The 144,179-nt window shown below is 41.0% G+C and overlaps 1 protein-coding gene across 2 annotated transcripts; it reads left to right on the forward strand.

Annotated features, from left to right (window-relative positions):
• The first annotated feature begins 21,500 nt into the window (after positions 1–21,500).
• On the forward strand, positions 21,501–113,196 carry PDLIM4 (PDZ and LIM domain 4). 2 transcript variants are annotated; one of them, XM_089530686.1, is made up of 7 exons: positions 21,501–21,712; positions 45,885–46,036; positions 64,048–64,132; positions 97,555–97,700; positions 100,530–100,687; positions 110,847–110,967; positions 111,903–113,196. In XM_089530686.1, exons 1-7 carry the CDS (start codon positions 21,620–21,622, stop codon positions 112,105–112,107), a joined length of 960 nt encoding a protein of 319 aa, XP_089386812.1. In that variant the 5' UTR covers positions 21,501–21,619; the 3' UTR covers positions 112,108–113,196. The 2 variants fall into 2 exon arrangements, with proteins under 2 accessions (XP_089386812.1, XP_089386821.1); XM_089530695.1 differs by having other exon boundaries at positions 21,503–21,712; positions 97,555–97,733.
• Positions 113,197–144,179: the final 30,983 nt, after the last annotated feature.

Genomic DNA, 144,179 nt, shown 5'->3' on the forward strand with positions numbered 1-144,179 from the left:
CCTTGAGTTAATTCATTTCCTAATATTTCATTTCATATTTTTTTGAGGTCTTTAGTTGTAACTGATGGCAAATCTGGAAAGACAGATGTTGCCTCCTCTGTCAAATATGTGTCCAATATGTTTCTTACAGAACTTGGAAGTAACCTGTTTAGGTAACAAGCTATTACTTGCAACACGGGGTTATAGAACTTAAAAAGAAATAACATGTAACAGTGGAGAATGGTTTATAATTGTTACTTATTATCTAGGCTGGGTTGGGAGTGTTGCTTCCTATTTTCATCAAACACAAGGTGGGCCCAGTACAGACCACTGGTTTGTGGCGGCCTGGGGCCAATTCTAGGGTTCCGGAGGGCACAGTACCTGCACGCTCTGGAACCCTAGCACGTAAGGGCGGCACCATTGTTACACAGCGCGTGTGTCGATGATGTCATGCCCATGCCACATCCAAACAGTGGGGCACACACGTGACATCACCATGCCACCCCAAGGCACTTATGGTGGCTTGGCAGCATCATTGGAAAGAGCCCCCTTTCGGAGCTCCTTTTTGGGCTGGATTGTTGTCGTGGCTGTGCGGTGGTCACGGTCACGATCCAGAGAATATCTCTTCTCATCTGTAGCAGGCTGTGGCCAGAGCTGGTTCATCTCCTAGGGAATGGCTTACTTTAACTGACACACACTCTCTAGGTAGTGTGGTTGGCAGTCACTGTATTTACTGCATCATCATAAAATAATAAATAATAAAACTTTTATTTCTATCCCCCTTTTTGTTAAAACAATCAAAGCGGCTTACAGTATTAAAAAATACAATATAAACAAGATACCCCCTTAAAAAGAATTAAACAATTTAAGATTGAAATCACAATAAAACAATTAAAACAATACTGGTGAGCAGAGTCATCACATATGTGTGGGGGGGTTGTTACATGGCCAGGTAGTTTATTTTGGGGAGGCCTGCAGGAAGAGATCCGTCTTAGCGATTTTCTTAAAGCTATCTAGATTGGCAATTTGATGGATCTCATCCAGTATGCCATTCCACAGATTGGAAGCAGTTGCGGGAAAGGCCCTCTGGGAGGTCACAGTCAATCTGGTCTTTATAGGTCACAATAAATTCCTCCCTGAGGACCTGAGGGCACAGGGCGGATGGTATGGAAGTAGGTGATTCCCTTAGATAAGTTGGGCCCAAGCCATGTAGGGCTTTAAAGGTAATAAGCAACACCTTGTACTGTGCCCAAAAACCAATAGGTAGCCAGTGGAGTGGCTTTAATATTGGTGTTATGTGATCACGCCTCAATGTTCTGGTAATCAACCTGGCCGCCATATTCTGTACCAATTGCAGTTTTTGGACTAGGCACAAGGGTAGCCCCATGTAGAGTGCACTGCAAAAATCAAGTCTTGAGGTTACCAGTGTGTGTACTACAGTTTCAAAGTCCCCTGGTTCCAGGAAAGGGCGCAGTTGGCATATCAGCCGAAGCTGATAACAGGAGCTTTTGACTGTCACATTCACCTGATTTCTCATGTGAAGTGATGGATCAAGAAGCACCTCCAGACTGTGAAAACAGTCCTTTGAGGAGAGCGTGAACCCCTCTAGGATTTCAGGTTGCAATCCGATATCATGTCACTCTGATACTGATTATCTGGGATTGGAAGTAGGTCACAGGGTCTTGTGGGGTTGCACATCAGTGGGATCTACAAAGAGGCTTTTAAAATGGCTTTAAAACAGAACCACCACCACCCCCTTTAGCAATAGCATACATTTCTATACATTTCAGCCTGGCATCCTTCTGAGGTCTCTAAAATAAGTACCCAGCTTGTTGGGGGCAGTTAGTTTGCACATTGTAAACCACGTAGAGAGTACCTAAGTTCACTGATAAGTAGTATAGATATGTACTTGCTATTCCACTTCATAGTGAACTCAGCACTCTCTAAGCAGTTTACAATCTGTCAGCCAGTTTTCCCCAACAACCTGCTACTCATTTTACTTACCTATGAAAGGATGGAAGGCTGAGTCAACCTTGGAGCCCTAGGATCGAACTCACAACCTTGTGGCTGCAGTACCAGCATTTAACCACTGTTCCACCAGGGCTCCTTTAGCTGTCATATATGTCAATGAAAGTAAGAGATAACACTGGCCATCATGCCCCCCCCCCCCCCACAGTGTCTCCCAGGTGGCTGGTGTTACAATGACCAGAATGCTGTTGGTGGCATACACAGGTGTAAGCTGTGCTCCTTGTGTGGAGTGACTTTTCTGGACAATGAGGAAAAGACACATGATGATGGGAACTGAGTTCTGCATTGGAAACTAATGCAGATTTGCAATAATGCATCTTGCATTATGCAATGAGGTGACAGCTATGTCCATTCACTGTCTCTGATACACTGTGCTATTGGGGAATTCAGTATGGGGATGGTGTACTACTAGTGTAGCATAATTCCACCATTAATATTTAAGTTACACTGAGATGATGTAGGATCTGAGGCTTATTTATTTGTTTGTATGTTTGTTTCATTTTTATCCCCCCTGATTCTATGATTTTTCTATTGGTTCTTTCTCCCAGAACAGGAACCAGATTAGCTCAAAAGATAAAAACATTTTAAAAACTTATGGTAAGAGTTTAAAATAGCTAAAATCATCTAATTTTATAATTTTATACTGGTTTAAAATTAGTATTAAAATGTACAAAAAGTTAAAAATATAACTAAATATAAAATATAACTATTATATTATATTATAACTAATATATTATATAATATATAATATATATTATATTATATTATAACTAATATAAATATTAAAAATATAACTAAAAAACACACACCACAAATAAAACCACCCTATCGTGATTATTATGTTTAAAAGCCTGCCTAAATAAAAGTGTTTTGCTTGCCAGCAAAAGGCAAGCAGGAAGGTAGCCAGTCTACCTTCCTGTGGAAGGGAGTTTTAGAGGTTGGGATCAGTCACTGAGAAGGCTCTCTCTCATATCCTCACCAAACTAGCCTGGGATGGTGGTGGGACTGAGAGAAAACTTTCTCCTGAAGATCTTAAGGCTCTAGCAGGTTTGTATAGGGAAATGTGGTATCTCAAATAGTCTGGGCCTAAGCTTTATAGGTGATGACCAGCACTTTGAATTGTGCTTGGAAAGGAAATGGTAGCCAGTGACGCTGTTTCAACAAGGAATTAAATGCTCTTTATAACTGCCCCTGTCAGCATTCTAGCTGTAACATTTTGAACCCGTTGAAGTTTCTGAACCATTTCCAAATGCAGGGCCAACAGGGATATTCTCCCCCTGTCCAGTTGTCTGTGTAGGTCATCCATGAAAGCAACCAAAGCTGTCTCTGCCCCATAGCGAGGTCTAAAGCCAGATTGAAATGGATCTAGATAATCCATTTCATCCACAAATTCCTGGAGCTGGAAGGTCTCTACTTGCTCCAGAACCTTGCCTAAGAATAGGATATTAGAGACTGGACAATAATTATTCTGAATAGTGGGATCCAGGGAGCCTTTTTCAATAACAGCTTCACTACAGCCTCCTTTAAGCAAGATGGGAACCTTTCTTGCTGCAGTGAGGCATTCACCACTCCCCTTAGCCGCCAGTTCCCTTCTAGCTGCTTTCAGGAGTCAGGAAGGTTAAAGATCCAGTATGATGTGGTGACCCTCACTTCTCCAAAGATCCTGTCCATATCCTCAGGCTAAACAAATTGAAACTTATCCAATAACACATGACAAGCAGGTGCCAGAATCAACTACAGCATCCAAGTCAAAGCAGATCCCAGCGATTTTGTCTGCAAAGTGTCTTGCAAATTCTTCACAGCAAGCTGTTGAGTGGTCCATAAGTCTCCTGGGGTGGGTCATCTTATTTGCCTAAGTATTGCTCCCCCCCCCCCCCCACTTTCAGTAAGTAATGAAAAAACTTGAAGAGGAGGGAAATAGTGAGTAGCAGAATAATTTCATTTTCAAAGAAATATACTACATTCTAGTTTCTCATTCTAAATTTGAAATGCCTGAGGATGAGACTACCAGACTGTGCTGATGGTGGTCCTCTAACAATTACTTGTGCCTAAGAATAGCTGGAGGGGGGGAACTAAAATGGAAAAATACTTAAGTTTAGTCACATCATGAACAGAATTTGATGGCCTGCCTAGAGATTCCTTTTTATTTCTTTTGTTTTATTAATTGGAACTCCAGGAGAATGCAGAATAACAGCCTTTTGGGTACCAAGTGTCATATCCAGTGTGAGATGGTGGCTAAGGATTGCATGTGTGCATGTGTGCGCTCACAGCCTCCTGACACTCACTCTTCCTCCCACCTCATTGTGCAGAGTTGGGAAGAGGTTTCAAACCTCCCTTCCTTGCCCTCTAACATCTAGGGATTGGGGGGAGGACTAGAAATTAAAGTTTTGCCAAATTCTCTTCCAGGGATCACCACTGAGGCTCTTGTTTCTCTGCCACTACAAGCGAGAGGAAAATAGATATCTCGGAAGCCAAGGAACAGAAGGCAACAATGTGCCTTTAATACTGATATGCCTTATTTACTTATTGGAAGTCATCCATGAATAGTTCTCATCATTATTAAAAGTGTACCTGAAGCTTCTTGAGCTGAATAAAACAGTAAGTAAGCAGTTTCTGATATCGTTTTTGATTATTTCCATTGCAAGGCTTTAGAATGGCAGTTACTCCAGTCACACAACCATTTTGCAAAATGATCTAGTATGTGGAACTGTCAGGAGCACTATAGTAATTTTCCCAAGCTCTGCTTGTGTCAGCCTATTCTGTCGCTGCAACCTGTCCTACTGCTTGCAGTTGATGAATTACAGTATAAGAAATTCCAAAGTGGCAGAAAACTGTTTAGAATTATTTAACGTTTTACATGGCTGTTTGGCACTGGCTATATATCTTTCTTACATAAATTATGAAAAACATTTTATAAATGCTTTGAACACACAAATGGATACAATTTGAATCCGTGATTCCCAGTATGTGGGGTTGTTCCAAGAATCTTTCAAAAGGCAAAAAATATAAATAAAGCCAAGCCTATAAATTAAGTGATCTTTTTCAAACCCAAGGTACATTGTGCTTTAAGGCTCAGTCTTGCTTGGACATAGTCCAAAAAATGAGGGTTTAAAAAAAAAATTCCACAAACTCTTTTTCAAATATGCCATAATTTGAAATAATTATTGCCAAGTTGTTTCTCCTGGTTGAACTGTTGTGAAACTGCTGTGTTTGGGACTGGATCACTTAAAAATCTGGGTAGTATCTGCTGAAGAAGTTATTGTAAGGATAAGGATAAGGAAAATAATCTGGGGGAAAAGAAATCATGACTAACAAATAAATGGAAATGTGCCATTCAAAGAGAAGAAAGATGGTTCATCCTTGATTCAAAACAAAACTAAGCCAAACCAAAATCCTGGCATTTAAAAAAACTGAATTCTATTTGCTGATCAGTTAGCTGACTTTAGAACAATGGAATAAAATAGAGCAAATCCTATTGCCCTCCACTTGTCATTGGACTACAATTTTCAGCATTCTTCATGATTGGCTAGCCTAACTAAGGTTGATGACAATTGCAGCCTAACAAAACTAGAGAACTATTAGCACCCCTGTGCTACATTCAATGGAAGTCTTACCTAGAGTAGTTCTATTGGTATCAATGGCTTAAGTTAGCTGTAATAAACCAATTCCATTCATTTAACTAGATCTACTGTGAGTACTGTGAGTGTAGCTTGGTGATTTGAACACTGGGTTATGACCTTGGTGGCCAGGGTTCAAGTCCTTGCTCAACCATGAAAACCAACTGGGTGGCCTTGAATGAGTCACACATTGTCAGGCCCAGAAAACCCCATGATAGGTTCACCTTAGAGTTGCCAACAGTCAGAAATGATTTGAAGGCACACATCATTATCATCATCATCATCATCATCAACAACAACAACAACGTGTAGAACCACTGTTGGATTTAGCATCATCTCTTCCATTGCCTGGCTGGAAGTCCTTTTCTGAGGCTGTAATGTACTACTTTAACTGGCTCTTTTTATAAGCTGCCTAATTACAAAAGAAGCTTTAAATGAACATGGATATTATTGTCTATTCATCAAGAACAGTGAGCCTTGGGCTGAAACACACTTGAGAGATTTATGCAGGTCTTCCCATATAAAGACTAAGGGAGTGATACAGACAGGATGGTCATTTTCCTGTTCATTGTAGGGAAGAAACTGTACTTGTATTTGTTAATTGTGGGGAGGAAGTTGTACTTTTAAAAAACCCTCCAGGTGGAAACAGTCTCCCATGTGCTTGGATGTGTCGTAGCCCTAGAGAGTTCCCATGTTTATGATAAACAGAAGTAATGATGGCATGAGTGATATGCTATGGCAGCAACCAAGCCAAGCAGAAATTACAGTATCATTAAAAAGCAAGAGGCATGAGGTTAATAGGGAAAGGGTGACATAGAAGGAAAGTTGTTCCTTTTGCTCATCCTGTAATCTTTCATCCAAATTCTTTTCCCCATGGCAGAAGTGAGTCCAACCAGAGATGGAGAAATGACTGGAGGAAGGCTGTGGAGATGAAAGCTGTGGGAAAGAGGCGAGGTTCAGATTAGGGAGAGACTAACTCAGCAACTTGCATGCCATGTTTGCTTTGCATAGCTCATTTAGCAACCAGTTCTGTCACATTTCAGTTTCAATCTGTGGTTTTAAAAACAAGTGGACACACAAAACACTTTTCAATATAAATGTAAACATTTCTGAACTATTTTCTCTCAAAATGTGCATTATTATTACACATGTGTTTCATCTCAAAAAGCACATTTTAAAATGTATTTGGATATGCTTCTTGATTCAAGAATATCCTTAGAACATCCAAGTAAGTGTGAGATCTTATGGATAGGTGCATTCCAATGAGAACATTATTCTGAGATGCATAGATCAGGCTTTTTCATGTTCACAAATTAAACTTGTATTGCATCCTCCAGATCCACTCATCCATATAATCCTTTTATATTTAAAAACATCCATCTAAAAAAAAACAAGGAAATGGAAGGAAGGGAAGCAGATTCCCAGTGCTCCTTGAAATGCCACCCTCTCTGACAAATAATGGCGGGATACAGACGGGCAGGAGAAGACGTCTTGGAGGTGTATTCTGCTGAATACGGAGCCTCCAGACCGCCCGCCCAGGGGACGTGCTTCAGGTGTTGGGGCTTCCACACGGGGGGCAGTGAAAACGCCTCACCTGGGTCCGTTTCGGACCCGTAGCTTCTATACCGCCGCCTCAGAGGACGCCGCAAAGAAAGGGGCAGCTTCCGCACGGGCGGCCCAAACCGCGGCTTTTTTTTTTCCTTTGCCGGCTGGCGGATGCGCAGCTGCGGCAGAAAGCCTATGGGCACATTTAAAGCGCCCAAGCCCCTTTAAAACTTTTTCCCCCGCTCTGCCCAAGAACAAAGGTGGTCTCCTGCCAGCTGGTGATCAGCTGATGTTGGCATCCTTGTCCGCTTGCACTTTGCCAATGTCACCAGCATCATAGATGCCTCCTCTCCTTTGGTCCCCGCGCTCTTGCTGAATCTGCAATGCACAGCCACAGCTGTCGCCGCTGCCACCGCTGTCCCCCTGCCATCCCCCATCACCTCCCTTGTATATATGTAAATATTTACAGTTTTAGCGGTTTTTATTGTTAGGTGAAAATGGCACAGGAATGTGTGTAGGGGTTCACTTTAAAGTCCAAACTTTCCAAGCAGCGCATGCGTACATGTTGCTCTAGGGTTAGGGTTAGGGTTAGGGTTAGGAGTCTTAAAATGCGCTGCAGCTGTGCTGCAGCTTCCACACCTGCATGGCAGCGGATGCTGCAATTAAAGCCTGACTGCAAACTGCGCATGTTCCAAGACCCCAACTCATTATGCGACGCAGCTGACACGGAGCTTTTAAATGGGCAACTTAAATTAGTGGCGTAGCAATTCTGGCGTACCGGTGCAGCAGCTTACATACGGAGCTGCGCACGTACGCCGCAAATCAAAAAGAAGCGGAAAAAAGCAGCACCTTTTTAATGCCGCCTCTTCCCGTTTGGGGCGTGCGGGCGGCGTGTTCATGACGGCATTCAGGTAAGGGCCGTCTGAAGGCTCTACCTTCATGACGTCATGAATACACCCCTTTTTGCCCGTCTGTATCCCGCCAATAATAATAATAATAATAATAATAATAATAATGCGAAAAAGTAACAATCAAATCTTACTTAGCAGAAGTAGGGAATACATTATTTACAAATTACTGGCCTTTAAAAGGAATGGTAAAAACATATGACTAGGTGCTAGACATTAGGTGGCTCCATCTCATAATGGCTTCCTTTCCAGCAGATATGCTATGCAGAAGGAATACAAAGGAAGGGTAAGAAAAAGAAAATGCATTCACATATTAACAACTTAGTTGTAAAGTAACCGCCTTCATGTTGACTCCACCTGATGGTGACTGTATCATAAAATCTTCTTGGCAGGATATATTCAAGGAAGATTTGCTATTGCCTTTCTCTAAGGCTGACAGAGTGTGACTTGCCCAAGGTCAAGTGAGTTTCAAAGGTCGAGCAGGGATTTGAACCCTGGACTCTCAGTGCTGTAGTCCAGCAGTTGAGCCACTACCACTGGATCTCTGTTGATGACTACATATTCATATATGTGCACTGAAATGTTCTACCAGTGTCGGATGGTAGTGTTCATGACAATGGGACAATGAAGCTCTTTTGGGTTTTAGCCCACATCTTAAAGTAACCATCCAGTGTACTGATATCTACACAGTATATAAAATAAGACCAGAATATTGGACAGCTAATTTAAATGCGGAATAAAATCTGGAGTGGAATCCACTGCCATGGAAGTCCCTGCATCATGCTGACTAGGTAAAATGAGCCTTGTAGAAGATTTTCTGGGGAATCATGGCAGAGGAAGCTGGTTTCTTATTGTTACCCCAGGATAGGTGAGAAGGTTTTATTTACAATAAAATGCCAGCTTGACAGATAAAAGTTTACACACTATAACAATAGCTATGCTGAATTAATGCCATATATGTAAATATACTACTATGTTGTTAAGTATATGAACTGTATTGTATAACTATTGTATAAGAAGCAGCACAATGCAGTATATTGGAAATGCTACCACAAACTACATACAATGTATGTAAATGTTCATATGAGGTGTGCCAATTTCCTCAAAAGATGACATATCAGTTATGATGTCCTAAGGTTGTATAGGTTGATATGCCTTATCACTGCAGTATACTAACAAGTGCCATGTTCAATATACTACCAATGCCATGTGCCTTATAAGTGTGAGATGTGTCCCTTGTAGTAGATAGCATACATAATGTGCCAAGAAAATGACTTTAAAGGCATCTAACTTTAGAAGCACTTTAGAGTTTATCTGCACTACCCAAAAATAGCAGTTTGATGTCATCTTAACTGTGGCTGCATCTGATGGTATGATAAGATGGAAAGATTTCTTAGTAGTAGGATTGAAGTTTCCTTACCCTATACTTGTGACCTTATAAGCTTCTTTCATAGACATTACAGAGTGTATACTTATATTGCTTATCACAGACTTTACATAAATCTTATATAGCTTTAGACATTTCATTTTCTTTATCTCTTGATCAAGAGATGGTGATGTTGGTGTTAATGAGGATTATTTGTAATCAGGAGGAATATACATTTATGCCAAGTCTTTGAATCATGTCGCCCACCAGAAGTTATTCGACTGCAATTCCCAGCATTCTTCATCATTTGCCATGAGGGCTGGGATTTCAAGTTCTAACATTATTCCCTGCCCCATTATATGTTCTGGTGTAAGGGTGGGCACAGGGGTGGGCAACTGTGGAAGGCTAGGGGGCTGCATTAGCCCTCTAAGGTCTAGGAGACCTTGTTGGACCACACCTGTCTCTATCTATCTGTCTGTCTGTCTGTCTATCTATCCATCCCTCCCTCCCTTAAACACTTCTGGGGTATGAGTATGGGTAATATTTTCACCATACAGTGTGTTTTTCAAAAGAGGTCACCCCGGCCCTAAATTGACCCAGGACCCCCATAAAATGTGGTGAAGTATACCCTGCACTCCCAGTGGACATTTTGAAACATTTGGTGACCAAAAAAAGGAAAAAAAAGAAAAGGATTTTGGTAGAAAAATTGCAAAAAATTTCCTTTGACCCCTGTGTGGCCTGGGGGAGTGTAAATGTAGTAGAAATGCCCTCCTCACCCTCTCGAGTATATTCAGGGACATAAGACATATTGACCTCTGGGACCCACATGTGGCCCATGAGTCACACTTTGCCCATCTGTGTTGTAATGTATTGGGCATCTTAATTGACTAGATAGTGTTTTCAGCTACTCTGGGTCAGATTTTAATTGGGGCCGTTTGAATCAAATAGATAGCTTATTTTATTTAACACATTTCTTACCCATTTAGTGAAATCATCTAGTATATGAAAGTCAGCCTATGCTTTTGTTCCCATGGGACTCTGATATTGGAGAATACTTAAATGCAAGGAGTTTATTGCTATACTTTGAACACAAGTAAAGTAGTTTTCTGTTTTAGCTTGTTAAGGCTAAGGACTGAGTACAAAGAACCAAATTTGTTTTTAACTATAAAGTTCTGCAATATATTATTAATATTTTGAAAAGTAAAATATCAAATGATTGTTTTATTTCAATTGGAGTTAAGGATGCAAGCCTGGTAGTTTTAAAAGGGTTTGAAAAATGGGTTTTAGAGAGACGTTGTTTTCTTGGTAGCATGTGCAACACTCTTGATCTAGTTCTGTATGTTGGACAATCTTGCATATGTGTATCAACTAACGTTTCAATGTGTTACTCTTGAATGGAGCAAAAACATATCTACAATTCAAAAATGTCCAATAAATGGCCATGTTTCTGTTTTGGCTATTCCAATTACTTTTCACTCAAACATTTTCAGCTATGAACATTATGCCCTTATTTAAATACAAATTTTCCTAATTATGTTTGCCACAATAACTGCAGATACTCAAGATCTGCAGATCCAGTGGAGGAAGAAAAATCACTCTGTTGTGCCAATACACTGGCTTAAGGCAGGGGGCTGTAAAAATACCTCCCCGTTCCTTGTTTCCCTTTGGCTCACAAGCAGAGTGTTTTACTCTCAAGAGATAACATTAAATGGTGTTTCATGTTTGCCACATTACATCTGAGTGCAATAAGAGCTCTTTTAGAAAACTCATTCAGCTGGAACCAACTATAACAAATGCTGGTATAGCTCAATGTGTGTAACTTTAAAAGAAACTTTGCAGAGTACTGGGGGTAGGGTTGCCATAATTGTCCACTTTTACCAGGGACAAAATGTGGAACAAATTCAAGACCAAACTGTAGGACAACTGCAGGACAAAACTCAGCCCAAAATGTAGGACATTGAAGAAAAATGGTGGACCTTAAATGTCCTACATTTTGAGCTGAGTTTTGTCCTGCAGTTGCCCTACATTTTGTCCCTGGTAAAAGTGGACAATTATGGCAGCCCTAACTGGGGGGCATGTACTGTGTATATGTGTGCATGTTCTCATTAAAGACAATAGAAAATATGTCCCAGTCCCACTGCTTCAAACATATTATTGTCTGTTAGTGAAAGAATATACAATATAAAGAAAGATAATGGGAAGTATCTAGTGCTGGACACCCACTGGTAGAACAGCAGAATCTAACAAAAGTGGATAATCTCCCTTTCCCATTGCAATTCCCTGTGCTTGTATAAAATCTGCTCCCCAGGGGCTGGCACACACATACCTAGCCTGTTTTCTCCAAGAACTGAAGAAGGCAAAGAAGTTTCATCATGCTGGTGCTGCACTGTCAGTACCAATGATCTGACATGCCTAGGTCCTGAGTAATCCTCTACCAAACCCTAAAGAAAGTTTATATCAGGTTTTTTTGTGAGTTTTTCAGGCTATGTGGCCATGTTCTAGAAGAGTTTCTTCCTGACGTTTCGCTGGCATCTTCAGAGAATGCTTGCCTAGAAAAAGGTGGGAATATATATGTGAGCCTGGGAATGCAGGAGTGATTTGCATGTGTATTGTTCTGTGCTGATGGCAGTCCTCAGGCTGGGAGGCTAATGCAAACGAGGATTAATGTCTGCTAATTGGTGATCATTATCTGCTGGGAAAGCCCCTGACTCTGAGTGGTTTCCCATCTGCATTTGCGGAGTTCTTATTTTGCTATTCTTCGGGACTGGTAGCCAAATTTTGTTCACTTTAAGGGTTTCTTCTTTCTGGTTGAAATTGTCCAAATGTTTGTGGATTTCAATGGCTTCCCTGTGCATCTTGACCTGGTAGTGATTGGCATGGTCCTATCCAAGTCTATTTTATAGCAAGTCCTATTGAATTTAATTGGATCAACAACTTTAGTGTGCAGGGAATCTAACACAGCTAGCATATGAAATCAGTTCAAAAATTGCAAGCGACCTTGAGGCCTTGTCCAGGAAAGTGGCCACCAGCTGATAACAAGACCAAAATAATGAAGATACAAGCAAAATACCACAACACAGCGAATGTAATACAGCAAGTCTTGAACTTCAGACTTACAAAAGGGAAAGCAAAATGTAGAGTTCCAAAAACAAAGTCCATAGCTAGTCTGAGTTCAAGACAATGGGTCAAACAATCGGCATAGTCAAGCAGTCCAAAAGAGTCAAGGGTTCCAGCAAACAGAATGATCAGTACAAAGTCCAGAGATCCAATCCAGGAAGTCAACAAGAGAGTCCATGAACATGGTGCTTTTGCCAGGAGAATCAGTTAATCTCTGACAAAGGTTCTGGTGTTCCTCCCAAGCTTTTATCTCCAGCTCTCACTGGTGCAGCTGATCCCTAATTTCTTGGTGTCTCATACAAAGCCTTTGAGAGTGCCACAGCTCCACCCTTTCAGATCTCCTTTGGCTGTAAGAAGACACAGGTAAATTGGCCTCCTCCTCCTCCTCCATGCCGACATTACTAGGGGGCTCTGCTATCTGGATGCTGGACTCCTGACCAACTTGTTGGTCACCAGTCTCTACTGGCCCTGTCAGGGCAGAACTAGGGCCAGGCTCAGACTCCTCCACTTCTCCTTCCTCTTGTGAGTCCTCATCCAGGCTGGGCAGGGTGTTCATTCTTGCCCTGTAGTGTAGCTACACTGCAAAGTATCATAGGCAACCCACCATGAATAAATAATTCCACCATCCCATGCTTCTCTGCTCACTGCTCCTGCTTTTTTGAAAACTCTTTGACTTTTCAAAACTCAGCAAACTTCTTAGGCAACAGCCTTGCTGGAAGAACCAGCAATATCCAATGTACTGTGGAAGGTGAGGTTCCTTTGCTTACTTTTGAGCTCACACGCCGTCATTGGTTGGGGACAGATTTATAAGGTCAAGACTAATAATACCTGCAAGACATTTTTTAATTCCTCATACCACTGAGCTACATTTATGTGTACCAGATGATATAGCAACCATCTCCAAAACATTACAAAATCAGTTAATCTTGATTAATCTTAGAGTTTAGTGTGTTGCCTCACAGTTTGTGGCTGATTTCCAAGCCTATAAGGCTGATGAATGGACATTGTGAATATATGGAAGTGCCACTGGCAGGTCAATCAGTTCTTGTTTTTAAGAAGACAGCTGCCAGTTTGGACTGCTGTACTGAACCATTATCAACAGAGGAAATGGCTGAAATGCCAGTTAAAGAGTAATCATGAGCCCTTCACCTGGGAATAAGAAAACCTTTACTTCAACATGTGGGTGACACATGGAAACTGTGTGTCTTAAAAATAGAAAATGGAGTTGGTCTTTGTATTACACACAGTTTCATATGACCATATAAAGGATAAATGTGCTTTAAATGAAGGGTGAAATAGACCATTCAGATAAACAGGTGATGGTATTTTAAAATATAGGAGTCCAGGGAACAAAAAGGGGATCAAAGAGGAAGCCAGTGATAAAATACACATGAAAGGCAAGATAAATAGAATTTTAGTCAATGAATTGTGTTTTTTGTTATAGTGACAAATATGAAAAGCGGTGGCTGAGCATAGATATGTTTGAAGTTTTGACACCCAGACTAATGGGACTAAACTGGAAGCAAGTTGATTATATTTTTGTAAAATAAAAAATCTTTAAAAGCCTGTAATTTCATATGTTGTGACTTGTTTCTCAAAGAAAACAAGAGTCGTTTTTCAAAGGGGACCCAAACATTTATTACTTTTGCATTCTTTTAATGGATTGTATTCTCTTCATAAAAGATGCTATGGAGAAGGAAATACTACCATTAAGGAAATTATTCTACCCAAGCAGACTAAATGAGAACTGGTTTGTCTCCCTGCAGCCATGCCCTTTCTGCTCAGCATTCTCCAGTGAGAACTCACACAATGCTTGGAATATAGAATTACCACCACTTTCCTGTGTTTTATAGTACCTTTCCCTGTGTGAATTAGAGGTTTATTGCTGGTATCACCTCCCAGCTGCCACCACTGGAGGAATTTTTACTTTACCCTAAAATATATTCCTATGTAACTCTGTGGGTGCTGCAAAAGGGGTCCATTGTAATATCATGAGAATGGGCTTCATCAAAGCTATCCTAGACATGCAACAATATGTTCAATAGTGGCTGCTGGTTTCCATTATCTGTGGGTTAACGAATCTGCTTCAGGTTTTAGCCTACACATGAAAGGAGCTATCTAAGCAAAAGAGGCCGACCACTTTGGATATTTCAATTCACTCTGAAGTCCAAACTGAAACCCAGAACAGATTCACCATCCCACTGACAGCACCCAGCTGCCACATAATGTGTTTCATTTTCCTTGTATGTAATAGTATGTAATAGTGACAATTTTTATCATTCTTCTGAACTCAAGCAAGTAACTAGACCTTTGCCTGTGGTAGTAATTATGGGAATTTCCATATAAAAATATGCAGATTCCTGAAGGATTTTTATTCATTTCATACGCCACTGCCGCAAGGACAGGGATCTGTAATTAAATGGATTCTGTATGATTCCCTAAGTTGTTGGTCCATTTCCTTGGTTTTTAATTGCCTTAAAAATAAACACATCAACAAACTGGGATTTTTAAGGAAGTTATTGTGATGGATTACATTGGGAGTAATGTGTCAATGTTTGCCCAAGATGGAATATAATAGTTAGAAAACTATTAGTTGTCATTTGCTCTTAGGATAAGTTTGATTATAATTCCAGTGAATCCTTCAAATTATAATATCAGTGGAAAGAGACTTCAGGTTAACTGTCCCTTTGCCAAATCTCCATGGTTTTGATTTTATGTACAAAAGACTTTTAAATATTTTCTTCTTTGCTATTTTATTCTGGACAGACTAACAGCTCATTATACAGTACCTCATGTCAATGAGTGAGTTGCCTTCAAAACCACAGTAATGAAAGGTGGAATGGTTGCCAGTGAAAACAACTGGCTAAAAAAAAAAAAAGCTCCAGACACTGCAAATTTTATATATTACCATATTCCACAAACCACAAAACATAGACACTTCTTTACAAAACTGGCATCTTTCTCCAGACAGGAAAAAATGAATAGACTTGGGAATTGCAACTGAAATACCACTTTACCAACAAGCCCAACATATGAAGAGAAGATCTATTCTTCTTTCATTTCAGTGAAAAGTCAAGGACTACAGCTATCTGAGGTAACTGTCTGCTTATGATATTCATATTTAAAATAGATATGGATTAGATCTACAGATGGAAAAAAATATCATTCAAAATCATTAGTCTCATGGTTTTTATGTCAAATTTAATGGTTGGGGCTTTTGTTTTGTTTTTACAAAGTTGGTTAGGTTCCTATGAAATAAAAAGAACAAAGTCCTCCACCTTTTGCACTGGCTCAGTTCAACGGGGAGAGCTATTTCTAATGTGGGCAATATCTGCTTGCCATGCCTTTGTTTAAGATGAGATGCAGAAAAAAGAGAGATGGCAAACCCAATTCATCATTGCACATATGGGTCATCACTGTACATATTGACGTGGTGGCTCAGCAGCTAAGATGCTGATTCTGACAACTGCAAGATGTCGTGTGATGGAGTCAACTCCCGTCACTAGTCCCAGCTTCTGCCAACCTAGCAGTTCGAAACATGTAAAAGTGCAAGTAGATAAACAGGTACTACTTCAGTGGGAAGGTAACAGCATTCTGTGCAGTCACACTGGCCACATGATCACAGAGCCATCTTTGACAATGCTGGCTCTTTGGTTTAGTAAAGGAGATGAGCACCATCTCCTACAGTTGGATATGACCTGACAACCTTTTAAAAGGGAAAACCTTTACCTTTTTATGTGTGGTTAAATATACAAGCATCAGCAAACAAATATTTAGGAACTCACTTCAGGAGCCTTTTCAAAGCACAGTTGTAGTACTATCATTCCACTTTAACTGCCCTTGTTGTATCCTATTGAATTCTGCATTATTATTTTTTTGCAATTTAGGGAGAGGGGCATTTATAATTCTCAGCCAGAAATGTCTAGTAGCCCCAACTACAAATCTCAGGACTCTATAGGCTGTTGTTATTGTCATTAAAGTGGAATATTGTGCTCAAATTGTGTAAAGTGAAAGGGATCTGCTTGGCTGGTGAATCTGAGTTTTGGTTTCTCCCACGTTCATTTTTTTTCCAAATCTCAAACTCTTTCTCCCAAATATGACAAAATTAGCAAATTTTGAAAATTTCTTATTAAAAAGATCCCCTTATCTGGATTAAGATCATTGGATTCAATCAATGTGATAAATTAGTCATTACTTTAAATCCTAGAGTGCACTCAGGTGGGCCTTTATTGTGCAATCACTTTGCCTTTCTGTGGAATTTAACATGGTCTTCAAAACTGTGTTTCTCACCAGTTCACCCCCCCCCACACACACACACACTTTCTTACTACAATAAATATGTTAGAGGGGGGAAGAATGGATAGCTGCACATGCTTTTGATAGGCAGCCCCAGGAGCCTTCTGTCTGGAATCCTCCCTACTGATTTCAGAGGAAACTAAACTTGACTAATGTCTTTTATCTATGGGATTAAAATGGGAGGAAGTTCAGATGAAATTTCCATATGATATGGGTTCCTAAACTAATTCTGAGGCATCACAGTGGAATATGTAATATACATTTGGACTCTCTGCCAGATCATGTAACACCAAGTTGAAAATATTCAGATATTATGATAAAAATGAAACGGACAGATAAGAAGACAGACCCGGATAGCACACCTGTGTTTGAACAAATTCTCAGTAGCAAATGTTTTGGGAAATGGATTTCCCTCCTCCCTTGACTGTTTTAAACAAAGTCAGTTCAGTTTAGACTTCCTTACAAGGGTGACTTCCTGTCTCTGCCTTTACTGGAAAATAAGGGATTTTCCACTGCACAGCAATGCTAATGTATTTCCTTTTCATCATTTTCAGTGCAGGATACTTCCATAATTCCTCTTAATTACAGGTAAAAGTGCCAGGAGATTAGAGAACAATATAACTCACTAGAGTGGGTCAATGACCTTCTTGTGGTCAAAAACAATGACTCAAGAAGGTCATTGTGGCCTTTATTTTGGGGTGGGAAAGGTTCTTAACCCACATAAATTTATGTGTATAATATTACCTGTGTAACCTGTTTGTTTGTTTGTTTGTAGCCCACCTCTCTACTGATATAGGGACTCAAAGCAGCTACCAATACATTTTAAATAGTACAAAGCCACTGTCAGCAGCCTCTCTACACTGGCATCCTGGGCTGGGCCAGGAGCTGACTGAAACCACGCTTCAAAAAAGTTAACCTGGGTTCTTCTGTGGCCCCATCACCTCTGCTTACTTGAATCAGCTCCATCTGTGAGCTCACAGCAGTTTAGCTGTATGATGAGATAAAGACGAGATGAAAAGGTGGAGCTGAAGCAAGTGGAGAAAGTGAACCTGCCTGTGGACATGGAGTCTCCCACCTCAAGGGAGTGTGTGCAGATCACCCAGGCAAAAGCCTATTGTTTTGGCTGCACCTGCAATGATGAAAAATGATAAAGGGGAGTAAGCAAGAGGCAAAGCTGGATGTTTAGGAAGTGACTTTCAGTGTCTTACTATGATGCAAGTGCAGCCATCACACAGTCAAGCAAGAGGCAAGCCCAAAAACATGTACTGCTGCTTGCATGTGGGGATAATGCATTTCAGCTCTTTAGACTCTCAGCTAAACACTGTGGGTAAAAGGCAGAATCCAGTCTATTCAACTGAGTGCCTGCTTGCCTGCCTGCCTGCACCTGCCATGCCTGCCCACTGGGCCAGTCTAAGACCAGCTCTATACAGCCCAGTTAGGGAGCACTCTTCTCTCCCATCCCAGCACAAGATAATGGAGCAGCAACAATAAACTGCCAACTTCCTAAGTAAGAATCTTTAGGATCAGAACCATTTTACACCCTGTGTTAGGATGAGGAAAAATGCAAGTGATTTCACATTTAAAGCTTTTACCTTTGATTTCTTAATGATCATCATAAAGGGGTGGAAGCATGTGAGGAGTAAATTTCAAATTGTGAAATATTTTGAATGCAGAATTATTAATACTGTTACCCAAGGAACGGGGGCTGGGGGGTTCCTACCAACTGCCGGCATGACTTCTAATGTTGGGGAAATTCACTTTGCAAGAGGCTTAGGTAACCCTTGGACTGTGCGCACCAGTGAATATCATTACTAACAGGGAGGACTCCAGGTTTTGCATGAATTAAGAAGGTTCTGTTTAGAGAAATGCAGAGTGCAATCCCCCCCTTCAGCAGCCAAAAGATAGCAGTTCAAACAAACATAGCATACAGAGCTAACCAGAATGAAAATATGGAAACGGGACAGGGGAGTTTTCAGGGGTTTGCAGTTGGATTATAATCACCTATCTGATGAGAAGACCATGAAAAGCTATAGTAGCTCAGACTGGAAGGTCTGAGGACAACACAGAACATACACAGAGTGTGGGTGTATATGCCAGCTGTGTGTGCAGAGGTTAGGTTTATACCTTAAAACTAGCCCTGGACAAAACTAGCCCCAAGAATCGTCAATGGGATTCTGGACTGGTTGATGGCTTTAGCTTGAGTGAAACAAAAACAGTGATTGGATTGTGATATCCCCGAGATGGATGGATGGAGAAGTTTGGCTGAGATGACAACAGGGAGAAGTTGGCTTACTGCTTTGGGTGTGAAAAGATCCTTTGTCTCAAGTTTTGAGTGGAAATGCAGATTATTTGGGGGAACAAAGGATCACTTTAGATTTGATGGTTTTGTTTACCTGGATGTACACATGCCTTAGGGCAAACAGTTCTTTTTTTCCTAGGAACCTGAAAGATCATTGATGAAAAACATGCTATCTCCAACCAACCACAAATACTCTGTGGGTTATACAGGGATGCTTAACAGTACACACTGTAAGAGCTCATTGGGGTCACTCTTTTTTCTGCATGTTTGCTCAGAAGTAAACCCTGCTTATGTTTAGTACAATCATCTTCATGTTTACTCAGAAGTAAGCTCTACTGTTCTTACTGCCACATGGGATTACAATCTAAAATGCATCCCTAGAAAATCTCTGTAAATTTAATCTCCAAGGAGATAGTACAAGTATCCTATCTCTAGTTCACATCATATGATGCACAAAATAAGGAACCATGTAATCTATATGGATTGCCCAAGGTTACATCTTCATGGCTATATGGGGATTTTAGCCTGTGTCTCCCATGTCTTGTGTACACTAACTATACTGGTAACTGAGCAAACAGGCTCTTGGACTTTTCAATGAGCCTGTGGGAACAAACTGTATACGGCAGGTGGAGAACACTCTTTGGTATTGTATAACATTGTGGGCATGGGGCGATGGAGGAGGAGAGTGAAGTAATGATCCTTGATATTGGCAGTGGAGGCTTACATCTTACAAACATGTCCATGCCTTCCTCTCTGACATGTTGGAGGATATGGTTTAGGAATCCAGACAAACTGCAGGCAGTGACTAGCATTGCTACCTTTGACTTCTGGATTTAAGACTATTGCCAATGTATACTTTTGTTTTTATTGGAAAGTGACCTCATCTGGAGGGCACAGGAGCATGTGTTAGTCTACCTCAGGTGGCAACATGATTTTGGTTACCCTTGGAGTGTTATATAATAGAAGTTAAAAGCGGAGACATATATATGCACCCAATTACTCATGAAGACAGTTCACCTGGAGTTAAAGAGAGGAGGAGAAAGAAAATTAACATTAACACATAGAAGGAACAAAGATCTTATATACATGAACTTTTTGTCACACAAATAGAGAAACACTTTATGATCTTTCATCATAAATAAAACAAGATTAGCTAATGTTATGATTATTCAACACAAGATGGCAAGAGCAAACTGTGTTCGTATCAAACATTAATTACTGAAATTCTCCAGATAAAATTGGAATCTGTGTTGAACAGACAAATAACAAGAGTCCCAAAGAGTAACAAATTAGAACATGAAAATCCCTCCCTCCCTACATTTTACAGAGTGTGCGTACAGTGTTTTGGAGCAGTGCTGCCATGTTAACCCAGTGTTTTGTTTCCAAAAACAGAAGCACTGAGGGGCAAACATCCCAGGGAATTAGCTAGGCCTACAGTTTTAGGTTAAGTTGTTAGAAGTAAAGAGGCAAGACCTCCTTCCTTGGAGGCCTTTAAGCAGAGGCTGGATGGCCATCTGTCGGGGATGCTTTGATTTGGATTTCCTGCATGGCAGAATGGGGCTGGACTGGATGGCCCTTGCGGTCTCTTCCAACTCTATGATTCTATGAGTCTATGAAATGAAAAGTCCTCCACAGATGTTCAGGAATATCCTGATATCAATGTTGTCTCTTGCCAGCAGGAATGGATCATAGGATATCATGCACTCCCATGAAAATGAATCTGGCATCTCACCCTCAGCTTCCTCCTGTCCCTTCTGCTCTTCTCTTTGGGCCCAAGGGAGAGAGCCCTAAAAGGCACCTGGCATGGAGGAATAGGAGAGTGGGGTGGCCATTCGGCGGGCCTCTTTCTTCCCTGTGGGGCTGTCTTCAGAGCTCTCCCTCTCCAGGCAGATCCAGAGCATTCCTGGCCCTTCCTTCCCTGTGGGCTCAAATGTGGGAAGGGGATTATGGGGCACTAGCCCATGATGAAAGCCAGAAGCCCCCAGAGAAGGCGGCAGGTTGGGCTGAAACTGGGCAGTGAGGCTTTCCTCCCTGCAGCTCCAGCCCTGTTGTCGTTGGCTGCGCCTTCTGCTGATGGGGCCCAAGTGACTGCACAGGCTCTGCTGGGAGCCATGGCTTGGCCCTTCTGGCTGGGCCTGGCCCCCTCAGCCCCGCCGCCGGAGGAGGGGCAGGCAAGGGCTTTGCCTCGGAGGAAGGACGGAGAGCCGCCTTTCGTTCTGCCCAGGAGGAGGCTCAGGAGGACCGAGAGGCAGCAGCAGCAGCAGCAGCAGCCGCCCTTGGCCCGCCCTGAGAGCGCAGGGGCCCGCCTTCCTCCTCCTCCTCCTCCTCCTCCTCCTCCTCGGGGGAGCCCAGAGAGAGAGCGAGAGAGAGCCCGAGCGGAGCTTGCCAGGCGCTTGGAGGCAGAGGAGCCGCTCCCGCCTGGGGCTCCATCCTCCTCCTCCTCCTCGGTCGGACGAGGGCAGCCATGGCCCAGAGGGTGCTGCTGAGCGGGCCCTCGCCCTGGGGCTTCCGCCTGGTGGGCGGCAAGGACTTCAGCGCCCCGCTCACCATCTCCCGGGTAAGGAAGGGCCGGGAGAGCCAAACGCCAAGGACTTCACCTACATGGGACCCCCTCCTTGGAGGCCCTTAAGCAGAGGCTGGAGGGCCCTCTGTCCCGGGGGGGGGGGAGGGGGGCTTTGCCTGGGAGTTCCTGCAGGGCAGGATTGGCTCGGACTGGCTGGCCCTGGGCTGCCTCGAAATAGGACTCCTTAGTCCGGCTCAGGATGGAGGGCCTTTCTGGAGGTCCACCTGGACGGAAGGTTGAAATGTAGGACAGGTCCTGGAAAAGGAGGACCTCTGGCCCCCCGACAGGGAAACCCTCAGCAAGCCCCTCTGGGTCCATTTTGGACGCCTTGGGTCAAGCTGAGGGGATGCCTTTTTTGCCCTCTCTCTCTCTCACCATCTTTGTAAGCCTCTATCCCCCTGAGTTGCTTTCTCCTCAGAGTCAACCTGGGCGCCTGGCAAAGGATTCCAGGGCCACTGCTGCCCCTGGCTCCTGGACATCTCCTCTTCCTCTTTGTCTTCCACCCGCCGCCCAGGGCAGGGCACTTGTTGCACACCCTCAGTTCAGCTGTTGTTGTTGTTGTTAGCTATCCCTCATAGCATCCCTGTGGATGAGGCACCCCCAAGACCCCCTGTCCTCAACCTCAGTCTTGGAGAGTCAGGCCATGACCTCCCTGACTGAATCCAACCATCTGACTTGCATCCAAGCAATGATACCTTTAACATCCTTACCTTTGGATGTTATTGGATTTGGTATATGGCCAACACTTCTACCCCTAGAGGTCATCTGGCCTGCAGCCTTTCTTTCTCTTGCTTTCCTCTTCCCCTATCCTTACTGCATTAGAGCCTGTCATTGAAGCATTATTGCCTTATGGACATGGCAACCCTTCCTCGAGAGAGACCCATGATAGGGTTAGCCTTAGGGTATCCATAGGTCGGAAAGGACTTGAAGGCACCCAACAAGTCATGCCATCTCAGAATGTGGCCAAAGTACAAAAGCCTCCGTTTGGTCATCTTGGCTTCCAGGGAGAGTTCAGGCTTGATCTGTGCAAGGATGCCTTTGTTTGTCAGGGGCCGCAAACCTTGGGAGCTGCGGGAACAGAAGCGGGAAACTGTCCTCTGAAAAGGGCCAGAGGGGGTCCAGGATGCTGCCCACCAGCTACTGCACTTTCCAGGAGAGTTCAGAACTTGTTTGTCCGCCTCTTTTGCCTCTCTCCTCCTTGTCTCTTCCTTTTCTCAATTTGGAAGCCACAATGGGAGAAGCAGTGTGTTGGGCCTGCTGTACACGGGTTGGCTTGTGCTAGACTGGCTAGTTATTTTCTTGGAGCCCAGCCTGGAAAACCAGTACTCTATCTTTAAAAACAGAAGAAGGAGTTTGCTGAGTGCCTAGGAAAGATGGGGTTATAGTTTAACAGCACTCCTGTTTCTTTACTGGCATGCAGAGCCCTGTGAAATCCGTCCAGGGTGCTGGCGGCGGGGGGGGGGGGGGCATAAGAAGTTTGACTAAAAGGAGGAACTGCTGGTGAATTTGCCCACCATATAATGCCTTTATAGTGAGTGCCTCTGCCTTGCAGAGAATGCCCATTCTTCATCTTTTAGGCCTGTCTTCTTTTGAGTCAATTTCACTGCTTTGATCTCAGTATTGTGGAGAACTAGAGGAAGAAGGCAATTCATGGTCTGCAGGGCTTCCAGGAATGTCTCTCAAGAAACTAATGGAATTATAAAGGGACAGCTTGAAACTCATGAATAGGCTGAGACCATGCATATTTACTTGGAAGCACATTTTGCTGAAAGCAATGGCTTTTAATGTGTAAACTAAAAGTGCTGGGGTTGGGCTATGGGTCTAAACTTGCAGTCCTAAATATACTTACTAGAAACTGGTAATCCAAGCACAGGGGAATGCTGCATCCCACAGTGGCAGGATGAAGCACTCCTGCTGTTTGGATCACAGTTGTTGTTGTGTGCCTTCAAGTCGTTTCTGATTTATGGCAACATGACGGCAGTTCTTAGGGTTTTCTGGGGCTAAGGCTGTGTGACTTGTCTGAGCAAGGAACCAAACCCTGCTCTCCAGAATCGTAGTCCAATGCCCAAACCACTATTGCTGTGTTAATAGACAGTGCTGCAGAACACAGTGACTTCTGAAAAACACATCCCACCAGACTGTTATACATAATAATTACTGTGGAGTCATAGTAATTAAAAAACTGTATGAAATACCTGTGATAAATGAATAAGTAGTGTGCCTACTGTGTTGTCCCTGCATCATGTTTTATTTTTCTGAAAGGTTTCAGAGAATGCATGACTGGGTTATAGGGAAAGTGAAAACAAAAGCAGGTGATAATCCAGCCATTTGAATATTAACCATAGCTATTAAACTCCAATCACTTTTGCTGCCATGAACACTTCTCTCGTTTTGTACACATGACGCTTATTGGTCTTATATTCTGTTTGCCTGCCACAGAGCAAGGTTGGTACAATGGTTGGATATTTGTTTAGGACTGTGTTGTACTTCAGGGTTCATGCCCTAAAGAATTCCTATAACTTTGATAATGAAGGGTTTGTTTTGCTAGGTATGAGAGCTCAGGATTTACTTGCAGTGAAAATGGCACTGCTGTGTAAATAATGGAGAAATGTTCGGTGTATGGCACATGGTTTATCTCCAGTTCCTTAGATGTGGATACAGATACACTTGTGTTTCATTAAATAAGCGAACATGCCATAGGACCATACTTAGTGAAAGAACTGAGCCAGCTGCTTCCAGGAGGAGTCTGACAACTGGCAATATGTCTTTCTCTCTGGGAATTTTTGAAATGCTTACTTCAAAAGATGGAGTTTCCTGTAACAGAGAGCACATATTTAGATACTACAGAACATCTGTGAATGTTTTCATGAAATCACATCATAGCTTCAGCTTTATGCACACTTGGAAGTAGGTTCTTTTGAGCATTGTTAGACTTATTTCTAAGTAAACATGCTTAGGATATGAATGTAAGGATTTTATCACACCAGAGTGTTGTCTCACAGCAATTTCATTGTTTAAAGAAATGGAAACATACCTGTATGCCAACAATCACCATCACACCTCTCTGCATCTGCACAATGGTGCTGCTTTGGTGATGCACAAGAGTCGTATCAGTCTTCTGACTGCCTTGCTGTCTGCCCTACTTAGCTGGCATAGCTTTTGTTGTTGTTGTTATTTATTTATTATCATTAAAAAAATAGAGCCATCTCTGAAACACAGTACCCCTGTGGGACGGTAAGAATCAGTTTCATAAAACAATATTCTAACACTTGAAAGGTAGGGAGAGAGGGAGGGAAATGTAGGGAAAGGGCTGGAGAGAGCTGGAGAGACAATGGCAGCTGGAATGACATGCAAAGGTAAGGAAAGGCCTGCTGGCTGCACAGGCAGCCAAGACGCAAGGCTGGCCCAAAGGCGGCAAGGAAGGCACTCCTCAAAAAGTGTTAAAGCAACTCCTGAGGGGATGGCCCACAAGCCCCACCCTCCACTGTTATTGTAGCCACTGTCTGCCATGGACTCTATCCAAACCTGCAGATTTCCTCAGAAGTAAATCCCATGATGTTCAAGGGAGTTAGGCTCTCAGAAGCAGAGCTTGAGGAAAGTGACTTTTTGGAGGTCTGCAAATCCCAGAATCCTCCAGCCAGTTGTATTCCCCCCCCAAAATAATTTCCCTCAAGCTCTCCTGGGTAGCATTCTTAACGCTTCTTAGACCTCTGTGGCTGAGAGCCCTACTGACAGAGCAGATGAGTTTACAGTCAGGTTGTCCCTATGTTGCTGTAGTCTGCAGGAAAGGCTTTTCAGTCAGGATCTCACAGTGGATGGTTATATATCACCAGTCAAGACTTCAGCTAAACTGTTTATTGTAGCAGATGTATAGTTGTGATTGGAAAAGCCCCCTTTTCTCTATTTCACCCACTTTTATTTTTTCTCCTCTTCCACCATGTTGGAGGGTGAGTCAATTGGTATGCGGGCAGGAGGAATCTGCGCTTACTATCTCACCCCTCAATGACTGAATCAAGACTTCAATCCAAGCTTTCCTCTCTCCCCCCACAAGGTTAGCTGGAAGTCCCCCTTCCTTTATACTTCCCAAGATGGCTGGTATAGAGTTGTGTTTTAACTCAACGATTCTTGGTAATTAAAAAAACAGCATTACATTTTGCTTTTCAAATTAGTGTCCTGAAGCAATTTCATTGGTGGTTATGACCATTTACTGTTTAATAAAGATCGGGGAGCTTATCACACCACTTTAAAAAGCGACTTAGCGCTCCTGAATTGAATTCTAATTCAGGCTGCATCCTGGTCCTATTGCATGGCTTTTTTCTCCAAATTTGCCATCCGAGTACAGCGTATGTGGCTGCAGCTCACATTCCTTAACATGCTTTGGAGTCCATTTTTCAGAATCGGGAACTTTCTGACTTTGAAAAATGACAGCTGAAGCACATTAAGGGACACGGGCTGCAGCCAGGCTGTACTCGGATGACAGATTTGGAGAAAAAAGCCATGCAATAGGATCAGGATGTAGCCTAAATTAAAATTCAATTCAGGAGTGGTAAGTTGCTTTTTAAAGTGGTGCGATAAGCTCCCTAAGAACAATTATTTTTAAAGCTACTTTGAAACCACTTTGTGGTTGTAGATTTAGACACATTTTCATGGAAGCAAGTCCCATTACAGTCCATAGAGCTGATGTTTGAGTAGCTATATATATGGGCGCTGTGCCTAAAGTTATTTTCTTCTTTCAAGGAAGTATCATAGACACTGAGAACATTTAATCTTAAATTTTATTAAAACATATTTGTGAAAGTTCCCATGTTCGACTTTTCCATTCGGTATTAAAATAATATTTCAGAATCCATGCCTTTCTCCCAAACTGGACCCAAGACAGCTCATAAAAGATGCACAAACATAAACAATAAAAGAGTACAATTTTAAAACACAATGAAAGCACCACATTAATATAACAAGTCAAAAATGTAAAATGCTTTAAAATACTAAGTTAAAAATATAATTAATTAAAAACATACCAAAGCAAGGACCCTAATAATTTTAATGTTCAGATTAAAACCAGTCTTTTAGTCTCTTTTGGCATAAAATGCCAAACTTGGTACACTTACATGAATTGGCAAACATGATCCTGTTCTACTTAGATAATTCCATTTTGATTTATGTTATAAATCCGTTTCATGATTTGGTACAGTACAGATCTCCTTTGTCTTTTTTATAAGGCAAGTTTGTGAACTTTGGCCACTTCAATATCTTAAAAGGCCTGAGCCTTTCCCCCGTTCCTCTTTGAAGTTAACTAGACAACTTGCTTTGTTTATATTACTTTTGTAGCCATTTGTGTTTGAGATAGATATAAATTAATGGTTCATAAAGCTGTCACAGATATTGCAAGGAGAAACAGCTGTTAAAAGGTGTTTTCACATATGCAGCCTTTCTCTGTGCAGTGGAATTCATTGCAGTAAATGGGATTTACATCTGAAATTGTAAAAGAAAATGACAAAGACAGACAAGTTTGCAATTTCTTTACAGTATTATATTTTTAACATTTAGTTTGAATATATTTAGCTATGATGCTTTATAATATAGAATCAACATATTCTTAACTTGGTAAGCTTATTAAAAGCTCATTTTTTTAATGAGGGGATTAATATTCAGACACTATAATAGCAGGTAAGAAATATGAGACAAGGGACTGATGAAGAGTGAGTAAAATAATGCAGACATCCATAATAGATGTGCCAGGGAAAAGCAGCTGGTCTCTTGACACCAACGCATTCTGCTTACTTTATATCCATCTTTCCTCTTGCCACCCTTTGGTCTTGAGGGGCAGTATTTGCTGTAGAGAATCAGTTCAATCCTGCTATTGTTTACAGAGAACTAAATCTTTCAGTGTGCAGTGAGCCTTAAGTTCAGGTATGTGCACATAAGGATGCATCTCAAATTTATGCCATATGGTGGTAGTGGTGGTGGAATTTCCTATTGAGGAGGATTCATGGTAGAAGTTATCGTAGCTTGGGTAATTTTTATTAGTCTTTTTTGGGAGGTGCTTCAAGACTGTAGACTTCAAAATTAGTGTTGTTTTTTAGGTGTTCATTATAATTTTATTCTGATTAATCAAATGTAGAAGATAAGAAATGAAATGTTTTATTACAATTCAGATTTAGGTTTCAATTTCTGTAGAGTTAAAAAGTTAAGCCAGGACAAATGCTTTGTCTATGATTTAGTTTTCCTTCCTCCCATGAACAAATGATTTCATTATGATGGTTTTCGTTGTTAGGTGTGAGCTTGTGTGTGTCCGCCTTCAAGTCACTTGTCGATTTATGGTGATCCCATTTCTGTTTTCAACTAACCACAGTTCATTATAGCTTAATCTGGAATTTTGGTTGGTGTTAACAATGGTTTGAAGTAAATCAGGATTATTAACCATTGTTGGAATCTGGCTGGTTTAATCAAACTGTTGTTAACACTAGGCACAGTTTAGCTTAATTCAGACATAATGAGCTACCACTGGTGGTTGAAAATGGAAGCAGATATATCCAGTCTCCTCTTTCTGAAGACTGTCCGGGAATGCTGCCAGCAGGTACTTGACAGTAGCCGATAACAGAACCTTAGCACAGTGGAAGTGAAAGTAAAGCAGACCTTGCAAGGAATCAGTCTGGGAGCAGTCCGAGAAAACAAGCCGAGTTCAGAATTCCAGAAGTCCAAACGTTCCGAGAGTCAAGTCGAAGTCAGGATACCGAGAAACAACGTTGGTCAAACAGTCCAAGGTCAAACAGCCAAGAGATAACGAAGTCCGGTCCAAGGTCAAGGTAACAAAGAATCCAGATACTAGGAGCTAGTGCTAACAGCAATCACACCGAGAGATCATGCAATAAACTCTAGCAACCAGCATTAGTCTCTCTCCCACTTAAGTAAGGGAAACTCTCCCTCATGCCACCTGAGGCTGGTTGGCTAATTGCCTCTCGGCAATTCTCTGTGATCTGCGCCTGCAAGCACTCTCGGCTCTTCTCTCTTTGAAAGAAGGCACCTGCATGCAAGCTTCGTCCCCAGAGTCCCCACTAGGCAGTGGTACCATAAAAGGCCTCTCTTCAGCACTAGGACCTGGTTGAATCTCCTCCTCTGGGGCTGGAGGATCACAGCTGGGACCTGGCAGGGCAGGAACAGCACCTGGTGTTGCCTCAATCAGCCCTTGCTCTGGAGGAGGCTCATCCTCCTCCTCATCCTCCGAGAGCTGATCTTGGCTGGCCATGACAAAGACACAGAGGAGGAGGAGAGATAAGTGTGCACAAACGTAAGGCTTTTTCAACTGTTGCCAGCTGAATCATATTTATAGGTGTATCAGCATGGGCATATGTGTATCAATTACAGCATGAATGGCGCTTCTCATCATACTGTGTTAGTGGTTGTTATTTCCTCTGCATAAGAGCAATTGGTTCCTGACTTTTGGTGAAACAACTCTATGTGTACTTTCCGTTTAACTGGCTTCCGTTTTGTTAAATTTGTAGCAGTACGTTGGTCCTTAAATGGCAAGAATACCTTGTAAAATATCTTTACTTTTGGACTTTATTGCAAACTACTCTTTCCTTGAATATTTAATAGTACAGTCAGCCCTCCTTATCTAGATTTCTTTATCCACAGATTCAAGTATTCATGGCTTGAAAAAATTCCAAAAAAGTATAAATTCCAAATAGCTAACCTTGATTTTCTATTTTATATAAAGGATACCATTTTACTATGCCATTGATTTTAATGGGACCTGAGCATTCATGGATTTTGTTATCCATGGAAGACCCTAGAACCAAACCCCAGCAGATAACAAGGGCCCACTATATACTCTACCCCACTGAGAACTAGAGTAGTCTAGAGTTAGTATGTGAAATGAATTATTTCAATCAATTGGCTACCCTTATCATCCAGGATAGGAAATCATACAAAAGAAATTATTCATGGTGTCAATTTAACGTCCAACTGTGAAACTTAACAAAATAAACCTATTGGCACTCTAAACACTTTCAGTCTTTGCAAGTGTAGACACACACACACACACACACACACACACACACAAATAATGGAGGGGATTTACAGCACTTTTACTATGTTAGTATAATGATGTCAGTGTTGGAGCTATTGTTCTTCTGACACAGGTGCTCATAGTTACTATGGAAATGTATGTAAACATAAAGGTACATACTCTGAACCAAAAACATAAACCCTTCCATCTCCTTTTTAAAAGTTGATTGTTACTGATTTTACAGGACAAATTAAAGCGTTTTAATATACAAAGTCTGATCACAACATGGATGTTATTGTGGGAGTTTACTACAGGCTCCCCCCCCCCCCCACACACACACAAGGCAAATTGCGGGAATGGATGATGCTCTCAGAAAAGAGAGATGTAGTAGTGATGGGGTATTGCAACTATCCTGATATTTGCTGGGGGGTCAAACTCAGCCAAAAATTTAAGGTTCAGCAAATTCCTCACTTGCCTAGCAGACAGGATCATTGTCCAGAAGGTAGTAGAGACAACAAGCTAGTTTAGATCTGATCCTAACCAACAGGGATGACCTGGTTAATGGAATCAATTGGTGGGATCCTTAGGTGGGAGTAATGATATTCTCCTAGAGTTTGTTATACTGTGGAAAGGGGAAGCCAAGCATAAACCAAACACACATCCTAGACCAGTGGTCCCCAAACTTTTAGATGGCAACCCTAGCGCCCCTCCCCACAAATTTTTGGTAGGTTTACTGTTCTCTGTGTAGTCATGCTGGCCACAAGACCATGGAATCATCTCTGACAATTCTGGCTTTCCTGGCTTAGTAACCGAGATAACCACCATCCCCTACAGTTGGACACAACTAGACAATCTTCTCAAGGGAAAACCTTTACCATTACCCTTTTTATTGAAAATTCATGCTCCCTTTGCACCTAGACACCTTGGGAACAGCAAGCAAGCCGCTGGCTCAGCAGCAACCAAGGAGCTTCCTGCTTGTGCCAGCCTTGCAGCTAAGGCCAATGCAGACGAGAGGTTCTTAGTTGCTGTTCTCTTTGCTCTCTGTCATCCTGTTCCCTTTTCTCCCTTTACTCCATGTTGTCCAGAGAGCAGCAACTGAGTAGCTGGCTGAGCAGTGATCGAGAAGCCTCTTACCCATGCCAGCCTTGCAGCAAACATCAGTGCAGATGTGAGACCTCTTCGTTGCTGCTCAGGCAGCTGCTGAGTTGCTGCTGCCAGGGTGACCAGGTGCAAGGGAGAAGCTTCTCCCTAGAGAGGAGGGACTCTCAATCCTTCATCAGGGCAGAGAAGGACACAGCCGGTGTGTGTGTAGAGGGTTTATAGAATCCACATGCTCTGGTCTGGACACTGATGTGGGCCAGAAAGGGAAAGCTTTTAACTATAGGAGCTGCTCAAGGACAAAGGACTCTTTCCAAGAATCGAGTATAGGTACTCCTTCCCCAGAGAATGTCTCCCCCACACAGCTTCAAGTGTCTAGTCTCCCACAAAAGAATTCATTCTTCTGCTACCACTTCTCTCAGCCTGTCTGATGAAAGAAAGCAGGAACAGCAATGCAACTCCAACCTGCAAGACAAGTCCCAGGGAAGCTCACAAAACTTATGCAGGGACCCAAATTTGAAAGCTCCCTTTTGTTGCCACTTTTCCCTTATCACAATGTGCTCTAACTCTTTGCTCCAGTCTGTCTGAACCCAAAGGGTCCGCATCCAGGGCTTATCTGGAGAGAAGTGACTAAAGGTGTTCCACAGGGTTCTGTCCTGGGACCAGTGCTATTCAACATATTTATCAATGACTTGGATGAAGGAATAGAGGGCATGTTTATGAAATTTGCAGATGACACCAAATTAGGAAGGGTAGGAGTAGCTGGAGACAGGATCAAAATTCAACATGACCTTAATAGATTAGAAAGCTAACAAAATGAATTTCAGCAGGGAGAAATGTAAGGTACTACACTTAGGCAGAAAAAAATGAAATGCACAGATAAGAGGACGGGGGAAACCTGGCTTGACAACAGTCCATGTAGCTGCATCAATGGAAACATAATGTCTAGATCAAGGGATGTAATAGTATCACTCTATTCTGCTTTGGTCAGGCCTGGAATACTGTATCCATTTCTGGGCACCACAGTTCATGAAGGATAGTTATAAGCTGGAGCATGTCCAGAAAAGAGCAACTAATGTGATGAAAGGTGAGGAAAATATGCCTTGAGGAATGACAAAAAGTCAACATGGGTTTCTCAAAAACAAGTCATGCCAGACTAATCTGATTTTTGTTTGTTTGTTTGTTTTTTGATATAATTACCAGCTTGATAGATGAAGGAAATGCTGTGATATAGCATATCTTGATTTCAGTAAGGCATTTGTCAGGGTCCCCAATGATATTCTTGCAAGGAAACTGGTAAAATGTAGGCTAAAAAATGTAACTGTTAGGTGGATTTGTAATAGGCTGACTGGCCAAACCCAAAGGTTGCTCAGCAATGGCTCCTCTTCACCCTGGAGAGAAGTGACCAGTGGGGTCCCACAGGGTTCTGTCCTGGGCCCAGTGCTATTCAACATCTTTATCAATGACTTGGATGACAGAATTGGGGGCATGCTTATCAAATTTGCAGATGACACCAAAGTAGGAGGAATAGCTAATACCCCAGAGAAGAGGATTAAAATTCAAAATGATCAGAAAGCTGGGCCAAAGCTAACAAAGTCAGTTTCAGCAGGGAGAAATGTGAACTACTGCACTTAGGCAGAAAAAAGGAAATGCATAGATATAGGATGGGGGACACCTAGCTTAGCAAGACTACATGTGAAAGGGATCTAGGAGTCTTAGTAGACCACAGGTTGAACATGAGTCAACAATGTGATGCAGCAGCTAAAAAGGCCAACGTAATTCTAGGCTGCATCAATAGAAGTATAGTCTCTAGATTGTGAGAAGCAATAGTGCCCATCTATTCTGCTTTGATTAGGCCTCAACTGGAATACTGTGTCCGGTTATGACCACCACAATTCAAAAAGGATGTGGACAAGCTGGACCTTGTCCAGAGAAAGGCATCTAAAATGATGAAGGGCCTAGAAACCATGCCTTATGAGGAGAGACTTACTGTATGGAGCTGGGAATGTTTAGCCTGGCGAAGAGATGGTTAAGAGGTGATACGATAACCCTATAGAAGTATTTGAAGGGGTGTCGTATTGAGGATGGAGCAAGCTCGTTTTCTGCTGCTCCAGGGAATAGGACCTGAAGCAATGGATTAAAACTACAGGAAAAGAGATGCCACTTCAATCTTAGTAGGAACTTCCTGACAGTGAGAGCTGTTCAACAGTGGGACACACTCCCTTGGAGTGTAGTGAAGTCTCCTTCTTTGGAAGTTTTTAAACAGAAGCTGGATGGCCATCTGTCAGGGATGCTTTGATTGTGGGTTCTTGCATTCTGGGAGTTGGACTGGACGGCCCTTGGCATCTCTTCCATTTCTATGTTTCTGTGATTCTTTGAATCTATGGCTTAGGGAGTGAGTATGTTTAGCCTGGAGAAAAGAAGGTTAAAAGGTGATATGATAGCCCTGTTTAAATATTCGATAGGCTGTCCTACTGAAGATAGAGCAAGTTTGTTGTATGCAGCTTCAGAGATTAGGACCCAGAAATGGATTTGAACTACATGAAAGAGATTCTACCTCAACATTTGGAAGAATTTCCTGATAGTAAGAGCTGTTTGGAGTAAGAACTGCCTTAGAATTTGGTGAAAACTCCTTCTCTGGAAGTTTTTAACCAGAGGCTGGATGACTATCTGTCAGGGGTGCTTTTACTGTGTATTCCTGCTTGGCAGGGGGTGGACTGGATGGCCCTTAAGAACTCTATGATTCTATTATTCAGTAGGGCTAATATCTTGTCTCTGGCATAAAATGGCAACAGGATCAGGTTGTCAGTCCATCACATCCATATTTGGTAAGTCAGAATTGTGTTTAGAATAAGTAAATTTAATAGCCTGGTAATCAGATTGGTTCTGCTGTTGTGCATATAGTTATGTAAAAGAAACAAAACAGTTGAAAAAAGGATCACTGCCATATTAACCTTTTTGTTGTGCAAAGAGTAAGAGGGGAAATTAATTGTGCAAGTGGCACTAATACAAGATTAACATAGCACTTAACTACCCAGTGTAAAATACCTAGGGAATGTCAACATTCTTATATTGTTGGGACACATCTGAGTATGTTTGATGAAAGTTCCTGGTGATGTAAAGGTCCTTTTGTTGATTAAGAAATGCAGCATGAGATTCGATTAGATACAGACATAAAAGAAATTTACTTTTAGCTTTGTTTATTGGAGTAGAAGGCATATTTCAGTCTTTCTGCATTTAAGTGCTTTCCTTGTATCCAATAAAATGAAGAGTCATTTAAAAATACATTGAGTGAATAAATAAACTTAGCAATATCCAACACTCATTGCAGTCATGATCAAAGACAGCACTTACTGATGACTGACTTTGGCTCCTTCTGAAAAACAGCAACAAAATAGCTCTTTGATCAGCATTCTTTCCTCACAGAATGATATTATATCAGGAAGTTTGTGAAACATTAAAATGGTGGGTCTAGGCCACCCTGTGCCAAACTAAATAGTGCTATTGCTGGTAGGCAACACAGGATTTCACTATTATAGGAAGTGGTCACTTTTCTAATGAATCCTCAAACCAAGAGTTGGTCCTGGCTACTGGACAAAAGTTGACCAGAGCTTGAGAAATTTACTTTATCAGACTACAACTCCTGGAATCCTCCAGCCAGTTTGTACCTTTTCCATGTTCTCAGCTTGACATGGAAGTTGTGTAGATGCTACCAACTCCTGTGTCTCCTTGTCTTTCTCTCTCTGCCCTTCTCTCCCACCAAATCTTGGTCCCAAAATATGCATTATAATTTTACTATGCTAAGAGTTTCTCAGGCCAGGTTTGATAGCCTGTTTCAAGGGTTGGGAAGAGTAAATATGTTTTGTACGGTACTATTCATTGTTACTCAAGAGGAGAAGAAAAGGATACATGGTGTTGCTACTCTTAGGGTAGCCACATAATTCCTGTGATCAATACCAGAATGAGGAACTACCTGATCCTGATCAGAAAAGAAAAAGGCTTCTCTTTCTTCCATCAGTCCAAGACCAAAGTGAGCCAACTGAGACAAAAAGAAGCCAAATGAACTGGTGGAAGAGAAACAGTTGGATCATTAGTGGGTGACATGGATGAGTAAATTCAGCACTGTGTTATTTTTTCTGTCTTTTGTCTTCATTCATGATAGAATTCAACTCTTCACTGGCAACAGATATACATAATTAAGAGCATATATTTTAGCAACAGGCACTTGCATTTTCCAGAGTGAAAAAAACATGCGAGTCCCCCATCCATGGGATGGAGCTGAGTGATCCACACATCAGGAGCTGGATGATCACAAAGACATTTGTTGGTTTTGTTTTCCTAGGCTTTATGCTGTAACAGATGCCATACATAGTAGTTCCCAGAAGGTTGGACAAGCCATGGGAATTAAAGACAAGTCATATCTATCCCAGCTCTCACTTTATCTTAATTGACTAGCTTAATTCATTGGAAATGTTCATTGTTAATTCTTGTGGCTGTTATAGATAACACAAGAACACACACACACATATACACACAATATTATTATTCAAGGCTTCATTCTGCATTTTGTACGGTGTTTTTTTTTAAATCAAATGAATTATTTTGCAGTCCAATACAATGGATCATAAGATTATTGTACTTGGCTGATTTAAATGAACATGAATAGTTACTAGGAAAAGTAGAAAATAAAATTAGAGGAGAAGTTGGAATGTTGGAAGTGTGTGTAAATAGAGAAAATTATAAAGACAGAGAAAGATGATTTAGTTGTTGCTGTTTTTGCAATAGAGTAATGAACATTATTTTATGAACTGATCCTTCATGGTTCAGCTTTGTTGGCTGCTAATACTGGCCTGATTTGCCTATTACAATTTGTTTGTCACATGACACTAAGTTGTATTGCAAATTAACATGCACACAACTGGGTATGGTAAGTAGCTGGATCTCCAATGTGAAGTAGAAGGCTTTCATGGCCAGCATCCATAGTTTTTTGTGGGTTTTTCTGTCAAGCCCAGAAAAACCCAGAGGAGTGAAGACAAGCAGCCACCCAAAGGGAAGGTATTTCCACCAAACGCAGTGTGCAAACAAGAATCAAGGAACATGAGAGACACTGCAGACTGGGCCAGCCAGAAAAATCAGCAGTAGCTGAACATGCCACAAACCATCCTGGGCATGAAATACTGTTTGAAAACACTGCAATTCTGGACCATGCCAACCACTACCATGCCAGGATGCACAGGGAAGCCACTGAACTCCACAAACACCTGGACAATTGCAACAGGAAAGAGGCAACCCTTAAAGTAAACAAGGTTTGGTTACCAGTCCTGAAAGATAGCAAGATAAAGACTCAACAAATGCAAATGAGAAATCTCCCAGGGTCAGGGGTTTCCCAGCAGACAATGAGCACTAATCAAGCAGACACTAATCCTCTTTTGCAGACCCTCACACCCTGACGACTGCAATTAGCAACAAACAATATACATGCAAATCACTCCTGCCTTTCCAGGTCACACAATATATATAGTCAAGTCCTTTCCAGGCAAACATTCTCTGAAGATGCCAGCCACAGATGCTGGCGAAACGTCAGGAAGAAACTCTGCTAGAACATGGCCACATAGCCCAAAAAACCCACAAAAAACTATAGCTTGATCTCCCTTTCTGCTCTATACTCCCTTGGCTCAGTTACAAGCCACATCATGTCCATTAACATTTCATCCATTTCACCAGTTGTGAATGGGAGAGAACGTACACTCATCCCTCCATATTTGCAGCTTTGATATTTACGGATTTGATTATTCACGGATTTGATTAATATGTTCTCTCTAGAAATATCTAGGTCCTCCAGTGCAATTCTGTGGTCAACTTTAAAAGTTGCACTGAAAGACCTAGAGATTCCTAGAGAGAATACTCTACTAGGGATTTGTAGCTCCTCCAGCGCAGTTCTATGTTGGACGTTGATCACAGAGTTGAACTGGAGAACCTAGAGATTCCTAGAGAGGTGTCCTCTCAAGTAAAAACATTGTGTTTTTGTTATTTGCAGTTTTTCCATATTCACAGGGTTCTTGTGCTCCTAACCCTAGCGAATCTGGAGGGAAAAGTGTACTTTGCTTTCATTTGATCCCTTGTTTGTGTGTTTGCTATGCTATCAATTCCTGCTGCAACAGGCACTTGGAATGAGGCAATGGTTCACCATCTTGTTATTGTTTGCTTTCAAGTCATTTCCAACTTATGGCAACCCTAACATGAATCTATCACGGGTTTCTTGGCAAAATGTGTTCAGAGTGTGGTTTGCCTTTGCCTTCCTCTGAGGCTGAGAGTGCTCAAGGTCATCCAGTGAATTGCTCAAAGTCATCCATTGAGTTTCCATGGCTGAATGGGGATTCAAACTTTTGTCTCCAGAGTCATAGTCCAATGCTCAAACTGCTATGCAATGCTGGCTCTCAACCTACCTCATCTACCACTTACTATTTACTCCTCTGGGAAAACCACACTTTTGAGCATGGTTGTGATGGGGACTAATAATGCCTTTTCCTAATAATGCCTTTTCCAAGGGACCCAAGGTGGTTTCATGACCTTGATTTTAGGTTTGTCCAGAAGAAGGGTAAATCATTGTATTTAATAGGAATAGAGGGCATGCCTATCAAATTTGCAGGTAACACTAAATTAGGAGGGGTTACTGGTACCACAGAGGACAGGATCAGAATTCAAAATGTCCGTAACAGTATAGAAAGCTGTGCTGAAAACTAATCAAATTAATTTCAACAGGGAGAAATGTAGACTGTAAAAATGAAATGCACAGATATAGGATGGGTGACAATATGCTTGATGGCAGTACATATGAAAGAGATCTAGGTGTCTTAATGGACTACAGGTTGGGCATGAGTCAGCAATGTGATGTGGCAGCTAAGAAAGCCAATGCAATTCTAGGCTGCATCAATAAGAGTATAGTATCCAGATTGAGAGAAGTAATAGTACCACTCTATTCTGCCTTGGTCAGACCTCATCTGGAATATTGTGTCCATTTCTAGTCACCACAATTCAAGAAGGATGTTGACAAGTTAGCATATGTCCAGAGGAGGGGAACAAAAACTGAAATGTTTGGAAACCCTGCCCTATGAGGAGTACCTTAGGGAGCTGCAGACAGGGACGTAGCCAGGATTTTAGGAAGGGGGGGGGGTCCAGACTAAGTGCCACCATTATAATGAGGCTTGGGTGGGGCAGCGCAGCAGCACACACCATTCATTTTTCTAATGGAAGGGGGGGTACGGACCCCAAGATCCCCCCCTTGGCTACGTCCCTGCTGCAGATGTTTAGGTTGAAGAAGAGAAGGTTAAGGGCTAACAAGATAGCCATGTTTAAATATTTGACTGCCCCGTGCCTAATCCCATTATGTATATGTTAATTAGATTACTCTATTGTAGATTATTTTAATATTGTTGATTATTAGGCATTGCATAATTGTCGCTTACTATTTGATGTTCTTTTGGTGCCTGTTTATCGAACCATTTCCTGTATTGCTATGTACTGTATATGTATTATCCTACTTGAGAGTATGTATTTTCCCTGGAAGAAGATTAACCATCCATTATGAAACCAAGCCCTCCCTCCAGCCCATCTGCCTTGGTCCAGGCCTCGGAGGTAGAGAGGAACTGCTGGACCTCTTACCCTTTTCCGCCACCGCTCCCTTCTCCTTCTGTGTCATGTCTTTTTAGATTGTAAGCCTGAGGGCAGGGAACCGTCTAATTAAAAAGATTGTATGTACAGCGCTGTGTAAACTTACAGCGCTTCATAAATAAAGGTTAATAACAATAACAATAACAATAATAATAATTTAGATCATTTTAATATTTCATTGTTTAATTCTGTTTTAGGGGAGGGAGGAAAGGGGTTTGGGGGATTTTGTGGCAGGATACAGACGGGCAGGGGAAGACGTCTTGGAGGTGTATTCTGCTGAATCCGGAGCCTCCAGACCTCCCGCCCCGGGGGCGTGGCTCAGGAGATGGGGCTTCCACATGGGGGGCAGTGAAGACGCCTCACCTGGGGCCGTTTCTGACCCGCAGTTTCCAAACCGCCGCCTCGGAGGACGCTGCAAAGAGAGAGGCAGCTTCCTCACGGGCGGCCAAAAACGGGGCTTTTTTTTTCTTTTGCCGGCTGGCGGATGCGCAGCTGCGCAGCTGCGGCACTCAGCAGCGGCGGCAGAAAGCTTATGTGCACATTTAAAGCGCCCAAGCCCCTTTAAAACTTTTTCCCTCGCCCTGCCCAAGAACAATGGTGGTCTCCTGCCAGCTGGTGATCAGCTGGTGTTGGCATCCTTGTCCGCTTGCACGTTGCCAATGTCACCAGCATCATGGATGCCTCCTCTCCTTTGGTCCCCGCGCTCTTGCTGAATCTGCAATGCACAGCCACAACTGTCGCCGCTGCCACCCCTGTCCCCCTGCCATCCCCCATCACCTCCCTTGTACATATGTAAATATTTAAAGTTTTAGGGGTTTTTATTGTTAGGTGAAAATGGCACAGGAATGTGTGTAGGGGTTCACTTTAAATTCCAAACTTTCCCCGATTCTAGCAGTGCATGCATACATGTTGCTCTAGGGTTAGGGTTAGGGTTAGGGTTAGGGTTAGGGTTAGGGTTAGGGTTAGGGTTACGAGTCTTAAAATGCGCTGCAGCTGTGCTGCAGCTTCCACACCTGCATGGCAGCTGACGCTGCAATTAAAGCCTGACTGCAAACTGCGCATGTTCCAGGACCTCGACTCATTATGCGATGCAGCAGACACGGAGCTTTTAAATGGGCAACTTAGATTAGCAGCGTAACAATTCTGGCGTACCTGTGCAGCAGCTTACAGACGGAGCTGCGCAGCTGCGCATCATACAGAAAAGAAGCGGGGGGAAAGCAGCACCTTTTTAATGCCGCTTCTTCCCGCTTGGGGCGTGCGGGCGGCGTGTTCATGGCGGCATTCAGGTAAGGGCCGTCTGAAGGTTCTACCTTCATGACGTCATGAACACACCCCTTTTTGCCCATCTGTATCCCGCCTGTATAAAGTTTTAATATGTAAGCCATCTTGATTATCTTTGATAGAGAGGCAGGATACAAATAAAATTATTATTATTATTATTATTATTATTATTATTTGAAGGGATGTCATACTGAGGATGGGGCAAGTTTGTTTTCTGCTGCTCCAGAGGCCAGGACACAGAGCAATGGATCTGAATGACAGGAAAAGAAATTTCACATAAACATTAGGAAGAACTTCCTAATCAGAGTAGTGGAGTCTCTTTTTTTGGAGGTTTTTTAAACAGAGGCTGGATGGCTGTTTATAGGTAGTGCTTTGATTGTGCCTTATGACATGGCTCTTCCAGTTGTATGACTGTTATTCTATGAAAGCTAACAGGGCTTAACAAACATCCTGCTAACCCCCATTATGTGGAACAAGCCTTTCTGGATTTCAAGCCAACCCCAATATTTGTGGCATTGCACATAAAGAAAAAGTTCCTCAAGTATGCAAGGGAAGTGACCAAATTGACAGCACAATTGGATGCCATGACTTAGAAGTATCTATATGCAATACAGTTGCTTAATTAGGGTGATTGAGGCAACAAGGCAGCACAAGCAGAGACCAAAATCTTTTGGACAGAAAACATGGGTTTGGCCCATGGGAGAAAAGTAAGGCCGGGAATGGATTATAAGAAACAAGCATCATGCCAGACAAACCTGAGAGATTTACAGGTAAACACAAAAGGGAATTATACCTTTGGTGATGCAACCAATATAAAAAGTAGAAAGTCAAGGGCTACATCTGCCCTGCAAAAATACTGCAGTTTTACACTGCTTTAACTCCCATGGCTCAGTTCTCTGGAATCCTCGGATTTGTAGCTTGTTGTGGCGCAAGGGGTCTCTGATAGAGAAGGCTAAATATCTCACAAAACTACAAACCCCAGAATTCCATAGCATTGAGCTGTGACAGTTAAAACAATGTCAAACTGCATTTTTTCCACAGTGTAGCTGCAGTCATGGACATTTCAGGAGTGCATGAAAAGAGCAGAAAATAATAACTATGCCCAGGTTGAGACTAAACAGAAGAGTCAATTGTCTGGCTGTGGGGATTGAACAGAAGGCGTTTGGCAGTTTTCTGGCCACCAAGAAAGGTTAGGTCGGTTGAAACATAGGACAGGGACTTCTTTGTGGCAGCAACTTTTGATCAAGAAGGAACTACTTTGGACACTAGTTTGGAACTAGTTTGGACACTGCCTGGTATCTCTTTCAGCCCTGAGGTCCTGTGATTAAAGTGAGGGTACCATATGTCTCTAAAATACTGCTGCTTTATTCATCTCTCTGCAAAACACAGTAGATAGCTTTGAAGACTGGAAGGTTTTCTAGTCTAGACATAATAAACAACTGGTTGGAGCACTCCTCACTTCATCCATTATTGTGTAAGAAGGCCAGCTTAAGTCTTCCTCTACAGGATTTAAGTAGTTTCTTTTTGCTCCCTAAGGGAGTTTGTTTTTGTTTTATTTATATACCGCTATTCCAAAGATCATAGCGGTGAACAGCAAGTAAGCTAATTTGCCCCCAACAGTCTGGGTCCTCATTTTAGCGACCTCGGAAGGATGCAAGCCTGAGTCGAGCTTGGGCCCTTTTGCTGGTCTTGAACTCGCAACCTTGTGGTTTTGAGTGAATGGCTGCAGTACAGGCATTTAACCACTGCGCCACCAGGGCAGTGGTTAACTTGCATGGGTGCCTAAACAGCTCATCTATTCTTTTCCGAAATAGCTAGCGATAGCTGGTCATGATTGTTTTATCCCCTGTGTTAAACAATTAAATTTGTATTGTTTTGATATAACCCAATTGCTTAATCTTGGTTAAATGCTATTTTATTTTGATATAATGAATACCTCCACCTTACCAAACTGCTGGAGCAATCTTGAGTTTAATGAATACTTTTTTATTGAACAGTTTTGGGTTTATGGAGCAGTTTTGTCTGATGCTTATTTTTTCCTGACACAACAACTATATAATTGTATTAAGTAACACTGAAAAGGAGTATGCCACATTGCAACGTTTTGTTAAAGGTCTTCCCTTTCCCATCAATATTTGACATTTTTTCCTCATATTACAGCAATCAGGACTAGCCTCTATGAATTACTAAGTGATATCTGAAGAAATCCTGTTTGTGTGCTATGATTTGGGGACAGAATTGTGATTCCTTCCCCATTTATGAATCTGAGGGAAATTATTTAGTAATCAATTAAAAATGGGGAGAGGAAGATCACTGCAGGTTTCCACTTAACATATGCTGATCCAGTTGGTTTTTTCTCAAAATTAAAGGGGGGGGGGCATGATTTTTCACATGTGGAAAGACAGTAGATCCCAAACCTCAGTTTGCATTGGCACAGTACAATGAGAACTACTGGGACTTCTTCGAAGGCTTGACACACAACCACAATATCCTAGGATGCAACTGCACTTAATCCGGTTGCAGAAAGGACAGCAGAATGTCTCCTTGGGTGATATTTCCAAGTTGTGGTTCTTTCTGTGTTGTCGTTTCTCTTCAAGACTCATTCGGCGTGAGTTTTCGAAAAAGGCTGCAGCATCTTGCATAGTACATCTCCATGCCTGCCGATGCAAGGCCAGGGCAGACCATTGTTGGTGATCAATTTGGCCAAGCCTGAGATGTTGTTTCAGGGAGTCCTTGTATCTCTTCAGTGAGGTGCCCAATGCTGACCCATGGGGTGCCCCTCGCTGACCCATGGCGAGTTCACCATAGAGTATTATTTTTGGGAGGCGATGGTCCTCCATCCTAGAAATGTGTCCTGCCCAGCGCAGCTGCGTCCTCAATAGCATGGCCTCAGTGCTGGTGATCCCTGCTTGCTCAAGGACAGCAACATTTGTCACATAGTCAGTCCAGTGTATATTTAGAATTGTGCATAAATAGCACTGATGAAAGTGTTCAAGGAGTCGTAGGTGTTGGCAATAGGTGACCCGTGTTTCAGACCCATAAAGAAGAATACATAGTAGATATGGTAAAGTAATAATAAATACACAGAATGTTGAAAGATTGGTCATTTGTGTTTCATATTAATCAGCATGTTCTTATTTATTTGTATGAAAAGAAATATCAGAGGAGATAATTAAAACTTATTTTAAAGAGACTGCTCGTCTCTTGAGAAATGGAATCATAGTCATTGCAACAAAAATTATCTTTTAAAGCAACAGATATGATTAACCAAAACATCAGAGAACTTTCTCATTAGATAACTCCATCCTAGTTTATCATTTCATGACAGTGTGTGGAAGCAAGTACAGATGCTATGAATAGATGTTGAGGAAACTAGATGGTAACGTTTGGGATTGAATTCTGCACGCGTTTCTTGGTGATTGATCTTCTTATATTACATCATTATAAATAAACCAGAGGGGGCCTGTGATTACAAGGAAACCTTTGTTTCATTTTGGAAAGTAGCATCTCTCTCTCTTTTAAGTCAAATTACAGATGTTACCAGGATGTGTCATTAGCTTCCCTCAAAGGGAGTTACAAGCTTTGCAAGATTCTTGGCATTAATACAAAAACAGTGGGGAGGAAAACTACAGGGATTTAATAAACAGTGTGATATTTCATGCATGACTAGGAAGTGACAGGTAATTTGAATAGCAGTCAGGGAAAGCTGCTAGGAAAGATAACACCCCTCCAGGAAGCTATTAGAACAATTGCTACAGTGTTGACTGCTTCTTTTAATTGCAGAAATAATTTTCATTTGCTGCTTGATTTCAAGGAACTCATCCCAACCATGTTATGAAACAGTGTAACTTGGAAATGAAACCTGCAGCTTTCCAAGGGCAAAGGGCATTTACAGTTGAACTTTAAGCTAAAGCACTGATTCTCAAACTTTGGCCCTCCACAAATCCCTACTCATTGGCTTAATTGATTATGGCTTTTGGGGGCTGAAATCTAAAATTTCCAGAGAACCAATGTTTGGGAACCACTGGGCTAAATATTTGGATTCATTTGATTTTGGAATGAATTTCAGCAGTCATAGTTACCAAGGACATCACTGTTAGGTCAGCAGTCTACAAATTGTTATCAAGAGCTGGAATGCCCAAAATACAAAAATTCTAAACATTTCCACAGTCTTAATCTGCCTGCTCGGCACACAGAATGAGAGAGAATGCTGTATCATCACTGTGCCAGCACATCTTAGTCCTAATATAAAGCAACTGGTTCTCAGAATTCTATGGTGGCTATTCAACAGACCATGGAATTGCATGTGGTCAAGAGTACAATTGCTACACTGGCGGAAGCTTGTCTGCCAAGTACCAGACACCGTAACCACTGAGGAATGGGGACACATTGTATGAATCTTAATCCTTTGGACTCCGCTGCCTGGGAAGAAAGAGACAGACTCACTCCCTACACTGTTGGGAAATTTCCCTGCACATTTGACAGGAAGGAAGGAGAAATGTGGGGTGAAAAACCTGATGAGCCACCCTGGGAGGGGGGAGTGCATTCTTCTATCTGTTCTCTTCTTTCTCCCTCCCATGAGTTTTCTGTGAGCTCAGTTTTAGCTCCAATTTTTCATAGGAATTTGAAATGATTGTACAGTATTCCTGTAGATAAGTCCTAAACCTCAAAATCAATATTTATTTGGAAAATACTATATCTGGCTATTGTAACCATGTGAGAGGCAGCAGGTGTAGTAGTTCAGGTGTTGAACTACGACCATGGAGACAGGGGTTTGATTCCTCGCTTAGTCATGGAAACCCACTGGGTGACCTTGGGTGAGTCGCACAGTGTCAAGCCCTGAAAACCCCACAATAGCATGCCTTAGATTCACCATTAGTCAGAAATTACTTGAAGACACACAATAGCAACAAATTGTAATCTTATACTCTGCTCCTGACTTAAGCGTGACTGGAATCTTTCAGTTCCATTCTGTAATTTGCTGGATTTCTGGCAGTCTTTGTTGGATTCTGCCTAAAATTCTACAAGACACCTAGATTTTGAGCACCAGAACGGTTTGATGCAACTATTTAAAGGAGGGGATGAAGAGAAAACAGAAATAAATGTAAAGACCACACTTTGCCGTTTTTGTTTTTGTTTTGTTTTTCTTCTCCGACAACACTATTTTCCTATTGTGAATTCCAGAAAGATTGCCTTTGGATGGTGAGAGTTCTTGTTTTTATTTACTTTTTATGCATGTGTTGCAAAGACAGATTTAAAGAAAAATCGACCTTATCTGGCTTACAACCTTTATCTCCAAACAATGGCCTGTTACAGACAGCCAAAATAAAGCTGCTTCGAGTCACAGTGGAGGTATGGTGTTTCAATGATGCATGCGTCCTAAGAGTCCAGAAGTCGCACCAAAGCCACGCTCCAGCCCTAAGGACTGGAGCGTGGGTTTGGTGTGGCTTCTGGACTCTTAGGACACATGATCATTGAAACACCATACCTCCACTGTGACTCGAAGCAGCTTTATTTTGGCTGTCTGTAACAGGCCAAAAGTAGTTTCTGACACTTTGAATTCTGCCCTGGTAAACAAATCCAATACTATGACACCTCCAAATCCAGAAGGAAATCCAGTAAATATCTCAGTACTTAAGTAGGTCACATTGAGAATCTAATTTCCAAACAATGGTATATAGGACTATGTACTAATTTCAAACTCACTGCACCTTCCAACCCCTCAAAAATGTAAGTGCAGCCCTAATCTATTGAACTGTTTAAGGGAAAGAGAGATATGATATTGTTCGTATTATCAGCTTTCAAAGAAAGAGATAAGCTCATGCACCTGAACCCTAAAACTTACAAGTTGGAGAGCAATCTAAATGGGCTAACAGTTTTCATGGTGAAAAGTGGAAGCAGACAATCTTAGTTACAAGTGATTGACTCACAGTTTGTTTTAATAATTACCATACTGTATTATCTCCCTTAAACTTGAAAATTATAATGGTAAATCCACTTCTTCCCGAAGTGCCTTTTTCCCCACAAGCAGATCCTGTGAGTGAAAAATCTTCAGTCAAAATACTATCCAGTAATTTTCTTTCTTCTTTCTTACTCTCTGTCATGCAGATTAATCCTGGAAGCAAAGCTGCTCTTGCCAACCTTTACCCAGGTGATGTCATTCTGGCAATTAATGGTGAGAGCACAGAAAACATGACACATTTAGAAGCACAAAACAAGATCAAGGCTTGTCTGGATCAGCTAACACTTTCTGTGAACAGGTAACTATTTTAATTTGCTTTTTCATGCTGAGATAATAGGTCTCTACACAGATTCACCAAACTGAGTATATTGGACATAGGATTGTCCAATATACAGTGACTGACAGGCATAAGCATGTTGCAAAAACTAATTCTCATATACATATACTGCAAAAATGAATAATCTTTGTAAGACTAATATTATCTTTAAAACACTGAATAGTTTCATTTCTACTGCTGATTTCCAGTCCAAGCTAAAATCTTATTATTGCATATACATATCTTATGAACATGTTTAGATTTTGAGAACTATTTGAAACCCAATTGATTGCTTTAGTGTGTGAGTGTGTGTGTGTGTGTGTGTGTGTGTGTGTATAAAACAATAACCCAGTTTACTAAGTCATTGACAGCAAAATTAAAATACAATAAATTCCAAACATTACATTATTGCTCATTGAATCCATATAGTGCCCTGTGCTGATTCCAAAGAAACAATAAGCATTTTAAAGAATATGAGACTCCTGTTTCTGCTTCAGAAGATGACTTGTGACTTAACCTTTCCCAGGTTACATTATAAAAGGATTTTTGAGAAGAGAGTGAAATTCTGGCATAATTTCATTTTGCATAAAGTCCAATAGAAGGCAAGAACCATCCATATGAGAAGCTTCATTGTATGTAAAAATTCCACAGAAATACATCAAAGCAGATGAGAGCTTTTGCTTTTCCATACATGGAATAGTAGCTTATGTGGAATCCCAAAGGGCCCCACTATATCCATTTATGTCAATCAGAAGCTTTTCGTCCACTTTCATGGTAGCTTAACATGCCATATACAGACTGTAACAGAAGATTTTACACAAAAAGATTTTATAATTAGCATTCCAACCAAAGTTGCTTAGTTGGCATAGAAGTGTTTGTAAGAAGCTGTCTTGACCTAAATAACATTTCATAAATCTGTAGCAGAGAACACATATGAAATGAAAAATTGTTGCTAAAGCATTTGCAGATATTATTATTAAGGATTTCATACATTTCCACCCCAGCAGTTCAAAACTGTTTGTGAAAACAAGTTTGGATCTTTTCCTTGCCACTGTTCTCTGACTTTCATAAACCACCCCATTGCTCCTGCTACTTATTTCTGCAACTTGTGTCACTGATATTTTACTATCTTTGTGTGCTTTCTGAAGCAACTGCCAACATTGTGGTTGTGAAGAAACTCCAGGAAAAGCACTGAAAGCAGGGAGGGTGAAAGAGAAGGACAGTTTACAGTAGAGTGTTTGTGTTTAAGCACCAAGGTATTTGGAATACAGATACTGTCCCTGTTCCCAGTGATAGTAACACAATGCTTTCAGTTCTTATTTAGCTTTTTCTCAAATAGCCCTGCAATTTAAGATGGGCTATGTTAGAGTAAAGGCATCCAGTTAATTTCAGAGTACCATTCAGTACATTTGTTCCTTATGTATATACATAATGGGGGAGTGGGGAGGAAAGTTTCTGCCTGCCCTTTGTAGTTAGTTAAAACATGTGTGTTACAATATCAGTATTAAAACTAAGCATTTAGGTTCCCACTAATGCAAAGTCATCCTGGAAGGAAAGTTTAACCCATCTTGCCCATTCTGTTTGCCCTTGCTACCAAAACTAAATAGCTAGAGGATTTCTGCTTGGCTTTGTGGAATGTCTGCTTTTTTGATCTTCCAAGGTTCTGTCTTATCCACATGGTATTTAATAACTGCATGAAACTACTGGGTAGGCTCACCCAGCATTTTAGAGGAGGCCTATAGCCAAAGACAAAGAAGGTATGGAGGTCCAACCATCTCTGAGTTCCCCTCATGGGGCAGAGGGGAGGGTTGACCAGCTGTCAATCTCACTGGACTGTCTTTGCCATGCCTATGAGCTTACTTATTTCCCCATGGAAGAATGGAATCTATTTAATATATTTACAAGCAACATGCCTTACCTACTTTTCATTTAATTATACTAGTATCAGTTCCTTGATACTAAGGCTAGTCCAGCTCAAATTTTCATGTTATAGGCCTGATTTAGAATATGGTATCAGTGCTATATATAAGCAGACAACCAGCTCTGTTTCTTTTCATCAATTCTGCATGAGCTCATGGAAGTACTAAATCAGTGTTTTTCTGTGGTGATGTAGTGGATGAAGGCCAATGAACAAGATGGGGCCATGATTGATGGTGATTCATATGAAAGGTGAATCTGTGTTCAGTTTTAGCAAGTTGTGTTCCTGCTCATAATTTGGGGACCTCATGGATCCATTTTGTCCACTAGAGACACAATAGATCCTGTGGCTCAAAGAACCAGTTCATCTCAGGTAACAATGTAAGTTATAATGCTTTCTGGACAGGGATGGCTTTGCTTCAGTCATTCACAGCCTAGTAACCTCCATTTTGCATTGCTGCAATACATTGTGCATTGGAGCTGCCTTTGAAAATAGTCTAGAAACGATTAGTACAAAGTATAGTTAGTATAGAATATAGTTACAAGATTAATAAATGAAACTAAAGTTTATGAATATAATACAGCAATACAGTTGTCATTCCCTGTTGTCATTCTAATCTGGTAGTCCATTTTCTCACCCAATTCAAAATCATGCTATGGCTTGGGACATCAGTGAAGGTCTGCTTGAAGGTAACTGCATCTTCTGAGATCTTCACTGAAGCTTTTCTTTGAGTGACATGCAGTTGGATAACAATGAATGAAAGGGAATTTTCAGCAGAGTTATTCCATAACTCTAGTTATGGAATGAATAACCACTTCAGAGGAATCCACTTGGGATATACTCTCATGTCTTTGGGGATAAGGAAAAAGAGATTTTTATTTCCCCAGGGGTCCTTTCACACTACAGATGGCCCTTCATATCCACAGGGGTTCTCTTCTGAATCCCGCCCCTGCAGATACCAAATTCTACAGGACTCAATCCTGTTGTCTTAAATGGTAGTGTGACATTGTGATGCAACCTCCTTTCTAAGCCTTGAGGTTACCTTTTACTTCTCACTTATAGAAGCCCCTCATCAGTGACACCTGCCCAGCATCCACCTTTTATACACTTTCCCTAAATGTATAAGGGCTAAGGTCCTAAATATTTTTCTCTTATAAGTTTAATATCTTAGGTAGTATATTTGTCTGTGCCTGTATGGTTTAGAATTCACTCAGGCAGAGGCTTCTGTTATAACAAATAAACATTAACTTTATTGAATAACATTTAGCAAAATGTAGTTTGTGTAGAATAGTTCAAATGTGATATGGTTACATTAATATAACCATTGTAGGCATTTCAGTTTCCTCTTTGCAATCTCCAATACACTTTCTCTCCCATTCAGTATCCTTCTCTGTATTGAGACCCTTTGCCTCTTTCTTCAGTTACTCTACTGTCTTGTCAAAATATCTCTCTGACTTTCTCTAGGCCCAGTCAGAGTCCCTATCTGACCCTCTCCCTAGAACTCTCACTCAAACCTCCCCTGAACGCAAACCTTCCCTCAACTCGATTCCTTTAATCTCCTTTCAACTCTCTTAAATCCCCCCTCAACTCAACCCACAGTCACTCACTCCTGCCCCTCTCTCACAGTCAGCCCAAAATGTAATTGACTGTTAGGAAACAAAGTCTGCCCAGTGACTCCATCACAAATATATGTGCAACTGCATTGACACAGGCATGTGCCTGTGCCACCATTGAGGAGAACAGGGCAGGGACTTCCATGGATGGCAAACCTACAGATGAGAAGTGTAGACTGTACACAATTATAATGCTATAATCTCATTTTAACTGCCACAGCAACATCCTATAGAATACCGGGATTGGCATTTTAGAGAGTGGGGCCTTTAGAGTCCTCAACCAGGGAGCTCCTCTGATGCCTCTAACCAAACTACAAATCCCAGGATTCTATAGGATGCAGCCAGTTCAAGGGAATCCATGGTGGTATAACCATGCCATGTGAAAGATGTTTGAAATCATGTTGAATGCTTTAACTCTATTTTGGTTTTGTTGATTTTTATTCTGGGTTGTTTTCTTCTTGACCTGGTTTTCTTTGAGAGCTGCATTTTTAAAATTACAATATTTATTGTACTGCAGGGTGAATATACGCTGTGAAGCCCCAAGGGCTACACCATCTTATTTTGACACCTTCTAGAAGTCCAACAGCCTGCACTGTGATGCCACAATTGCCATTTTAGGTGACAAGAAGTGACATCATGTCATTCCCATTTGCCTGTGGGCTGCTTGGGGAGGCTGTTTGTTTGGGGTGAGAGCCCTCTTAAACAGGAGCAAAACTCTGTGGGTTTTTTCAGCTTCAAATGGTGGAGGTAAAAATTCAGCAGAGGCCCAAAGGGGTACACTGTATCCATCAAAAGGCTACATGTGGCTCATAAGCCACACAGGTCCCACCCTTGCAATTTCATTTGTTTTTATTTGCTATTGCTATTTTTTCTTGTAAACTGCCAAGAGAAATTCTGTCATGGGAAAACCTGTAGATGACTACATAAATAGGAAAAACAAAGGAATGCTTTGCAACTGTGGCCAAAGATTAAGGTTTCAGAGAAAGGACCTAAATACATGTAGCAATATGAGCCCAGAAGATCTTGTGGCATTTCTGCTACAGCCAAATATACATTTACCTTGGGAAAATTCCAAATTGTCTCCAAATTGGAGACATGCCACAAAGGTGTAGACATTAATTGACAAAGAATAGTACAATAAAATATGTGAGTTCTAAGGACAATTTAGCAGCACAACATACTGTTTTAAAATTCAGACAGAATCATCATCTTTGCATCAATTGAGGTTCCCTTTCTAACAGTACTATATTCTTATGTTCTGAGAGAACTGTGTACACTGGTGATTGCACAGCATTTCTCAGATAGCTGCAATTTGACAAGATTGTATTCTTCAGAGACAACATGATGTCATGTTTTCAGCAGCACATGTGTTTTCACATATCTTTAATGAGCACATTTCTTCACCAAGATAAACTCTACTGTGGCCGAAGTAGATTTCTGCACTTTTGATGAAACTACACTGACCTGGGGGAATGAGTCAGCCTTCAACTGTGCCTTCCATTTTTGGCAGTTATATAGGAGATAATGAATAACAACTGGGCTCCAGGTGGGAACAATGTCACACAAATGCATTTGGACTTCAGAGTATATATCTGGGTGTAGGTGTTCTCATAACACTCTTTAGAGTGACAGACAATGTCCACTCCACTTTATTCTGAGTGGCATCCATACAAGAATGCCCAATGTGAGCTAGATTGGACTATCAGAGTAAGTATAATGTAATTTCATTTACCCTGACTTCAGTCAATGTGTAACCAAATTTGATTAGCTCTGTTGTCCTTTAGTGTTCATATGATACCCTTTTGTTATCTGAGCCAGGCATATTGCAGGAGAAAAAAGTCCTTTAAGGTTTAAAATGTGCCAAAGCAGTACAAGATTGTGGAGAAGAGTCCCCGTGAACAATCTGGAAAATGTCTTTCCTCAAACTTTGAAATAATTCATTTTTATTTCAGAAATGTGTGAGGGTAAAAACTCAGGGGTGACACAGATAGGCAGCTTGGAGAGTAATCTTATCTCTTTTTTGATGGAGTTACAAGCTTGGTAAATGAGGGGAATGCTGTTGATATAGCATATCATCATTTCAATAATGGATTCAAATTCCAGCTAAGCATCTGGAAGAACATTCTGACAGTAACAGCTGTTCTACGGTGGAGTACACTGCCTCAGAGTGTGTTGGAGGTTTTTAAAAAGACGCTAGATGGCCATCCATTGGGACTGTGTCTTCCTGCATGGCAGGGGGTTGAACTAGAGTTCTCTTCCAACTCTATATTTATGTGATTCTATAATTATAGGAGTTGAAGTCCAAATCATCTAGAGAACAAAAGGCTGGGAACCACTGCTCCAATGTTCTAAACTTTACCTGAGGCAAAGTACAACTGTTGGCCCTTTATTCCATGCACAGAAGCTGGCCAGATTGGCACAGTTGACTGTAACTTTCACACTTGTTAACAAGACTGTGTCCTTCACTGTATCTGAGGACAGTGGCATAGCTTAGAAAGTATACACACAGCTCAGTCCTCCAGTGCATTGTTGCCAGTCCTACCCTACATTCCCTGTTTGCCCTGAGTCAAGTGCCTCATTCTGCCTAACAGTAGGATCAGCATACTAATGAGCTGGGCTATATCTTCTTAAAATTTTGACTACTGTCCAGATTTTGACTGCTGGCCCATTCAGTTTAAGTTTATGAATGCTTACTTCCCTCCTAAAATAAACATCTCTGTACTATTTAAATCTGAAATATATCAGTGTCCACAATTTAACAACTTCTTCTTCTTTTTTCTTTTTTTTTAAAGCCAGGTCTCTCTAATGGGAAAAGTCAAGTTGTTTATTTTGTGCAGTAAGCAAAGCAGCTACAATAATAGTTCTGTTTTTAGCCTGGACCATATTAAACATCTGGGTTACATGGTTTTTATATTCTCAGCTTAGCCCGAAGCAATCGGTTGAGTTCCAAGTAATTTTGTCTGGCCAGTAAAAATTAGTCACTGCTCAAGCCAGATCCAGACCTATTTTGTCACTGAAAATGAGTCATCTTTTCACAGCATTACTTTTCAAAAGAAGAGTGAAGTCAATTTAATCAGGAAATTACCCTTATGATAATTAATCTAGACATCCCATATATATCCTTGTATAAACTCAGCATGCTTTACACCAACTTCTTAAATAAATTACCTGTAGATGTGTTTTATATTCCAGAAATTGCTGTGTAGTGGTGTTCAGCAATCAGAGACTTAAGATGTATTTTCTTTAATTGCCAGTTCTTAAGTCATTTTTCCCCATTATATAACATGGTGATTTTGTGTGAAGTCGAAGCCTTTCATGACCAACATCCATAGTTTTCCGTGGGTTTTTCAGGCTGTGTGGCCATATTCTGGAAGAATTTATTCCTGACGTTTCGCCTAAAACTGTGTCTGGCATCTTTAGAGGCTTTTGCCACAGTTGCAGGTGAAATGTCAGAAATAAATTCTTCCAAAACAGCCACACAACCAAAAAAACCCACTGAAGTCTATAGTGATTTTGCATTTTGACAGAACTGTGATTCATTTGTTCGATTCTTATGAGGCATAAAGACTATTGGTATAGGTACATGGTATGATGGTATGACTTAGTAACATTGTCAAAAATAACTGAAAGCCCAGTTTTCATAAAGGCTAACCAGCTCGCATAAAGCTGCTAAATTAAAATTAAAATTAAAAGTGAGGATTTAGTTCTGTCGTTAATATATTTGCTTGTACTGTGCAAATCTTGAGGGCTGATGAAGACATATCTCACAGCCTTTAGTGTTGTCTTTGGAGCATTCATTGTCATATAAATTCAGTGATCCAATGGTTTTAAAGGGCTGCTGCTTATGGTTCTGCATTGTAGCGCTATAAAACTTACTGGACATCCTTAAGAGATAGTACAACCCTGTTCTATCTCCTAATTTTTAACATTCTGTAATTTTGTTGGCAGCCTTTTAAATGCTGTCAGTTACATTTGAGACATTAAGAACTAATAAGACTTGGAAGCATGGGAGTACTCCGTTTAACTATTTATAACATGTTACTGATAATTTCTTTTTTAAAAAAAATCCCAAAAGTGTTTACAGTATTACAGTGTTCAAAATCAAAGGATGCAATAAAACAATAATAAAACAGTAGTAAAAGCAGGAAAGCATACATTGAAATAAGCAAACTCACCAGGATCAGAAGGATGCTGGGACAAAGAGATAAATCTTCATTTGAAGGCAAAAACATTATAGATTGAGAAGCATCTTGATCTCTATAAGGAATTTCTACATAGTGAACACTACAGCTGAGAAAGCCTTCATCTGCACAGTAACTGAACTTCACAAGGCCACAGTAGGGCCTTCTGCTTCAGAATGCAGAGAAAAGGGTAGGCTATATGGAGCAAGATTGTCTCTCAGATAACTTGGCCATGAGCTGTTTAGGGCCTCGGCTACATTTACACTGCAGAATTAATTCACCTTGACACTACTTTAACTGCCATGGCTCAGTGCTATGGCTTCCTAGAATCTGGAGTTTTGTGACATATTTACACTACTCTGTCAGAGAGCCCTGGTGCCATAACAAAGTACAAATTCCAGGATTCCATACGATGGAGTCATGACATTAATTCTGTAGTAGTAGATGCATCGCCTAAATCTGCTTCATCAGATGCAAATAGACTCACACCTCTCCCACACTCACTACTTTAACAACAAGTAGCTTCTTTATGATTTCAAGTTTTGATCTTCAGTTCCTGCATGTTTTGTTTTTTAAGGCCAGTACTGTAAGTCCAGCTCCCAGGTGGCATGTGTCAGTTTAGCTTGGATCATCCTAAGCTCTTTACTGTTTGCATATCTAGCCTTGTAGCTTGAATAAAAGCTAAACTTCTAAAATCATACATGGGGAAATGACAATTTTTCATAGCATGGACAAGTAGTTCCTGTAATTTTGAGACACTCTGTTTTTCACAAACATGCATTCCTATCAATAATAATGTGACTGCTTTCCTGTTTGTGTCCTTGGTGTGTTCTGTTTTGTTTTCTCTATATATCTTCCACCAGTCAGAAACGGAGGAAAGGAGAAGTGTAACAAAACTTTGAGTTTAAGGAAAGCAATTTACTTTCACTATTTTCCATTAACTGAGAGTTAAGAAAATGTGAGGGCAGGAACAGCTTCTGAAGGTTGATTGAAATAGTCAAGTTGTTTATGATTTTGTTTCTCTCCACATCTGATGAGTGAATCCCTATGGAATTTTGTGCTGCTCATACTTTGCCAAATAAGGTTCCATGGATACCCAGCTATGGCTATGTGATTAATGGTCATGACAAGAGACAGGACACATCTCAATGAACATCTTTCATCTGCTAGCATTTGTTTTTCCACCTACTATTCTTTATTCAATGAATTATTCCCATTATATTATGTAAGAACAGGTTTTTTGTTGTTGTTCTGTTTTTAGATTGTGTTCAGTGCCTGCCCTTTCCTTCTCCTTGGAAAGTTCAATTGGAAATATCACAGCGACAGACATTTTCCACATCACTATTAAAAGAAGGATTTGAGTATGAAAAGTGATTGCATTTGATACTAGAGTCATTGTTGTAATTTCAAAACTGTATTCTAGTTAACATTGTCATAGAGTTCTATAGAATGTCAATCTAACAAGGAATTTACAAAGACTCACAAAAATATGTTTTAAAATGTTCAAATAATTGGACTAAAGGAATGACCAGGACCAAGGCTACCAGTAGCAGCACATTAGATAGAAGGCCAATATAAAATAGATTTAAGAATAACAAATGTAAAATGACTGGGAGAAATAAAATGACCTGGCAGCAAAATGTATAGTAGTCAGTGAAAAGCAAGCTCACAGCGGAGGTGGGGGGTGGGTACACCACTTGCCTGGGACACAACTTTCTAAACCTTTGTCTCTAGTCACCATTTACCTTATATCTAGGATGGGTGGGAATGCAGAGAAGGGATTCTGGGGCAGACTGCCGCATAAGGGTAGCTATATGTGTGAAGCAAAACAATAACTCTTAAGCTTCCTGAGTCCCTTGTAGTAAGAAATTTAGGACTGTTGCTATTTGGATGTTATGTTAATTCATGCATGGAGTGGGAAACTGTAGGATGTAAGTGGGATATATTGGACCTTGGAAGGCAGCATCTCATGCTGCACCATCCCTTTAAAAAATACAGTTTTCCCTCCAATGACCTCTAGACACTCTGAGGCAATTTCACCAAGTTTTTGATACTCAGGAGATTCCTTTTGCCCAACAGGGAGTGACCCTCAAGTCAACGCCTCAGTCACCTCCTGTTGGGAAAAATGATCTCCCTTGGGCCTAATGTGGCAAACACACATGTAGATAAGCAAAAATCCATAGTTAACTTTTTTTTTGGTTAAAAATATATTGTACATACTCGTGTATAAGTCTATAAGTTTTAATGAAAAAATTGACCTCCCCCCCCAAAAAAAAATCTGAGTAGACATATCCACAAGTCAATGTAAGTACTGTACTAAATCTCATAAAAATAGAAAACATCCCCTGGTGAAAGGCAAGAGTGTGATCTATTCTGGAAGGACTGACCTTCCTCTTTTCTCTCATCCATCCACTCTTCAGTGTGAACACAAACAGTTATGCCTTCTACAATTTTGTAAGTTCTTTTGCATTGTTTTCCTTTGCTTCATCCTTTAGATCCTTTGTTACATGCCCTTAGGTTTTACCCTCGACTTATCCACAGGTCATATCATATCAAAATCCATAATTTCGCCACCAAAGCCTGCTCTCGACTTACACATGAATTCGACTTGTAGTCAAGTATATACAGTACTTGTCTGTCAGTTTTGTTCTTAAAAAAACTTGGAAGTGTTTTCCTCAGTAAGTAAAGAAAATCTTCCCAAGCCAGTGGAGAATGAATAATTTAATATACAGAACAGAAACAACATTGGTTTAGAAATTGGGACTCCAGGCTTCTAGAAGGTGAAATTGTCTAAGGTACTATCAGAAATATTTAGGACACCAACCTTCCCTAATTTGGCACCCTCTTATCAACCTGGTAATTTCTATATAGAAAATAGATTTCCCATGATCTCCAAAGCCAAATGGGAGTATGTGTCTGGTTGGGAAAGGCAATAGAATAACAACATCATGAAGTGTGCATAAAAGTAGCGCAGTGTTGAAAGGTGATGATTTATCATTGGATAAATGCCCTTACCAACACACAAATACTTTGGCAAAGTCAGGAGTCAGTTCCCTTTCATTACAATTTTTAGCAGGAATGCAGCCTCCCATAGGTCAAATTTTTTGGCCTCCCAAATGCCCTCTAGCCAGCATTGTGGCATTTTTGACATGTATTGCACTCTTGGGCCATTTTAGGCTCAGGAATGGCCTTTTTTAAAAAAAACCAGAGGTGACTTCTGAACACTTCTTTTGGGGGGAAAAAGCCTCTGCTGGAGCTAAAATTATCTGGTGAGGGCTAAAAAACATGGTGAAAACACCCTCCACATAGCACCTAGAGTTCCCAGCAAGGGTGCCAGTGAAAACAGGTTGATCACAAAGTTTGCTGTTGTTGCTCTCAGATATATCTTCCAGTTGTTGTTGGTTTTTTTTAAAGGATGCATCTGACAATCAAAGAAACATATATGTAGACTTCTGCCAAACATAGGTACTCATCAACGATTAGGATAAACAAAGATCATTAAATATCAAAGCTAGAATCATCTAGGCCATGTTATTTCCAGTTTTTATCTATAGTTTTGAAAAGTGAAGAAAGCTGATCGGAAGAAAATTAGCTCACTTGAAATGTAGTGCTGGAAAAGAGTTCTGTGGATACTATGGACTACTAAAAAGGCAAATGAATGGATCTTGGCCCAAATCAAGCCTGAACATACTATATGCACTTTGGATATATCAGCCAGAATCCTGTATGGAAGATATGAATATATAAGCCCAGTAGTTATAGTGCTATGCAATGTTATTATGCTAAATCCAAGAGGTTCTTTTAGCATCATGAGCAATACCTCACCTGTGGTAAAAGTTTAAAGTTTTATTGCTACTTTGCACAGAAAAGGATATATGGTAAGGATATAGAAAAAGCAGTTGGACAGTCTCACATTCTCCATTCAGATGCTGGGAGCCCCAGTACAGTAGCAGAGAGATCCCATCACTGGCCCACAAGTACACAGTTCCACCACACTCCAAGGTGTGTTGAAGCTCATTGGGCATAGCCCAAGGAATCTTACTTATACATGCCAAGCCCCTTGATCTACCTGTGAGTTTACACTTCTGTCCCAATTTGTGCACCTGTGTGTCTAGACCTTCTGACAGGTCATCCATAACATTTGTCTTTGAAGGTCATGTTCCCAGCTCTTATCAACTGTCCTTGGACATCTCCCCAGCTGCAGATGTTTATACTAACTGAAGCATGAGAAAACAAGGATTTCTCCCTAATTTCTCAGGCTTGTGCCATCCCAATAACTAACAATGCTTGCCAAGCAAGTTTAATGTGGTGAAGCAAACCAGGATGACATTGTGTGGGAAAGCTCTAACCCCCTCCCCCCCCCCCACACACACACACATATCCTGTTTTCTAGCAGTTCTGTTGGACACAAGGGCTGAGTTCGTTCTTCACAACTTGATTCTTACTGTTCTTTCTGGACCATTTCCCATCCTATTTTATCCTGGCCCACTTAGGCCTGCATAGGTTGAAGGCCGTATATGTGAACACATAGGTCTACATATTTGCCCATTGTTTTCTTGGGCTGCTAAAATGGGCAAACAGGATTCTGCCCATCATCTTGTTTCTGCTGATCTGCACTGTAGAATAGAATTAAGCTTAAGTAATGCATTTCTCTGGTGATTTGGATGAATCTGTTTAGAAGAATTGCCATGGTTGTTCTCCAGAGAGTGCCTCTTTGTGTGTGTTTTTCCATGCTGTTGTGAATTGGGAATGATTTACCAAGTGTTGTACGGTCAAGCTGAGATCAGGATTTGGCTCACTGCTGCTTATTTCAGACAGCTGTATGGTAATCTCTCTCTGAAGTGCTGTCCTCTTTCTCCATTGTACTTTTCTTTAGCCTCACTGAATCAGTTTGTTTTTTAGTGTTTCCAAGTAGAAATATTAATAGGGAGAAAGTAAGTCATCTAAAATCCAATAATACCTCAGTTCTCCTGGCTCTAAAACCAAATTCTAAAATCCTTTAGTTGAACTTTTCCTTGCTCAAAGTAGAACTTGCTTCCAAGCACAGAAAACCCAAGACTGTGGATGACTAAACAGGAGAGCGATTTCATGCAGCTGTGGAAGGATTTATTGGTTTGTATCAAGGCAGCTTTTAGAACAAAATGGTTTTCCCCTTCTGCTTGCTGACAACTTTTAAAGCATTGTTGTTGTTGTTTAGAAGTATATGCCTACCTCCATTTGATTGTGGTGTCAATAAGTTTGATTTCTTGACCTAAATCCAATTGTGAGTTCCAACTACAACAGACCTATTGAATGTAAAATATAAGTGTTAACATTAACCAAATAATTCAGCATGTCTACTCTAACTGATGTTAGCAAATGGATTTAGACCATTGTCTTTATACTGCATGTCAAAGATCCAAAGCTCAGTGCTAGGGAATTCTGAGAATTGTAGTTTATTGTGGCGCCAGAGCTCTCTGACAGAAAGGCTAAATGTCTTACAAATCTACAGTTCCCAGAATTCCCTAGCATTGTTCCAGGGCAGCTAAAGCGATCTCAAACTGGATTATTTCTGCAGTGTGATTTGGACCACAGTAACTGTTTTCATTTGTGTGTAACACTGAACTATGGTTTAGTATTGCGTATTTGAGTTTTGGTTTTGCTTGCTCCCTCTCCTCCTCCTCTCTTCCTCTAGCGCTTGAAGAGGCTGAAGGTTTTTGCCTCCCTTTCTAACTAAGCCCAGTTTATTATCATATCTGAACCTGGACAAACTGTGCTTAATCTTAACTAGGATGGAGTGGGGAAAGTATAGTTCAAAGGCAAAATACAGCTCCAGGTCCCTATGAAAAATGTTTTGGCTCTCAAATGCCCCCTAAATGGTTGTGTCTTAGTTTAGGCCTCCTGGTAGGGCTCAGAAATGGCCATTTTTCAATAGCAAAGCAGGACATGGCTGTGTACAGCCTTGACAGTGCAGCCCTTTAACTCTTGGTAAAACTCCCTTGTTTTAGAGAACTTTGAGCATTAGTTTTAAACCATCAGTTTTAAACCAGCTGGAAATGGAAAGTAAAAGCTCAAGATTCATGCACCCAATACTACACTGTAGCTTAGTGTTATTTCAGAACCAAGACCACTGTGTGAACTGTTTCAACTTTGTAAGGCGCTTTACAGACAGCCCCTTTCCGTGCCCCCAACCTAGCAGATCTGCAGTGCAAAAAGAAGCCGCAAAAAGCAGTCTTCTATTTGTGTTGCAGAAAGGGCGCCATAGCCGCTGGCGATGCAGCTTTTCATCACTCCTTTGGCACAGCAGGTGTACTGTGATGCCTCCCTCCATGCATCACGCTGGCATGGGAGCAGAGTCAGGATGCATGGGGTGCGGTCGCCACACCCCTACTCTGCCCCAATCCCTGCTGTCTGTTTTTACGCCGCCAGACTTTCGCATGGCATGGATGGTGTTCTGCTTTTGTTTAAAATAGTTTTAAATTTTAAATTTTAATCATGTAATGTTTTTAATTGTTTGAATTATTTAATTGTTTTTTAAACTTGTATTTTGCATGTTTTATAGTGTTTTAACCCGGACTGTTTTAGATTTGTAAGCCACCTTGCGTACTTCTACTGGGAAGAAGGTGGGATATAAAGAATCATAATTAATAATAAATAAATCAAATAGGAATAAAGTGCTCAAACTGTTTCTATTCAATAAATGAAAAAATTCAACATTTATTTATTTTTTTAAGCAGCAGGAGCCTACTTAGTGACAGTGGCATCATTAGGAGGATGCAGGGTGAGCGGACCACACCAGGTGACACCCCAGAAGAGGCACACCTCCCTGCCACCCACCTTATCACGCAGCAGGGAGGGAGAGGCCCGGGGCACCCCTTCCTCCCTGCCAGGCATGTCTTTACTTGCATGTAAAGCTGCAGCAAGCAGGGAAAGAGAGGCATCAAGCATCCCCTCCCCCCTGCTCCATGTGGCTTTACTCATTAGTAAAGCTGCACCAGACAGAGAGGTGAGAGTGTGCTCTTTTGGCTCCGCCACGAAGCCCTCCCATACACACACAGTAGGTGACACCTGGTGTGGGATGCCACTGCTTAGTGATTGCATTTACTTTTTTAGCCATGGTAAGCCTCTGTGTGATAATTGCCTATGAGAAATGTGTGCTTAAAATTTTGATGCTAAAACAAAATACATTCACTTTCAGAAACCTGTCCCCTTATGTCAAATGCTCTCCATTTTATAAATGCAAACAATTAAAAGAAATTCAATCAATCAAATTTTATTGCTTTTGACCAAAGGTCATTGCACAGCACAACAATACAACAATACATATAACAATATAACAGTATAAAAATACATGTAAAAGAAATTAAACTCTAGTATTTGGCAGACCAGGAGTAAAATCCAAATAAATAAACTGACTGAAAACAGTTAGCTGTACCTACTAAGAAGAAGAGTCACAGCATTTTTCCAAAATGACATGCATAAGTCTGAGAAGAATGGAAATTTCCATGCTGTGCATAGACAACTTTCAGTTCTTTCCTAAATTTACTTGCATGTCTAATATGAGTAATGCAGAATGTTAGTTACATTATAAAGTCTTAACTTCTACCCTTTGCAAGTTAAGACAGCTGAACTATTATCTTTGGAGAAAGCATATTGCTTCCCATAGTGATTATTTTAGTTTGAAATTGAAATTGAAGCTCTTCCAACTTGTGATGAAGAATAGTTATTTCATTTATTAATTAAATTAAAAAACAGTTATACCCATTTATTTTACAGGAAGTTCAAGATAATGCTATACAAAACCCATAAACTTCTCATATGCCTTCTCTTCCTCTAGGGTTGCCATATCTCGCCTGTGGGTGGGACTTTCCCGGTTTTGGGCGGGTCTGCACTGTCCCACCCCGGTTTGGCCCCGCCCCCGGGATTTCCCTGCCCCTGGGCTGAGGGGAGGATTCCCTCCCCGCTTGGGCTCCGCCGCCGCAGCAGCGAGGCCGGGGCCCAGGCTGGGAGGGAAAGCCTCCCTGAAGAGAGGATTCCCTCCCCGCTTGGGCTCCGCCGCCGCTGCCGCAGCGAGGCCAGGGCCCAGGCCGGGAGGGAAAGCCTCCCTGAAGGGAGGATTCCCTCTCCGCTTGGGCTCTGCCACCACAGCAGCGAGGCTGGGGCCCAGGCGTGGAGGGAAAGCCTCCCTGAAGGGAGGATTCCCTCCCCGCTTGGGCTCCGCCGCCGCTGCTGCAGCGAGGCCAGGGCCCAGGCCGGGAGGGAAAGCCTCCCCTCAGTGAGGCTTCTATTCAAATGTAGGACACAAAAAAATGTGTCCTACATTTGAAAATTTTGTCCTACATTTGTCCCAGTTTGGAGGTCCTGACGTATGGCAACCCTATCTTCCTCCCTTCTCCAACATGAATTGAACCCTTATCTTTCCCTGTTAGGTGTAACAAGTTTGGTATTCTACCGTAACCATAATATAACGAGATTCTTTAGCCATGGTTTAGAAACCCATTTTAAACCTGGATAAAATGGAAATTATCACTATGCTAAACGTGCAAGCAAAAGTAATCTGTCATTTGGGCATGTGGAAAGAGCCTCACATTCCCATGTCCCCATTAGCCTGGACAGATCCTGGTCCTATGTGATGGAACCAGCAACAGCTGTTTTGCTATACAGTGGGCCCTTGTTATCCACTGGGGTTTGGTTCCAGGACCCACTGTGGATACCAAAATCCATAGATGCTCAAGTCCCATTAAATCCTATGGTTAGGAAAATTGTGTCCCTTATATAAAATACGAAAATCAAGGTTTGCTATATGAAATTTATATATTTTTGGAATATTTTCAAGCCATGGATGCTTGAATCTGTGGATAAAAAATCTGTGATTATGGAGGGCTGACTGTAGTTATTAACCTGGCTTTTTATCTTGTGAATCAGAGACTAAAGCAGTTTGTGCATGGCTAGCTCTAGATGAGTTGTGCCTGCTCATTCCTTCCTGGTTTTCAGATGTTCACATGTCAGTACTCTCCTCTCTTCCTGCTTTACCAGGCATAAAGGTAGTGTATCCTGGGTGTCCCATTTGGCAGTGTTCCTTTAACTAGCCATTTGGGAAAATAGGGCATATAAAGGCAACCTGAGAATAGCTTCTGTTCTTTCACTTTCCTCCTTCAGGCCAGATTATGGGGGAGCAATGTAGCAGCTACACAGAGCCTCTGCCTTTGACCTTTAGTTTCTGTACTAGAAGTGAGCACATGGGAGGTAGTAATAAAAGTGCCTTTCCATCTAGTTTGCCTGTTCTGTTGACTCAATTTTCCCTTTTCTGTGCAATTTGGGTTGTTCCTGGAACAGAAGAATGTGGATCTAAAGGTGTGATTTGTGTCACTGTGCAGATCCTCTACCAAGCACTAAAACTGCTTTGCAAACATCAACTTGAAGTTAATTTTTCACAATTTCTCATTTAGCAATGGGCTGTTTCCTTTTTTTGTGAAAAAATACTGCTCTTTTGGGTTGCAGTGCAGAGGTCTTTTGAAAGAGAGGAAGATGTGTAGAAAACTAGACCTAACTGGCTCAGTTTATAGTGACCTTTTGGCTCTGCCTATTATGAATTCTTGGCACTGCCTATGGTGACCCTGCCCTCTGCCCCAACTGTGAGCACCAGCTGCTCCTACATGCCATGCTAGAAAAGGAAAGGCAAAAACACACCATCTTTTTGCAGTGTCTAAATCATTGTTAAAAGATTAGCAGCATTATGTCTACAAAGGACACTCTTTTAGACCTTGAACAACTACGGAAATGGCAGGGTGTCATACATATATTAGAAAAGCACTGTTAAGTGTTGTACTTAAGAGGGAAAATGTTCTACAGATATAATTACAATGAATATTATGTAACCTGATAGCAAAGCCTGCTTTGTAAAACTGAACAAAACAGCCCCTCTCCTCCTTCTGTCTCCAGAAAGGAAAGGCTGAAGGCTATCATTATTGTTTGCTAGTTCCTAGTAGTTTGCTTTTATGATTATTTGAGAAATATTTATGATTATTTGAGAAATATTTTTTAAAACGCTATACAAAATGAAATCAATTGAAAGTAAGGATATATGTTCATAGTCACATTTCTCTATGATATGAATATGCTCTGTGTTAAGTAATATTTCTCTGGTGTTCTTGTGCTTTTTTAAAAAAAAATTAACACTCTTAGGTTAGTTTTATATGTGTGTGTACCTCTCCTATGTACAGTTTTAAACCGAGGACAAGAAACAAACTACATGGTTGTACTGTACTATATATATTTACAGCTTTGGGTTTCTCATTGCAGGGCTGAAAACAAAGTTTGGTCCCCTAATATTTTAGAAGATGGAAAGGCACAAGCTTATCGGGTCAGTGTAGAACCAGAACCCCAGGTATGTACCATTCCTATCCTATACCATTTTTACCATTGTATAAGATAAGAAAGGAAATTCACCTCATTTTACAATGTAAAACATAAATTAACTAAAAAATGTAGGATACACAATGCCAGATTTTGAAAAACAGCTATATTTTAGTGTTTTTCAATGTACAAAGTGCTTTATTGTTTGGCATCAATTTCTTAGTTCTAACTAGAGTAAACCAGTTGAATCAATGAAGCTTACATGAGAGCTGATTTACTAAATTTTCACAGATTTAGTGGTCTGCTTTAGCTGAGAATGGCAGTTGGGTTTAGGTCTTTATCTTCAGTATAGCACTGTGATATAAATGTAATGCAGTTTTAGTTATTTATTTGTTCAAGAGTTTCTAGAAAAATGCATAGCCAATTGAAGATTTGAATTCTGGTCTTCTTCAGAATTCTATATCCGTTGTACCACTTTGGTGCTTGCTTTTAAATTGGGCTAATAACATCTCCCCAGCATACGTATGTAATTTGGGCCCTTTGTTATATCTTTAGGAATATTTTTAGAATTTGAAGAAACCAAGCAAACTTGTGAACTATGAACACATATTGACCCTCTTATATCAAGAATAATGTCTATTATCTGCTTGGGCAACTGTGCTTTGTGCTGATATGTCTAAGAACTGGTGTAAATGTTCAATGGCTGCTAATATCTTAAGGGGCTTCATGAGGATGATTACATCTATACTAGGTAACAGACCCTCTGCACAGTGACAGCAGTTTCACAATGTAAACTATTTGAGACACAACAGGAGCTAGATTACGTGTGGCATGATGCACTTGCCATTCAGAGTCAGTTTCATTTGGTTTTGTGCCAAATTCCTGTGGCTTAAGTGTATATCTTGGCAGTCCTGATAGAAAGCAGCATAGCATAAACACTGCAGCCAAGTCAGCAGAGGAGCAGGTAAGGATGCTCTATATCTACCTTCTTGCTGTTTGTTAGTTCATACATTAGGAGAGACTGACAGTGTCATCTGCCATGTTCCTGGGGTTGAGTTATCAGTCTTGTTAAGTAAGCATGGACAGTGATGCTGCAGGAAAGGTGGACATGGAATTGTGGAGTACTGGATTGGGTTATACTTCCTCTGAAGGAACAGATTCACAGCTTTGTCTCTGGACTGAACATTGCTCCTGCATGGTCTGGAGTCTGGTTGTTGTGTCTCTAATCTGTATTTTGATATAGGACTAGTAAACATGGATAGTGAGAGAGCTGTTGCAATGACTTGAAACTCCTATGCCTTGTTTTTGTGCCAGAAAATTGAGGGGGGGAGGCATGAAAACATGGTGGGATTAGTCTCATGATTGAAATATAGTGATGGAGGAGTAAATCCTATTCCAAAGGAATGGACTAAATAGGAAGAGAGGAGTAGCAGCATTGTATGTCAGGGATGTATACAACTGTGAGGAGAGATCCATGGAACACAGAAACCAGGTTGAGAGCATTTTGGTAAAAATTAGAGAAGTGGAAAACAACAATGACATCGTTGTGGGCATCTACTATCAGCTCCAAAGCCAGACTGAATATTTGGATGACGCTATCCTAAAACAAATGACTAGACATTCTGAAATGAGGGATATAGTCGTAATGGGAGATTCCAACTACCCTGCTATTTGTTGGAAGTCAAACTCTATCAAGAAGGTAAGGCCCAGAGAATTTCTCACCTACTTTGGAGACAATTTCATTGTCTAAAAAGTGGAGGAAGCAACAAGACTGTTCTATATTTGATACTAACAGAGCTGAATCAGACCATGTGATGGAAGTTGTTGGATCCTTGGGTAGGAGTAACTATGTCCTCTTGGGATTTGTTATACAGAGAAAAGGGGAAGCCAAACATAGACATGTACTCTGAACAAGAAGGCAGATTTCAGTAAGCTCAGGGAAATACTAGGTATTTCCCATGGCTAGAAATGCTCAAAAGACTGTGTGATAAATGGTGTTTCTTAAAGGTGAGATATTGAAGACACCGTTGTAAACAATTCAAATGAGGAAGAACACTCAGATTATCTGAGATTTAAAAGAGACCTGTATGAGAAATGGAAGAGGTAAATCACCAAAGGGGAATACAAATGAATAAGTATTTGTAGGGAAAATGTCATAAATGTGAAAGCTCAGAATGAGCTCAAGCTTGCTACCAAGTTTTAAAATAATGCAAAAGGGGTTCAGAGCTATGCTTGCAACAAGGAGAAAAGCAAGAAAAAGGGCAGTACTCAGAAGTTCACATCTTCACGTGCTAAGTCAACAGACTTAGGGGCTTGATAGACCGGCAGGAAAGGCCAGCCTGGGGTGGAGTCGGGGCGTGGCATTCACATAATGCACACTGCACACCGTTCCACATGGCACATGGCGTCACGGTGCTCTTCTGGTGCTGCGCCTACATGATGCAGCGCCAAAGGAGCACAGAAAAGCCGTGCGTCACCGGCTATAAAGGAGCTGCTTTTTGCGGCTCCTTTTTGCACCACGGAAAAGAGAGATTGGGGCCACAGCATGTAGTTGCTGCAGCCACAATCTTGTGCTAATAGGGGCAGCTGCAGACTGCCCCTTACATAATGAAACAATAACAATTAGAGCTATCTGCCATATGGACTGAAGACATCAACAGCATTCATCTTCTTCCAGTCCGCTGAGATCTCTCCTGAATTCTCCAAGAATTCTCAAAGATGATCAACAGTGGCTCTAAGGTTACATCTGTAAGTTCCTTCTGTATTTTTGGGTGCAGTTCGTCCATCCCTGAATACTTGAATTCGTTTATAATACTGTATCTACATATTCCATTACTACCTTTTTATCTATTCTGGGCTGCAGTCCCATTACTGCATCATTTGTTCTGTTTTCACTTGGTAGAGTTCTGTTTTGAGATAAGAGTGAGGCAAAGAAGGTATTGAATAGTTCCACCTTCTCTCTGTCCCTTGTTAGCATTTCACCATTTTATCTATGCAGTGGCCTCATCATTTCCATCTTTCAGCCTGCTTACACAATGAGCAAATAAAGCTGTAATGCCAGTTCAGTGCTGTAATTAACAACTAAAATCCATGGCAATATCTAAAAAAAAAAAAAAAAGATGCATAAGTAGTTTTTATTAGCCAAAACTGTACCATTTGACCTCAATGAAGAATCATTATTCTTACTGTTTTAAGATATATTTCCTTTCCTGGAAACGTTACAGACATCTGTTAGCTTTACATTTAGGAAGTGTTTTTGTTGAAAAGATTTGTATTACACAAAAGCTTCATGAAACTACAATTACCTATTAAACAGTGGCACGTTACACACACACTGAAAGTACGTGTTAGGGTTAGGAAGGGTTCTAGACACCCCTCAACCCTAGTATGGACTGGGTCTGTACAAAATGGTGGTGCCCTTCCACACAGGCGCTGCCATCTTGACGTCGTGGATGCCAAGAGTGCGCAACTAGCGCCTCGTAGCGCCACTTCTGGGGCACAGAAAGAAGCGCCATTTTCGGGCTTCTTTTTTGCTGCGTTCGGGAACCGTGCGGTTTGGCCGCTGCGGTTCCCGGATGCAGAAACCGGTGCACCGGCAGACCGCCGCTTTCAGGCGGTCTGTAATGCGCCAGTGTTTCTCTAGCCTGAACAATTCTGCAACCATAAGATCAAAGTCTAAGTGAAATCTGACAGTAATCTGAGGTAAGCAAGTAACTAATAAGAAATGTTCACTCAAGTTATATAGATTAATCACTATTAAGCAAACAATGAGATCACAAACACTATAACCTAGGCTAATAGACAGGTAATAGAAACTGCCTTGAAGTGTTATACATTTCCTCTAAACATCCAGCCAAATTGACATGTTATGTTAAAATGCTGGCCTTAGGTAGAAGGTTGTTTTGGCATGACCAAGGTATATTGTGTTCTAATGCAATTGTGGCAAATTAAGAATTAAAAGACATAATACCTAGTGGTCCTGTACCTGAAATATTCCAATGCCTACTTTTCTTGTATTCCTGCTCCTGAAGCAGCAGATACTACTCAACATAATACTGGTAGAATGTGAATTCTACACTACAGGTGACAGTGGAAGTGGGAATCGTGGAATCATAGAGTTAGAAGCATCATTTAGGCCAATCCCTTCCCATGAAAGAATATCAGTCTTCAGCTTGCTAAGTCATTCTTCACAGGGCTGGGTTTCCAACCCTTAAACATTATTTATTTATTTAATCATCTTGGTTGCCTTCCTCTAGAACATTCCAGATTGTAATAGCCTTCTTGAATTGTTGTGCCCAGAACCAGACACAGTATTTCTGTCTAAATATAGTACCTTACATCTGTCACTCGTGAAATGCATTTTGTTAGTTTTGGCCCAGGTCTCCAATCTGTCAAGGTCATTTTGAATTCTAATCATGTCCTCTACCTAATTTGGTGCCATCTGCAAGTTTAGTAAGCATGCCTTCTGTTCCATCATCTGAGTAATTTATAAAGAGGTTGAACAACACATGGCCCACGACAGAACCCTGAAGCATCCCACTAGCCATGTCCCTCCAGGATGAAGAGGAACCATTGGTGAAGAATCTTTGGGTTCTGTATCTCAGCCAATTACAAATACACCTACCAGTAGCACCGTCTAGCCTACATTTCACCAGTTTATCTGCAATAATATCGTGGAAGACATTGTCAAAAGTCTTACAGAAACCAAGATATACTGCATGCACAGCACTCCACTGATCTACTAACCAAAGAAAAAAAGAGATAAAATTGATTTGTCCTGTCATGTTTTTGAGAAAACCATACTAGCTCTTAGTGATCACAGTATTCCAGATGCTCACAGACCACCTTTTTAATTACATACTCTGGTACCTTTCCTGGTATGATTTTCAAACCGACAGGTCAGTAATTACCCAGTCCTCTTCTCCCTCTTTCAACATTTTACCACCTCCAGTCTTCAGGGGCTTTACCTGTTCTCCAAGAGTTGCACTTCATTTCAGTATGGAGATATAAATTCATTTAACTAGTTAGGTGTTCCAGTTTACTTATTTTGTGCTATGACCTCTGCACCTTTCCACTGTTAGTTATCCTTTTGAACATAAGCAAATAAGCACGTAACAATTCTCCATTTCAATGTTCTGAAGCACTATATAAATAATACTGTGATAATTCATTTTCTTAACTGTTTTATATGTTAACTTTTTAAAAAAATGTGACCATGCCAAAGTCATATTGTTGTAGTATAAACAATGCTACATGCTGCTAAAAACAGAATTCATTACTATAAATTCCCCCATGTTTTGTATCATATAGAATTTTAGTCAAAATACTACCATATGGTGTTAATGAAAGAACTGGATGTTTGCTTTCTTGACCATTTGCATACTGCCAGATTTGACAGCTTCCTGGCACAGCACATATTGGAAACTCATGTTTCAGACTGTGAGGTCAGACTCTGCTCTTGTTAATTGTCAGTAGTTGCAGATTCTTGATTATTAGGGAAGAGAAGAATAAAAGACTGGTGCAAACATGGCATTGGCAATTTCCTGAAACAGTTTGACAATACACTGTAAAACATTTCACAGTAAAGTTATTGGTCCATTTCCAGACATAGAATAATAGTTAGCAGAGCATTTTGGTGGTGAGGGGGGTTGTTTATTGATGAATTAGGGTTTCTGTGGTCAGAGGTCCATGATCATACATAGAGGAGGCTCTTGATTACAGCATTAGCAGGAGGCACTTAGAGCCCACCAGACAATGCCTGGAGCCTAAATCTCTTTCCATAAAGCCCACATCACTTTAAGTTCCTGTTGGAAAAACAGTGATCTTTTGTTGACTGGAATAACAGCCATGCCACCCACATAAACCATAAATTTAGAGTCTTTCATTTACCCTTTAGAAGTTGTACATGACAGTAATTATACCATTAGTATCATTCAATAGTCTTAACGTGTCATTTAACCATGCTTCTTTCCTACTGCACAAAATTTCCTTAATGGAAGCTCATGGAAATGTAAGTTGTTTTTAATCCATATCACACTCATGTTTTAGCATAACATAGAAAAGGGATAATTTTTAATTTTGATGTAACATTATATTATGCTTTCAAGCTTGGTATTCTTAAGGTGGAAGCTAAGAAATTAAAGATTTGTAAAGGAGCTGTGATGTTCTATAGGAGATGTGGGAAAACTGTTTTTAAAAACAAATTCCTGCTTCACTCATGAAAACCTAGCAAGCCCAATTATCCCTGAATTTCATATGAAAACAAGCACTTACAATGCTATATCAGGAGGTTTATTTACTCTAACATCTGTTTCATTCTGCTTTGCTGAGTGTAATTGGTTACATATGTAGTTAACATATTTTTAAAAGCAAAGCTTTAAATATACCATAGGTTTTAAAACATTCCTCATAAGTCCTTGAGGGCTGACCATCTGGAAACTTGGTGGGCACTTGAAATTATGATGTATATTGTGTTTCTTTCAGTACACCAGGATGAGTCTGTTCTGTGGAAGTTTTTTTCCACAGGATCACACATAGTTTCTGTCTATGCTGCTGAAAAATTATCCTATATATGGATAAAAAGTTGTAGAGTGCTAACAGGAGGCTCCTGTGCATGATGGTAACAGAACACAATCAACTTGTCATTGGCATCCTGATCATGGGAAATGTACGTGATTTCCATGTGACCATATGTCCGTGTGAATGGGCATTTGCTCAGGACTGCTTCCTCAGCTATTTTCCTTTTTGCTTCTCTTGGCCTCTAACCTAAGAACATATTCTTGTGATAATTAAGGCTTTTGTGATTCCATTAATTTGAAGTAGGGTTTCAGTTATCAATGAGCATTGATGCAGAAATGCAGAACCTTCCTGGAGGCATCTTATAGTAAGGATATGGAAAAGATGCTGCACAGAGAGCAACTCACGTAATATCCCACAGCATTTACACTAGGGAGGAAAAATTTGTTTGGTTTCCATTTCAATGCAGTTACCTAATTGCCATTTCATGTGAATATGTGAACCAAGCCCCCTCTCCACCAGCACAGTTACAGATTTAATTTGCATTTTCCTACATTTTCCAGTACAGTTCTCCAATCAAAAAAGGCATACACAAATGGGTATATTAGAGGAAATGTTATATGCAGAAATATATGATATTAATGGAAATGGCTTGCCAAAAAAATCACATGTTAGGAAGTTTGTACACAAAAATGCAGAGGTGTCATGAAAACATGTGGTGGATGTGGGCAGTACCAGGTGACACGCTAAGGGAGAATGATACCACAACTCCATAAACATCTGCCTTTTGTCAGAAATGGGTTGTGGTGTTTGCCTGCATCCCTTTAAAATGCTAAAGAGGTTGAATGAGGCTCAGTGGGAAGAGAAAGGAAAGGTCCCAGGTTAAAAAATTAAATTTTAAATTTTAAAAAATATTATTCTGTTTAAATTTACCTTAAAAACATCACATCTTAGCAATTTTTTTCTTTAACCACATGCAAAAACATACATATAAATACATTTAGGCTGTGTGTATGATATTGTCATTTAAAGGTATACTTTTAATTTTCCTAGTTGTTTATGTCACAACTATTGCCATTACATTTAGTGATATAGGAGAATTACGATTTATGAGTAACATTAGTACAACAAAAATTCTTAGGGAAGAATGTCAAGTGGGAGGGACACTATGAGTTACCACACCAGGTAACACCAACCCTAGTGATGCCATTGCAAAAATGTATGTTTTAGGGGAAATGCACATGTAAATGTAAACACATTTTCATAGGGGCTTTTAAAAATGTGCACAATGTGAAGAAATGTGACAGAACAAAATTATGTATGGCTTGGAAAAGATGATACTGAAGTCAGCTTGACAGATTTTCCCATCTCTAGCATCATTGTCAGGGAACTTAAGGCTAGATGTAAGGCCTGTTCACTTCCATGTGCTCTGCATGAATATTTGTAATGAAATAGGTATTGCAAATTCAGTGTAAATCTCAAGTGCTTCCTGTTTGAAAGGGAATACATTCTTTTAGCACTGCCCTTGAGCTTCCCATCAGTTTGGGAAATGGGAAATCATCTGTTTAAACTGAGATATATGGTAACAGTACTAGTCTTTCTGGACAGAGGGAACATGTTACAGCAAACTTTTTAAAAAACCAATGAACAGGTAGATCTTACGCATTTTTTAAAAATAGTTCAGAATTTATTGGCTGCTACTAGGATTCCAATTGCCAGAAACTGGAGAAATGATGTTATCTCTCACTTTCAAGTTGAGAGGGTTATAAACCTGAGCAATGGTAGATTTTTAAAACCTACCTGTCTAATGTCTGGTGCCCTTTTATTGAATTCTTCAGGGCTAGATATCACTTGGACATGAAAAAATAGAAAAAAATATTCTTGTTATAATTTGATCCCTTTGAATTTTTTTTGTCTTTTTGATTGCTAGTCTAACAAAATATTAATTAAGTAATTCTGTATTAAAGTTTGTTTAAAATGTTGATATTCTTCTTTATGTAAAAGTCATGTTTGTTTATAACATTAACTTTCCCCAAAAAACAAAGGAAACCCACCAGAAAAATATAAATTAAGGTTGAACACTCATGACATTAGAGACAAATCTTTATCAGAGCTATGAAGTATCTAGAAGGCAGCATTTGGTGCATAAAATACCTGAACTAAAATAACTGAAGTGCTTCAGAAATTCTTTATACTTCTGAGAAAACAAAGGGTGAGATAAGCACTCTGGCACAATTACCAGGAGCTGTGGGCTTGTTTGAGGACTGATTTAATTGTGGAAACATGAAGAAGCCTTACAGCTACTGTTATTCAAATTAGCTGTGAATGGAAGGAATTTGTACAGCATTTTTTTCTGCCCATCTTTCAAATGGCATTACTATTTTGGAAACACCTAATTCATACAGATCAAACTGTTGAGTAAAAAAATGTCCCTAAACACTTGATAGATTTTTGTTCTTTCTTAGAAATGATAAATCATAGAAACTATTTTGCTTATTGTGAAAACAAAGGAGATAATACAGGTTGACTATTTCTTATCTGAAATTCCAAAATCCAAAATACTCCAAAATCCAAATTTGAGCTATGTACCTGTAGTGTATTTGTGAGGCTGTAGGGAGAGGATATGAGAAATGACAGGAGGTTTTGATTTCTTTTCAAGCACTGTGCTTGGATTTTCACCCTTTCACAGATCCTCCGAATCTCTCTAGCCCAATTATGTATATGCAAATACTGGTATTCCAATATAAAAATAAAAATCCAAAATATGGAACACTTCTGATCCCAAGCATTTTGGATAAGGGAGATTCAACCTCCATAATAGTGTGTTGTGCATGCTGAGGGTAAAAAAAAATACAAAATGTATCCCACGGAAGTAAATGAACCCATTGGGATTACTGGAAAATTGTATTTGATGTTAATGATTCTTGCAGCAGACCTCATATATCATTATTTTGCTACACTATTACATTATTACCAGCATATGTCATAAATAGGTATGTAACTGAAATGGGATAGGTAAAGTATTCCCACAACAGATTCTATAATTTTCTTTTCAGTTTTGGGAGAAACCTGCTGAGAGTTCTTGGTAGACTACAGTAATACTCTGGAAAACTGGAGTGTATCTGCCTGTAGCCCAGAGGATGTGTCTACTTCTGCCAAGAAGTGAGAGAGAAAGCTCTTTTCTATGCTGTGGCCTTGGTGATATTGGCATGATTAGTAGCTATGATTCACAAGGTCTGCAAAGCAATTTTGTCGATGGTGTTTTTGATCTGCTATCACATCAACTTTCTAGGATCCTATTCAGGGAGAATGGGATAGTAAGTAAGTTATAGAAGGCATTCTCAGCCTGAAGAATCCTGATCTGTTTGGAAGATTTCCTGATTTTCATGAACCACATTATTTCCTGATCAACCCAGTGATATTTGACTATTCTTAATTACCAGCTGTTCAGTCCTTTTTAATCATAAGCTTAGTTTGAAGTGAGAATTGAAATGAAATAAGGTTGGGACAGCTGAATCTTGTGGAAACTGGGTTTTCAGTTATGAAACTATAATAACTGTGAATTTGCATTGTCCAGGTGTAAATTTACTAACTAAATTACAGTCATATACAGTAATATTTGATCAGCCAAGGTAATACTAATTAACTGCCATAGTTAAGAATAGTTAAATGGGGAAGTCCATATTTTAGCAAAATTGTCTTCTCATTTAGATTCTTTAACCTGATCACAGTATGTTTCAGTGCAAAAATACAAAATTGATAGACTAACATTTATGCATAGATTAGGTTCAAGAATTTATTGCATTTCCTTGAGGTGGCTGTTTCCTACCAGCTAGAGTGGAAATCATGCACACACCATCTTGTTGGACTGCCACTGCCAGATAACTTTACCTATGCTGGCTTGGTTGCTAGGATTTGCAGTTTGGCAACATCTGGAGAGTTGAATTATTCTCAGCCCTGCCTTACAGAATATTTAATAGTTGATCATAAACCAACTGTTGACTGTAACATTAATTGGTGCCAGATTCAAATACTGGTATAAAGATCAAAGCTCCTCCTGGTGAAGTTTTCTGTTCAACTCTCATACGTCAAGAGATCGTGGTACTGCCCCAAAGAGAAGCTAGGATAGCTTAATCATTTAAATATATAGATAAATAATCAGTGTTTTGTGCAACTGCATAATCAGAAGCTGTCATGCACTGTAATTTCTAAAACATGACATATGTCAAACTGAATGGTCTACTTAGGCCATTGTCTCTGACAATATCAGTATTTGCAGCAACAGAATATTTATGAAATTTCCACAAATTTCAAAAATGGCTATAAAAATGTTGAAAAGGCCAGGATGGTATTAATTTTTAATTATTGTGACAATAGCAATAGCAAGAACATTTCTATACCACTTATCAGTGCACTTAAGCACTCCCTAAGTGGTTTTCAAAGTGTAAGCTAAGTGCCCCCAACAATCTGGGTACTCATTTTAGCGACCTCAGAAGGATGCAAAGCTGAGTCGAGCTTGAGCCCTTTTGCTGGTCTTGAACTCACAACCTTATGGTTTGTGAGTGAGTGGCTGCAGTACAGGCGTTTAACCACTGCGCCACCAGGGCTCCTAAGTGTTTAACCCAGGGCTTCTTACATTTGTAAGTAAAGTTTGGAACAAGGATTTAAAACTACTAAACTCATGTAAAGTTCATGTAGGTTTTGGTTTTACTGTGCTTTACCTGTGTGGTCAAAGCTCAAAAGAGAGATGATCATGTTAATGTTTTTTTCCCCATGTAGTCATTTCCTGTGGGTAAATCACTCTGCAGTCATTTGTTACCATTTTAATATTGTTCCATCTGCAACCAGGCAACCAGTACTGTGGGTAAATAATCCTGATCACAGTGTAATTCTTTGCTTCCCCTTCAGGGAAAATGAATGATCAACATGTAATAAACAATCGCTTTTTATGTGGAACTTAATCATTTGGAAAATACAGTTAAGTGTGGAGATCTGTCTATTAGTAATGTGTGTGTATGTGCCTTCCCATTGCCTGTCAACTTAAGGCTATTCCATATAGAAGGATACTTTGTCCAGAGACCCAGATGAGAAAAACTGTTGCCATGGAACACTGTATAGACATGACCATCAAAATACTGGTTATGCATTTCTATAATACAGTGCTACCTCGGGTTACGAAATTAATTCGTTCCGCGGCGCCGTTCGTAACCCGATAAATTTCGCAACCCGAAAAGGCGCTGGAAAGCCGCTAGCCGCGCTTCCGATTTAAATTTCGCGCTGAAATTAATTTCGTAACCCGAAAAATCTTTCGTAACCTGGAACAGTTTTTTTAAATCTAACTTTTTCATAACCCGGAAATTTCGTAACGCGGTCAATTCTTATCCCGGGGTACCACTGTATTAAAAATAGTATCCAATACCTTAGGGTTACCATGTGCACACAGCTGCAATTAGAGTTGTATCTTCATTTATGTTAATGGATAAACATACAACCACCACAACAGCAACCTGCAATCAATTAGGATTTTTAATAAAACATTGTGTACTGTACCTCACAGAGCCAGGTAAATTCAGAGGAATATCCAGTGTAAACAGAGATTGTTTATTTTTGAAAAAAGACAAGTATCAAATTAATAAGTTATAATTTTATTTGTATCTTTAAATAATAGTATATGGTTGCTTGGAACATTTAACAGGGTCCTCATATTGCAATTGCTTTTTCACTCACAATATAAATACTGAGATTTTTCAAGGTTCTAGATTCACAGTTGCACTCTGAATTAAAATTATTGTGTATTTGCAGCATTCCATGCAAGCACAATAAAGACTCCATGCATTCATAATAAAGAAAAAGGTAGAAAAGAATATTAAAACAACTTCCTTTTTAGTACGATATAAAAAATACAGAGTTCAGTAAATTAATTACATTCAAGTCAGTGGGATCCCTACCCCTGGTGTCACCCAGTGCCACCCATAGGCTGCTGGGGGGGTAGCTGGCTGGGGTCAAAAGGGTATAATCGGGCCTCTCTTTCACTGCCATGGTGGACCCAGACAGGGAACACTCAGCCCTTCTCACCCCACAGAAGGAGAAGGGCCTTACCAGGTATCAACCCTCTTTTGGGGTGTCACCCGGTTCAGATCACAACCCTTGCACACTCTTATGATGCCACTGATTCAATGTGGTTACTGCATTTATTGTATCTTAAGAAGTACTCATCCATGAATGAAGCTTTCAGTCTGGACATTTCATTTAATAGGTTGCATCTGAATGCTTTTATGTAGGAAGTTTGAGGATCTGGGTAGAGAATAAAATAACACAGAATTCTGCATTTAAATATCTAGCTATTGGGCTTAAGTAAAATGGCACAGTGCTGTACAGAAATGGAATAGCAAAAGAATTCCTTACAAGGCTGAATACCAAATTATCTAAAATTAGACAGTGGAGAAAAGATACAGTACAATAGCTATCAGGAGATACACATCTGAAAGCTGAACCTGGACCCTAGAGAAATATCAGTTGCCAATGAAGAGGTGATAAAAGAAGAGGACATTGCCTATTGATATAAGACTTTGTCGCAGTCCATGTTAGGAAGGGAAGGAAGGACAGGTTACGAATCTTTCTCTCCACCTAAATCTGGCCTCCCATGAAATTAGCCCAAGTCAGCAAGTATAAACTATTGCCACTGTTTCTAGGCAGGAATAAGTTTCTGAAATTTCCTGGTGACATGAAAACTACCCACAAGATTAAAAAAAACTTCTGTTAGTAAATAGATGTTGAAAATACAGGAGTGGAACAGCTACTGTCTTGTTTTTGCTATTTGTCTTCGGTATGACTTGGCATGTCATGCTCCTGGAAACAATAACCAGACAACATCCAGGACAGTGCTTGCGAGGCATGCAAAATTTGGCAGAAGGCAATGCATTTGGAAGCATACAACTGCTGATTTGCCTGGATTCCATAATGCTGATCTGACATTGCGGCCTTCTGCTGTAGACATAAGAGATGCCTGCAGATGTGTAATCTAATGCTGGAGTTATTGGGGAAGTAACCGCCCTGTGCTTATGTATGAAAATGATAGGTTGCATGTATGATACTTTACATATTAAATATTTGCCTATTCGACCTTTTTGTGAAAACCTGACACTTTTTTGTATCCATAGGGTGGTGGTGGGAAACTGAATTTCGCGAATGGTACAAGCCAACTGTAGTAACAGTAAAAGCTACCTAAAATACAAAAAGATCAAAACATTTTAATGGCTCACCTAAATGAAGCTTGTCAGTCGAACCTCCCACCAAAGATAATTCCACAATTTGAGCACCACTCCAGAAAAGATCCTGTCCTCAGATCCCACCAAGTCTCTCTTAATGGTGCAACATACAGCAGAGTCTCTGATGTAAATCTTAAATTACGGGCAGATTCATATAAAAAATATCCTGGCCCCAAACTATTTTCTTTCAAGCAGCAACAAATCAGAAGCCAGTGCAGCTGGTCTAAGACTCTTGTAATATACTCAACAAAGCATATTACCATACCAGGGGGCAAACCAATCCATCCATCACATTTTGCACTAGCTGCAGTTTATCAGTCAAGTGCCTCTACTGTGCTAGATTGATTGGGAATGATGATCCTAATCAGTCCAAGAAGTGTATCAAGTTTGCTTAATTCAAGGGTGGAGAAATGTGGCAGTCCAGTTGTGGAACTACAGTTCCCATCATTCCTCACCATTGGCTATTGGCTAACTGGAGCTTGTGAGAATTGAAGTCTAACAAAGTCTGAAGGGTTTCCCAGTCCTGATTTAAAGGCTATCAGTCCCCTTAAGATTCAGACAATTTAGTTCATGAATGCCTGCTTTCCTTATGACAAGAGTGTTAGAAGCTATAGGCCAGGTAACAAATGATGCAGAAGATCTGTGAATAGGTGTTAGGTGGAACTAACAAGTGGATTTAACCCATCATTGTTCTCTAGAAATACACTTACCTTTCACAGTTACTGTTATTTCAAAAGAAATCTGACTAGTCCAATTACTAATTCTAACACAATGAAACTCATATAGTCCTTTTTAAGTAAATACTTACAAAACACATTAATTCAGTGGATCTACTTTAATTGGAACTAACAGCTGGATTTAGCCCATTGAACTCATGTCCCAAATGCTTTTTAAACATTTGAAGTTTAAAAAAATAACTCTCATGCCAGAAAAAAATAACTTTAGCTACGGGGACCTATAAAATGGTGAATAAATAAATATTTTTTTAAAAAAAAAATTGCCACAGCCTTCTTGCTAAAGACTGTATTACTGCTACTACAATGTGAAGTCGAAGGCTTTCATGGCCAGCATCCATGGGTTTTTGTGGGGTTTTGGGCTATGTGGCCATGTTCTAGAAATTTTCCTTCCTGACGTCAGGAAGGAAAATTTCTAGAACATGGCCACATAGCCCGAAAACCCACAAAAAAACCACTGCTAGTACAGTTTTAAACATTCCTAAGTTCTCTTTTAAGCTTGTGAAAACGTATTTTACTGACTTAAACGTATTTTACTGACTTACGTCACCAAATCCATTAAAGATTACAGTCACACAAGCACCCCTGAACTTAATGGTGATTGGGCAGGAATTTTAGTAGACAGTATCATAAATTGGAAGGTAATACTTATAATAAGAATTTGTGTAATAAAGTTATAAGAAGCACAGACCTGCTGTTAACAGAACATTATTATTTAAACACTGAAGAATGGCTTTTCTTTCTAGACTGTTCTTGCATTAGAGATGTGAGGGAGATTTGTCTAAACAAAGAACAAAGTACTGAATAAAGAACAAAACAGAAAAAAACTTTGTTATTAGTAGAACAAGACAAGTGCTTGCTGCTAAGTTCTTTTAAAAATGGAACCTATGGAAAGAAGAAATTACTATGCAGCTGTTCAACTTCATGAAAATAAAAAATGGAAGGTATATACTATTAATAATTTCAAAAACCAGAACTAGAAGAGCTCTTATAGTAGATTAGACTTTGAAATACCTTTATTATTTATTATTATTTTTATTATCTTATTCATTTTATTATTGAAGCATTTCGGGGGGGACAGAGCTTCTGAAACTATTAAGTTAATTGCATCGGGCTTGGGGAACCAGAACAGCACAGAATGGGGGAAATGCATATTATTGCATGGGAGAACGCTGCTGATGCCGCTGGGAATCCCCGATCCGTTCCTGATCCATCCCACAGCAACTGATTTTGAAGAACGATTCTGAAACTTACATATATTTTGCTGGATCAAACAGTTTCTTGAAAGCATTGCATGTCTTTGGCCTGCATTCAGCTTTCTTCAGATAGGGTGTTCCCAGCAAAAGTGAACCTAAATGCTCACTGTGGACTATGTTTTGGTTGTTTCAAAACATGCCATACTTTATTCTTCAAACACCCAAGGTGCCAACAGCGAGACATGAAAAAACTTGTTCCATTTTATGGTATTTTAACATTTGCTATGAATGTGCTCATCTAAAGAAGAACTTTTTAATTCCAAACAGTTGAAATGCTTTCAAAAATTAATAAGTGCAATAAACTTGTTTGGCAAAAAGTGTTATTGTAACAAACATTCCTTTTCTCTTTTCCATCTTAGGGCCTGAACAGACAGGCCAAAATAAAGCTGCTTCAGGCCACTTTGGAGATATGCTGTTTAAATGACACATGCATCTTAAGAGGCCAGAAGCTGGGCAAAAACTGCATTCCAGTCCTTAGGACTGGAGCATGGCTTTGGCACGGCTTTCGGCCTCTTAGGATGCATGCATCATTTAAACAGTATACCTCCAAAGTGACCCAAAGCAGCTTTATTTTGGCCTCTCTGTTCCGGGCCCATGATCCCAATTCACTCATATGCTGCTGCTTAGAATGTAAGCATTCATAGGAAGCACCATCTGTTTGAGTTCTACAAACTCATCATAGAAACTTGTTTGTATGCAGCCAGCATCAATCACATGGCTGGGTGCCTCATTGTGACCGCAGTGGGAGCAACCCGTGCCAGCAGGTGACACAATGGGATTCTGTATAAACAGCTGCACAGTGTTGCTCTGGAGTGTTCCAGATTTTCCTGGAAAATCCAGAGCAAACTGTTTTAAGGCTGGGATGGCCCAGATTCTATGCAGAAATGGCCTCATGTCATGAAGACAGTCTGCAGTCGAACTGGTACTTTGGTCCTGCATTGTGAAGACAGGTCATGGTGAGGTCAGGGGAAAACCAGTTTAAATAGCCCATGCGCTACATTCACATAGTTGTTTTTCCAGTAATCACTCATGCCATTGCTTATTGACAAGATAACATCCCCCTTTAGACATACTGTATATACTCATGTATAAGTCTAGAAATTTTAGTCAAAAAATTGACCCCAAAATCCTGACTTCCACAGGTCAATGTAAGTACTGTATTTTAACTCTTATTTTAAAAGGAACAATGCCCTGGTTAAAAAAAAAAAGCATAATCTGTCTTGGAAGCATTGACTCTATTCTCTTATCCATCCATCCTTTAGGATGAGCACAAACAGTTCTGCCTGCAGGAAATTTTTAAGTTGTTTGGCATTGTTTTCTTGCTTCATCCTTTAGATCCTTTGTCACATGTCCCTAAGTTTTACTCTCAACTTATACACAGGTCATATCCAAATTCATAATTTTGGCCCCAAAATCTACCTTCGACTTATACATGAGGTTGACTTATGGTCAAATATATACGGTAATTTGAAATGATGGTGTTCTGTTAACAAATTACAGTGAATTTAAGCAATCGCTTTTGGTTTGAAACTAAATACAGTTCTGCAAGATATCCAGACTCAGGGAACTGGGAGTTAGTTTGAACTGTTGAACAAGAAATGGGTTTCACTTGTTTGTTTGTTCTGATTATAATATAAACAAATTACAGTTCCTGCATTTCAGAAGCCACTAGTTTTAATTCAGAAGCCAATAATTCCATTTTGCCTTTAATACACAAAAGAGGCAGAATTTAGTAAACTAATATGAATTTTGTTTTCTGGGTTGCTGTTTTTTAAAGTATGATGGCCATGAGGTATTTAGAAATGTTTCATAGATGTAAAGTCAGCTCTGGTTTATAACAATTTTCCTATCAGAAAGTGCATATCGGGATGGTCTATAGCAGTGATGGTGAACCTTTTAGAGATGGAGTGCCCAAACTCAGTGGCGTTCCTGCACTCGGTATTACCCAGTGCTGGTGGGGGGGGGGGGGCTTCTGGGAGGCAGGGCTTCCCGGGGCGGGACTTCTGCCTTCTGGAGGTGGGATTTCTGGGGCAGAACCTCTGCTTTCCATGGGCAGGACATCCGGGGGTGGATTTCTAGGGGGGAAACCAAGGCACACTCTGTCAGCCTCAGGCTAGCAATAGTAAAACCCTCTCTGACAAAACTTCCCAAGAAAACTCTATGATAGTTTCACCTTAGGGTCGCCATAAGTCAGAAACAACTTGAAGACACCACATGCACAAGTGACTCTCTCAGAACATCAGAGGATGGCAATAGAAATCCTCCTCTGACGAATCTTGCCCCATGACAGCTTCAGCTTAGGGTTGCCAGGAACAACTTGAGGGCACACCCCCCATGGACACTCTCTCAGCCTCAGGTTAGCAATGGTAAAAACCCCTCTGATGAATCTTACCAAGAAAACTCCATGATGGTTTCACCTTAGGTTTGCCATAGGTCAGAAACGACTTGAAGGCACCACACACACAAGTCACGCTCTCTCAGCCTCAAGAGATGGCAAGGGCAATCCCCCTCCATCCCTTGCGTTGCCCTCCTGTGTCTTTAACTAGCTCTGGGAGCCAGTTAAAGGCACGGGACAGTGGGGGAAGGGGAGGAAAAGGCGCGCGCTGGCTCTTCCTCCACCCCCTCATTCATTTAACTACCTCCCCAAAGATGGGAGAGTGGGGGAAGAGGAGGAAAAGGTGTACGCCAGCTCTGGCGAGGCAGTTACAGGGATGGGAGGGCAGGGGAAGAGGAAGAGGAAGAATGTGTCGCATGCCCACAGAGAGAGCTCTGCATGCCAGAGAGGCCACACGTGCTATAGGTTTGCAATCACTGATCTATACAGACTGCTTTAATGCTAGGACTACTGTACAATTATCTGGAAATTCTCAGTTACTATAGGTGTATGGAGTATCATGTGGCATATGGAAGTTCAGCCCTGGCTGAGTTCCAGCTTCATCTTCCTGTGATCTTGCAGTCATATACATATATTTGCTGCATGCTGAATTCAATCCAGGTCAGTTTATACCATGCCACAAGGCACATTCCACTACATTTATTCATGCTGGATTCAGTGCATGGCTGCAAAATGATGTGATTGATTTTGCAGAAGCTACCATGAATAAATGCAGCATGGGCTCAGCTGTTCCCATAATTACCATGAGTATAATTAATTACCAGAACAAATAGTGTCATTTTTTTCCTAGAAGAAATTGTGACTAAGGCAAGAGAAAGCATGATAACATTATTATTTATAATAATGAAGAACTGCAGCTTTTAAAACAAAGACTGAGGTCAGCTGGTTTCACTATGCTTCCATATTTTGATGTATCCTTTCCACAATGGCAGTCTTTTGAAAGAGCAGTCCCACGGTATCACTTCAACTCAGATTTCTACCTGGCCTGTTAATAGGCTGATAACATGCAATTGTGCAGAAACACACTGTACTTCTGGTATAACTGATCTGCTGAACAACACATACAAGGTTAAAGTGCAGATTTTAGTTTCATAGATAACTGAAAAATGTATTGTATAACTTTCACACCAGCCTAAACAGGGAAATCCCAATATCCCAAATCAAATTCTTCAGCCAAGATTTAACTCCCACTGTTTATGTACTCTTATTACAAAATGTATGCTAGATTTATCTGGCTTTACAGTTCAAGGTTCTATAAATGCATTTTGAGGCTCATTCAGTTAAAAATGTTTTGATGGGGATATCTTAAACCGTTTCAAACTTTTCATGGTTTTCTCAGTTGACATAGTACCATAGATGGCAGAAAGAATACAGTTGTGAAAGCCAACCCTTTCCAGTTGAATGCCTTGGAGATGTGTTGAACTATAGCTGGACAACTTAAGGTCAAAACAGACAGCCCTGCCCCTTTGAGTGCTGTATCAGGGCCACAGCAACTGCACACTGCAGCTTCGATCCAGCTATTTGCCAGCTCAAAAAGAGGTGGCAAAATGCTGCTCCTTTTTAAGCTGCCAAAAAGGCACCCTTTCCACCACCTCCATGGCTTTGTGGTGCTTGGATGCCATGTGGAATCTAAATGCCTTGCTGCCAGAGTGCCATGAAGCCAGCCCACATGTGAACAGGCAGGTGGCTTCTGGGTGGTGTTGAGTCATGCATCCCACACTGCCTACAAGGCACCTTTTAGTGCTGGTCTGTAACGGCCCTAAATGAGAGTTGCAGTCCAACACATCTGCAGGGCACCAAATTTCAGAAGACTGTTAGACCAAGGCACAATCAGAGAAGCCTTAATGTGAGGAGGCTATAGATGGAATTTGGAAAGTTACTTCTGAAAGTAACTAGTTGCAGTTCCACAATATGAAAGTAGGTTTTTACCATTATATTTCCATTTTTAAAACCCCAGAATGCTGTAAGTCATTACTCTGTGGTAAAAAGACAAACATGGTGAGCAAATTCACACACACGTGTAACTATTGGTGCATCAACACTGTAGAAATAATGCAGTTTGATGCCTCTTTAAGTGCTAGAGCTCTATCCCGTGGAATCCTGGGATTTGTAGTTTAACAAGGTCTTTAGCCTTCTCTGCCAAAGAGGGCTGGTGCCTCACAAAACTGCAAATCCCAGGATCATGTAGGATGAAGCTATGATAGTTAAAGTGGTGTCAAAGTGCATTATTTCTGCAGTATGGATGCATCCCATAAGAGTAATTTTAAAATAACTTAAACAGGAACAACTGCAAAGAGAATGAAGTTATCCCTCATTGGCTTACTATCTGAGGCGGGATACATACCAGCAAAATGTAGCGTGGTGGTCGTGGCAGTAGGGTTAGGAGAGTGCACCATTCAGATGCTCCCTAACCTTAGTACGTACTAGGGTTAGCCTAGTACATACTGGCGGCGCAAAATACAGCACCCTGTCTACATGGGCATCGCCATTACGACGTAATGCATGTCACACACCCCCATTGGCGCACTACGTCACAAGGGCACTGCAGAAAGAACCCACTTTTTGAGGGTTCTTTTTGTCATGTGAGGAAGCTGCACGGCAAACAAGGCGCTGGCAGACCGCCCTTTTTGGGCAGTCTGCATAGCACCATAATTAACTTAATTGTGCCTTAGGTGGTACATGCTTTGGTTACATCATGTTTGGACTACTGTAATGTGCTGTACACGGGGCTGCCTTTGAGGAGTGTTCAGAAACTGCAACTAGGTTGCTAACAGGGGCAGGTTATAGAGAGCACACTATGCCCCTGTTGAAATAGCTCCACTGGTTGTTTCCAGGCACAATTCATAGTGCTGGTGATGACCTATACAGCCCTGTATGGCTCAGATCCAGGCTATTTGACACACCATATCTCTTATATGAGCCGGCCCAGGCTCTGAGATCCACAGAGGAGGCCCTTCTCTGCATCCCATCACCATCACAAGCACGGTTGGTGGTGACATGAGAGAGGGCCTTTTTAGTGGCTGCCCCTGGACTCTGGGAGACCAGAATGGTTCCTTTTTTGATGGCCCTCCACCGACGGGCGAAAATCTTCCTTTTCAGACAGGCATTCAAAACAGAATACTTTTGAAGAATGGCCTGGGGTACTATATTGTTTTAATGTATTTAAACATTTTAATCTTTTTAAAGTATTTAATATTTTAGCATTGAATTTGTTTAATTATTGTAGTAATTTAATCCAATTTTAACCTGTTGTTATATGTTTTTAAGTGTATGACTTTTTTAATGTTGTAAGCCACTCTGAGTCCCAGTCTTGGGAGAAGGGCGGGATATAAATAAATAAATATAATAATAATAATAATAATAATAGTAATAATAATGCTAAAACAAATTAATTACATATTATTTGTAAATATTTATTTCCCTGCTCTGGATTTGGGACATATCAATTTTGGCTCTGAATTGTGGGTGCAGTTGCCTTTGCCCCCTTGGCACATTTTTTAAAGAATTCCACAAGTGAAGTAAATTTCATTTCAAGAGCATGGAGGTAAACCAAATGGAAATTGCTTTTTCTTGGTTGTTTTTCCCTTTTTGTTTCAGCGATCAGACAAACATTGTTTTAATTTGGAACATTTTTGTTTTATGTGTGCCTGAAGGAAAGCCTGTAAGGTTTTAATTCATCTCTGCAAAGGCAAATGGGGAATGTATATAATTTCTGACTCAGCTCACATTATTGTAGTTTTCTTTCTTGAGTTTTGTCTCTTACGGGGATTTATTTTTCCTGAACAGAAATGTACACAGCTTTTTCCCTTGTGGAGAGTTGAACTGCACTATAGGGTCCCCCCCCCCCCCAATTTAATTTGACAGCTATCCAAAACTGTTCAACAAGAAATGGGTTCAATTACGTTTGTCATCGTGCAATTATAATAAGATGTAAAATTTGTAGAGCAGAATGAAAATTACTATATAGTGTGTGTGTGTGTGTGTGTGTGTGTATCCTATATAATGGTGTCCAACATTTCTTCAAATCTGTTTTCCTGTTTACCTCTCAGACCAACTTGTTAGTAACAGTCATACTATTAAAAAGCTGTGATGGAAAGTAAAGTTTTCCCAGGCTTCAAGAAGAAACAGTGTGTTGTATTATCCCAACTTTCAGCAAGGAAAACAATAATTAAAAAAAAAAAAACTTTCAGCAAGTTTAAGGAAAGGGAAAAAGAGGTTTGAAATGAGGGTGTAAGTTGATGTAATGTGAGGGGGACATGCACCTTGAGACCTCGCACCACTATCAAAGTTGGGCTATGCTCAGAGATAATATGTGGTGGCATGATGCACCCTGTGGGCTACATGCAGCCCTGGCCTTTTTTTGTACCCCCTACAGCCCTCTGTTGCCAAAGTTTGGATTAGCTCAGAGGAAAGGCAGTGTTGAGCTACAAAGTTTGCAAGCAGTGTTTACAGTTTACTGATCCAGTAAGAGCTGGGCCCAAATTTGGGTGAGTTGGAGAATGGGGAAAGTGATTGTTAACTAAACGCCCTCTGCAGTCACTTTTCATTTTGTCATATAGTTTTTTATAGCCCTGGCCTTAGAAGTAGTAGATTCATGATAAGCAACCATTAGGCTTTAGTGACTAAAGATAAAACATTTTTTCTGTAAAAAAAAAAAAATAGGGAGGGAGGATGTGAAGTCAATAGATTTGGGAAAACAGGAAAAAAGTGTTATTTATTATTCCAAATATTTTAGAAATAGTTACCTAATAATAATCCTTCTGAACATAGAAAACATATAGCTGACAAAATCAAAGGAGTTTAGAGATGTGGTGAGAAAGTGAAAACAGACACAATGTTGGCACCCTTCAAGACCTATTGTGAGTACAGCAATAAAACTAGGAAAATGTACTATCTCCAATTGCCAAGAAATGGATTTATATGCAAATCCCTGACTTCAGATCTTCTGATGTTTGGAATCCAAGAGGATTCCACCTAGACTAACAATCTTCCAGTCTCAAGCTCAGATATTTTGAAACTTTAATGTATTTTATGTTTATGTTGATTCTGTATTAAATAAGACTCTAGAACAAGATACATCATTCTCAGAGTGAATAAAAGAAAAATATTTTCTACTTCTTTGTAACTTTTTTTAACAAACTGCCTATCTTCGCTGTATTATGAGATCCAGACGTTACTACTAAAACTCCCTTGTTTGATGCAAGTGCTTTAACATAAAGATTAGTCTGCACATGTTAATTAGGAATTCTATGGATTATTAAACCTATAGTTACCTTCTTTATCCAAGTGGGCCAGAGTTCATTGTAAAACTCTATTCTAATAAAAAGCCAAACACACATTCCTCTGGGTTATATTTCAGAACATAATAAGAGCCAGATTATATTCTTCTTTGGGGGCAATATTTAACCCTCTCTTTGTTTATTCTGTTGTCATGCCCTAGTTTTCTTCTGTACTCCCTCTTTCTTGTTCTTCCTGCTGAGAGTGTGATGTGACTATGTCACAGTGTTTACTAATGTCTACTGTATACTAACACCCAGCAGAGTCTTACAAAAGGCTAACTATCAATACAAAAGCAAAGCTCAAGTCTCTGTCTTAGACCACTTGCCGCATCTGAATTATAGGAAATATTTAATCTTCTTTAAAAGTCTTCATAAAAAAAGAGATAAACCTGAAAACTCTCATGGTGGCACTTTCTGTTCCTTGATTTAGGACCTTCCATTTTAAGGAAATGGCCTGTTTTATGTTATGTTTTATGTTAACAAAGAAAATTCTTGAGGCTGAAAGGTATGACAGGAGCCAAAGTTCTCTTCTGCTTAATTTTTCTATCGATCATTCCCAAAACATATTTGGAATACATTTCAGACTTTATATTTTTAAAATTCTCAGAGGCACAGTAACTCTACATATACCCTTTGTGACAGAGGTTTCCTTGCGCCTGTGATACTGTAGTTGATACATGTCCAGTGAATCTAGGGCGGGTTATAGACCGCCCATTTGGGGCGGTCTGGACCCGCCCCTTTCCCCGGAGTATCGAGGCCTCAGCATGTAGAGCGGCAGCCGCTGAGGCCCCGATCCGCCACTTTTCAGGCTGCGGGGAAGCAGCAAAACGCCACTTCCCCACAGCCTGAAAAGGGGTGTCCCTGGGTCTTCAAGCCCCAAGGACACCCCGCGGCGGCAGGGAGAAGAGAAAGGGGCCACTTGGTCCCTTTCTCTTTTAGTCCGCTGGGCGCAGCCGTCTGAAGGCTGCGCCCAGTGGACTAAACCAGGAAGGAGCTCCGAAATGGAGCTCCTTCCTGCTCCATGTTCAGGGCACACTAAGCGCCCTGGTGCGGAGCAAGGACGTCACGTCCGCGCTGCCCCGTCTAGAGGCAGCGCGGCCGTGACGTCCTCACGGTGGCGGCCGTATGGAAGGGCCACCGCCATTTAGTGCGTGACGAGCACGCACTGGGGTTAGGGCGGTGCAGAAGCACCGCCCTTTTGTAACCCTAGTGCGTGCTCGTCACGCACTAAAGTGCCGGTCTGTAACCGGCCTAACTTTGCCCCATTTTTTCCATATTATTGGAGACATTTTAATTTGTACACTCTGAGAACAACAGAATTCTTGGAGAGGTGAGGGCTACCACATGTATGTGGGACCCATGGCTTTCGTGCCTTATAAAAGCAGCTAGAAGGAGACTGGTCAGGTCTGGAGGGTAGTGAACAACAAGGCAAGGCACCAGTCTGCTGAAGAAAGATGCTGTTAAGTCCTTTTCTGAAACAGTCCTACCTGAAGCCCACCCTACTGAACAGTCCCCAGCATCCCCTTCTTGCATAAAGTCCTAGAGCACATGGTAATCTCCCAGCTCCAGTTGTTCTTGGATGAGATAGATAACCAGCATTTCAGTCTGGTTATAGGGCAGAGATGACTTCGAAAATGACCCCTGATAGAAACTGGATGTGGGAGTCCATCCTGTTTGGTTTTGATGGACCTCATGGTGGCTTTGAGGACTGTTGACCATACCATCTTTCAGGAATGTCTCTCTGGAATGGATTTTTGAAACACTGTTTGGGACTGGCTTTGGAACCTTTTCAGAGAAGTAAACTCAGATGGTGATGCTGAATCATTCCTCTCTGATAACCTTGGCATTGACTTGTGGGGTTGCTTAGGGTTCAGTTTTGTCCATCTTGCTGTTTAACTGGAAGTGCTTTTCCGTGTTTTAGGTTTTGGTACCTCCAATATTTGGGACACTGTGATTAGCGGTCAGCAGGTTGGCAGTTCAAGATCTAGGTACCATGTGATGCAGTGAGCTCCCATCTTCTGCCAGCCTAGTAGTTCAAAAGCATGTAAAAGTGCAAGCAGATAAATAAGTAAAACTTCTGTGTGAAGGTAACAGCATTCTGTGTAGTCATGCTGGCTACATGAACGCAGAGTCGTCTTTCACAACACTGCTCTCTCAATTTAGTAACAGAGATTAGCATCACCTCCTACAGTCAGACACAATGTGACAATCTTGTCAAGGGAAAAGCTTTACCTTTATCCCTAATATGCTGATGGGACCCAGCTTTCAGTCTCCTTCATATAATTCCACATACATTGATTACATCACAGTGATTACATTGCATTTTAACTTTTGTATGCTGTTAGTTTTTAAACTGTTCAACTGTTGCAGGTCACCTTGAGTTCCAAACTGGGTAAAAGGTGGGATGATGATGATGATGATGATGATGATGATGATGATGATGATGATGATGATGATTGCTGTAATGCTCTACTTGAAGTTGCTTTAGGAAAATCTTCAGAAACGTAAGCAGATCAAAATGTTGCTGCCAGATTGTTGACCAGGACTGCTCGCAGACAACATATAATATACAGTGTCCCCTTCCTTATGGGGGAATCCGTTCCGGACCCACCCACCCCGCGTAAGGGAAATTCCACATATGATTGAGCCACATTAAAGACAATAGGGCTCATGCCCTCGGCGGCGCATAGCACATGCACCACAGGTGCACATGTCATTTCTCTTTCCAGCACACAGTGCTGCTTCTTCCATCACAGCTTTCAGCATACGCTGAAAGCTGTGCATATCATGCCTGCGTATGACACAGGCACACTATATGTGTCATATACAAGATCATAGGTTATTGGTCAGTTTCTAGGTATGTTTCAAAGTGCTGACTATAACCTATAATGACCTATTCAGCTTGGCTCCAACTTATCTGAAAGACTATTTGCTCTAAATCCTTTGTTGGCACTTAAATTGCTAGATAAAGTGATTTGTTTGAGCTAGTCTCTTGAGATTAAAAAAAAATACATCAACACAGTGTGTTACACTTGACATATACAGGTGCAGAAACTGGTAGTGAAAGACTGCCATAAAATATCTTTGATATATTTGTTTACATACAGTACAGTATACCAATGACTACATTGTTACTCACTCATAACCTATTTCTGCAGATTAAAGATTTAATTCTCTGCAAGTTAATGAACAAGGAAATCCCACTGAATTTATTGGTCCTGTACACAGACTTGTAGCAAAAAGCTCAACAGAGTTGGGTGTCTTCCATTTACCCTTGTTTCGGAACTGTTTGAAACATCCCTTTTATTAATACTTAATTAATTCATTGGTGTTTTTTTAACTTCATTCCTAGATATTGTTATAATATGATGTCAAGTGACTTCACTAATTCTAATAGCAAAGGAAATTGCATTCATACACCAAAATCTTTTTTCAGTTTAAGCAGAAATAAGGCAAAGCAAATTGTGTGCCAAGTTTTTCTTTCTCCCTTCTTGGAAATCTACAAAGTTTTGAAGCTAGATGCTGCTGAACATGTGTAAAGCTTATGGAGCATAGAACTTAATGAAAGGATTTATTAGAAGGAAATCCAGTAGCTTCCAGTGCACCAGGCAATTTAAATTACTTCTCCAGAGATAGCACTTAACTCTGCTTTTGATGTAATGATTTACGTACTGCTAATGTTACTATTGCTGTAAGATGCATATGCTTTTATCTTTTTTGTGTGTATTGCCAAAGGAGGAAGTTTCCATTCTTTTGTAATCTCTGCTTCCTAGAATTAAACACATATACGCATACAGGAGAAACATATGTTATCTACTATATGCACTTTTTTGTTATGAAATAGAGAACAGCAGTGGATAGTTAAGTGATGGACCATCTGCTCACACCCGCCAGGGCAGCAGACAGCTTTACTGGGCGTTTTGCATTGCTGGTCTTCCCATCTATCTCTTTCCATTGAAACCAATTGCAGGGAGGGGTGGCTAAATCATCCCTGTGGTTCTTTAGTTTTTGGTTTTAGGTTACAGGTATAAGTGGAGCTTCCAATATGGATTTGTGCTTACCCACCCTTTGCTGATGGAGCTGCATGCCACCATTGGAAAGATCTGTCCTATTCACTGGCCTGGTTTGCTCTAGTTATCATTAAATGACAGTGTGTATCTTTAAGAACTACTGTTAACATACATAAATGTTTTTGAAAGGGAAGAACAGTGGCATCTGGACAAAGAAACAGAAATTATACCAATTAAAATATTATTACAGTTTGGTTCTCTGGAACAGTCAGTTTAGGGAAATAAGCACACTTACACAGCTTTCGGTAGGAGGAAGAATCTGTTTTCCCATAAACATTTTCACTCCCGTTATGCCTTTCACTATACCTAATTCTGGAAAACATGCAGTATTTGATTCATTACAATAAGACAAACATGAGGTATAAAGTACAAGCTTAAGGCTGGCTAATGATGAAACCTAACAGTTAGTAAAATGTATTTAATACATTGAAAACATCCTGTTGTTACCTTACCTACTGGGGACAAACTTCAGGAATGTTGCATTCCACACACCAGCTTACAAGTTCTTAATTGGATGGTTTAACATTGCTAAAGGAGGAAGGTTCCATTCTTTTGTAATCTCTGCTTCCTAGAATTAAACACATATACGCATACAGGAGAAACATATGTTATCTACTATATGCACTTTTTTGTTATGAAATAGAGAACAGCAGTGGATAGTTAAGTGATGGACCATCTGCTCACACCCGCCAGGGCAGCAGACAGCTTTACTGGGCGTTTTGCATTGCTGGTCTTCCCATCTATCTCTTTCCATTGAAACCAATTGCAGGGAGGGGTGGCTAAATCATCCCTGTGGTTCTTTAGTTTTTGGTTTTAGGTTACAGGTATAAGTGGAGCTTCCAATATGGATTTGTGCTTACCCACCCTTTGCTGATGGAGCTGCATGCCACCATTGGAAAGATCTGTCCTATTCACTGGCCTGGTTTGCTCTAGTTATCATTAAATGACAGTGTGTATCTTTAAGAACTACTGTTAACATACATAAATGTTTTTGAAAGGGAAGAACAGTGGCATCTGGACAAAGAAACAGAAATTATACCAATTAAAATATTATTACAGTTTGGTTCTCTGGAACAGTCAGTTTAGGGAAATAAGCACACTTACACAGCTTTCGGTAGGAGGAAGAATCTGTTTTCCCATAAACATTTTCACTCCCGTTATGCCTTTCACTATACCTAATTCTGGAAAACATGCAGTATTTGATTCATTACAATAAGACAAACATGAGGTATAAAGTACAAGCTTAAGGCTGGCTAATGATGAAACCTAACAGTTAGTAAAATGTATTTAATACATTGAAAACATCCTGTTGTTACCTTACCTACTGGGGACAAACTTCAGGAATGTTGCATTCCACACACCAGCTTACAAGTTCTTAATTGGATGGTTTAACATTGCTAAAGGAGGAAGGTTCCATTCTTTTGTAATCTCTGCTTCCTAGAATTAAACACTATAAATAAATGTATTTCAATAAAAATACATGAGCATACCATGCAAATGCTTTTAAAAGAAACCTTTCCCTTGTGTAAAGGGTGTGGATCCAGTAGTTTTTTTGTTTGTTTGTTTGTTTTTATGATGGGATGTGTATTCGTTTTGGAAGAATGTCTGCAGAAGTTGGTGCTGCAGGACTGTTGTTTAGTCTCACGGCAGTTAGTCATAGAATCATTGAGTTGGAAGAGACCACAAGGGCCTTCCAGTCCAACCCCCCCCCCCCCCCGCCATGCTGGAGCTTCCAATCAAAGCACCACCAACAGATGACCATCCAGCCTCTGTTTAAAGACATCCAAAGAAGGAAACTCTGCAACTTTCTGAGGGAGTGTGTTCCACTGTGAAACAGCTCTTATTGTCAGGAGGTTCCTCCTAAAGTTGAGGTGGAATCTCTTTTCCTGCAGCTTGCATCCATTGTTCCGGGTACTATTCTCTGGAGCAGCAGAAAACAAGCTTGCTCCATGCTCAAATGTGACAGTCTCATGGGATTATTCTTCCTAACTGGCTCCTCAGTTTTTCCCAAGTTTTTTTTTTTTAACACCTATAAGAAGCCACTGGGGGAAGTAAACTGGATTTTCTCTGTAATGGCATCCCAGCTGTAGTGGCATCCCAATTCCCAAAAGGTGTTAAACTGACGGATGCCATGTTTCCTCTGTGGTGTCACACGGTGTGCTCCACAACCCTGCACCCCTCTAGTGATGCCACTGTCAGTAGCTTATTGACTACCTTCCAGTTGTCGAGTCTCATCTTCTGACATTATCTCTTGTTTCATTTTTGATTGTACCATTAATTGGATTTTCCAGAATGTCACTAGTGGGGAGGGTGCAGATCTCACCAAGTGATACCCTAAGTGTGGATGACACCACTGCCCCCCAAACATCTGCCTTTTGGCAGAAGCAAGCTGTGGCTTTCACCTGTGTCCTTTTAAAATGCTGGAGATCAGTGGAAGAGATGGGGTGAGGCTCAGTGGAAGGGGAAAGGAGAGGCCTCAGAGGTTTTTTTAAAAAAATAAAATTTAAAAAAAATAATTTTAAAAAAATATATATTCTTTTACATTTTTCTTTAAAAATCACATCTTATCGAGTTTTTACTTTAACCATTATGAAATTATATATATGTGAATATGTACTTTTAGGTATGAGTATGATATTGTAATTTAAAGGTATAATTTTAATTTTGCTAGTTGTTTGTCACAACTCTTGCCGTTACATTCAGTGATATACAGGAACTATGATTTATGAATAACATTAGTACAAACGACATAACTAAGGATTCTGTATAGTGCAGTATGGGAGGAGATCGGGGGGGGGGGGTTGACACCATGAAGTACTGCACCACTGGGTATTCAAGGTGGAAGGCTTCGTGATTATTTACCATTGCCTTTTTGTGTGCAGTACTAACAAGCTTTAGCTATGACTCTCTGGATTACTTAAAACACAAGTGGACTCTAAAGGAAAGGAAAGATATATGTGTAAATGTCAGAGATCAATTTTGTGTTCTTCTTCTTGTGACCATGAAGGTTGTGTCAATCTGCTTTTGAAAACTTTAAAATAGGATGTGGAAAATCAATACACATAGCAGTTTTCTGTAGCCAAATATACTTCTTAAATTCAGTAATATGGGGTCCTTATTCCAGTTCATTCAACAAGTCCTGCCTCCCGGCAACTGTTGCTGCTGCTCATTTGTTTGTCCTACCTCTGGGTCTAACCAGCAGCCTCTATTGCAGCAGGTGAGGTGGCCTCTGAAGGTGACTTGGGCTGAAGGAAAAGGATGAACTGGGTTTACATAGAGAATGAGGGTAGGAAGGGGAGAAGTTAGCTAAATAAGCTTTCTCTTTTCACTCATCAAATCTGATAGGAATCAGCAAATAGTCTGTAATAGCGTAATAGTGGAAGGAGATATACTGCATTGGGAGATATACTTGTGACATGTACCTACATCTTTACAGCTGCATCTCCTGATGTTCTCCTGCCCTACAGAACCCACTGCATAAATTTTCTGTGTCACTGGAGACTGGATGAGGGAATCAATAGAGACCTATCCAGCTTTCATGTATTTGGATGCACTGCAAGGAGGTCATCTGCAGAGACATCCCAGGGGTGTCAGGAAGTCCCAGCAGATACCTGATCCAGCTCAGCTAGTGTCTCTGCTGATTCCCCCACCCTCCAGAGACATGGAAATGGCTGTGTTGTGAGGGCTGAGTGGCTGAAGAGGTGGGTTTGGGAGGGAATTCTGTTATTGTGCTGTTCATAAAGAATTCTAACCTTCACAACAATCGAAAAAGTGAATTGCCATGGTGTAAGTCTGACATATGCCATAATAATTCATCAACAGGATTCCAGTCTAAGCATCTTTCTTGTGTGCTTAGAGTACCACATCAACACTGATGAGTAAAAATATTGAGTTTCCCATTGTTCCCATTGTTTATGAATCCTAGCTGTTAGGCTTAGTCTCATAATCCAAGCCCCAAGAAAATACTTGCAGTCTAAACATTTCGATATTTATTTCAACCGAAGCCTAACTATATGCAGCAGGCAGCAGCAAACATTCAGCTAGCAGAGTTGTCTATGCCTCAAATCCTTTTCTCCATGCTCTCCCACACAATAAATCTTTCTCTGCTGGTTTGTTATCTTCCAGTAGCAGGTACATGTTATTAAATTAAACATTCTTAGGCCCCATTCAGACTGGCATCAAAAAACTGGAAGGAACTGGGCTGATTCGGATGCCCCTCCCCCGAATCTCTCCGTTAGCAAGTGCCCACTACAAAAAGAGGGGCATTTTAAATCAAATGCATTCTGTGCCTGCTGTGAAGGTGCCTGCTGTCAATCAAGCGATCGTCATGGTGACGTTTTGCAGGGGCATCTGAAGTGTCCTCCCCCCTCCTTTTTTTTTTAAAGAGCCATGCACAAAATGCCCAAAGTGTCAATTTTTTAAAAACCTCTTTTTTGTGTGTTGTGTGTATATGTGGGCATTTGGTTCAGATCTGCCCCTGTCCCCATTTTCAATACCATGCAAGCTAATGCATCCCCCACTCCTTGCCCCCCAGAATGCCTCTTACACATGTAATAATAATAATAATAATGATAATAATAATAATAATAATAATAATAAATTCCTCACCTCGGAAATGCCAGAAAAGGATGCAATTGCCATGCATTCTATTTTTTGCTTTTAAAAGCAATTCAGGGCTGCCTCTGAATTCAGTAGCAAAAGCATGTATCATAACTGACAAGAGCAAAAAATGTAACATTCGAATTGTAAGTCTAGCCCTTTGCAACATTTGTAACATTTCCCCTTTGCTTGAAGCGAGCAGAGAAAAGGGAAAGTGCACAAACTGCTAGCCCTGCTCTATCTGCCTCAAGAAAACAAATCATGCGCATATTTGGTCAAAAATAATTTTAAAAAAATATTAAAAGGGGGGGGGGTGCCTGATGTGAACTCCGCCTTTGACCTGACCTGACCTGACCCTTTTCCTCCTGCTAGAGGAGCTTTGCCATTGCCTTCCACTGAGGCTGAGAGAGTGTGACCTGTCAGTTCCAACTAAAGTAGACCCATGGAATCAATTGGGAATAAAATGGAAATGCAGTGCAGGCATTCCTGTAGCATCCACATATAACACAAATAATAATAATAATAATAATAATCCAGGAGCAAGAGGAAGTGAAAGTAGAAAAAGCAGCCTGATTTCCCTACATGCCCCAGTGTAGCCCCGCAACCCAATTTCCCCTGGAAATCCTCCTCCTCCTTTCTTCAGACCCTCTCCTTCCTCGGGGATGCCCATTGACCCTGTCCCCCAGCTCCTTCATCCTCCTCCTCCTCCTGTTCCGTTTTAGAATCCCCTCCATGGCTCCCTTCCTCCCACGGCCCCTTTCTCCTCTTCCTCCTCCTCCTCCTCCTCCTCCTTCATCACTTTCTCCACCCTCACCTCTCTCTGACAGCCCTCTGCAGCTCAAAAGTCACCCCTGATTTCCCCCTTTCCTCCTGTCACCCTTTGCATCCAGCGATTCCCCTTTTTTCGGCTCTTTCCTCCTCCTCCTCCTCCCCCCTCCCTTCTGATGATGGGAGGGAATGCTCCGACCTCTGCCCGCCCCCTGACCCTAATCCCTCCCTAATTTGCCCAATCATGATCGAGGGCAAGTTCAAATTTCGCGCAACCCGAGTCTTTTGGGAAAAGACGGATTTTAGCCCGAATCTGGATACCTCGGTGTATGGGGCATTTCCTTGTGCAAGCCCCGACATGGATTGTGATGGATTCGGATCCAATATGAACTTCATGTGCAAGAATCGCTTTCAAACCCGTTTTTTTTCTGTAGTCTGAATGGCCCCTTAGCAGTTGAAATGATGCACACAAACTACAGATACAAGCATGGTATTTAACATAAAAGATTGTTTAATACTTGAAATGATCAAACTATCTTACCAAACCTCTTCTTCTGTCTCTGTTTAGGATAATGGACCTGTTGTAAACAGGAGAACAGCAACCTTTTCACCTGGAGGAAGTCCAACAGACAACAGACAGTTATCAAATGTGCAGTATAATAATCCTACACGCCTGTATACAAACAACAATGCAGATCCCAGTTTACCTTCACAGTTGAGTAGCCTCCATATCACACCTCCTCAAAGGTAGGAGGACCAAACTAGGCATGACAGTGGAAATGCTTTTCCAAATATTTTTGGAAATATTTTTGGGTGGGGTTGCAGGAGGACCACATTGTTTAGGGAGGAATGTCAATATTTTCTCCAGCTATGTTTTCTCAATGCAAATTTCATGCATACATATATACATATATGTGCACACACAAATTTCAAACATCATAATTGCTCCATAATATAAAAGTAGAGACTGTTACACTTATATACTGGAGACCTATCATTTTATCAATAATCCCAAACTGATATCACAAATGAAGCCATTTATGTAAATACATTTCATGCTGAGCAAAAGGTAACTTGATAAAAGCTAGATAAAATAAAGAGTCTCACACTCCCATTTTCATATATGAATCTACATAAAAAACAACTGAAAATAGAATGCTAAATTCCATATTTACCATACAAAACTTTGTTTTGTTTCATACATATTTGTAGTAGCCTGCTTCATCAGATACAGTCTGCAGAAAGCTTATACCAAATAAAATCTGCTTAGTAAGGTGATACAACATTATTGTTTTTTGCTGCAACAGACTTCCCAGATACTTCCCAAATACTTTTTTTAAAAAAAATAGGCCTATGCAAAATCTTTCAAATATGACAGACAATACACATTTTTGTGATCAGGGACTATTTAGGCTCAAGATATTTGGTTCTTGTAACATGCTTCGCATGACAGTAAATTGGGACCAATCACAGAAATGTGTGAACTGCTGATGTAGCATCACACAGATGACATATTGTGTGCGTAAGACAAATTGAAAATTGGAACGGGTAGAAAGGACAAATCTTGTGTTTATCTTACATACCAGTTTTCATGGTGCACAGACTATTTGTATGGTCATGCATGAGGTCTGGTTTGGATTGGTATCATGCAGGGGACATTAGTATAATCCTGAATGTTTGAACTAAGGCTTAATTAAATAAACTACAGTCACCCCTCCATTTTTGCAGACTTTGAATCCGTGTCCCTCTCCCATTTGCGGGCAGAAAATGGAGTGGGACAAAATGGGGTGCGCACTGCCATTCAAGCCAATGGGGCTTGAATACTAGCAATTTTCCATCTTGCGGTGTTTCGCGAAAACTATAGTTGAATATTTTATATAGATACATGTCTTTGATACTTGCTCTACAGGCAACTAACAGATGCATATAGTAAGACTATAGATTGAGAAGTAACTATAGGATAAGTGCTTATTCTTGTAATTCCATCTTTAAAATTTATTGAAGTCTAATATTCTCCTCAATGTGGATAAGACCAGTGAGTCATGACAATCATGATGTTCACTCTTATAAAATTAGCTGAAAGGTAATCTCAAACAGAGAAATAGGAAACATTATCAATGTCAGATGCAGGCAAGTAGAAAATATAACACCAAATGGAATGACAAGAGTGGGATGAACTAGAAGAACAGGTTGGTAAAAAACAACAACCAAAATTCCACTGAACAATTTCACATTTTTTCAGCTACATGGGGTAAGAAATTTTACAGTAACTTTTAGGAGCACTGGGCAAAATTTTCACACTCAGTTTGAAACCATCACCACTCAATTTTCATATTCAGAAGCTAAATAGGATGGTGAAATGGAGTTGTGGGATTGGTTTCAGTTTTGGGTTTTTAGATATAAATAGTCCCTATTTATATCTTTTACAGTAGGGCCTCAGTATCCACTGGGGTTTGGTTCCAGGACCTCCCATGAATACTTAAGCCTCATCATATATAATGACATAGTAAAATGGTGTTCCTTATACAGCATGCCTGCGCCATACACATACTCAAGGCCACGCAAACGGTGAACCCCAGCCCTTTTAATGGTGAGCATGCAGGTGCACGCCTCCATTAAAATAAATGGGACATTAGGTCCTGTGGATCCTCTGTGTAAAACAAGGGTCCACTGTCTTAAACAGCAAAATCAATATTTGTTTTCTGAGATTTTTTGGTTGTGAATGATTTTTAACTGTGGTTGGTTGAATCCATGGATGTAGAATCCGTGGATATGAAGAGCCAACTGTATTTTACACTACTTCCAACTAGAGTAGATCCATTGAATCAACTGCTGAATTGTAAACCACATTGATTTAATGTATTCACTTCAGTCTCACAATTGAATATAGGCCAGCATTAGGAATCATATAGCCCTCTAGATAATATCTACTACAGCTCCCAGCATGCCTCACCATTGGCTATGCTGGGTAGAGTAACTAAGAGTTGAAGTCCAATCATATTTGTAGAAATGCATAATTCCCATCTTAGTTTAGACATAGGGTCCATTTATGGGTGAGCTACAATGATCAAACCTGGTGTTTTGTGAAGGTAAAAGTACAGCGGGCCCTCCACATTCACTGGGGTTAGGAACACAAGAACCTGTAAAAGTGAAGGGGGGGGGGTAATACCCAGGAGAACATCTTTCTAGGATTTTCTGGTGATCAGGTTCACCAGAAGTTGATCATAAAATTGTGCTGGAGGACCTATAAATGCCTAGAGAAGTGTTCTCTCTAGGTCCTCCAGTGCAACTTTTGGTGAAAGCTAGCTATAGAGTCCTGCTGGAGGACCCAGAGATTCCTAGAGAGAACATATCAATCAAATCTGTGAATAATCAAATCCACAAAAATCAAAGCCGCAAACATGGAGGGCCAACTTTACTGGATTTTTTTTTTAAAAAAAAAAACACTCATGTTTCACAGGGGATTTTCTTTTTTAATGAAATCTTGACTTTGTTCCTCTCTAGTGCTCAGCATTTTCTTGACCTTTCTTTTGCTCTGTGCAGTGCTGACCCTTTAAGGTCCCTACCAAGAAACAGAAATGGAATTGACATGGACTCTGATGTGTACAAAATGCTGCAAGATTATGAAAGGCCACTTCCAGAACCTAAACAGTCAGGATCCTTCCGATATCTGCAGGGCATGTTGGAAGCTGGAGAGAATGGTAAGGTGTACAATATTCCAACTAAAAATGTTTATCAAAAAAGCCTGTTGCTCTTTTTTGAAACTCAAAGTACTTCACAGTTAAATATCATTCAACATTCAACAATAAATGAAATATACACCACTGGGTTGAGAGCAAAACCATTTGGGTGCTCCATAGATCAAGAACACGGTCTAGACCCTCAGACTGTAAATATGTAGTTTTTCTTGAAAAGTTTCATTGAAAAAGCATCTTTTCATGTCTGTTAAACCTTTGGCCCTGGAAAGGCAAGCAGAGCAGTTTCACTGTTTGCTGCCTAGCCACCATTTTCTAAATCCCAACATAACCCAGGTGCAGTATTCTTCCAGGATAGAGGGAAATTAGAAGTAAAATGTGGTCCACTGACCGATGTGTATTTGTCACAAATGTCACGGAGATGACCTTAAACTCAGTATCAAAAAAGGGTGAGATAGTTCAGTCCAATGTTGCTGTACTACTGGCTGAGGCACTGGATCAGATTAATGATCCTGAATTTGAAGCTAGTGGACAGGAACCCACAGACAGGACTCCAACAGAAGTCTTTTTCTTAGCCCATTTACCAAAGACTGAAATGCTTTCTGCTCCACTCCTACTGGCTCACAGGATAGACAACATGACTGAATAATAGGCCTCAGAAAGTCAGAGAAGCATTCCCTTCCAGTCATAGGAGCTGGTCCTTTAGGGATTCATATTCTGCAAGCAAGAGTACAATTTATGAAGGGTGCTACTCAAAGCTGTGTCAGAGCAACTTCTTCCTTGGTACTGGACCACTATCGGCTTGTTACCAAATCTCATAAGGATGGGCAGATCAGAACAGGAACAGTGTGTTTGTTTCTTAAAATGTACTTGAATGACACTCCACATAGGTTATAAGAATGGCAGCTTGATGGCCCAGAGTGGAGCTGTGCTGCTGCTGTTGCCAGAAAAATTAACTGGTTCCTTTTAAATAAATAAATAAATAAAATGTCATTTCATTACCTTTCCCCCTGTTTAACCTCAATGACAAATTTCAGCATAAAGTGACCCGCTGAAAAGTGGAGATGAGAGGGGAGGTATGGTCAGTGTGAGTTGCTGACACCTCTCCCATGGTCCTGGTGGCTGCTCTTTGCTGTATAATTCTAACAGTTCTAATGCTTCTTTGGCCACCCCCATGATGACTGTGACAGTGGAATGTCAAATCAATTTATCCCTTTGTAGCCACCCAGCGGTGTTAGTTTGTGCAATGGACAGTGAGGAGAAGGCCTGACCAGACCTGAGATGGTTGAAAACCAGGGGCTGGAAGGGAAAAATAAAAGGAGAGGCTTGACAATTGACTGACATTTGGGAGTTTGGTTTGGTTTGGCTTTGGTGAGAGGTTGTTGTAAGAGCAGACTGTCTGAGAGAAGGAGGGAAGTCAGTGAGAGTTGAGGAAAGATTAAAGTAGATAGGAACTGTAGCACTGAAAAGAACATGAGCCAGTACAGTCGGCCCTTCTTATACACGGATTTTTTATACACGGATTCAAGCATACACAGTTTGAAAATGTTCCAAAAAAGTATACATTTACCTTGATGTTCCATTTGTTATTAGGGACACCATTTTGCTATGTCATTATATTTAATGGGACTTGAGCATACACGGATTTTGTTATACACGGGGGATCTTGGAACCAAACCCCAGCGTATAACAAGGATCCACTGTATTTGTGCTTAAATGATAAAGACACCTTTTATTCAATAATCTGTTTTGTTATTACTTTTTAAAACATCTGCCTAAGCTATTAATTGGGAGGAACTGTAGAAATCTCTGTCATACATGCACAAACTTGAACCCACAAAGAACACATACATCTGTCCAAATGAGGAGCCGTGCCAGGGCCTTCTGTAATAAAACCAAAGTAGGGTTTAATGTAAAAAGGCAGGTTGGCAGGCAGGAGCACAGAATGACCAGATAGGGGTAAAAACATGCAATTTTTAGTGCCAAGAGGTGGGATTGTGATGAGACCAATTTGACTGGAGAAGGCCAGAGAGACATCTTAATATTCAATAACTGACCCATCCTTAGCAAAAGTGTTGTGTCTATGGAAGAAAGTGGTGAAAGGCAGAGGAAAGGTACCTCTGCCAAGGTATGGTTTAAAGCAGGGGTCGGCAACCTACGGCCCGCGGGCTGCATCTGGCCCGCGGGCACCGTAGGAGTGGCCCCAGGCTGGCCCTGCCGCCGATTGCCGCTGCCAGCGCGCCCGTTCCCCGCCCCTCAGGGCCGGCTTCGGCCCTCCCTGAGGGGCGGGGAAAGCGCTGGGGCAGCCGGAACTGGCTTTTCCCCACCCCTCAGGGCCGGCCTCTGCCCGCTCTGAGGGGCGGGGAAAGCGCTGGGGCAGCCGGCGCTGGCCTTTCTTCGCCCCTCAGGGCCGGCTTCGGCCCGCTCTGAGGGACGGGGAAAGCGCCGGAGACGCCGGGCCTGGCCTTTCCCCGCCTCTCAGGGCCAGCCTCTGCCCGCTCTGAGGGGTGGGGAAAGCGCTGGGGCAGCCGGCGCTGGCCTTTCCTTGCCCCTCAGGGCCAGCTTCGGCCCACTCTGAGGGGCGGGGAACGCGCTGGGGCAGCCGGCGCTGGCCTTTCCCCGCCCCTCAGGGCCGGCTTCGGCCCTCTCTGAGGGGCGGGGAAAGCACCGGGGACGCTGGGGCTGGCCTTTCCCCGCCTCTCAGGGCCGGCCTCTGCCCTCCCTGTGTCCGGGAAAGCAGCCAAAGGGCTGATAAGGCAGCTAGTTCCCAAACAAACAAACCCCCTCCCAGCACAGCAAAGTCAGTGTAAGCTACACAGTCCTGGAGATTCACAGTAGCTCTACCAAAAGGGATTACCAAGAGAATTGTCAGACGGTCCGAGGTTCAGGGCAACAGATAGGCAGGTCGATAAAGCAGTCCAAGGTCAAGGTTTCCGGGTAGTCAAGACAAGAAGCCAAAGGAGCCAGAGACAGAGTCTTTCCTCTAAAAGAGTCAGATATCCACTGGCAAAGAACCACACATGCTCTAGGTGCTTAAGAAGGCAAGGAGCCGGCCTTCAGCTGTGTCTGATTACGAAGACGCTTCTGATAAAGCCTCCGAGATCTTCGAAGGCCCTCTCTTTCTGCTCGACGCTCATTGAAGGTAGGCACACTGCCCAGATCCTCCTCCGTGTCCACAGCCTCGGCACCAGGCAAACTTGACTGCTGAATCTCTGGAGGGGCCATAGACTCTGCTCCAGCAGAACTAGGGCCAGCCTCTGGCTCCTCCGTTACAGGTTCAAGCCCCAGGGGCTCTGGCTCCTCCATTACAGGTTCAGGTCCCAGGGGCTCTAGCTCATCCTCTGAGTCCTCCAAGCCATCCTCCAGGCTGGGCATGACACCCTGAGGGGTGGGGAACACGCTGGGGCAGCCGGCGCTGGCCTTTCCCCGCCCCTCAGGGCCGGCCTCTGCCCGCTCTGAGGGGCGGGGAACGCGCTGGGGCAGCTGGCGCTGGCCTTTCCCCGCCCCTCAGGGCCGGCTTCGGCCCCCTCTGAGGGGCGGGGAACGCGCTGGGGCAGCTGGCGCTGGCCTTTCCCCGCCCCTCAGGGCCGGCTTCGGCCCGCTCTGAGGGGCGGGGAAAGCGCTGGGGCAGCCGGCGCTGGCCTTCCCCCCGCCCTGTGGGGAAGCCTTGGCCCTCCCAGAGCGCGGGGAGAGGCAGTGGCGCCGGGGGCCTGGGGAGAGGGAGGCGTGGGTCCCCCTCATCCTTCTCCCCAAGCCCACGGTTGCTCCACAACCGCGTGCCTGGAGAGGGTCCGCAGGAGGAGGAGGAGGAGCAGGGAGGAAGGAAGGAAGGAGCAGGAGGAGGAAGGAGGAAGGAGGAAGAAGAAGGAAGAAGAAAGGAGCAGGAGGAGGAGGGAGGGAGGGAGGGAGGAGGAAGAAGAGGAGGAAGGAAGGAGCAGGAGGAGGAGTAGGAAGAAGACATGCAGTCTTTCTGAAGGTGAGACAGTGTGACTTTCCAAAGTGCATTTCTGTGTATTTTCAGTGCTTTCAATGCTGAAAGGTGTGCTTTTACAATGAGAGTGGTAGTGATGATGATATATCAGTTTGTGGGACATGCAGTCTTTCTGAAGGTGAGACAGTGTGACTTTCCAAAGTGCATTTCTGTGTATTTTCAGTGCTTTCAATGCTGAAAGGTGTGCTTTTACAATGATGTTTATCACACTATACTCTTATAGTGCTACTATTCCACTTTGACTGCTCTAGCTGCCTCCTGTTGCATTGTGAGATTTGCAGTTTTAAGGAGGGGTATTTAGAATTCTCACGCAGAGAACTTCTCTGCCTGAGAATTCTAAATACCCGTCCTTAAAACTGCCAATACCAGAATGCAACAGGAGGCAGCTAGAGCAGTCAAAGTGGAATAGTAGCACTATAAGAGTATAGTGTGATAAACATCAATGAGAGTGGTAGTGATGATGGTATGTCAGTTTGTGGGACATGCAGTCTTTCTGAAGGTGAGACAGTGTGACTTTCCAAAGTGCATTTCTGTGTATTTTTAGTGCTTTCAATGCTAAAACTGCTTTAACAGTGAGAGTGGTTTCGGCCTTCCCCTTCGGCCGAAAGGGCCCCTTGGAGCCCATTCGGCCGAAGGAAGAGGCCAAGGAGGAGAGGGCAGGCACAGGCCTCCTCCTCCCCGCGGGGCTTTGGCAGCCCTGAGGTGTCCTTCGGAGGACACCTCAGGCCTGGCAAAGCCCTGAGGACAGGAGCAGAGGGCGTGCACCTGTTGTTCCTGCCCCTCATGGGCCCCTACTGGTTCTCTGGGAGGCAGCTGGGGGCCAAGGAAGGGCAGGAGGAGCAGGCGCGCGCCTGTCACCCCCTCTCCCAATCCCCCCCACTTCTAGTTGTCTCTCAGACAGCTGGAGGTCGGGAAAGGGAGCAGAGAATGCCCCGCCCCAGAGGGTGGAAGCTCCGCCCCCAGCATGTGGCCCCACCTCCAGAGGGTGGAAGCTCCACCCCTGGTACGCGGCCCCGCCCCCGGAGGGTGGAAGCTCTCCCCCCCCCCGCTTCGGCCCCCCAGTTGTCTGAGGGACAGCAACCCGGCCCCCGGCTCAAAAAGGTTGCCTACCCCTGGTTTAAAGTAAAGGAGCAAAGCAGTTGACAGGACTTAAGGGTTAGATTTTGTTTGAGTAACATGACAGGGGCAAAGTATCTCAGCCTCCAACATGCTAGAAGCCATGTCACTGCCTTCACTCATACCTCCTTTTTATTTTTACCTTGCGATACAGTTGCAAGCAACTTAATGTTATGTGTAGTTTAATAGAGAAGGGAAAATGTAGAGGAATAAAAACATGAATGTTAACAAATAATTCTGCTTATTTAGACCTAGCTCTTCTGTTGCCTAAGTGGTCCAATTTAATTTAATTTATTTTATGAATTGAATTTCTGTTTCTGTTTCACTAACCATTTGAACAGAAAGCCATCAATGAAGCACCAACACATGATGCGTAAAACTGTTTTGAGCTGAAATTGCACAGAGGTCTAAAGGATATTTTGCTGTCTCCAAATCTTCTAGTGTTTTCATTTAGAAGCACACTGTGTCTCTAAGTATGGTTTCCCTGCAGGGAAACTGTCTGGAATTGTAAGGAAACATAAGTTACCTTGGTTGGTGCCCCTCAGCTGTGAAAGATGACCCTACAAACCGCAAAGCAAAGAAAAGAATGTTTGGGATTGTTTAGTCTTTTTTACAAAGTTATATAGCTGCCTAGCTGAGGAACATAAATTTAGGATGTGAGGCATGCAAAAAAGACCAGAAAAAACATCCATAAATGCTGTTGTCTCCAGCTAGACTTGAAAACTCTTGTGTGTGCTTTTAATAAGAGAATATTTGCCCTAAATATTGTAAACTGCTTTCAGTGTTGACATCTATGTCATTGATTTGAATTTCCTGATACACTTCGCCATAACTCACTTATTGAGAAATAATTAATAAATGAAGTGAAAAGAATGTATGTAACAGGAGGACTTTTGTTAAAACTTCCCTGATAAATTGGGGGGGGGGGGTACCTTACTATTTGTTTTGTGGTCTTTGAGGGCTAGTCCAGAGGCATGCAGAGTAGTGTGCAATCTACACAAACATCCGCTGATCAGATAGTTGATGAGGGCTATGTTGGCAGGGCCTAGATCATTTAGGGAAGGAGTTCCTGAATTTAGTTCCCCTGTCAATGCAAGCAGATTATCATCCGCCTTACCAGTTACCCAAGAAAGGATATTACAAAAACAAGTCCTTCACCATCTTTCCATACTTGAAATGTTTGGAATGGTTTATACTATGAATGGCCATCCTGCATTTACAACTCAGGACATAGGATACATTGATACCTTGTATATAATCTCATTGCTTCTCTTTTCCCCCATTTCCATTTTTCCTCACACACAACCAACTTTGAACATGCTGCCCTACTTACGTTAGAGAGTGAAAGATCTTCCTGAATCATGACATACAATAAAACAAATAAATCTCTCAAGTAGTAAAAGTGCATTTAGTAGTGTTATTGCTAGACTTTACTTCTCTTATGCAACAAAAAGTTTTAAACTTTTTTCCACTGAGATGTTAATATAAAAAAGTCTTACTAAGATAGGCAATACCTTCTGTTGTTCTCTTGCTTCATACATATAGCTCTTTCTTACCAGCTTTCCTTTTCCCCCCTTGAATATCTCCCATTAGAATTTCCTATACCTGTTGCTGGTTTTATATATTTAAAACCATTGCTGATTTTATCTATTTAAATAAGGCCTGGTACAGACGAGTGGAAAGCGCCGTCCTCAGGCCAAAATTAGAGTTCGGGAGCGTGCAGCAACATCACGCTCCCGATACCTAATACAGAACGGCGGCACCATCATGGCGGCCTCCTGTCCACACAAGGGCTGCCATGATGACACAAGCACCACACAATATCCAGACATCACTGGCAGGAAGTGGCATCATGGTGGCACCCTTTCCTGTTTGCAGCGCCGTAAAAAAGAAGCCGCTCTAGGCAGCTTCTTTTTGACAGCATGTCGGTGCTGCAGCATGCATCTGCTACAACACTGACTCGGGGCAAAGATGGGCAGTGCGGAGCTGCCTGTCTGTCGAGCCCCTAAGAGTCCATATGGTCCAGCACTGGCTGAAGGCTTTATTATTCTTAGAATCATGTTACCATTTTCTATGTAAATATTGTTGAAGACAACATAGGAAAACAAGAAAAGCCTTGCTGGATCAGGCCAAAGGCCAGTGGCCAACCAGCTGCCCATGGGAAATCCATACAAGCAGGATATGAGACTGATACCATTCATCGCCTACACAGATGCATACAGCCTCTGATACTGGAAATAGTATATAGTCATTATGACTAATAGCCATTCATAGCCTTATCTTCCATTATTTTGTACAATCTGTTTTTAAAGTTGTCCAAGTTGACAGCCATCTTCTGGTAACAAATTTCAGCATTTAACCATGCATACATTTTTTGTAAGGAAGCGCCCCTTTTTATCTATCCTGAATCCCACTCCCTGGCAAACTGCTCACCTTCACTGTATGACCTTATTTTCTCATATTGAAAGTAAAACTTCCCTATCCGCTTTTTCACATCTTGCATAATTTTATTCATTTGCATCATGCCTACGCATTACCTTTTTTCTAAGCTAAATAAGCTCCTCAAAAGCTGGAAAAGTTGAAGTGATTAGACATAATGTAATAAGTATGGTCACACTATAGAGCAGCATGATATTAGCAATTTACTTTTTTTCAAAATTTGTTCTCTAACAATACTCAACATGGAACCTTCCTTCCTTCCTTCCTTCCTTCCTTCCTTCCTTCCTTCCTTCCTTCCTTCCTGCCTTCCTCCTTCAGCCACACATTGGCTTGACATTTTTATCAAATTATCTCCCAAAATCCCAAGATCCCTTTTTTAGGCATTTATCACCAACTCAGTTTTCTACAGTGTGTTTGTAAAGCTTGGATTTTTAGACTAGTGTGCATGGCTTTATAGTTATGCCGAACCACATATGCCATTTTAATGGCCATTCCCATAGTTTGGAGAGATCATTTTGAGGCACTTCCTGACAGTAAGGGCTGTTCGGCAGTGGAACAAACTCCCTCGGAGTGTAGTGGAGTCTCCTTCCTTGTAAGTCTTTAAACAGAGGCTGGATGGACATCTGTCGGGGATGCTTTGACTGAGAGTTCCTGCATGGCAGGGGTTTGGACTGGATGGCCCTTGCAGTCTCTTCCAACTCTATGATTCTATTATTCTAGGACTTCACAATCCTTTTTTGTTCTAATCACCCCCAATACTTTAGTCAGCAGCAAGCTTTGTCAACCCATTGCTTACATTTGTTTAGAATTTCTAGGATTTACCCTCCTTATAATAACTGGAATGCAGATTTCGCCACTCGTTGTTAGTTGTAGTGGCCCATTGCTACAACATTTCAGTCACTACTACAATAATTTCTTCCTTGAATCACAGTCCAGTTTTACTCAACTTCCTTAAAGCCAAGGAGTCCATTTCTCTTATTTCATCATGGAGGCTTCTAGCACAGTAATTGACTGTGTATGGTGCAGAGTGTGTGCAGGGGATACAAATTGCACCAGGCATATACCCCAGAAGGGGTACACGTGGTGAGGCAGAACACCTAGTAGTACTGGAACAATTAGCATAGGTGCTGGGCAAGTGAAAAAGGGTCTCCCACTTATACGTGAGAAAGGGGTGGAGGCTGCAGCATCACCCCCCAGTAGCAGCCACTGCTGGAGGATGTTGCCTTCCATTTAGGGTGTGGCATGGCTATTCTCTTGAGCAACTACTCCAGGTAGTTGAAAGGAAGAAGCCATCCCCCCCCCCCCGCACCGGATGACACCAACCACAGTAACGGCACTGACTTGATGTCTTTCTCTAAGTATTTCTAGTGCATTACATTTTTTGTTTTAGCTCTTAATCCCATTTTATTGTATAGGTGGGAATCATGAAGCCCTCCAGATGTGCTGCAACTGCCCACATTATTCACCATTGGCATTGCTGGCTAGGGTTGCTGGGATTTAAAGTCCAATAACATCTGGAGGACTGCATGATTCCAGCTCCTGCTATACTGTATGCTCCCTGCATATTTCTACTCTGTCCCCATTTGAGTAATTGGAAATATTTCCATCTTTCATATGCTATGGATGATTCAACCCAAATGACATCATTCTCATCTGCTGTTACTTTCCCTTAGGGTTCAGCTACCTTTTTCTCAGCCATCACTTTAATGTTAAGTGTCAACAATCTGGCCCCATTCTGGTTCATGTGTATCTCATCCCTTCCCTGCCCCCCCGCACCTATCTTGATATATATATATATTTTTAAAAATCTGTACTATTGTCTTAGCTGTGGATAAGGACCCCTCAGCTTTAGCAGCCCAGCTGGCCTTACATATAGGACCACTGATGCCGCTACCATCCTGTTTCCCAAGCTATCTAGAAGATGTGTGATATGTTTGCCACTTTCATCTTAGGCAGACTATTTACCATGAGGACTCAATGACTTCTGCAAACCCAGATGTCTATATCTCTAATGATCGAATCTATCCCAAGCCCTTCACTGCCTCCCCTAAAACTTATCCTCAGAATAGGAAGATATCCTTCTTAGAATCATGGCCTTTTTCCAAGACCCTTATTCTCTGGAATGGAGCAATCAACCTAGGATTTGGTGATCACTGTTACATCACTGAAGGTCTCATCCACCTTTCTCGGTTTCTTCAGGTCAAGAAATTTGTCCTTAAGATAATCAATTTGTTCCATAAGACTAAGGGTCTGACTATGCATCTATCGCTAAAGTTCCGTACAATAAATAAGATAGCCGCCAAACCCCTGCTGGCTTTCTAAATCCAGTGATCATGTGGAACTTGCTTAATGTTTCTAACATCAGAATTACAGCATTATCCTAAATGTGATTTATCTAGGGGAATTACTTCCATGTGAATATACTACCTGAGTACAGCTTTAAAAGTTTCTCACCATTCCAATGGCATAGGAGGGGGAAATTCATATGACAGAACTATCTACCTTTAGCTGTAGAATTTAAGAATTTAGCTATTTCATCAGATAAGAAGTATGCACATTAGAAACATTCCACATGCCTGACACAGATAACTCTAAAATATTGTCTTAAATTCTTGGCAGGTGAAAAACATGACAGACTGGCAAGTCCAAGACATGTTAAATCTCCAGTTTCTAAACTGGGTGGAGCTATGTCTGGCTTACAGATGCTTCCTGAGTGCACCAGATGTGGCAATGGAATTGTGTAAGTACCTGAAGCTTTCCCCAAAGCCTTAATGTTTAATATACTCATTGGTAAAGCTACATAATGAACACATTATACTCTACTTTAAAGTCTGTGTATAACACAAGGCAGTATTGTGCACAGGGTAGAAATACAGTGGTGGGAAAGTGTTTGTGCTGCATGTTTCACAAACTTTAAATGTTAATATACTTTTTTGTCAGCCTCCATATAAGAAAGAATCTTGCTGTTATCTGAATGACATGCTACTTCAGATGTTTATTACAAGAAATTCAGAATACTACAGGAATTGCCTGCATTGAGCTGATGTACAGCAGAGCCCCACTTTTTACACAGTTCCTTGCACCAGAAATGAGGGCTGTGTAATGGAGGTGTGACTGCAAGACGGAGAAGTTTTAGTTGATTTTCCAAACTGTGTTGAATTCCAGACCCCTTTAAACCCCAATACAGACAGGCAAAAGCACCATGCTAGGGCCGATTTAAAGGCTCCGCATCCATACGCGCCCAAGTCTAATAGCAGCGCCTGTGCGCCATCTTGTTTCAGCCCCGCCCACACGGGGCATGTGACGATGACGCATGGGTGTCCATGCACTCAAATGGCACTTGCTGGAAGCAGCGGCATCAGGGTGCACGCGCGCAGCATTATGGCATTCCTAAAAAGAAGGTGCTCTAGGCGGCTTCTTTTAAGGGAGCATGGTGGTACCGCATGATGCGGTTGGTGCAGTGCCGACAAGGGGTACAGATGGGCAGCATGGAGCCACCAGTCTGTATCCCCCCTAAGTCAGCCTAGATGAGACAGGTGAATAGGGAAAGTGGTAGGGAGTGGGTTCAGCAGACCTTGCCATGAACTCACACAAGGCAAGCCAATCATATAACCTGCAATATATGTTTTCATTGTTTACATTCCTAATCTCATTTTCTTTCCTGCGCTCTGATAGTGGCACAATAGTGAAGGCCCGTGACAAGCTCTACCATCCAGAATGTTTCATGTGTGATGACTGCGGCCTGAACCTGAAGCAAAGGGGCTACTTCTTCATTGAAGAACAGCTGTATTGTGAAACACATGCCAAGGAAAGGGTTAAGCCACCAGAAGGATATGATGTGGTAGCTGTTTATCCCAATGCTAAAGTTGAACTTGTCTAAATAGATTCTCGAATTTCCCAGAGAGGTCAAAAGGTGGCGCACCCACCCACAGGCAGAGTCTCTGTTTTAAAAGTATGGCTGTAATCAACTCTGATTACTCAGGCCTCAGTAAAATGCCTTTTCAGAGATAAAATGGTTTACACTTGGAATCACAAGGGGTTAGTGCTGAAAGCCTCTGAAAGGGATTTTTCCCCCCTTCCTTTTGACACTTTGCTTTTGGTTTGCTGTATTTTTGTTAGGGGTTTTTAAACGCAGATACTTTCTTTTGCATCCCAGTCCAAAACCTCTGTAAATATGGTTTTTAAAACTTTGTTTTGTATACAGCCAGTATTCTTTTTTTCCTATTTCAAGTTATAAAAAAAGACTGTTGAAAGGTTCACAGGAAACAAAGCACTTTAAGAAATGAAATTGACATTTTAAGGCATTGCATTTTCCCACTTTTCTTAGTAATATAGTGCCCCCATAAATATTGCTCTGTGGCCTCCAGAACATCGGGATCATGTTTAGTGATATTTTAAATTTATAGCTGATGTAGCTAGCTAGTTAAACTTGGGGAAGTGGCTCCTATGATGATAAAATCTTTTGAATGTGCTATTTTTACAGTTCCTGACTTTTTATTACATTTTTGTATAGTACATTAAGAAAAATCCTACTTGTAATTTCCATAAACCACTATATCCTTCACCAAATCATCATCATCATCATTTTATGAAGCAGTAGATAGTAAGGTATTATTGGACATCCTATGAATGCCCCCCACCCCCAGTTGATAGTAATGAGTAACTGGAAGATCATAACAGAATATATTGCATATCCCTGGTCTTTTCTGTCATGCAGTGCAAATATCAAGAGATGTAAACTCAAATGTTGCACAAAAACATAAGCTTGGCATGCTCATGTATGGGTGATAATTGTACAGCCCTTCAAATGTTGTTGAATTGCAACTCCCAGCATTCTTCACTACTGGCTATGCTGCCTAGGGTTGCTGAGAACTGCAGTCCAAGAACATTTGGAGGGCTGAGCAATTCCCATCCCTGGTATACTGTAAATATGTAAACCACTGATGTTCTCTGAATGTACATGTAAAAACACACACACACAAAATCAGATATATCACAGAATGCTAACATTTGGATTTCTCTCTCTTTTCTCTGAGATATCATGGCATCTCTTGCTTTGATACATAATCATGTAAGTGCCTACACTTTTCCTTTGAATAAAAAGGTTTTAGACTCCAGCCATAAATACATTCCATAAAACACCTTCTAGTACATTAAAACTGATTTAGTGTATCCAATCGTGTACAGAATAACTACATGTAGCCTAGGATGAAAATGTCATGGTCCTTGTGTCACAATCAGCAACTGAACAGATCTCCTTTGCCTGTTCCAGCTGCTGGCTGTTAAGGTGGGCTTGGAGAGTTGAGTGAAGAGATGTTACTTAATTGTGCATATGAAACTAAGTATCCAACATGGAAGGCAGTGGGAAATAAAAATGTGACAAATGAATAACAAATGTTGTGCCACCAGATGTTTGTCTTGAAATGTCTTATGTGACAGTGACCCAAGTGAAATTGTCCTGAAGTTTGTTAGGGAGAATGTAGTCTTTTTCAGCTTGCTCCCACCAGTGAGCAGGGTTGTGGTGAGGAGCTGCAACAAGGGTCCTGCTTGTGATTGCTGGAGTCTTGCTCACTGGTGGTAGAGGGCCAGAAATGCCATCCTCCTTGTGCTCTGAACAGTCCTCCTTCACCTGATGCAGCTGCTGGCTGTTACATTGAGGGGGTGGCATTTACATTGTCTTACAGTTGGACTATGTAGTCTTACTATCTCTGGGGCAGTTATAGATTCATAACTCTAGGTTATAAATCCATAATTGCAATGCATAACACCGACCCAGGATTTCTTCTCTCTTTAGAATAATTTTATGAGACAGCAGGTGCTTTTTCCAGACCACGCTAGCAAATAAAAAAAAGACATTTTACCTGGACTCCTACATTACACTATGGTGGGAGTGAAGGGTATGGTTCCCCATTCATCATACTACAGATGTAACAGTAAAAGGCCTGCTGTATTCATAATTAAGAATGGCCTGTATTCACATCCTAGTTTGAAATTCTTGTCACCACAAATGTGGGTATTACCCACACTGCATAAATAAAACACTGCTTTGTCATTACTCCATCCTGTGGAATCCTGGAATTTGTAGTTTGATAAGGCACCAGAGCTCTCTGACAGACCAGGCTGAAGACTTCAGCAAATTACAAATCTCTGGATTGCATAGGATGAAGCCAATGGAGTTAAAGAAGTGTCAAACTGCTTTATTTCTGCAGTGTGACAATAGCCTTGAAAGTAGAGGTTTTGCTCCCAAATAAAAATGTAGGTCTGTTAGGATACTTTGCTCATGGAGCCATGTCAGTATGTGTGTGTGCATGTACCTTCAAATCGTGTATCAACATCTGGTGACCCCATGAATTCATACGGTTTTCTTAGGCAAAGAATATTCAGAGGTGCTTTGCCTCTGTCACTACAAACCCACAAATGTCTATGATGATTATGGTTTGTCAGTAACACAGTATAAAATATTATTGCTATTTATTTGCTGCCTGCTACTGAAATATGTTTCTTCAAAAATAGATCCATAATGCAATTTCTCTTCAAAAGTAACTTCTAGATTTACCAGCTTGCTTTAATGATTTGTTACAACTTTCCTTGTTCTTCAAAAGTACCTAGATCTTTCTGGATATAACACTTCTCTAAAAGAAAGAAGAACAGTGAGAGCTAGAAGTTTTTGTGTAAAACAATTTAATATCAAAGCTCTCATTAAACAGTATAACTAGGACTTTGCCAGTGGATTATATTCTTACCGTCTGCAGACTGTTTGCCTGTGGTCTTTTGGGCAAACCCCTAGCAACCTCTCTCTCTCTCATTTACTGCCAGTATTATAGAAACAATGTGACTTTACTGAAGTTGGTGGGAGGCCATTTCACTCACATGCCTTGCAATAATCTTTTGGAAGGCAATAAAGAAATGCCAAATATTGTTTTTAATCAAATACAAGATTCAATCAAAAGTTTGTCTCTCTTTCATCAGAGCTTGATTTTCTCCCTCCCTCTTGAAAAAATTCTTTCTTCAGGAATTCACAGCATGACTCCATGCAACATGAGGCACAACCATATGTTTCACCATATTTGCTTGGAGCCTGTTCATTATTTTTGTTCTTACATATGTTTATTATCTTTTTAAAAACTACAAAGCCAATTACATATCCCATTTTCATCACATTTATTTCTTCATTTCTCAGATAGTTACAGCCAAGTATAAGAGCAAAAAAAAGTCCAATATGCATGCGTGAGGACTAATAATTGTCACTGATGTGCTTAATAGCAGAGATGAAACCCAACTAAAAATAAGCTTGTAAACATGAATCTAGTTATGTGTGGGTTTGAGAATGCACCATAAGCCTTATGTAACCAGCTTTTCTTTTACAATGCTGTGAAACCTACATTTTGGACATGTTCAGCCCTAGATCACTTTACAGTGCTTTTTATCTCCTATTCAGCTTCATTTCTAAAGCCATTTTTCACCCTGCAGGTGTCTGCTATCTAACTGAGATAGGTTACAATAATATTAAAACATGTGGCACATCTTGGAAATTCATAAGTGCTTTCATTCCCCCTGAGATTTGGGTATTATAAATCATATAAAAGTATTTTTGCAGGTATTTGTTAGTGATCTGTTTCAGACTTTGTAGTAATTATTATTATTATTATTATTATTATTATTATTTATTTGTATCCCGCCTCTCCCTGTATTGGATTGAGGTGGGTAACAACAAACATAAGAACAATAAAAATAGAACACAACAAGCCACAAATAAAAAACATAGCAAAACATATAGGGGATTGGATTTTATAATAATAATATAATTTATTATATTATTATTATTATTATTATTATTATTATTATTATTATTATTATAAAAATCCAATTCCCTATCTCCCTCCCACCTTAAAATCGCGTTAAAAACAACAATTCCCAATAAAAATGCTAGCAAAAAAGTAGTCAATAAAATCAAGCACAATCACAGTCTGATGGGAACAGCTATGTAACTGGAGAGTGAACATTCCGAGGAGGTCAATTTGGGAAGGCCTGCTGGAAGAGATCCATTTTTATTGCCTTCTTAAAGGCCTCCAAAGATGTTATATGGCGGATCTCTTCTGGCAGGTCATTCAAGACTTTTTTAGCGGCAACAGAAAATGTCCTCTGGGAAGTCGATACCAGTCTGGTTTTCTTAGACTGCAAGAGATTCTTCCTAGAGGACCTGAGAGTGAGGGAAAGATTGTATGGGAGGAGGCGTTCCCTCAGGTAAGCTGGAACCAAGCCATGCAGGGCTTTATAGGTAACAACCAACACCTTATACTGTGCCTGAAAGCTAATAGGTAGCCAGTGTAGGGATTTTAAGATAGGTGTAATAGGATCAAATTTAGAACTCCCTGTAACCAATCTGAACTTGGGTGATTTCCCATTTGCGGAGTCATCATTTTGCTATTCTTCAGGACTGGTAGCCAAACTTTGTTCACTTTAAGAGTTTCTTCTATCCTATTGAAATTCCGGTTGATCCCCACCTCTTGGAAGATGAACTGAAGCACCTAGATTGGGCTCTACAAGCTAATAGTTATTCCAGCTCAGACATCAGAAGGGCTGCCAGACCCAGAAAAATCCAGAGGAGTGAAGACAAGCAACCACCCAAAGGGAAGGTATTTTTACCATACATCAAAGGAGTCACAGACAGAATAGGGAAACTGGTGAAGAAATACAACATTGAAATGGTTTACAAACCAACCAAGAATATCTTAACAAATGCTGCTCTCAGTGAAGGACAAGAGAGACCCCCTCATAGCTGCAGGAGATTACCACATACCATGCAGCTGTGGACAAGTCAACATAGGGACCACTAAACGCAGTGTACAAACATGAATCAAGGACTCAGAGAATCATAGAGTTGGAACATGAACGACACTGCAGACTGAGTCAGCCAAAAAAATCAGCAGTAGCAGAACATGTTATAAAATACTGTTTGATATGCAACAACTATCAGGTCAGAATGCACAGGGAAGCCATTGAAATCCATAAACATCTGGATAATTTCAACCGGAAAGAAGAAACTCTTAAAGTGAACAAAGTTTGGCTACCAGTCCTGAAGAATAGCAAAATGAGGACTCAGCAAATGCAAATGAGAAATCACTCAGGATCAGGGGCTTTCCCAGCAGACAATGATAACCAATTAGCAGACACTAATCCTCCTTTGCATATCCTCCCACCCTGAGGCCCTGCCATCAACAACAGGACAATATATAGATTAACATGGATATCATTCCTGCCTACCCAGGGTCACATAGTGTGTGTATACATACACAGCTCTCTTCTATGCCAACATTCTCTGAAGATGCCAGCCACAGATGCTAGTGAAATTTCAGGAATAAACTCTTCTAGAGCAGGACTACATAGCCCAAAAAACTATGAATGCCAGCCATGAAAGCCTTTGACTTCAAACTTTATATCCCTCTCATTTTTTACTCACGTTTGTAGCAATCAGAATTACCTCAAACATGTCTCTCAACTACTATTTTTTTTTAATGCAAGTAGATTCTGTAAAACAGAATCACCTTTCCCAATAACATCCATCAGCAAAATGGTTTCTTTCTGGATATAACACTACTCTAAAAGAGAAATTTCAGGAATCTCAGGGAAAAGAGATTCCACATTAACATTAGGAAGAACGTTCTGACACCAAGAGCTGTGCCACAGTGGAATATGCTCCTTCAGTGTGGTGGATTCTCCTTCTTTGGAGGTTTTTATCAGTCAAAGGTGCTTTGATTGAGAGTTCCTGCATGGCAGAGGATGGTCCTTGATGTCCCTTCCAACTTTATGATTCTATAGAACTTATTTGGTAACAAATTATTAAAACCAGGATGTGGTTGACACACCACTGCCAGAATAGCAATACCAAGTACATTATTATACTTCTTATCAGTGCAGTTAAGCACACCCTAAGTGGTTTACAATGTGTAAGTTAATTGCCCCCAACAAGCTGGGTACTCATTTTAGCAACCTCAAAAGGATGCAAGCCTTAGTCAAGCCTGAGCCCTTGGCTGGTACTGAACTCACAATCTTGTAGTTTGTGAGTGAGTGGCTGCAATACAAACATTTAACCACTGCACCACCACGGCTCTACTAATAATTGAAAATACACTTTTTAGTATCGTATGATTGTCTGCTTCATAATGCAGTAAGTCATTTTAGGACTATATATATAGTTCACATGGAGTTGAAATACATTACCAGTCCACCACACCATCAAATTAATTGTGATTTGACAGCCACTTCACTACCACAGTAGAGTCAGTCCTCTTTTATTTTTACATCTTTAATCATTGTGTGGGCAAACATCTGCTACACTGTAGATGTTGCTGGACTGCAAAACTCGTCAATAATCTCAGTGGATTGTACTGGTTAAGACTACTGGGAGTTGTAGCTCATGTCTGGAGGTCAAATTTTGCCCAGGCTTAATCTATCACATCTGTATATTGCATGAATAATGCATGTTGCTCTTATATTCAAATCCACATGGCCTTGTCACCACTATTGTCTATACAGCTAGCCCTCTACATTTGTGGCTTTGATTATTTGCAGTTTTGATTATTATGTTCTCTCTAGGAATCTTTAGATCCTCCAGTGCAGCTTTTCCATAGAGTTGTGCTGGAGAACCTAGAAGTTCATAGAGAAAATACTTCTCTATGCATTTGTAGGTCCTCCAGCATGATTCTGGCAGATGTTGACCATAGAGTTGCACTGGAGGACCTGGAGATTCCTACAGAGGTATTCTCTTGGGTAAAAAGAATAGTGCTTTTTTATTTGTGGTTTTTCCACATTCACAGGGGTCCTTCACCGCTAACTCCAGTGAATGTAGAGGGATCACTGTATTTTCTCAGTCTTGGCCATGCATTTGATTACTACCCTATTCAATCCTTCGAAAGAAGAGAAGCTAAACAGGGGCAGATGTAACAATGGTGATATATGTACCGTACTCAGAATATGAAGTGTGGGTTATTGACTATTGTAATTTTGTTTCTTTAACATATTAGGATGGATCCCAACATCTAACAGAATTCTGTAGTTCCCTCTATTGAATATGCATTGATCTTAGTTAAGGAGGCAATAAATAGTAGGCCTCATTACATATAAGCAGTAGCAGCCCTGATGGGGGAGAGACCAAGAAGCAAATGGTCATAAGTGTCCTCAGCACAGTAAATACATTATCTGGAGTTTGGACAGAGGAAATGTACCTGGCACCATGTTTATGAAAGGAACTAATGTGAACAGTTGAACATTTGGACCATGACAAAATGACAAAAACAGCATAAAAAGAAAAGCAGAGAAACTACAGTGCACCCGTATCATACGTGGGCGCGCCATGCACTGCTTTCAGCATATGCTGAAAGCTTCACCGTAAGAAGCAATGGTGCACACCAGAAGAAGCAATGGCACACGCACCCATGCTGTACACACTCCACCGCACCACAGGCATGAGCCCAATTGTTTTTAATGAGGCTCCACCATACGTGGTATTTCCCTTATGCAGGGGGTGGTGTGGTGGTGGTGGTGTCCAGAAGGGAAGGGCCACTGTGTTAGGAGTACAAGAGCCTCTAAAGAACGTTAAATTATCAAACAGTCCCAAACTAAAATAAAATACTTTAATATGTAGTCCACTGGTGTGTATATTTACATTTAAGTAAATTAAGTGAGACAGCTTTATTCCCAGGTAAATGTGCATAGATTTGAACCTACTTGTGAGTAAGTTCAGTGGAATTCAACTGGGCTTCTGTGTAGACATGTATAGAATTGTACTGCAAGTCAACTATAGTGCTTTAGATTAAAAGCATAATCCTATACATGGGATATATCTACTCCCAAGTGACATTCTTCAAAATGGGCCTGAGGCATACATGTTGCCATCATGGTTCCAGCCACACATGCATGGGTATCTTCCTGCACAATACATCCTCATTCAACGGGACACTTCTCTTTGGCTAAAGCCACTCCATCTTAGATGTGCAGTACATTGGATACTGAAGGTAATGTATAGCTACAGTTATTAGCACCTACTCATAGCCTCATCTTCCTTGGATTTACTCAATCCCTTTTTAAAAGGTGTCCAAATTGGTAACCATCACCACATCTTGTGGTGATTAATTCCACAGTTTGAGTATGCAGTTGTTGCAGAGAAACAACATTATGTCCCTAAATATGTTTACACTGGGAGAAAAACTGGGAGGAAATGACATATCAATCCTTTCTGCAATTCTTACTTTATTTTTACAGTATTTTGTACAGTATATTTTGTTTTGTTAGCAAACCATACAGAACTGTCTATAACTTTAAAAGCAATGACTCTTGCAACATATTAAGGCTAACAAATTTATTATGACATAAGCTTGGTTGCCTGAGTGGACATACCATATGTATGTGGAGACTAAAGGGAATGAAAACAATAACTTGCTTCTCCATTATAGCCTATGTAGGTTTTGTAATGACATTACATAAGGTGGCAGCACAAAAAAGCACATCAGCCTGTCGTGTGAAAATGCCCTTTGGATTAATGAGCTGCCTCTCTAAAATAATAAGCCTCTGTTAAACATGCTGGAACGTCCAGATAGCAACTGGCAGCTGAGAGAAAACACGCAAGACTAGCTGTTTGTCCTTGTTTTGCCATGCCAAGGCTCCCCCACCTCAGCCAAGTTATGGCGCAGGCTGGTGAATTGATCCCACAAAAAGTCCTGCCTGCTTCTTACTGTTTTACTGGAAACTGACAGTGCCATTCTTTGCTTCAAAGCCATTCCCTGATGCAACTAATAAGCTTTTAAGCGGGATCAGCTGCACTTGGCGTATGATTGTGACTCCTGGATTACACTCAAGAACAGTGACATTTTAGACATACTTTTCACAGTATATCATCCCCAGAGCCTCAAGGTAAGTTACAGAATGCCAGTATTCCTCTGCTGATGAAGCAGATGTGTCCCTGAGCATTACTTCTTTAACATAAAATTGGGTACCAGAGGCAGAAATAGCATGGAAAGAATAAAGATATCTTCCTTCTTGTTCTACGCCTTGAAATGAACTTCAGCTTATGCTGACCCTATCCTTGAGTTTTCTTGGCAAGACTTGTTTGGGGTGTGTGTGTGATTCAATGCTTTCCCCTGAAAGACTGGGACTTGCCCAACCTCACCCAGGGGGTTTCCACAGCTGAGCAAGGGGTTTTCCTGAGTCCTAGTCCAACACTCAAACCGCAACAGCACACTGGCTCTCCTGGGAGGTTCCTACACCACAAAAAAAAAAAAAAAAAAAAAAAAAAAAAAAAAAAAAATCATGCTTCAGGAAGGGGGGGGAGAGATTATTCAAAACATTATTGGCATGCGATATGAAACAGGTTAGCCATTCATATGTGAACAAAAAAACCTCACTAAAACAAAAATACTTTTAGAGGCCATTTGAAGCCTTCTTCCAAAATGCATTCAAGGATCACTTTTTCTTTCACCAGCCTCCACTTATTAGTGGCTCTTTACCTTATCTGTTGTAGGCTGACACTCCTGGATACGATAGGATAGGCTGGCATAGAATTCCACTCTATCCCAGCTCAAGGTTTGTTTATTGCATTATATACCCACAGAGACATTGCAGGAACCTAGCACAGAATCTCCAGCCCTCCCTCACCATCCTTCCAATGCCACTGCTAAAAAAAACAAAAACAAAAAAACCACCTCCAGACAGAGGATGAGGAAGAAAAAGAAAGGTTGAGTGGCATAAAAGGCCCTTGTTAAACAAAAGAATTCCACTGCTGCATTTGTTGTTAACTGGGATATGCCCAATTATGGCTTTGTGTTTCAACTGCTCCCTAACTTCAGTCCTGTTAAATATTGTTGTTGTTACTGTGTTCCTTTAAGTCATTTCCAACTTATGGTGACCCTAAGGTGAACCTATCATGGAGTTTCCTTGAAAAGTTTTTTCAGAGGAGGTCTACCATTGCCATCCTCTCAAGCTGAGAGAGTAAGATTTGCTCAAGGTCACCCAGTGGGTTTCATGGCTAAGCGAGGATTTGAACCCTGGTCTCCAACACTCCCAATACTCAAGCCATATCATGCTGGCTCCCTGTTTAGCCTAAATTTTGCAGCAGCTCTTTTATGACAAGATGAGCTTTACATGAAATTGAATGAATTCTTAGCAGACCTTCTGCTTCATGTTTGGCCACAATGTGCTACTTTACTTCTTTCTATAACTGTTTCTGACTATGAGAAATTTGGGACAGCATCCTAAGGCAGCCAGGATAAGATGCCAGAAAAAGAAGACAGACTTAAAAGGTTAAGCAATGTAGTGCTTCTCTTGGGAACAGCAACACAGGAAATACAAGTAGGGGAGGATAGAGTGTTTCAATTTTGCATCACAATGTTTGTTACGGTATGGACTTTGCCTCTGGTCAGACCTGGTATAAATTCAAGCAATCTATTTTAGAGTTGGCTCATTCTGAATACCAGGCCTGTGTAGCGTAGGTCCAAAAGACACTGCAGAAATAATCCAGCCTGAGACCAGTTTAACTGCCTTGGCTCAGTGCTAGGGAATCCTGGGAACTTAAGTTTATCATGGTAATAGATCTCTCTGACAGAGTAGGCACAAAACTACAGTTCCCAGAATCCCCTAGGACTGAGCCAGAGCACTTAAAGCAGTCTCAAACCGGATTATTTCTGCAGTTTGTTTTTTACCTCAGTTTACATATTGTGTAAAGTGTTTTCTGATATGTAAGCTTTATTTTGATTTTATTATGGAAACATTTTTTAAACATTAAAGCATTTATCTTGCATGCAGGGTGATGGGCAGGAGGCTTTGATCTATCTTTAAGTGCTGAATTTGCATGTAGGTGGCAATGGAGAGGTGAATTAAACTAGATTGGCCTGTAATAGAGCCTGGGGCATATTTTCTGTGGATATTTTTGGCTGGAAATCAAAACTAGCTATAGGGAGAAAGTGACCAGATAAGGGAGAGTTCTACTATACTATTATTGATAGGAAGAAGATATAAAATGGCTGCTAAACACCCCAAAATTGGTGATCCTGCAAAGACTTTATGGAGCATATCTGTGGAAGCAATCTCATTTGGGGTTTGTTCTGGAGCTTTGTTTCTATGTTGTTATTCATGGAGGTACAATGGCAGACCTCCTCTGAAAAAACTTTTCAAGAGATTGTACAATTGCTCTGATCTTCTCTCCCTCTCTCCCCATAATTCTGATACTGCAGCATGTTGAAAGAGTGCTTCCAGCATTCTAAGAATTATCTGCTTTTCATCCTCAAGGCTGCATCCTGTGCTGCTTGTAAGCATCCAAAGACATCTATTTGGCCACTGTTGAAAAGAGAGCTGAGAACTGGATGAAATCTCAGGCCTAAATCTGATCTTTAGTCACAACTAGAGTAGATTCATTAAATCAATGGGAGCTTGGGATCACATATTTACATACTGTACTTACATAAGTTTAAATGCCTCTGCAGATATATTCTACTTTGGACAAACTACTGGAGTTGAGCTGTGGTTTGACCCAGCATGTCTTAGTACTGGAGGTTGCTTTTGAAATTCATTTGCCACATCTGGATCACACAACCAAAAACTGTAACTGGAGATGTGATAACCATATGTAAGACTGGAGAGAGAAAAATTCTGCCTGATTTTTTATACAAAATTATTTGCAAGTTGTAATTCCTACACTTGTGAATGAACTGGAATACTAAAACCTTCATTCTTCAGAATTTGCAGAACAGTTCACAAATAAAAGTATGCACAAAAATGTATATAGTAAGGAATATAGGGACAAGGGACATGGTGGCTTAGGGGTTAAGATGCAAACTCTGATGACTGCAACTGCCACATGACAGAGTGAGTTCCCATCACTTTTCCCAGCTTCTGCCAACCTAGCAGTTTGAAAACATGTAAAAGTGCAAGTAGATGTATAGGAAACACTCTGGTGGGACCAGCGTTCTGTGCACCTCAGCATTTAGCCTTGCTGGCTACATAACTATGGAGTCATCTTTGACAATGCTGACAGTCAGTTTAGTAATGGAAATTAGCACTGCTTCTACAGTCAGACATAACTGAACAATCATGTCAAAGGGGAAACCTTTACCTTTAATGAATGTAAGCATAGAAGCACATAAATAAGGGAAATGTTTTTCATAAAGTGTGCATATTTCAATAGCTCTAATATTAAAAATAATATTAAGGGAAATGTGCATGAAAAAGTATACTGTATATACTTGACTATAAATCGATCTCATGCATAAGTCGATGGCAAGTTTTGGGGCCAAAATTATGTATTTTGATATGATTCATGGATAAGTCAAAGGTAAACATAGGGGCATGTAACAGAGTGTAAAGGATGAAGCCAAGGAAAATTATGGCAAAGGAATTACAAAATTCCAGTAGGCATAAATTTTTCTGGTTACCTTAAAGGCTGGATGGATAAGGAGGGAACTACCACCACCATTTTCCAGCCAGAAACTGTGCCACAGTGGAGAAAATAGAGGTGGTTGGTGCTTTTAGGTTCCTCCAGTATGGATTATGCTCTCATCTTTTGCCACTCTACTCAGAGAAAGGGATGGTGGCTCCTTTTTTTGATAAGGGTTAACATACAGTACTTACATTGACGCACAGATAAGTTGACCCACGGTTTTTGGATCAATTATTTGATGAAACTTTCTAAACTTATACATGAGTATATACAGTACTTTTAAAAAAAACGACAGCTTTGTAAACCCATACAGAAAGGGTCAAAATAACTTAATGCCAAGGACCTGAGTGAAAACAAAATGGACAAAGTCTCCCATCCCTGATTGTATGCCTGTAGTCTCAGATATTTGCCTTTTGAATTATATAATTTATTGGCAGCACACAAATGTGATGGTATAGAGATGGCAGAGATACACATATCTGTGTGCTGATATACATTAGAATCGCTACCAAATTTAATATGCCCAGTTCCAGACTGAAGAAGCGGTGTGTAAAGGGAACCTTGTTCACATACAAAGATCTCCTTAGTTGGATATGAACAGTTGTTTTTGCTAAAATTAGGACAGCAGCCTTTGTGCATGCCTAAAAAATATGTGTTTCCGTTATTCATGGCAATGAAGATCAAAAGGATAGATGTGATCAGCTAGCTTCTGTTTCTTCCCTATGTCGTCATGACTGAAACAAGCATTCTGAAAACCACAAACATAATCTGTAAGGAGCAAAGGGGAGGACATTGTGCAGAGAGGCTATTAACAGTATAGGTGGTCCAGAGAGTATAAACAAGTACAAATCATGCTAAGTCACGCATAGCAAAGAGCATCTGGAAGCTGGAAACGTTAGTTCTTGCTCTTTTTTTAACAGTTTAGACATGTTTCTCCAACAAGTCTCACACACCTGTCAGTCATTTAGCCAGAATTTTGTTCTAGCAGCAGCCTGGAACAGAAAGGGCTTGTTTCATTTCTCACCAGAAAACCACTAGCATTCAGACACCTACCAGCATCCAGCAGACTTAATTAAGGGTTTTCATTCATTTTTATTTCAGCAGCCTCTTACTCTCTTTCCCTGGAGTTTAAAAGTAGTTTAAATGATTTGGTAGTGGATAACACAGCTCCTGAAGGAACTGAGGTGACTCAAAGGGACTGAGGTGATTCCCTGTCATGAAGCATCTGGATCAGCCTTCCTTTAGTCAATAAATTGAATAAATTGTCAACTATTTGCAGTGGAATATAATTACCAGAACTACTAAAGCATCAAAATTGACTCTCCCAACCTCTTTTTAACTGTCGGAACCAATGTGCAAGTATTATGGTCAATGAGTAAGTGTGTGATCAAGAGATGATACAATGGCTGACAATGCAACCTGCATGTACTCTGTCTGGTCTCATGTGGTCATTGAGTCACCATTTAGAACGAAGATTTATAAACTACCCAAGAGATTAAGAATGATCATTTTTATTTATTACAAGTATGTTACTTCAGCCTGGTGGACTTTTAAAGACAATTATGACCACCAGGTTTTTTTCCCCCCATTGGCAAACCAAGACACCTCACTGATTTTTCAGTCATAGCAAAAACGTTGCAGATATGCAAAAAAATTACTCTTCCTGAGGCCTTTGTGTTTTAGGAAATAACAACAATAAGAACAAAAAGGAATGCTATTATTGTCACTCATGAGAGCTGGCTGTCAGTGTGCCTACTGAAAATTAAATGTATACATTGATTTCATTGTCTCGCTTGTGGTGCAAGAACATGGAAAATGAGTTGCTTCCAAAGTAGCTGCAGATCTCACCCATTAAAAAAAATACAGGCCACAGAGGAAGTGGTAAATCCACATCCAAAAATCTTTCAGATGTTTTAGAGTACACTTCTCATTATCATTGGTTGCTGGCCATGCTAACTGGGGATGATGGAAGTTGAAATACAAAACATTCAGAGCATGGACTGGTGAAGTTGGCCTAGATTAGTGATCTGAATTTGCCTTGTGCAGTGTGTGGAAGCTCTTGGATTATTCTGTACTGGCAGTGACATCATCAGCATGCTATCTGCAGATGTTGCTGGTTTTTCTGAAGAATATTTTCCTTTGACCACATCTGTAAAAATGTTTCACAAAAAGCATGAAGTCACTCTCATTCAGTCACTGGAGCACACCATAGACCCCAAACCAATCTTCTATGGTAACATGTTCTAAATTTAAACCTGAAACTCAGACATTAAATGTAATGGCTTTTATTATTTGTGTGTGTACTTTGTAGAGTGTAATCCACTATGAAAACTGAGAGAGAAAGGCATGTTGATGGGATGGGAAGATGGACTAAAGAAAAGAGGCTTTTTAAAATTAAGCAATTTTGTGATGAGAAACATTGTTCTTCTTTCAGCATACTAAACTTGGGCTAGTAATGACTGCCATCTGAAGGCCCTTCTGATTTAGACAAGGCAATAAAGGATCTCCATCTTGCTCTCAGTGAACCAGATTCATCCTTATCAGTCAGTTCTGCTCCTTCCTCCATATCATAGATAATAGAAATCAAAGACAGATTGTGGTCTGAATATTAGACAAGGATTCTAGGAAACTAGGGTTGAAATATCCATTTAGACACTGAAACCCACTGGTGACCTTGGACAAGTCACACTTTTTCAGTTTCAGAGGAAGGCAATGGCAAACCTCCTCTGAGCAATCTTCCCAAGAAATCCTATGAGAGAATCACCTGAAAGCACCTAACATACACATGCACACTTTGTTAACTATTTGTACTGATGCTCACAGTAACATATAAACTAGGATCCTATTGGTTAGTTACAGGTTGAGTTATTTGTGTGTGTACTTTGAATCTATTGAACCTATTGATTCAACCTGTTGAATCAAACATATAAGAAAATCCCAATGACTCAATAGGTCTACTCTAGTTAGGAATAACAATAGGGTTTAAACTATACTTTCTACTTTTTCACGATGTGGCTGAATATTAAATCAACAACACCTTTTTAAAAACCACAAAGCATGAGGTTTAGAGATGTCAAGCCCATCCAATGTCAGCCAAGGTGATGAAAGGGCCACCTTGCCATGGAAGCTATTATCAGCCAAAATTTAGAAGCTAAACAAAGTTGTTATAGATTACTACACAACTGTGATTTTGTATCCCTTGTATATCCTTTCTAAAATAGTCTGTGTTGCTCACCAAGAGTGCATGAGAGATGGACAAACTCAGGGACTCATCCTAGAAGAAATCTTTTACCTGAACCAGAATGTTTTTGGTTTTTTACATTACGTTACATGTTATCAAGCTGGCTCCAAGTGAGTTAAGAATAATTTCAGCTATTTGACTTCACAAGCCAGATGACGTATTTCTTTCACTGCCAGACATGTCTTCAAAAAACCACAAGCACAGAAGAGATGGAAAGAATTAAGAAAGCAATACAGTTCATCTCTGTGTTAATTGTCAACATTCCCATCCCCACCCACTTCCATTATTAGCTTTTGTCTCTTCCTAATCCTCTCTTACCACAACAATTTTCTTTAGACTCATGATACCCAGTGTTCCTTTTTAGTAAATGGTCTGCCTGACATATTTGGGGGGATATTAATTCTGTTGTATAAGAATGTAAAATAGCATTCACTTTGACCAGCAGAATCTTTAATATGGTATCTTATTTCCCTCTTCTTCTTTCAAATAGAAAAGGTAGAGTTCACAGTCCCACATTTACAACTGCTTCCAACAGCAAAGAGAAATTTTATTAGGTCATATGCAGTTGCTTTTTTTCCTTTTAGTGTTTTAATTGGATTTTGTTTGATTTTAAACATTTTCTTCTACAGCCTCTATTATCTGCAAAGAGAAGAAGCATATTAAAATGTATAAATAAATCCCAATAGATACCAGCTACATAATATATATAAATAAATTAGATGAATGAATGACATCTAGCATTCTGAACAATGGTTGTGATATTGTGTGCACCCACACACCCACAAATCTCATATACTTGTAATAGCCTTAGACACTGGATGTACACTGATAATGATGAAAAGGGTCTGGATTGTTGTTTTCAGTGAGATATCTATTGGGGTGCCCTTCAGAGTTGCAGAATCACACCTACCTTTTCCATGAACCTTTTGGCAAAACTCCTTAATTCTAAATCCCTCCCTGTTACTCAGCCTGTCAAATACCCTCCAACTGTAAATTTACAGCGCTTTATAAATAAAGGTTAATAATAATAATAATAATAATAATAATAATAACTGTCCTGATTTATCAAGGACAGTCCTGATTAATCCTCTGTTATCCACTTTTTCAGATGCTTTCAAAATGCCCTGCTGCTGTTCCATTTCATTTGCCTTACTTTCAGTGGTGTACTGAGTTCAAAGTACAGAAGTAGTTTGCATTCAGTTAACCCAGCCAGTGGAGAGGAGAAGGAGGGGCAGAATCTTGTTTTCCCAATAGGCTCAGCAACCTGCTGCAGCCTCCCCTAGCTGTGTTCTTCCTCATTAATAACTTTTGCCTTCTTAACCACACTCTGATGTTACTTGGCCACATTTGCCCCACTTTCATCTGTGAACTATTGGAAGGTATCCTGTCAGACCCAGCATCACCTTTAATACACATGATGTTTGTAGCATTGAGTAAGGTTTTATTGGACTATTGGAAGATTTCAGCTCATTAAGCCAAGTTGTCCCCAAAATTATCAGACCAAAAAAAAAAAAAGGGGGGGGGGATATTTTTATTAGAAGCACATATTCTGTATTACAAAACTTTGGAACATACAATATAAGTTTCTAGTAATAAATGAAAACATTGCTTTGAAAGAAATAGACTGGAAACATGATCACCTAATGTTCATAAGGGTGTTTTTTTTAGTTATTTTGACATATTGCAGAACAAAATATTTTGCATTAGCTTATCCTTGGAAGGTAGTCTGATAGTTCAGCCATCAGTTCAGTTTAACATCATTGCAATGGAGCTAAGAACCAATTACCTGCCAAGAGTCTAGAAAAACTTGGAGCCCTGCAGCTAGACATTTGGACAGGTAATACAACTGACACAAAGAACTGTCAGAGCTGTAGTTACACACAGTGCTTTGTTTAGAATTACACCCCAGATATTTGTGTGTGCCTGCAAATGTAAAATATAAATATGGCAATCATATGTTTGCAAACATATGTACCGTACAGGACTATGATGAATAAAAGTACTCTTTCCCATTTGTACTGGAGGAGACATGGTACCCTGGCTTCCCCCAGGGTATGAAGTGGCCTTCAGAAATCTGCATATTTCATATAGATTTTGTATATTTATCGATGACGTCTTCTGTGTATAGTTCAAATTGTGGCTCGCAAGCACTGTATCAATCATGCAGAAGCCTCTTGGCTTACATAGTTACATAGGGCCATCGGTTACCTGTGACATCAGGCCAAAGTTAAAAGAGCATATTTCATAATATTCTTGCTAACTCACTTTTCTGATTACATGTAGGAGAACTGGCCTAACCACATGCACCTGTCAAGTACCAGTGAAGACTAACCTGCCTTGTGGCCCCATGCAACATTTAATTCTTTTATAAGCAACCAATATGTGTTAAAAGCAGGAGTGAGGAATATGGGCTTTCCACATGTTGATGAGCTACCACTCCCCTCATCTTTCATCACTGGCTATGTGGCAGGACTGATGGGAATTCTAGTACAATAACATCTGGGAGGCCATGCAGTCTCTCCTCTGTTAATGTTCCATGTTTCCATCCATCAATGAAGGGCTATAAACAGGAAATATGAACCATAGCAAGTTATAAATATAGGAACTTATTCAAGAGAGATCACAAAATCATATCTGAGCAGGATTTAGTCCAGAAAGGAGAAGAGAAAAAAGTGTCTGCCAAAGTAAATATCCTGGAGCTGCCTAGATATAGTGATTGATACTTGCTCCATGTGGGTTAGTCCTTTTGTTTTATTAGATAGCTGTTCCTACTCCTGGAAATTGATGATAAACAATATCTTGAGCAAATGTGAATTCTCACAAAGTACCCTTATACAAATGGGCCATGAAAGAGCAAAATTGGCCTTCAAACAATGGGTCTGGGATAGGGTTGCCATAATTCTCTACTAAAACCAGGACAAAATGTAGGACAAAATTTAGCCCAAAACGTAGGACATTTAAGGTCCTCCATTTTTCTTAAATGTCCTACATTTTGGGCTAAATTTTATCCTACAATTGTCCTATATTTTGGTCTAAATTTTGTCCTACATTTTGTCCCGGTTTTTAGTAGAGAATTATGGCAACCCTAGTCTGGGATATAGAATTGCAGAATCACAGGGGCAAAATCAGGAATATCCCAGTCTTTGGAAATTTGGAAAATGCCTTTATGAGGCCACTTTACCCAACCAAGCTAATAGTACCCAAATTTAGGACGGCCTTTACCGCAGCCCGCTTTAATGTTCTCCCCTCTGCAGTTCTGGACGGGAAATATAAGAACCTCCCTTACCAGACTTGCTTATGTTCTGACACCTCAGTTGAATCACTCCAGCATATCATATTGTATTGTCCATTCTACCAAAGTGGGCGCTCCTCTTTAATTTATCCAATCTTACAAAACTTTCCAGGCCGAACAGCTAATCACTATCTGATTTTATTACTGAGAATATGGCCCAATTCTGTGCAGCAGTTATTGCCACATGCAAACAAATCATTAAGGGTCAGAATCAATGGTAATAGTTGGAAACGAGATGTTAGACGACTGCTTCCTTTATGGTGGTGTGTAATGTTCTTTGTTTACTTGTATATTCTTGTTTTAATCTGATTTTACTTAGATATATTATTTTTATACAAGTGTTTTGTTAATATGTATACAACTCTGAGATACTTTTGGTCAAAGACCGTAAATAAAGATTGATAGATAGTGACTGATGTTTAAGTGTGTGTGTGTGTGTGTCTGAGGAAGGGTACTAGTTTAAACAATATCAGTTACCTTTTTTATAAAGAAACAAATTATCAGTTGAGTTTTCTTTATTTTAAATAAACTAGTAGAGAAACAGGAGTAAATACATAAAACAAAACAAAACAGTACTCTAAAAGAAAATCAGCATAGCTAATGCCACTACTACACCAGCACCTCCACCATATTTTTTATTTTGTCCTTATAGGTGATCACTATTTCTCAATTTTTCTCCTCTCATTTTCCATCTGTATCAATTTCCATCTACTGAGGCTAAAAGCTGTTCAGTGACACAAACAGGTGGGGTCACAGCTCAGGGACAAGGCACACATTTTGCCTGCAAAAGATGCCAGGTTTAGTCTCTGCCATCTACAAATAGGATATGAAAGTCCCTTTTCAGAAAATCTGGAAAGCTGTTGTCAGACGGCATACACAATACCAAGAAATAGATGACCCAGTTGGTCTGAGTATATGACAATTTCCTATACTCTTATGGAAAAAAACCACAAATGTAATATACCTAACTACATCTGTGTCCCCATTCGCACATTTAAGCTGCCTTATAGTGATAAAAAAGAACCCTCTACCTCTCCTTTCAATATGGTTGAAAGGGAGAAATCTGGTGGTAGGGATGGCTGAGCTGCTAAAAGAGATCATAACCAGTATTTTTTTTTAATGGGAAAATGTTGATGAGGGAATGGTTTGGGGCAAGGATGTTGTGAGTTGTCAATATTTGTGGCTCAAATACAGGGAAAGGCACATGTAGTTGGTACCTCTTTGATAAAGGGTGGTTGTTGTTGTTGTTGTTGTTGTGAGCCTTCAAGTCATTTCCGACATGGCAATTCTAAGGCGTACGTATCATGGGGTTTTCTTGGCGTGTTTCTTCAGAGAGGGTTTGCCTTTGCCTTCCTCTGAGACTGAGAGAGTGTGACTTGTCCAAGGTCACCCAGTGGATTTCCAAGCCTGAACCAGGATTCAAACCTTGGTCTCATAGTCCAATGCTCATAGCCCAAACCATTACTGGCTCTCTCAATAAAGGGTTAGCTTTATAAAAAAAAAGACAGAAGTAGACTGTTACATGAGGGAAGGAAAAGAACTAGTATAAGTTGTTCTGGATTGCTTGTGGTGCAAGTGTTTTGTAACTGAAAAATATATGCACATCAAACACCTATGGACAGTTTTAGAACAGAGAGCAAATATAGCACATTGATATTTCCAAAGGAAAGGAAAGAAAGAAGTAACTGACCAACACTCTCCTTGCCCAAACATCCTTAGTAACTAGGAAGGAGGCATTCTGCCTGAAAGGCTACCTGATTCAGTCTACACTACAGAAAAAGTAATGGGAGCATGTTGTTTTTTAACCTTGTAAATTCAGATTATAGCAAATAGGGGATCCCTCATCTTTTCTAGGCTATATAAAATCCAAGCTGTAGATCAATATCAAGTAAGCCTTTGTGAGTTATTTTATTACTATGAATCCTCCTACATGATTGCCTTTCAAGATATACCACCAACTCTAATGCTAACACAAGCTTTTTAAAACAAATTGTGTTAAGTGGCCATGTGGTACAAAACAGCAAGAGAGCAGAAATGTGACCTAACCCCAGAGAGTGACTTCTTCTAGTCCTTTCAGTATAACAGGAAAACATCTTTTCCTTCTCTTAGAAAATCCTGTAACATTTCTGCTGAGAGAACCAGCATGGAAGCTGCCACCTTCTTGGCTGCTATTCATGCCTGACTATGGTTCAACATTATATCCACAAGCAACAAAATAATCCAAAGCAATAGCCTTAGGGATCTTGCTAGAGGTTTACTACAAAATTCAGAGACTATCTTCAAAACCAGTGTGGAGTTAATGGTAATGTAGCAAATAATGCAGAGGATAAAAAATTACAACAGTAACATTTTCTGTAAAAAATGACTTCATAATAACTGTATAATAGCCTAATTCTCTTGTTATTCCCCCCTCCCCGCATTTATATAGGGGTATGAATAAGTGATGGAACTCTCCATTAAAGCAATAAAAGCCATGGGCTATATTTAGAGTATTATGCAAATGAGAAGTCCCTAACATAGCCTCTTCAGCCATAACCAGATTCACAGGCAGTTAATTTAGTCAAGTGGATCAACACGTGAGTCAACAATAATTGCAGACTGAAGACAATATCATGCAACATTCTTATAGCACTATTATTCCACTTTAACTGTTATGTTGCCTCCTGTGGAATCCTGGGATTTGCAGTTTGTTAAGGGGCATTTAGAATACTTAGCCAGAGTGTTTTTAGACCTTACTAAACTGCAAACCCCAGAATTGCACAAGAAGCACCATAGCAGTTAAAGGAGAATAATAGTGCTATAGCAGTGTGGTATCATTTTGTCCTGATTTTGGAACATTCAGGATCAGTTTGGGTGAGGTGCCTACTCTGTGCAAGCCATAGTTTTCTAGTCCACACAGGATGAAAACTATTGTCTGGGCTAAGAAAAATGTTGTGTGTGATAAACAGAGGGAAGAGGTAAAGGAAAATGAGAAGAGACGTCTGTTCCTACAATCAGTGCACCAACTTTTAGTTTGTTCTTATGTCTGATATAAAAACTACAACCTACAAAATGAAATCACCGCATGACTTACTAGCATTTAGCCACTGACATAAAATATTATCTTTTTACATTACCACTTAAACACTAGCTATTCTAATATTTAACAGAGATGTAAACTTGCAGAAGGAAACTGTTAACAAGAAAACCTTGTTAAAGATGCTTCTAAATTAGTTTTCCTTAATAAAAATATGATTTGTAACCACAGCATAACTAATTCTGTGGGAGACGTTTCTTACTTCCAGATGAGATGGTGAACGTGCCATCAGGAAGGGTGTGTCTATGGCCCTTCCCCTAAGGAGCTGCCCCTTTTCGCGCTGGATTGGGGCCAGGGCAATCTCACTGGCAGCCCCGCAGCCCCAATCCGGTGTTTTCCAGGCCAGAGAGAAGCGACAAAATGCCGCTTCTCCGTGGCCCAGAAAAGAAGTGTCCTTGGGGCTTCATGATCCCAGACACCCCAGCCCTGTAGTTGCCGCACCAACAATCCACTGCCAAGAAGAAGCTGCCTAGAGTAGCTTTGTCCTGCAACGTCATAAGGGCTGCGTCACAGCCCTTATGATGTCTCTTCTTGTCGTGGATGTGCGGATGCTGTATGTCGTGCACATCATCATGTCAACCCCATATGGATGGGATGCCGCCATGATGACGGTGTCCGCATGTTCTAGGGTTTCACGGTTGCCGCATGGTCTGGAATCCTAGAATCAGCGGTAGTACGCTGCTTTGTGCCCGTCTGTATCAGACTTTAGTGACCATTCTCCCAAAATGCACCATTCAGGCAATTGCCATGGAGACTATTGAAGTGTGGTCTAATCCAGCTGGCTGTTTATATCACTGCTGTACACAGCTCACCTGGAGTCAATTGTCACCATTTAAAAAACATCCCCCCCAAAATGGAAGATGTTTGTACTAAACACAATTCCTGCGTAAAGGCCGTAACCATGGTATGGAATGGCCCAAATCAAAACTCCAGCTGTGTAAACTTTTTTAATTCTGGACAAAGCGTATAGTAAGGACTGAAATATGATCCCCCATCCTACACCACAGATTCCTCCCTTTAAACATTTAGATTTCTAGATTCAGATTTCCTGACTTGGGCAGACATGTAATATAAATAGATTAAAAGCTTTACAGAAGTTGCTGAGGTGCCTTTTGCTCGCATGCATATTCATGCAGTCATTTTTAAGTTTTCTGGCTTTCTGACTAACTCCATAGTTTCCCTGCTCTGTTTTGTAAGCCAGCAAATTACCTGTTCATCTGGTGGTGTTTTCACTCCAGGGTTCCTCTAACATTGGATCTATAAGCTTTAAATACAGCTTTCCAAATCTCCTTCCCAGGAGTAAACATTTTTTTATTTAGATCCAAGACCAAAATGACATAATGGGACTGGACAGGTTTCAAAGACTTCCACTGTTAAATTACAGCATGAATCTGCCTAATCTCTGCCTAGAGCACAGTTGCAGAAAAACAGCAAACCACCTCCTCCACCAGCCCATTATGAACAGGCCTTCAATTTGAAATATAAAGCCTTTATACCACAGACTGTTGCACATAATCATTATGTTCATCTTTCCAAATCAAGTTGTAGATGTCTTCCTCTAATTAGACTTATGGTGAATTCTTGGAGCCAAACTGATTACACTTCTAATAGTTTACATTTTCTATTAATCATTATTGGTTTCCTACATAAAAAGCCTGAGGCATGACTTCCATGTCTTTCCCCTGTTTCTGACTTGTTGCATTCAATGCTGTTTCATTTTTTTCTTCAGCTATTGGATGGCTGCCACATCAAGGCCCAAAAGAGATTGTGATTGTTTAATTCCCATTAAAACAAACAAGGGGTGCCATCCTGAATTAACAGATTGATAGGAAAGATAATGGAGGAAATGGCTCCATGCTAAAATAAGAGAAAGCACCCTCCCTTTTTTTCTTTCTTCTATAGCTTTTTAAGATAAAGGTCTCTAAAACTAACAATAAAAAGGACACAATAGTTATGGCCTATGTACACACATACACACACACACACACACACACACACACACACAAATGTACATACACAGAGAGAGCCTCCACACAAGGTTATCTTTTCAGTAGACATAACAAAGAATTTTTTTTACTCAAAGACAAAGACAAACATGCTTTGTAAGGGAGCTTCCATGTTAGAAGTTTATTCTAAAACTGCCACTGCCCAACAGTGCAGTTGACCCTGATTTTTTTTTTCTGTACCTTAAATATGCCTAGTATTGTCTGGGTTATTAAACTAGTAGAGTTTCTGTCTCATGTATTTTTCTTTTGTAATTTTTATACAAAAAAAAAATAGATGAGAGGTTAAGATTAATTACACCCCCTTGAATAAACTCCATGGAAGACTGTCTAAATAATGTTTCTTTCATCTGTTAGCAGACATTAATAACCATGTGACAGAAATGGTAGAAAAGTTCCTTTTCTCTGCTGCTAAGATTTATAAATAACAATGACTCAAGACACATTTGTAACATGTCTCCCCTTTCTAATTATTAGTTGTTGTTGTTGTTGTTAATTGCCTTCAAGTTGACCTCAGCCCTATGTATGAGAGACCTCCAAGTCACCCCATCCTCAAGTGCCCTGCTCAGCTCCTGCAGACTCAGGGCTGTGGCTGCCTATCTATCTGGAGTGCAGTCTTCTTCTTTTCCTGTTGCTCTCCACTTTACCAAGCATTATAGTCTTTTCTGGTGAGTCCTTATTCTCATGTTATGGTCAAAATACAGCAACCTCAGTTTAGTCTCTTGGCTGCTCTAGGTCTTTTTAGCAGTCCACTGTATTCTCAAAACTCTACAGCACCACATCTCAAATGAATTGTTTTCTTTTTCTTTCCACCTTTCACAACCATACACAGAAATCATAAATACAATAGCATGGACAATCCTAATTTTGATATTTAATGATACAGTATATCTTTACACTCCAGGATCTTGGCTAGTTCCTTCATAACTGCCCTTCCAAGTCCTAGAGCGCTGTGCAGACTGCCCCTAAGGGGCGGCCTAAAGTCACCTCCAGCTGTGCCGGATCAGGCCAAGCCAATTGCACGCTGGAGTCCCGATCTGTTCTTTCCAAGGCACAAAAAGGAACCACAAAAAGCAAGGTTGGTTCAACAGGGGGTTGTCGAGTATTTGATTTGAGCCCTAGTCTTTAGAATCCAACTGAAACCATTAAACCACTTTTGCTTTCTCTGAATTAACTAAATAATCTGTCCCTAATCTGGTTCTCCCATTATGAGTCTCATGATTTTGCAAAAGATCAAGAAGAACCAAAGCATTTTATTTCTGCCATTTACCCTGGCAAGTACATGAGAGCTAATCATTTCTCTGGCAAGCAATCCAAACCCAGCTGGAGCAAAGGTGGTAGAACATCTCCCCAGGTCCTAGTACCCTGCAATTCCCAAGTGTGTCATGCAAAACACTGGGCATTGCATCAGTGAGCTAACTATAAAGGATAGAGGAGGAAGAGGAAAGATGGGGTGAAGGCAGAAGGCAGCACCTGGGGCCCATACAAGAAAGCAGGCAATTTTCTCAGAAAGCAGGAAACACAGAGGTGGAGAGACACTAATAGACTGGAATATTCAGAACAGTCAATCAGAGTCAGGCTGGCTAAAAGATGGGTGCCTGCCTGGTAAGCAGCTATAAAAAGGCAGAGGAGCCATTGAGAGGAGATGAGTGTGTCTTAGAACTGCCAGGAGTGCAGTTGGAACTAAGGGTTTAGCCTTAACAGGGATTCAAATTCCCATATAAGAAGGAAAGATTTCAGAAGGACAAAAGAATTCCTGTGAAATCAGTTTAGAGTAATATGCTTTGAGAAGTGGAGAGCCAGTAAAGGGGAGGCTCATATCCATTATTCTGTGGTATTGTAACTTATGGGTAAAGCTAGAGTTTCATTGAATTTATTATACTCCTAATGAGTGAGCTTTAGCAGAAGGTGTGTGAAGAACCAAACATAGTTGAAGTGCAACTGAAGTCACTGAGTGAACTGGAACAAAGTCAATTTGTAACAAGTGAAGTGAAATACGCATTGTAATCACAAACTTTGAAAACAAACTACCAAAAGAGATACCATCATAAGTTCTTTTTGTAAGTAAAAGTTATTTTCTTCTTGGTTATAAAGGGCCTTGTTCCCACTGTGGTTTAAACTGGATAGTGATTCCAAATGATTTGGTTTAAACCACCATTTGGAAAGGGTGCCCATGGTTTTTACCCATTTAACCCACGTCAAAAATACGCTGGTAAAATGGGGTGTTTTGGGGGCTGAAGCAATTGATTTAGAAATAAATTGATTCAGCCCAAGTGGGAACCAGGCGAATTTGAATCAGATTTGGATCTGCCCTGGTTCCCACTGGAAGTGGCTTCCCCAGCCTCCTGGTCGTACCTCCATGCCTGCTCCATCCTCAGTCCTACATCCTCCTGGTCTGCCTCTCTCCTCCTGCCAGGGACTTTGCTAGGATTTTAGGAGGGGGGGGGGGGGGTCCAGACTAAGTGCCACCATTATAATGGGGCTTGGGTGCGGCGGCGCAGCAGCACACACCATTCATTTTTCTAATGGAAGGGGGGGTCCGGACCCCAAGAAACCCCACCCCCTTGGCTATGTCCCTGCTTCTGCCCTGGCCTCTTCTCCACCCCGGCCTACTGGTATGGCCAGGAGGTTGGAGGGAGGCATGGCGGGGAAACCGCGGCTGTTGCTTCTTGAAACTGGTGCAAACATAGTGGGAGCCACTCTGTTTGCTGAACTGGTTTCAGGAATCAAAACAAGAGATAAGTGTGACTTGGTGGCTTGAAATGATTTGGAAGTAACAACATCAAAAACATGCTACCAAAATATTAAAAGGACTTAATAGTAAAGAAGCTTAAGAAAGTGGGACGACCAAGGGTTAGAGAAATAGTTCTGAGGGGGGAAAGCCCTTGCCCACACAACATTATATTCATCAGTGGGTACAGAACAATACAGAAGAACCATTAAAAGCATAATTTTCATATGACACATAGCCCTAATCTAGGAGTTAGGCTGGGAGACTATCCAGATATGACCCTTACTCATATAAATTTCCCCTATCCTTTATTAACCATACTGATTTAATACTGCACTATAATCCCACAATCCAACATATGTTTATTGAAAAACACTGTTTTGTTACTCCTGAGATGGAGACTATGGTGTGTTACAGGCCGCTCCAAATGGGCGGTCTGTAACCGGCCCTTTCCCTGCTGGATCGGGGCCTCAGCTGCCACAAAAGCAAAAGGCTGCTTCCCTGTGGCCTGGAAAGAGGTGTCCTTGGGGATTCAAGGCGTTCTTGCGCCGCTGCCGGTTGCTCCGCGAGGGAGCCGCAGCAGCCAAACCGAGCAGCTCCCTCACAGAGCAAAAAGAAGCCCCAAAATGGGGCTTCTTCTTGCCCCCCCAGATGGGACGCTACAAGGAGCTATTCACGCACTCGTGGCATCATATCCAGGGCGTGGTGTGCGGACACTATGCATCCGGCATGTAAAAATGGCGGCGCCCGTGTGTATAGGGCACCGCCATTTTTACGCCCCGTCACGTCCTAGGGGTGAGGCCGGTGTGGACGCTAGGTCCTCGGCCAACCCCTAGCACATTACGGGGCGCCGCAAAGGCCCGTTTGTAACGGGCCATAGACAAAGATACACATAGATAGAGGCTGCGATGGACAGCTCCATGAGGCCACTGTAGCCCAGTGTACCTTAGCCTCAAGACACAGTGATGGATGAAGATATTAGGTAGCTGCCTCAAGTTCACTTTTTAATGGGAAGGTAATAAATAAAATGAAAGTATCCCTCATCCACATATCTACTTCTTCAGAAGCAGTACAACCCAATCTAAGACAAACCGCAAACCCAATTCTACCAACATGTGAACCACCTAAATTGTAATTAAAACAGTGGGGAAAATGGCTTCCGTTTTGTCAGGATTCAGCTTCAGTATTTTGGTTGTCATCTAAATCAGCGGTTCCCAAATGTTGTTTCTCTGGGTATTTTGGACTTCAGCTGCCAGAAGCCCCAAACAGCTTAGCCAAAACTCAGGAATCCTGGGAGCTGAAGTTCAGAACATTTGGAGGACCAAAGTCTGAGAACCACTAATGCTCATAATTAACTACGGACATAACAGCAGCATCTGCTCAGCTTCATCTGCCCCTGAAATGACAAGACAAAATATTGTTGGGTGCCACCAGCATATTTATGGCACCTCTCTACATATCCCCTAATGACATCACCCCAACAGCTTCATATAGATTTTTATACACTTTAGGGATTATATGGATCCCTTCAGAACACTCTAGTTTAGAGGCCATGGGATCAAGCAAAAATCTCCCAGTGCCACTTTCTGAAAGAGACTATGCAGACTGGGGTGAAACCATTGCATCTCTTGAGCCTCTTTGCCCCAACCCACAGGGTTGCAGCCAATATGTGTAAAGTTTTTCTTCAACACAATTGACCCTCTACATTTGCTGCTTTGACTTTTTCAGATTTCATTATTTGCAGTTTTGATTAATATGTTCTCTCTAAGAATCTCTAGGCCCTCCAGCATAACTCTGCCAGAAGTTAACCATAGAGTTGTGCTGGAGAACCTACAGAAAACACTTCTCTAGGCCTCCAGCATGATTCTACAATCAGCTTCTGGCAGATGTTGACCAGAGTTGCACTGGATGGCCTGGAGATTCCTAGAAAGGTGTTCTCTTAGGTAAAAATAATAGCATTTTTATTTGCAATTTTTACACTTCACCCATACCCCCAGCAAATGTGGAGGGACCACTGTATTGTTTTAACAAAATACTGGAGAAAGATTAGAGTTTAGGTCTAGACTTTTGTTATTGTTGTTGTTGTTGCTGTTTTGGAGCAATAAACCAAGGGGTAATCTACATGTTTAAAACACTCCTCATTCCAGTTGAATAGAATGCAATTGACCACATGCGATTCACAAAAGGGCTTTTTGTGGAATGGGGCTAAAAAAAACCTCCTTAAACTCTGGCGGGTTATAGACCGCCACTGCCGTTTGTTCCGTAAGGGAGCCATCGCAGCCACACCGTGCAGCTCCCTTACGGAGCAAAAAAGAAGCTCCAAAATGGAGCTTCTTTCTGCAGCGCCTCTGTGACATCGCGAGGCGCCAGGGGCGCATTCGCAACGTCACAGGTGCCGCGACATGTTCGGACGCACAGCATCTGATACGTAAAGATGGTGCCGGCCGTGTGGAACGGCCGGCGCCATATTGTACGGACAGAGTCCGTATTAGACCCAGGGGCGTCTAGAAGAGATGCCCCTTTTTTAAAATGGGACGTCCTGCGGACGTCCCAAGTGCCGATTTGTAACCGGCCTCTGTGAGAAAAGGTTCACAGTTTTTACAGCGTATCAGCTGAAATTTGCAGAAATGTGCATTATCACAGATGTGGATGTCCATCTGTTTCATAATGCATTTACATGGCTGCATATTTTTAGCAGAGAGAGGATGAATAAATGCAAATAGATGCAAATTTGCAAATGAAAGTGAATACTATTCACTGTCAATGCAAATGTGTGAAAATGCACACCAACTTGCTTGGTACACTTATGTGTAGACTATCCTTAGTTGGCCAGTCTCATGGGGTAAGCAGAGGAAGCCAAGGTAAGCCTGGGATTATTTCTTTTTTAAAAATAATTACAATGAGTGAATCCAACAAGTGTCTGTTCAGGCAGCACTAGAGTATAGTTATGATGTAATGTAAATGGAATGGGATGAAGCAATCCAGTTCAATAAAACTACAAAGGCGGTTAAGCATTTCATTCCATTCTTATCTGAATGCCTTTCATCTGAATTCTTATCAGGATAGAGGAACAGTGTATGATCTGATCTCAGTGCCAAGTGACCTAGCAATTATTTTCAAAAGACCGCAACATTTGCAACTAAGGACTACATTTTCAGAAGAGGCTAATTCCCCTTTTAATCCTGTGTGCTGACTTTGAGCTCTTTGGGATGTCTGAATCATTGTGAGCTTATGAAAACATGACAAAAGCAGACCAGGCTGAACTCCAGAAGTGTTGAGCCCTCATAGCAGGAGCTTATGTAACTTGACAAACTCCTGCCTCAATGGAAACTCATCCTCAGCTCCAATGGAACTACAGTGTGCCATTGCTCAATGAGGAGAACACAGCCAGTGTGCCATAACTTAACCGACATAAAACTAATCATGGTATTGCAAATCCTACAGTAAATGCTTTTGAAATCAAATATCGAATTCTGAGGATTAGCTAACCCCTCCACCCCCTGGGGGAAATGATGTGGCTCTTCACATACTGTTGGAATGCAAGGACTTTGGGGGTGTTTGATGATGATGATGATGGTGATCCTGTTTTTTCCAAAGACAGAATTCAAAGCTTGTTTATTTGTTAGTTTATTTTTATTACTTTTATTTCTTGGTGAAAATGGATGAAACCTACTGCATATAGGCAATTAGAATTAGAAACTAAGTGGCAAAGGAGATGGCCAAAAAGGAGCAGCCTCTGGCCACAATCAAGCCAGGACTGCGGCAACCACAAGGTAGCGGGCTGCTACCACAGGCCCCAAACCATGCCAGCCAGGAGTCAGTTTAAACAGACTCTTTTTTGCAGTGGCCTCAGATTCCTTTTGGCAGCATCAGAGTGGCATCTGGCTGCTTTGGGGGGGGGGGGGTGCGTATCTAAATGCCATGTCCCAAAGCAGCCAGAAGCCACTTCTTTTGGCCCATGTGTTTCAGGCCTAAATCTGTCAAAAACACACTTGCCTTCCTCTTGTTCCATACCCTGATTTTTATCTTTATATTATGACGTAAATGTATTAAATTTTGGAGTTATGGCTGTTTGGTGTTTAGCTGATGAATGTTTGGAAGTGTTCAGACTCAAATCACCCAGGGGAAGCCACACTTCCATCGGAACATCTCTTGAATCAGTTCTGACCACCCTAGTTCAGTTCTGGTTTACAAGATTTGTCCAATTGCAAGAAAAGTCCCTATTTCAAACTACTAGTTGGGCAAAGAAATACACTTTCTCAGCAAAAAATACATAGCTGTTTCTGGGAAATGAATTATCTCCAGAACTAGGGATGCCATAACCCGGCGGCCCCCGTGACAAACCCGCTTTTGGGGCCCCCTCCCGGTCCCGGTCCGGTTTGGCCCCTAGCCCCCGGTTCGGTCTTCCCCTGCCTCCTCCCCGCCGTCCTGCGCGGCTGTGTGCCACTCTCCCCACCTGGCGCACTGGCATAGCCTAGAGAGCAGGTCTTCAGGACATCTGCCACTCAGAGCTTTTGCCTGCCCACATTGGTATATATGCCTTGCAAGAGGCCATACTTTCCAGGTTACAGTGAGAATAGAAAAAAAAAGGCCATAAATCGTTCACGTTTCCCTGGGAGTCTAAATGCCTCATCTTTTAAATGTCTACCGCGTCAGTATTCTTGTAATTCTTTATCACAGGATCGTTTTTGAGGCCCTAAACACCTTTACTTGTAATACGCAAATTTCTCCCGAAGCTGACCAATGGGAAAGAAGCAATCAGCCCTCCACTTGGGTTGGTTTTCAATGGCTTGGTGAAGGAAGAGATTTTGCCTTGGTGGTAAATAATAGAGGGCTTTGGGGTAGCAAAAGGCTGCAGAAATAGTTTGACCCCCCCCCTTAAACATCCATGGCTCAGTGCTATGGGATTCTGGGAATTGTAGTTTCTTGTGGCACCAGCACTCTTTTGACAAAAGCAGGCTGAATGGTCCACAGAGGAGGCATTGCCTGGGGGCAGAGCCTCTTGCCAGCAGTGAGGAGGCTGCGATGATGAGGAAAAGCAGGGGCTCCTCCTCCGCATGGTCCTGGCACTTCCCTTGGCTCCCTCCCTCCTCCTCCTCCTCCTCTCAGAGTAGCCACAGCCAAGGTGAGCTGCTCATTCACACTCCCTGGCTTTTCTCTCCCCCCCCCCTGCACTTTGAGAC

Source organism: Sceloporus occidentalis, unplaced genomic scaffold (genome assembly GCF_023333645.1).
Source record: "Sceloporus occidentalis isolate IW3139 unplaced genomic scaffold, rSceOcc1.0.p SCAF_1, whole genome shotgun sequence".
Lineage (NCBI taxonomy): Eukaryota > Metazoa > Chordata > Lepidosauria > Squamata > Phrynosomatidae > Sceloporus > Sceloporus occidentalis.

Coding starts and splice junctions, on each gene's coding strand:
- PDLIM4 (XM_089530695.1), top strand. CDS start 21,620: ATGGCCCAGAGGGTGCTGCTGAGCGGGCCCTCGCCCTGGGGCTTCCGC. Junction 21,713..45,884: donor CCCCGCTCACCATCTCCCGG/GTAAGGAAGGGC, acceptor TCTGTCATGCAG/ATTAATCCTGGAAGCAAAGC. Junction 46,037..64,047: donor CTAACACTTTCTGTGAACAG/GTAACTATTTTA, acceptor TTCTCATTGCAG/GGCTGAAAACAAAGTTTGGT.